The sequence below is a fragment of the Hypanus sabinus genome, chromosome 19, assembly GCF_030144855.1.
Source record: "Hypanus sabinus isolate sHypSab1 chromosome 19, sHypSab1.hap1, whole genome shotgun sequence".
In the NCBI taxonomy this organism is placed as follows: Eukaryota; Metazoa; Chordata; class Chondrichthyes; order Myliobatiformes; family Dasyatidae; genus Hypanus; species Hypanus sabinus.
Window position 1 is genome coordinate 24,899,994 of NC_082724.1, and position 118,300 is coordinate 25,018,293.

The following is a 118,300-nucleotide window of genomic DNA, read 5'->3' on the forward strand; positions in this document are numbered from 1 at the left end:
TCTAATGTGTTCAGGAAGCAGTTTTCATACTCTTTGGACATCCAAGACAGCTATATTAACAGTTAAGTACCTTAAATTGTAAATCACTGGGAGAGGAAAGTATTGTCACCAATTTAACCAATAAGGCTTATCAAAAATATTGAATACAAATATTTGATATGAGATTGGTTAGGGAGAAAGCCAGGACAATAGGTGAACCACTCAGCTCATTCTTGAATAGCACACTTGCCAGTTGAAACTTTGTTACTGTCTCACTTGAAAAGCTGGGCCTCCAACAGAAAATGAAAAGTGATGCTAGAATTATGAAACAAATGAATTTGCTTGCTGAGTTTCCAGCATTTTCTGTTTTTGTAATGCACTGATTTGTCAGCATAGGATATTTGGTCAAATTACTGTAGTGGTTCTTGAATCCACAATCTTTTTACTTGGAAAGGGTACACACTGCCCGGCCAAGAACTGCATGGTTAGATACAATAATACATCGGCTGGATTCTGTCCATTTCTTAATGCAGATTTTGTCCAAGTCTGACATCAAGGAGCCATGGTAAAATTTAATAGAATTCAATGGAAAAGCTGCAGTAGCTAGTCATGCCCAGCTCAAATGAAGATCTGTATTGTTCTGATAAACCAATAGTTCTCAGCAGACTGAATCAGACCTGCCCTCTGCTGAAAAGTTTGTTCTGAAGGGCACCTTCAATTTTAGCAAATTGGTCTGTAGTCTGCACAGGTTTTTGAAACCTTGCAGAAAAATAGATTCTGGATGTCTCCGCAAGCTGACTGTCAAAGTCACTTTGCAGAATGCTTCAACACTAGAACTTCCAATTGACTGCTTGAAAATGGTGCAAAGGGCCGTCCATGTCGGTACTTATGTGCACAGTCATACTCTATTCTCCAATGTACATTGTCCTAAAGGTAGCTATGCTGGGGATTTAGATCATTGAACTAGAATTTTCATTTGCCAAGAATGTTCTGGAAAGAGATGTGGTGGTGCTTGTCAGCTCCTGCTAAACAATTGTATTACATAAAACTTGGTAAATCATGCCCTGTGGTCTGCTTAAAACTTTTATCAATGCAGCAGAAGGCATTCTATCTGGATCCATAATGGCTTGGTAAGGCAACTGATTTCTCAACTATTTGATAACATAACAGAGAAAGAGACAGTGCAGTTTACAGCAAATCAAGAATGTGGTAGAGTATGCTTCCTCTACCTGAATAAAGTACAGGTAATGTTCAAAGAGCTTCATGTCACACAGTTCATATCCACCAACGAATATTTTCCCTCTATTGTGTCTATCATCCAAGAAATTTAATGCTATATCATGCTAAAGCTTCTTCGAGAAGAGCTCCCAAATACCAAACACATAACCTCAATTTTCCTTCCCAAGTTTACACCATTCAGACTTTAAAAATATAGCACAAGGCACTCCTTTATTGTCACTTATATTAAAAATCCTGCAACCCATATCTCTCATCACCGTAAAGAATATTGTACTTCAGGTGGACTACACAGAGCGCATGATAAAAGAAAATAAAATTGTATATTTTCTTTCCAGTCTCAAGAACTACAACAATTCAGGATTTTTTTTAAAATTTGGGCATTTGGATTGGGGTCTATATTGTCATTTTTCTAGTATTTTAACTTGATACTTATATGTTTGTATAATCAACTGTTCATATATGGATTTTCAGTAATTTGTTGTATAGCTTGCTCTGTATTTTTATATTTTCTTTATAAGCTGTTCTCATCAAAAGAATTTCTCTTCTGTCCAGTTTGAGATAGTTCTCTGTATAAACTCAACCACAAGACAAGGTTTGTTATTCTTTCTTTGTTTCTTGCATTGTTCTTTCCTGCAGTAGAGTGGATTGGCTGCTGTTAGAAGTTTAGAGTAGAATTAAACCCAGGTATTTTGTAAATGCTGTATCTAACCCATTATTTTGTTGGATCCTATCATTACTAATACAGCTTTACATTATTGAAGTGCTTAAAGTGAAAAACTGTTCTAAATGTATTAGTTCATCAAAGACTGCTATAACAGGCGCTCTTGTCCATTCCATATGCTTAATGAAATATTAGAAATTCCATTTCTAAAAACTTGGTGATTGTAATACACAAAGTGGGCACATGATGACACTAAAGATCACTAGTTACGGTTTACAAGTTACAAAGTGGACAAAATGTAGATTGGTGTTTTCAAATGTTTGAACACTGAAATTATAGAATATAATTCTTTGCCTATCTGGTTTTGAGGACATTTCTGAAATGGAGAGACCAGTTGAATTTCACTGCAGCATCCAAATCTAGTGTTTCAAAATGCGTAGTTTAATTATACAGAGTAGCAATGTTCTTTGCACTGAATTGCAGCTGAGGTTTGAGCATCCTGGGTCACAAAGCTGATTAGGCTCAATATCAAGGATTTGAATTTACCCTGTGATGATAGAGATGCATGGTGTGAGTGTATGTTTAAAAACTGATACTGTGTGGATGAAATTGTTTATGTGTGTGTATCTAAGTGGGGAGGGGGGTGGAGGAAGAGGAATGTTTGGGGATAGGAAATGATTTCATTGTTGTAGATATGAGTACGATTAGACAAAGAGTGAAGCCTTATATGTTTAGCTTACTTAGGATATAGGAGGGCAATTGAGAGAAACATAATTGGAGGAATCGACAAAACATTTGCAGGGAAAATGGGCATAGGTATATGAGGCGATGTGGCATCCAAAAGTTACAAGAGCAAAAGGATCTGAGATGGGATAGCTGTAAGAACAAGGGAGCAGAGGGTGGGAGTTTTTTGATGAGGGAGGTGCTACAAACATCTTTAAAAATGAAAGAAACAGGTGAAAAATGTGAGTGTGATAATGTAGGAATGATCTTTGGTCAGTGGTGTAAGTTGCACTGATTAGTTCATCAATTCTATAATAGATGATATTAGTGATTAAATAATACATTAGTTTTCACGTTTCGGAAGTACAATGAAGGGCTAGAGAGTGACTTAAGGACAACCCATAGGTCGCATTATAAGATGACAAAAGTGCAATTCCAAGTAGCAACAGTGTTAAAAAAAAAGGCAGTGCACAGTTGATGGAAAGTGTGTGCATTCTCAGCAGCAACAACTTATTTAACTGAGGCAATTAACAGCTGATTAGAAACTGGACAGATGCTATTGAAACTTGTAGAATTCTTACAGGCTTTTGTCAGTGTCCCCTGGGCTAAAATGTCTAGAACAAGGTCACAGTCTCCAAATAAGGCTTTGTTGGATCTCGAGTTGATGCTATCCAGAAGTCAAGAATGAGGCATTGATCTTATGGAAATAGCCATTTTTTTAGATGTTCAGTAGAGTACAGGTTGGATAGTGTCACTGTATATCAGCAAGTAAAATGGAAGAAACAAAGAAATTGTCGTCATGCTCTTGCTTTTTACTGCAAACCAATCTAAACCAGTGAGATAAGACAGACAGTGGGGGGAAAACTGATTGAGTTATACTGCCATAGCACTTCAGGTTTACGAAGAGAAATACAGCACCAGGTATGCTCCCAAGTTACTAGATATTCACAAACAGATGATTATATAAACAGCAAGTATAAAGAAAGTTGAAAGTTCAAGAAAAATAGCGATCTGGGCACTTTGATTCTAAATACATTTTGAATCATTGCATCTGAAAATAAAGAGATAGAAAAACTTTCGGCATCAATGCCTCGTGTAAGACATAATCTAGTTTAAAACAACATCAAAGGGTACTCGTACAGATAATGTCATAATTCAGCAGATGAAGTATGTGTAGTTTCTGACCTGGGTAGGGAGATTCACATGAGGTTGGATAGCTCTGTCAGTGATTGTCCTTATACAAGTAGATGTAAACTATACGAGGGGTGCTTGATATTTTCATGGCCTAAGGTAGAAGGAGTCAATTTATTTTTCAACATAGTCCCCTCCTACATTTACATACTTAGTCCAGCGGTCGTGGAGCATACGGATCTTGGACCTCCAGAAAGTGTCCACAGATGGGTAATTGATAAGTTCGTGGCCTAAGGTAGAAGGAGATGAGTTATTAACTTTAAACTTCCTGCATGTGCACGTAACAAGAGCTGTATAACTCATCATCTACCTTAGGCCACGAACTTATCAATCACCCATCTTTCACTTTCTGGAGGTCCAAGATCCGTATGCTCCACGACCGCTGGACGAAGTGTGTAAATGTAGGAGGGGACTATGTTGAAAAATAAATGTGCTTGGTTTTCTAAAATTGACTCCGACCTTAGGCCACAAACATATCAGTCACCCCTCGTCATGAGGCATCCAAAAGCAAACATTAGAACTTGTAACAATAGTGTCCCTATTTCCCTATGGCTAATTTCTTTCAGTCAAAGGAATCTCACCCATCCAATTGATATATCTTGGTTGCTTCTTTGTGATTGTGATCAGCCAAATCAGTTGCATCTTCAAACTCATTAGCTATGCAAGTACAACACTCTTTACATGTACTCTGTAACCCTTAAAACCTAAGAGAAGATCTAATGCCATAGGATTGTAGAACTGTTTGATGCACTGCAAACATTTCTTCTGCAACTTAATTTTTCTACACTGCATCAGCACTTAATTTCCTTTGTAGATCTTGCAACACCATACATTGCTACAAATCAACTTCCCTCTGTTAAGTTTGTGACTGGATTCATCATAGTAAAATAAACTTTGTAGGGGTCTCATAATAGGGAAGGCAAAACCCCAATAACAGGATCCTGACCAATTATGTGAGAGGGACAGACAAGCTCCATCTTTACACATAAACATGTGTTCCTCTGAGTTCAAACCATTTCTTAGAAATTGATAGGAACCTTGTGTTACATTATGATATTCTTAAAGTGCTGTGTTGTATGATGTAGGCGATCATGGTCTATCCATGACCATCACTGTTCTTGGCTAGTTTTTCCTACAGAAGTGTTTTGCCATTCTGGGCAGTGTTTTCAAATGGTGACCCCAGCCATTATCAGTACTGTTCAGAGATTGTCTGCCTGGTGTCAGTGGTCGCATAATCAGGACTTCAAATCAAGTCACTTTTATTGTCATTTCGACCATAACTGCTGGTACAGTACACAGTAAAAATGAGATGTTTTTCAGGACCATGGTGTTACATGACACAGTACAAAAACTAGACTGAACTACGTAAAAAAAAAACAGAAAAAACACACAACTACTACACTAGACTACAGACCTACCCAGGACTGCATAAAGTGCACAAAACAGTGCAGGTATTACAATAAATAATAAACAGGACAATAGGGCAAGGTGTCAGGCCAGGCGCTGGGTATTGAGGAGTCTGATAGCTTGGGGGAAGAAACTGTTACATAGTCTGGTTGTGAGAGCCCGAATGCTTTGGTGCCTTTTCCCAGACTGCAGGAGGGAGAAGAGATTGTATGAGAGATGCATGGGGTCCTTCATAATGCTGTTTACTTTGCGGATGCAGTGTGTAGTGTAAATGCCCGTGATGGCAGGAAGAGAGACCCCGATGATCTTCTCAGCTGATCGCACTATCCCCTGCAGGGTCTTATGATCCGAGATGGTGCAATTTCCGAACCAGGCAGTGATGCAGCTGCTCAGGATGCTCTCAATACAACCCCTGTAGAATGTGATGAGGATGGGGGTGCATGGGGACGCACCAGCTGCTCCCATGACTTTACATGACCCTGATCGGGGGACTAAGCAGGTGTTGCACCTTGCCAAGGGTGACTTGCAGGCTAGTGTCTTACACCTCCTTTGGAAGAAACGTATCTCCACCCTGCCACTCCACTTTTACAGTGGATATTCTCAATAAAAATTCCAGAATCATTATTCCATTTAGGACAGTGATACATAGTTACATGAACTATACCCTACTATGAGGTTATATTCAGAACTCATATAAAAGACATCCTTTACAATGAACACCTGAAAGGATTTGTCAGCCTTGTCACTGACCACCAGTTTAGGCATAGGCATAGACATACCCCAAATGAAAACATGGTTGGGATTGGAATCAAAATAACTCAATAGGTGAGACAGATATGACTGGCACAAATTCGCATGTATGGTGTAGGTATAGGAAACTCACATTATTTAGAGGATTTCATTTGTGAACAAGACAAGAAAACATTATGACAAAAGGTAGTAACTCACAGTAACTTTTCAACAACTGAGCTTTACTGTGCATCTGTTTCTCATCTGAAGAAAGAGTACTTGTTTTTGCATAACTTGTTTTCACACAAATAATTGAAACCATGAGAATCACTGTTCATTTGACAGTATATTATGACTCATTATAATTAACTTTTATCTGTTACTGCTCGGTTGATGGTAAAGCAATGCAAAAATAAACCTTAGGAAATTTTTAGATGGCATAATGTTTAGCAGAACTCATTTAAAATTTCTGTGCCAAAATAAAAAAGGACATAAAATTGTATAGAATATGTACAGGCATTTTGATCCAACGAGATTGTGTTGGCTCATACTTCACACGAGTTTCTTTCCACATTACCTGTTTCATGGCAGACTTAGATTACATCTTCCAGTTCCCTTTTCTCAGACTTTGAGTACATCTTTCAATTCCCTTTTCTCTCAAGTGCTCATCTAGTTTATTCTCAAAATCATGTACAGGATTTGTCTTCATCATTTCCTATAATGGTGTGCTCCAATTTCAAATCACTTCAATGAAAAGAACTTTCTTTTTTCTCCTGTATGATTGCTTGGTTACTTATCACATAATAAGTTCCCTTGTGCGATTACAAATTGTGCAGAAACAAAAACCAATTCTATCTGACTTTATGTTGCTTTAATTAAGGATAATTTGAACAAATAAGAAAAATACCTCTTAAAATGGTGGCTTATCTGTGGTTCCAAAAATTTTATATAATCCGCTGTATTTAAATACCCTGAATATATTATTATAATGGAATATCTTTTGAAGACGCATTGACTATTCTCCTTCCAGGCAAATTGGGTGGAAATGTTCCTGGCTTCAAAGAGCTAAGCATTTTTTCTCATTTTGTTTTCTTGTTTCATAATGAATTATACTGATGGGTGCAGATTGCAAATCACTAATCCAAATCAAGAATTTTTTGACTATTGGTTGTGATTTTTCACAAGATATTGCTACTTGCTGAGATGCTGTGTATGGTAATGTTCACTATTCCTAATATGCTGCAATTTTCAACATTGATTATTGGTGAGGATTGAAGGATGTATCTGGCAGAAAGCTTGTGGAGTCTAAATAATACGCACTTATATCAATGCCAGCAATTTTTTAGTGGTGGAAAGTGAACACAAGATTGACAATAACTAATATACTATAGTTTGTTTGCCTTCATGGTGCAAACAAAAGATAAAGACAAAAGTCTATGAATCTGAGGAGGGTTTTTCAATTTCTCTTGTTAGATACCTTTGCCTCATTATGAACATCCATTTTATAGACACACATACATACAATTGAGTTCCCACAATATTATCAAATTCAAAAGACCATTACACATACATACTATCATTCCTACGAGGCCAGATCTCACTCTCTACTTTTTGGTAATTGTTCTTGCTTATCGGTGGTATGTGCTTTTTTGATACCATTTATTGAAATATTGTGAAGGTTTGGTTACAATATTGAATGAGTTTTGAGTATTTTCTGACTTAGAGACAAAATTGACTTAAAGATGTCTGAAAAAATAGAAACTCTTCATTACCCAGGAATGGCCAGTACTGATAAAGGCTGCGGTAAGTTGAAGGCAGTCATGCGACAAAACTTGTTGTAATTTTCTTGGGATTGTTGTATGGAAGATCATGTGCACAGTACCTTTTGAAGGACAGAATCAAAGAGTGGCTTTTTAGATACTGGAAGAGGTGGCCGAGGAAGGACTGGCAATGACTTTAACTGTGGAGCACGGAAATGAGCCTCCTCTGTACACATGACAGTCAGGCCCAGCTTCTTGAAGATAGTCACAGTTACAGCATCTCTGATACTCTTGTGGTGTCTAAGTCCTTTGGGGTTGCTACTAGCTCAGGCAAATAACGGAGGTAGAACTATCACCAAAAATATCCTTTGTTGACAATTGTCAACCTACAGCTGTATCTGAACCTATCATGCCCCAGTTTCAGTTCTTAAAGATACACTGACACTCATATACATATATACAATCAATTTAGCATTTGGCATCAGAAATATTTAAACATCAAGTGACTTGCAGATTGATCTGGGAGTGAACTGATATGATTGAGAAGTAACAGAAATGGTGGTGTTAAATATATTTCTTCTCATGGCAGACCTTTGTGATTGAGATGACATACTTCCTCTCCAGTTCTGTGGAATCCAAGAGGCCAATGAGGGAACGTCAAGCGGGGATGCCCCATTGTAGGGGGATGTGTGGCTGATGGTATGGGTGTATCTGCTCTTCCTGTTTTTACACAGGGCCTCTGTGTTCTCCATATATATAGCTTTGAGACTCTCTATATCATGCTGTATGCTCCCTTATCATTTTGGGTAGTCATGGACCAGAGTTTCCAAGGAGTCAGTGTGAAAACTATTATATTTCATAGAGGAGTAATTGAAAACATTTTTGAATCTTTTCTTCTGTCCACCTGACATTCTTGTGGAGTGATATAGCTTAACACCCAATGAGTTCAATGCCTTTTATTCACACTTTGAAAAGGAGAATAAAACCATACCTGCATGTAGTGACTGTGTGATATCTGTCTCTGTGTTATGAGGCTGAGACCCTTCATTAGGACTGGAAAGCAAGGTGGAATAAGCCAGAATAATAATAATAGAGTTCCTAAGAATTGAGAAATGAGTGTGCTTGACTATGCCCATACCTCAGGTTTTACCAACTTGAGCTGAGAAAAAATAAAAACGAATAACAACAATAACCAAACAAATGATGCTTGACACACCTTCTATACATGGACAATTTAAAATTATACGTTCCTTCATCAGTAAAGCTAACGCAATGAATTCATATAGAACTATTTTCAAAAGATATAAACATGAACTTGGAACTAGATAACTGCAGAGCATTAAACAGAAAGAAAAGTGCAAAAGAGCTAGGAGAATATAAAATAGACCAAATGGATACTATACAACCGATGGATAAATATGAAACAAAAGTACTGTATATGGGATATCAACAAGCAAAGAAAATAGGTCATAGTGCGAGGGAAAATCTTGCTTTAAATTACAAACTAATAAAAGACACCAAACGTAGAACAAATCAGTAAAGGAACAGGCTGTTCAGCCCACAATATTGTGCTGAGCCAGTAAAAAGCAAATCAAAAACACCCAAACACTAATCCCTCCTACCAAGATGCTCTATCCCTCCATCTTCCTCACATCCATGTGCCTATCCAAACATCACTTAAAAGCCTCTAATATATTTACCTCTACTGCCATACCAGGCAGCGCACTCCAGGTACCCACCACTCTCCGCCCCTGGTATTAGATATTTGAACCCTGGGAAAGACATTCCATGTCTACTCTAACTGTGCCTTTCATAATGCCTTTATCAGATCTCCCCTCAGCCTCCACCACACCAAAGAAAGCAACCCAAGTTTATCCAGCCTCTCATGATAGTCTATGTCCTCCAAACCAGGCAACATCTTGTTAAACTTCTTGCTAACCCTCTCCAAAGCCTCAACATCCTTCCTATAGAGAGGCGACCAGAACTGTATACAATAATCCAGATGTGGCCTAACCAGAGTTTTATAAAGATGCAACATAACCTCTTGACTTTTGAACTCAGTGCCTCAACTTAACAAAGCAAGCATTCCATAAGCCTTTTTAACCACCTTATCAACCTTTGTAGCCACTTTTAAGGAACTATGAACTTGGATGGCAAGATCTCTCTGCTCAGTAACACGGTTAAGAATCTGGGTTTCTAGGTTAAACTCCATCTGCCATTTCTCTGCCCATATCTGCAACTGAGCTATATCACGTTGTATTATTTGCCAGTCTTCTACACTATCCACAACTCCACCCATTTTGGTATCATCTGCAAACTTACTAACCCACTCATCTACATTTTCATCTGGATCATTTACAAGCAATACATCACAAATAGCAGAGGTCCCAGCACAGATCCCTGCTCACTACCCTCTGTGTTTTATACACAGGCCCGTTCCGAATCCAAACAGCCAATTCTCCAAGGACTCTGTGCATCTTAACCTTCTGGATTAGCCTCACATGAGGGACTTTGTCAAACACCTTACTAAGATCCACGTAGATGAAATCCACTGCCCTAACCTCATCAATCTGTCTCGTCAACTTGTCAGAAAACTCAGGTTGGTAAGGCATGACCTGCCATGCACAAAGCCATGCTGGCTCTCCCTAATTAGGTCATTGGTTTCCAAATGCTCATACATTCTACCCTAACAATTTTCTCTGGCAATTCCTCGACAAATGGTGTGAGACTTGTTGATCTACAGTTCCCAGAACTTTGCCGCCTTCCCTTCTTAAAGAGAGGTACAACTTTAGCCACTTGCCTGTCCTCTGGGATCTCACCTGTGGCTAGAGAGGATGGGAAGATATTGGTCAAGGCCCCAGCAATCTTGTCTCCTGCTCCTTCAATCAGGCCCTGGGACGGACTTAACCACTTTAATACTCATTAGGAGGCCCAACATTTCTTCCTCCTTGACCTCTAAACACCCTACCATATTTATCCACTCAGTACTGATCTCCTAGTCCTCCATATCCTCTTCCTTGGTAAATATTGAAACAAAGTACTTATTAAGTACCCCACTCACATAAATAAATACAAGCCTGATCCAGCTTTAGAGTCAGAGTCCCACAAATTATATTATGACTGATCCATTATTACAGATAGGACAATCTATAATAACCATCTAGATATAATATTACACGATAAACAAGCAAGAACAACTTACTTAATAGACTTAGCCATTCGAAACACACATAACATATAGACATCAGTCAGAGAAAAACATCAGAAAAATATTTTTTTACAAGATAAAATTGAAAGACTGTGGAATATGAACAGGGTATACATTATCCTAATAGTAATATCTACAACTGGCATTGTCTCACAGTCACTACACATTAGCCTTAAACAAGTAGGCCAACACAGCAATATTTATGTAAATCTTCAGAAAGCCACAATACCACTAGAATGGTCTGAAAGTCCTTAGCAATTGAGAAATGAATGTGCTTGACTATGCCCATAGTTCAGGTTTCATCAGCTTGTGCTGACAATAAAAAAATAATAACTTTATTTATATAGCTCTTTTCATACATTTAGATGCAGGCTCAATGTGCTTCTCATAGATTGTAAATATAAATAAAAATAGTCATAAAATATTAGACAAAGTTAAAAATCATGAGACAAACATTATATAGAATAAATTGTAATTGAATACTGTATACCAAATTATATAAATGTAATCAACATCAATAGGCAATAAGTAATCCTATAAGTAGGCCAAATTAAAGAAGTAGGTTTTTAAGAAGTGTTTTGAAACATTCCACAGTACTAGCCTGGGTTATCTCAGTCAGTAGAGTACTGTATTCCAGACTTTTGGTGGATCAGAGTAAAACGCTGTATCACCAATTCTTATATGCTTGGTTCTAGGAACACTAAGCAAACCAGTATTTGCAGATCTAAGATTATGATTTGGGATATAAGAGGATAGGCACTCAAATATACAGAGGGACTAGATTATTCAGAGCCTAATATACAATTAAAAGTATTTTAAAATTGACCCTAAAAGGCACAGGCAGCCAGTGAAATGATGCCAAAACAGGTGAAATGTGCTCGGATTTTCATTGAGCAAACATGAGGGAATCTGTAGATGCTGGAAGTTCTAACAACACACACAAAATGCTGGTGGAACACAGCAGGCCAGTCAGCATCTATAAGGAGAAGCACTGTCGACGTTTCGGGCCGAGACCCTTCGTCAGGACAAACGAAGGGACAGTGCTTCTCCTTATAGATGCTGCCTGGCCCGCTGTGTTCCACCAGCATTTTTTGTGTGTGGTTCAGATTTTCATTTTTTGTTTAAGGTTCTTGCTGCTGTATTTTGAACAAGCTGCAGCCAATTTACATCTTGCTTAGCAGTCCTGAAAAGAGTGCATTACAGTAGTCTAATTGACTAAAAATAAAAGTGTGCATCAATTTTTCTGCATCTTGAGATGTTATAAGAAATCAAACTCTTGAAATATTCCTTAAAGAAAGAAAGCAGTCTTGATAATATGGTTAATATGTGATTTAGTATTTAGCTCAGAATCAATAATAATACCTAAATTCTTTACTTCTTTCTTGATTTTTAATGCCAGACAATCCAGTTTATTTCCAAGACTCTCATTTTTTTATTGCTAAATTTTTTTTATTGCTAAAATAACCAAAATTCCTTTATTTCCTTATTTAGTTTAAGGAAATTAGTTTTAGTTTAACTCATCCATTCTGTAATGCCAGTAAGTCAACAGACCCGAGGGTATAGAGCCTCAAGGCCATATGGTGTAATGGACAAATACAGCTGTGTGTTGTCTGCATAGATGTGGTAATTCACATTGTTTTGAAATAGTCTGACCTAATGGGTGCATGTCAAGTGAAGGCAATAACAGGCCATGAATTAATCCTTGTGCCACATCAAACACAGCATCATGAATTTTGGATGCACAATCACCTTAGTTAACAAAGAATTTTCTCCCTGTTAAAAGATTAAAACCAATGTAAGGCAGTGCCCGAAAACCTACCCAATGACTAGGGCAGTTTATGAGAATGCTGTGATCTATGATATCAAATGCTGCACTCAAATCTAAGAGAAACTGCATCGGTATTAAACCATAAATCATTAACTACTTTAACCACGGCAGTTTCTGTACTATGATTTGATCTAAAACCTGACTGATACTTGTCAAGTAATCACTTAATTGTGGAAAAAACTGCTTTTTCTAAAATTAAAGAGTGTGGGGGGAGGGGAAGGAGGACAAGCCAGAAGGTGATAGGTGAAACCAGGTGAGTGGAGGAAATGAAGGAATGAAGTAAGAAGATAGGAGGTGATAGGTGGAAAAGGTAAAGGACTGGAGAAGAAGGAATCTGATAGAGAGTGGACAATGGGAGGAAGGGAAGGAGGAGGGGCACCAGAAGGAGGGCATGGACAGGTAAGGAGAAGAGAAGATACAGAAGAGGGGTTAGAGTGGGAAATTGAAGAAGTGGGGTGGGGGAGAGGGAAAAATTACCAGAAGTTGGAGAGCAAACACGAGGAAATCTGCAGATGCTGGAAATTCAAACAAAACACACAAAATGCTGGTGGAACACAGCAGGCCAGGCAACATCTATAAGGACATTTCAGGCCGAGACCCTCCGTCAGGACTATCTGAAAGGAAAGATAGTAAGAGATTTGAAAGTAGTGGGGGGAGAGGGAAATGCGAAATGATAGGAGAAGACCGGAGTGGGAGGGATGAAGCTAAGAGCTGGTAAGGTGATTGGCAAAAGTGATACAGAGCTGGAGAAGGGAAAGGATCATGGGACGGGAGGCCTTGGGAGAAAGAAAGGGGGAGGGGGGAAAGCACCAGCAGGAGATGGAGAACTGGCAAACAACTAAATATTGTCAGGGATGGGGTAAGAAGGGGAGGAGGGGCATTAACGGAAGTTAGAGAAATCAATGTTCATGCCATCAGGTTGGAGGCTACCCAGCTGGTATATAAGGTGTTGTTCCTCCAACCTGAGTTTGGATTCATTTTGACAGTAGAGGAGGCCATGGATAGATATATCAGAATGGGAATGGGACATGGAATTAAAATGTGTGGCCACTGGGAGAAGTTGGAGAAGTTGATGTTCATGCCATCAAGATGGCGGCTACCCCGACAAAATATGAGCTGTTGCTCCTCCAAATGGAGAGTGGCCTCATCGTGGCAGAAGAGGAGGCCATGGACCACCATGTTGGAATGGGAATTGAAACTAAAATGGTTGTCCACCTTTGGATGGACTTTTGTTGTTCATCCTGCTTTTTGCAGATGGAGCAGAGATGCTTGACAAAGCAGTCCCCTAATCTATATTGGGAATCATCAGTACAGAGTAGGCCATATTGGGAGCACTGGACACCATAGACGACCCCAGCAGATTTACAGGTGAAGCGATGCCCCACCTGAAAGGACTGTTCGTGGTTGCGAATGGAGGCAAGGGAGGAGGTAAATGGGCAGGTGTAGCACTTCATCCACTTTCAGAGATAAGTGCCAAGAGGGAGATTAGTGGGGAGCAATGAATGGACAAGGGAATCAGGAAGGCAGCAATCCTTGTGGAAAGCAGAGAGTGGTTGGGGGAAGGGGGCATATATATGTGTTTGGTGGTAGGGTCCCTTTGAAAATGGCAGAAGTTGCTGACAATGATGTGTTGGATCATAGAGTGGCAGTTGAGGACAAGCGGAACTTTATCCCTGTTAAGGCGGCCAGAATATAAGCTGAGGGCAGATTCTGGGAAATGGAGGAGATGCGGATGAGGGAAGTATCAATGATGGAGGAAGGGGAACCCTGTTCTTTGAAGGAGGACATCTCTGATACACTGGAAAGAAAACTTCATCTTGGGAACAGAAAGAATTGGGAAAAGGGAATGGCATCTTTATAGGAGTCAAAATGGGAAGAGTTACAGTTAAGATAACCATGGGAGTCGGTAGGTTTATCAAAGATATTAGTAGACACTTTGACTCCAGAGATGGAGGCAAAGGAATTGAGGAAGGGGAGAGAGGTGTCAAAAATGGAGAGAGGTGTCAAAAATGGACCGAGTGAATTTAAGGGCAGGGTGGAAGTTGGAGATCGTGCTGATGAAATTGATGAGCTAGGCATGGGTGCATAAATCAGCACCAAAGCAGTCCTCAGTGTAGCGCAGAAAGATATGGGAAGCATTACTAAGGAAGGCTTAGAGCGTGGACTGTTCCACATAGCCAACCAAAAGTCAAGCATTGCAGAGGCCCATAGCTGCCCCTGGAGTTTGCAGGTACCGGGTGGAGCCGAGAGAGAAATTGTTGAGTGATAATAAATAAGATTTTGATTCTGAGAATCAGAATCAGGTTTAATGTCACTGGCATATGTGGTGAAATTTATTGTTTTGCGGCAGAAGTACACTGCATACATAATAAAAAAATAAATTACAATAAACAATATATATTAAAAATAAATTAAGCAAACTGTCAAAAAAGAGCATCAATTCTGATACAGCACAGAAAGAAGTCCTTCAAATACTTTGATCATGGCTGATTTTTATTAAAAATGCAAAAGGCAGCTTCAGAACTGTATGTTGTGATCATTTTCAATTTCACCAAAGCCTTTGACCCGATAAACTGGGAAAAAATATGGTATACCCTCCTCAAATTTGGCTGCTTTCATAGCTTGGTTATCATTGCGAAGTTACATATGGGGAAAACAAAAAAAAACAAATATTGGAGTGTTATCAAAAGATTAAATTTATTTAATAAATGTCGTTCGCAATGCTTCTTAGGTTCTATTTCTTTGAATGCATTTTTATTATATTAGTGTAAGGCACATTTAACTATTTCCCAAGCATAGAAAGAAATATTTATGAACTATCATGGAATACCTTAATATTGCGTTAACTGATATTATTAAAGGATTGCATGGCATGAATTCCCTACTTTGATTCCAATTGCGCTTCTGATTTCTGGTTGTGTATACGGAGTAAACGAGAATATCTTTAAGGTGAACTGGTAACTTCCCGGTTACTCCTGAGCAGAGAATTCCCTTGGCTCAGGTGATCAGGCAGGAGCTGCGGCGCCATTCTGGGCGGAGAGTTCGCCGACGGACTGTAGGACCCGGCGGTGCCGGGCTGCCTCGAGTTCCCGTCAGGCGGCGACCGCGTCTCCTCACATGCTCGGTGAGCGCCCGACTGGCCAGTGTAATGGCGCTGATGGAAAAGAAGAGCCCGGGTAAGGTGCTGCTGGACGACACGGTGCCGCTGGTGTGCGTGATCGAGGCCAGCCAGAGCCTTCAGTCCCACACGGTGAGTGCGGGGGAGGCCGGCTGTAGGCCGCCGCGGCCCCGGCCGGCCGGGGATTGGTAGGGGCTGGCGACCGGTCAGCCGTCAGCCCTGCGAGGCAGGGAGCGGGTAGCCGCTGGCCAAGTCGGAGTCGTTCAATCATTGATGAACGTCAGTGCACGAATGGCAAACAGAGTCTGCTGCACCGATCCTCGGGTTGGTGACTCTGTATCTCCTCAAAGGGCTCACGACAGACATTTCGCAATTTAGCCCACGGCGTTCGTTCCTTTACCTGCTGGGAGCTAATTCTGTTGGCACATATGTGTTTACTGTTATATATTTTTCTCATTACCTAAAAGCTGCTGGAGTGGTCAAAGTAATTCCGCTAGCAATCGTCCATGATTTTGGTTAAGCATGAGCAACGTAAACTTTTAATATGCATTTATATACGCAAGGAATCCTGCGGATGCTGGAAACCCAGAGCAGCACGCACAAAAAGCTGGAAGAACTTAGCAGGTCAGGCAGCGTCTATGACAATGAATAAGCAGACGACGTTTCGGGTCGCGACCCTTCCTCACGACTGGAAAGGAAAGGGGGAAAGCGGGATGAGAGAAAAAAAGGTTGGAGGAGTGGAAGGAGGGGAGCGAAAAGGTGAGAGGTGAACTCGGGTGGGTAGGATAAGAGAGGAGAATGGACCCTGGGAGAAAGGGAATGTGATAGGGGCATCGGGGGATGTGATAGGTGAGGAGAAGGTGAGAGGTGAACTCAGGTGGGTAGGATAAGAGAGGAGAATGGACCGTAGATGAAAGGGAATGTGATAGGGGCATCGGGGAATGTGATAGATAGGTGACGAGAGGAGGAAAGAGGCTGGAGTGGGGAATAGAAGAGGGAAAGGGGAGGGATTATTTTTTTAACTGGAAAGAGAAATCAATGTTCATGCCATCAGGTTGTAGGCTACCTAGACAGAATGAGGTGTTGCTCCTCCATCCTGTGAGTCGCCAACATGTCAGAAAGGAAATGCGAATGGGAATTAAAATGACTGGCTTTTCAACTTTTGGCGGATGGAGTGAAGGTTTTCAATAAAGCGGTCCCCCAGTTTACGACGGGTCTCACTGATGTAGAGGAGGCTGCATCGGGAGCTCTGCATACAATAGATGAGATTGGCAGGTGGAGTGTGCCTCATCTGGAAAGACTGTTTTGGGCCCTGAATGGAGGTGATGGAGGAGGTGTATGGGCTGGTGTATCACTTTGGCTGCTTGCAGGGATAAGTGCTAGGAGGGAGATTAGTGGAGAGGGATGAATGGATAAGGGAATCTCGGAGGAAGTGATCTCTGCGGAGTGTGGGATAGGGGAGGTAATGATATATTTGGTGTAGAATCCCTTTGGAGAATGTGGAAGTTGCTGAGATTGAGGTGCTGGAATATACATAATAATTATACTTATAACTTTTAAGTACACTAATAATTTGGAATTCCATTTTTGGCTTGGAATTTATGTTTTAAGTTTCTCTAATCAGTTTTCTGCCTCTGCAACAAAGCCAGAACTGTCCTAATCAAAGTTACAAATAACATCCTTTGAGTGAGTAGCACTGTTGATCTTAATTCAGTTGACCTCTTTACAGCCTTTGACATTGCTGACCATACTGAATTCCTTTGCTAATGGCTCATTGGCACCTCCCTTCCTCATTGCACTGAGTGCAGTTCACAGCCTTTCAGCCTGACTCATTCTTGTGAGAATTTGGCAAGAGTTCCTCTCATTCTTCAACTCTCATTCAGGTAAGCATGTACCACTTAGTGACATAATCAAAAGGTGGGAACAGCTTCCTCGAAGCCAAGAGTAGACCAGTCATTAATGGTACATACTGGATTTCCTTTCACTTTCAAGAGAACATGTAGAAACGAAAGTAAGATTCGTATCTCAGTAAAAACAAAACTAAAAACACCCATTTAGTTATTGATTACTCCAGCAGCATCATTTAATATTTTTCTTCTGTTTAAATCTGTGGGGAAAATATTCTGTGGTCAGCAAAATTCAAATTTATGTGATAAATTCCCTTCCAAATGTTTGTTTCTGCTTAACTGCAAACATTATAAGTGTGTACAAGTGTGACAAGTTTTTAAAAAAATCCTAAAATTTTTCCCTGCTGATTTTGTCATCTATGTCACAAGCAGGGTGGTCAGCAGGTTTTCTTTAAGATTGCTGTTGACGTTGCTCATGAGGTAACCATGCGGATATGTGGGTGAGTTGGCAGCTGAATTTCTCAGGCTGTGTAGACCACTCTGAGTCTGTCACCTTACCAAGTTGTAGGCAGGAACCTGTGCCTCATACATGAAACGTCCTCTACTGTGATTCTAGTATGAAATTATAAATTTTAATTGCTTGACCTTAGAATTACAGAAGCTTTCATGAAGATTAGATATCTGACTGTGAATTCCTTTGGAATTTAGTTTAATTCCAACAAGTATTTAGAAGTAGGTTTTTTTTTTACAGGTCCCAAAGCTGTTAGCTTTTTTCAACAGGTCTCTTGTCTATCAGCATCCTATTAATGAACACTATTTTTAATATGTTGTTGTCCTAAGTTTTTAATAAATTATTTGACAGTAATGTGGCTGGAGTCATAGGTGAGAAATTAGCTTTTGTTTTTAGAGTCATAGAGTAAAACAACATGGAATCAGGCTGTTCGGCCCAACTCATCCATGCTGATTGTGGTGTCCTATTTGTCAGTTTTTGGCCTATTTCCTTCTAAGCTAGGGCTCCACAGACCCCTCAGTTAATAGTAGGGGTCCATGGTATAAAAAAGGTTGGGAACCCCTGCTCTAAGCCAAGGACTAGAATATAGAAATAAGGATGTAATGCTAAGGCTTTATAAGACATTGGTGAGGCCTCACCAATGTGAAATGTGAATGGAGAATTGTGAACAGTTTTGGACCCCTTGTCTAAGAAAGGATGTACTGATGTTAGAGTTCAAAGGAAATTCATGAGAATGATTCTGGGATTGAAAGACTTATTATATGAGGAGTGTTTGATGGCTCTGGGCCTGTACTTGCTGAATTTAGAAGAATGAAGGGAAATCTCATTGAAACCTACCGAATGTTGAAAGACCTAGATAGAGCGGATTTGGAGAGGATGTTTCCTTTAGTCGGGGAGTGGAGGACCAGAGGGACAACTTCAGAACAGAACAAAGATGAGGAATTTCTTTAGCCAGAGTGTGGTGAATCTGGAATTTGTTGCCATGTGCAGCTCTGGAGGCCAGGTCATTGAGTGTATTTAAGGGGGAGATTGACAGATTGTTGATAAGTCATGGTGCGAAAGTTTATGTGGAGAGGGCGGGAGAATGGGGTTGAGAGGAAAATGGATGAGCCATAATCAAATGTAGGAGCAGATTTAATGGGCCAAATGCTCTAATTAGGTTCCAGTGTTTTATGGTCTAAGCCTCCCTTATCCATGTACTTATTCAAGTGTCTTTTCTTACTCCAATTCTGGTTACTTCTGGGTCCTAACTTGTTAAAACTTGTATTATTTATTTGGTGTATCACAGTCATTTAGAAAATCATTACTGTTTTCAAGTACAAGTGTTGGAAAGGAAGTGACTGGAAAAAATAGCTGACTTTTAACCAAGAGGTAAAGCATATTTCATTTCTATGTATTATTTGTACTCTTTCTATGAATTGATTATAAAACTCCTCATGGGCACAAAATTTTTGTCTTATTGAGTTAGTAAAGCTTTAAAAGGAAACTTCGTCTTTTCAGTTGTTGTTACTCTACGTTGGAATGTGCATGTTTCTCAGCTGCATCAGGCAGATTTGGTTTCTTTGTAGGATGACAGCAGATCTGGAGGTGTCTGGGAATACCTTGGTTCCCTAATGTAAATCTGCTTTAAGTGGAAGGTTTGGTGATTCTATATTGAATGAATTCCTGTTACATATTTTTGCTCTCCATTGTTCATTTAACGTATCTGCAGTACTTCATTTTCTCAACATCTGTGTCTTTTACCTATTGCATGGAATCACTGGCTGTGTGACTGCATGCCAACACTTGTCCATTTAGTCCAGTAACAAGAACCATATCATGACTGGACTATTGTTGGCCTTCCCATGCTTGAAACAATACTGACTGTACTTTATCAATTGTGATTTGTGTAAGTCACTTTATTAGTTTTTAATACATGGCATTTGAAGCAAATAATTCATAGAAGTGAAATTAATTGGGTTGGTAAGTTGCAGATGACATGAAGGTAGGTTGGTGGTGTTGTGTATAGTGTAGAAGGTTGTAAGTTGCATTGGACCATTGGAGGGTGCAGAGATGGACTGAAGGTGGCAGATGTAGTTCAATGCAAAGAAAGTATGAAGTGATACACTTTGGAAGTTCAAACTTAAAGGCTGAGTACGAAGTTACTGGCAGGATTCAGCTGTGTGGGGGAGCTGGTGGATCTTGAAGTCCATAGAACCCTCAACCCTCAAATTGATAGGATGGGTGGTTAAAAAGGCATATGGTCTGTTGGCCTTTGATAGATGAAGTGTAAGAGCCACAAGGTAATGTTGCAACTCTATAAAATTTTGATTAGACCACACTTGGAGTGTTGTGTTCAATTCTGATCACCTTATTTCAGGAAGGATGTGGAAGCTTTCGAGAGAGTGCAGAGGAGATTTGTCAAGCTGCTGACTGATTAGAGAATCGGTTTGATGAGGAAAAGTTGGATGAGCGAGGGTTTTTGTCTGTGCAGAAGGAGGGGAGATCTGATAGAAGTGTACAAAATTAAAAGAGGCTTGGGTAAAGTAGACAGCCAGTGTCTTTTTCCCAGGGTGGCAATGGCTAATACGAAAGGACATATTTTTAAGATGATTGGAGGAAGGTATAGCTGGTGGGGTGATATCAGAAGCAGGTACTTTTACACAGAGTCATAAATGCATGGATTACGTTGCTGGGAGATAGTGGTAGTGGCAGATACATTAGGGGCATTTAAGAGACTCTTAGGCTCATGGGTGAAAGAAAAAAATGGAGAGCTACAGTTGCAAGAAAAAGCTCGTGAACTTTTTGCGATAATCTACTTTTCTGTATTAACTACTCATGTGGTCTGATCTTCCATTTAAGTCACAACAATAAACAAATACAATCTGCCTAAACTAGTAACACACAGACAATTGTACTCTTCATGCCTTTATTGACCGTGTCATTTAATCATTCACAGTTGAGGCTGGAAAAAATATGTGAACCCTTATATTTTACAACTGGTATAACCTCATTTAGGAACAATAACCTCTACCAAACCTTTCCTGTACCTGCTGATCAGACTTGCACAATGGCGGGGAGGAACTTTAGACCATACTCTGTACGAAACTGTTTCAGTTCAAGACTTAAAAGCAGAGCTTTGTGCCAGTTTTCTCTGAGTTGGACAACCCATGTCAGGCAGGGCTGTGTAAGATAAACTACCTTTTAATCAGGAGGGATATCGAGATTTCAAAGGCAGAATTTCACCGCAGTTCTCTGAGTTGAGGAGTGACCAATCTGCAAGAGGGATTGATTAGAAAGGGCCAATAAATCAAGTGCAAGCGGTGCACCGTTCATTTGGAATGTGCAGGTGTTTAGAGGGCAAGACGGGCAAGATTAGGTTTGGTTGAGATACATTGTCTCATAAGTTAATTTCTCTCTCTGTCCTTATTTGTTTATTTCTCATCAGTTAAGGCATAGTAGATTAGTAAGCATGGCTCCAGGGACAGTGTTTTGTACTGTGTGCAGGATGTGGGAAGTCTGGGAGACTAGAGGTCTCCCAGATAAACACATCTACACCAGGTGCACCAAGTTGCAGCTCCTGAGAGAACGTATTAAGGAACTGGAGCTGCAGCTCGATGACCTTCAGCTCATACGGAAGAATGAGCAGGTGATGGACAGGAGCTAGTTACCCCTAGATTTCAGGGTACAGGTAACCGGGTGACTGTCAGGAGAAGGAGGGGAATTACATAACCAGTGTAGAATACACCTGTGGCCATTCCCCTCAATAATAAGTATACAACTTTAGATACTATTGAGGTGGACGATCTACCAGGGGAACCACAGTGACTGGGTCTCTGACAGTGAGTCTGGTGCTGAGGCTCAGAAAACCAGAGGGGAAGAGAACTGCAGTGTTGATGGAAGATTCCCGAGTCAGAGGATCAGAGACAAGGTTCTGTGGGGGCGATAGAATAGCCATGGAGGGATTTCAATTTGCAGGTAGAATGGGGAAAATCAGGTTGGTGCTTGATTCTAAGAGGGGGAAATTCTAGAATGCCTACGAGAGGACTTTTTAGAGCAGCTTGTGGTGGAGACCACTAGGGGATCAGCTATTCTGGATTGGATGTTGTGCAATGATCAGGAGATAATTAGAGAGCTGAAAGTAAAAGACCCCTTAGTTGAGTTGTGTCGGGAATTGTATAGTGATGCATTTTGGTAGGAAAAAATGAAAGTGTTGTCTAATTTTCTAGATGGAGAGAAAATACAAAGCACTGAGGCGCAGAGGGTCTTGGGAGTGCTTGTGCAGGATTCCCTAAAGGTTAATTTGCAGATTGAGTCTGTGGTGAGGAAGGAAAATGTGATGTTAGCATTCATTTCAAGAGGACTAGAATGTAAAAACAGGATGTAATTTATAAAGTACTGGTGAGGCGTCACTTGGAGTATCTTAAGCAGTTTGGGGAAAGGAGCGGAAAGGATGTGCTAAAATTAGCGAATGTTCAAAGGAAATTCATAAAAATGAGTCCAGGTTTGAACAGCTAGTCATGTGAAGAGTGTTTGATGCCTCTGGGCCTTTATTCACTGGAATTCTGAAGAATGAGGGGTGACCTCATTGAAACCTGTTGAATGGTGAAAGGGCTTGATAGAGTGGATGTGGAGAGAACGTTCTGTATAGTGGGAAGGTCTAAGACCAGAGGACACAGACTCAGAATAGAGGTGCTTCCTTTTAGAACAGAGATGGGGAGCCAGAGACAGCTGTAAAGGCCAAGTCTGTATGTACATTTAAGGCAGAGGCTGATCGATTCTTGATTGTCCAGGGCATGAAGGGATATGGGGAGAAGGCAGGAGATTAGGGCTGAGAGGAAAAATGTATCAGCCATGATGAAATGGTGGAGCAAACTTGATGGGCCAAATTGCCTAATTTTGCTCCCGTGTCTTATGTCCTTATATTTCTGGGATACCTTTCATGAACAGCCCTCATCAGGTCATGTCACAGCATCTCAATTGGGTTAAGGTCTGGACTCTTGACTTGGCCATTGCAAAACATGAATTTTCTTCTTTTTAAACCATTCTGTTGTCGACTTACTCGTGTTTCGGACCTTTGTCATCTTGCATCATCCAACTTTTATTAAGCTTCAGGTGATGGACCACTACCCTGACATTTTTCTATAAAATGTCTTGATACAATTTTGTATTCATTGTTCTCTCAAAAATCGCAAGCTGTCCAGGCCCTGAGGCAACAAAACAGCCCCAAACCATGATGACCTTCACTGTTGGGATGAGGTTTTTGTTGTTGGTGTGCAAGTGCCCATTTTCTCCTCCAAGCATAGCAATGTGCATTTCCACCAAAAAGTTCATCTTTAGGCCCATCTGTCCACAGAATATTGTCCCCGAAGCGTAATGGAACATCCAGGTGGTCTTTTGCAAACTTGAGACATGCAGTATGTTTTTTTGGCGAGTAGTGGTTTCCTCTGGTGTGGCCTTCCGTGAACACCATTCTTGTTTAGTGTTTTTCCTACAGTGGACACATGAACAGAGACTTTATCAAGTTCTTGAGATTTCTGCAGGTCTTTTGCTGTTACCCTTGAGTTCTTTATCACTTCCTTCAGCATTCCACATTGTGCTCTTGATGTGATCTTTGCAGGACACACTCCTAGGGAGAGTAGCAACAGTACTGAATTTCCTCCATTGCTAGACTATTTGTCTTATTGTGGACTGATGAATACTCGGGTCTTTAGAAATACTTTTGTAGCTTTTTCCAGCTTTTTGCATCTATAAAATTCTTCGAAGGTCCTCTAAAATTATTTTAATCAAGGTGTGATCCTTCTTGAGGTCTTGTGTTTTTTTTATATACAGCAGGGTATTTCTACAACCCACTCTTACAATCTCATCTCATTGATTGGAACACCTGTCTCCAAATAACTTTTGTAAGGCTTTACCCCAGAGGTTTCATAATTTTTTTGAATCTAGATAGTGATTGTTTAAATGGTATACTCAGTATGAGAAGTACAGTTGTTTGGGTGTTATTAGTTCTGGCAGATTCTGTTCATCTATTATTGTGATGACGATAAATATCAGACCACATTTTTTGAGTAATTAAAACAGAAAACCAGGTAACTGAAAAGGGTTCACGAGCTTTTTCTTGCAACAATATGTGGAAGTGAAGGGTTTGATTGATCGTGGAGAAAGCCCTCTACCGCACTGTTTTGTGTTCTAATCAAAAATATAAATTATGAGATACCTACAGATAGCAAAGCAATTTTAAAAAAATTACTTTTCTTTCATAAGCTGCAGATTTAGCATCCTTGTTAAAATCAAGAGGGTCTTGAATTCGCTGTCATTTCTGACTTAAAGCAGGAAAACTTCAGCAAGGCTGCTGGACTCTGTGGATTTTGACTTGCATTAATACTTGGCCAACAATGATTACTGAGTTTATTCGATATACAGTATTATGGTTTGACCATCCATAATGATCATATAAAATGCATCTTTAAAACCGGGCTACTTTAGAATCGGGAAGGTGTGTTCAAATTGCTGTCAACTGCCAGATTGACAAGCTGCATCGACCGTGCAGTTGAGGTTGCTGAACAACCTACCATGAAGTTTCCAGCAGCAGTAGGAATTGTGGAAGTACGATCAGCCAATGGTCCTCTAGCAGTTGGCATATGTATTGACTGAAGCATCATGCTTTTGTGCATTATATCTATTTAAGATATGTGCTTTATGACTCTTCATGATAACGTTGAGTCCATGGAGCTGAATAGTCTTGCTGGAGAAATGGCGTTTGTTGCCTCCTGATCAGATATAAGTTGTTAGTGAGCATACTCCTGCATAATTAACAGGTCAGTATTAACCTTTCTGCTCCCAGATTCCTGGAACAGGAGTGTGTCTGGCATTGTACAGCTCCCATCTTTTCTGTTTCCTTTTTTTTTGCCAATAATGCTTACCTGTGTTGCTTCAGCAGAAGATTGGTGGTGCTGAAATTGGACTGAAGTATCTGCAATGTAGTTGTTGTATCCTTTCCATGGTTGGGCAGTACCACACCTGCTGATGGCAATTGGAGAGGAAATTTCATTGATTTATAGTTTTCTCCATTCCCTTTTGAACCTGGCACCTTCCAGTCCAAATGACTAGGTATTACACCAGATAGTCCCTTTAACAATCAGAATCAGCTTTATTATCATGGACATATGTTGAGAAATTTGTTCCTTTGAGACAGCAGTACAGTTCAAGGCATAATAAGTTACTGTAAGTTACAATAAAAAAGTGAAAGAGAGGAACTGTAGGATATTCTTCATGTGTTCATGGACCATTCAGAAATCTGATGACAGGGGAGAAGCTGTTCCTAAGACCTTGAGTATGTATCTTCAGGTTCTTGTACCTCTTCTCTGATGGTAGTAATGAGAAGAGGGCATGTTCTTGATGGTGAGGGTCCTTGATGGATGCCGCCTTTTTGGGGTTTCGCCTTTTGAAGATAGTGGGAAGTTGTGTGTTTGTGATGGAGCTGGCTGAGTTTAAAACCCTCTGCAGCCACTTCCAATCTTGTGAATTGGAGCCTCCATACCAGGGGGTGATGCAGCTAGTCAGAATGCTCTCCACAGTACATCTGAAGAAATTTGTGAGAGCCTTTGGTGCTGTACCAAATCTCCAACCTCTCATGAAATGTAGCCGCTGATGTGCCTTCTTCAAAATTGTATGCTGGGCCCTGGATAGATTCTCAGAGATGTTGACACTTAAGAACTTCAAGCTGGTCACCCTTTCCACTGTTGACCCCTTGAGGGCTGGTGTGTGTTCTCCTGACTTTCCCTTCCTGAAGTCCACAATCAATTCCTTGGTCTTGCTAATGTTGAGTGGAAGGTGGTTGTTGTGACACCATGCTACCAGGTGACTTGAAAATAATTCAAAGCAGACAACCAAAATTTTGTTTACCGTACAATACACGAATCTCAAATGTCAGGTTACAGTATGGTGTTGATGTAAAATGAGCTGACCTAATTTTAAATGAAGTGCTGCAGATATTTAGCAGGTCTAACAGCATTCATGAATGGAGCAACAAAGTTTACTTTTTCTGGAGAGCGATCCTTCATGAGCATTTTGCTTTTATTTAAGATTTCCAACAGTTTTTGCTTTTGGATTACTTTACTTTTATCTTGTTCTAATTGGTATATCTGCATTTATTTCTATAGGAATACATCATTCGTGTGCAACGTGGAGTTTCAGCAGAGAATAGTTGGCAGGTATGTTATAAATCAATTACTTTGTGGTCTTGTTATTTTATCACAATCAGGTTTATTATCACTGACATGTATCGTGAAATTGGTTAATGTAGCAGCAGCAGTTCAGTGCAATACATGATATAGAAGAAGAAAATAAATAAATAATGTAATAAATAAGAAATAAATTACAATATACGTATATGTGTCGCTTAATGTCCACGATACGTTCTGTGAAATCGGGCGGTTTGTGATTTGGATGTTGTGCAAACACCATATTATATACTTAGCAAACCCACATGGAGTAGCACTAAACTCGATATCATAGTCTGGTCCTGCTTTTTCTTTAAGCATTTGGAACAAGCTCCGTGCCTTAGCAGTGATTGTCAACATGCTGAGGAGGATTCTGTTTTGTGTTTGGTCCTCAATCCATGTCGTTAGCAATTTCTCCATATTCGATATAGGTCCCTGTCGCATCTTCGAGCAATAGCATTCACTGGTTTTCCACCTTCATATTGCTTAATAGCCTTTTGTTTCACTTCCAAATCAATACTTTTCCTTTACCTCTTGCTGCTGCTATCACTAGGAGTGGTTTTGCTGTGTTTGGAAGCCATGATGCACTTTACGGTAATATTTTCAAAAGAAAATTAAACAGAGAGATAATGCTGCTACACTCAAGAGACGCGTGATACATGAGATTGGTTGCGTCCGCTACGTCACGTTCTCCGATCGGGACTACGGATGTATATGTGATCGGATGTTATCTGAATGGATGTTAAGTGGTGCATATTGAATTGTATTGAATAGATCAAAAATGGTGTAAAAAAACAGAAATAGTATATATGTATATAAAAAGTGAGGTAGTGTTCACGGGAGGTCCTTAATGGACACTGCCTTTCTGAGACACCACTCCCTGAAAGTGTCCTGGGTACTTTGTAGGCTAGTACCCAAGATGGAGCTGACTAGATTTACAATCCTCTGCAACTTCTTTCGGTCCTGTGCAGTAGCCCTTCTATGCCAGACAGTGATGCAGCCTGTCAGAATGCTCTCCACGGTGTATCTATAGAAGTTTTTGAGTGTATTTGTTGACATACCAAATCTCTTCAAACTCCTAATGAAGTATAGTCGCTGTCTTGTCTTCTTTATACCTACATCGATATGTTGGGACCAGGTTAAGTCCTCAGCGATCTTGACACCCAGGAACTTGAAACTGCTCACTCTCTCCACCTCTGATCCCTCTATGAGGATTGGTATGTGTTCCTTCGTCTTAACCTTACTAAAGTCCACAATCCGCTCTTTCGTCTTCCTGACGTTGAGTGCAAGGTTGTTGCTGTGACACCATTCCACTAGTTGGCATATCTCACTCCTGTACACCATCTTGTCTCCATCTGAGATTCTACCAACAATGGTTGTATCATTAGCAAATTTATAGATGGTGTTTGAGCTATGCCTAGTTGAATGTGTGCAGCATCTAAAAAGCAAAATTTAATTGAAAGAAGTTTCCCAAGGAAATATATTTCAGCTTTCATTATTTGAATTGCTGAATAATTAATAGCTGAATTGCTACCAAATGATCAAAACGAAGATTAATCTGGTTTCTTCCACCTACCTTTCCATTTAGCTTCATCCCCCTTCCCTTTCTATCCTGATGAAGGGTCTTGGCCCAAAACATTGACTGTTTATTCCTCTCCATAGAAGCTGAATAACTTGGTGAGTTCTTCCTGCATTTTGTGTGTGTCACTCTGGATTTCCAGCATCTGCAGAATCTCTTGTGTTTATGATCTAGCATATTTATAAGTGTTGCTGGTGTTGTTTATTATTGCCAAGGTGCCACACCTAAAAGTGCTAAGCAGGATAGGAGCTCATGATACTACAGAAATGGTCCTATCATGAATGGAATATTAAAACAAGAGAAAATCTGCAGATGCTGGAAATCAAAGTAATACACACAAAATGCTGGAGGAACTCAGCAGGCCAGGCAGCGTCTATGGAAAAGAGGAAACAGTCGATGTTTCAGGCTGAGACCCTTCAGCAGGACTGAATAGGGAATTGATAGACTGAATAGAAATGGATAGAATGTTGTCTGACAGGCAAAGAATGGGAATGAAAGTAGCCCTTCCTGATTGGTTGTGTTCCGGAAGAGTCGGTGTGTGTCCGCTGCTAATTTTCTCGTTATATGCTAATAACTGGATGATCGAGTTGATGGCTTTGTGGCTAAGTTTGTAGATCTGTGACTGTATGATACAAAGGCAGGTAGAGGGGCATGTAGTACTGAAGAAGCAGGAAGGTTCCAGAAGGATTTGGGTAGTTTTGGAGAATGGGCAAAGAAGTGGCAAATGGATTGGAGTAAAGGGAAATGTATAGTGGGGAGAGAATTAGAAAATGGCAGTGTGACTGGAATTGGGAGTAATAGAATAGGAGGAAGAAAGGGTGTTATTAGCATAAATTAGAGATTAAGTGTAAATGGGATTGCTCTGAGAGCTGGTACAGACTCACTGGGCTAAGTGGTTGTTTTCAATGTCATACTGAAACTAAGAGTAAAATTGTCTTTTTAGATTTAAGAAAAATTAATTTGTACCTCACTGATTATAACATCTCAAGGCTGTGAAAAGTTGTACAAAGGTACAAGCTTTCCTTGTGCCATTAATATATTTTCCAGCTCATTGAATAAGGATTAATTAATAACAAGTTTGATTGATCCTACCAGTGCTATACTGCAAAGTTTTTTTTAAGCTACTAATTTGATTACCTTCTTAAAATGCGTGACTAAGGAATTTCTTTTGTCTATTGCGATTAAAAGTGTTTAAATTACTAGAGCAGCTCGGCTTTGTGACAGAATGAATTTGTGCTGTCCATGTTGATTTGGTCCTTGTATTTAAGTCACTATTTGTGTTGTAATTATGAATTCTTTTTAGGAAGGATTTGTTTGGACTTGCTTCTATCTAGCCTCCTTGGTTTGTGCTGGCTGCCTCCTTGGTTTTATCAGTAGGAGGGATAATGTTGCTTCTTATCACCCTTTTTTGTGAGGATTTAGACTTGTATAGATTGGCTGCACCTCACAACAACCTTGAATTTTTAGCATGAGGTGCTTAGTACACAAAGGATGACAAAACTAGTCCAGTTCATTTGGGTTCCAATTTATTAATCATTTATGAGTGGATTTTTATTGATCTTTCTTTACTTTAGAAGACCTTTCAATGAACTAACTCTGTTTACATGAGTTCTAGTCAAATGAAGAATGTAACAATAGGAATATTCAATTTCAAGAGGGCGGCATGGTAGGTAGTGGTCAGCACAAAGCTTTACAGTGCAGGTGACGCAAGTTCAATTCCCACTGAAGCTGGAAGGAGTTTGTACATTTTCCCTGTGACCGCGTGGGTTTCCTCCGGGTGCTCTGGTTTCCTCCCTCAGTTTAAAGACCTACTGGCTGGTATGTTAATTGATCATTGTAAATTGACCCATGGTTAGGCTAGGATTGAATCGGCAGATTGCTGGGTGGTTGGCTGAAACAGCTGGAAGGGCCTATTCCATGCTGTATGTCAATAAATAAATAAATGTTTTATCCTCCTTTCTTAGAATGCTTTGGAAAATTGAATTAAAACAACTTTGAAGAAAGAACCTGCTTTTCTGTGTTTTATTAGTACAAACTGAAAACATGTAATAGAGTAGTATTTTATCTTACAGTAAACATTTGCAACTTTTACTTTTGTGTTGTTTTAAAAGTCATTAAACATGTGCCTTTTCCTGCATCTCCATAGCTTTGAGTTGGCAGCATGGGAAGTTTACTGTGAATAAATGTTGTTTGATTGTAGTGGCATGATAATTCTGCAATATTGTTTCTGCCTGATTAGGTACATTATCTGGCTAGACAAAGTATTCTATTCAGCAAACAAGATAATACTTCTAAGTAGTGACTGTTAAATTGGAGTGTTGGGCATGTTTAGCACTATTGTTTGGTGGAGGGAAAGCATCCAATTTATGCTACTGGTACATTGCATTTAGTAGTACACTTTGAGATAAACTAGTTGTGTGTTATATTGCTGCATGTCAGGATAATGTACCAATTAATTAGAACACATTTTGTAAGCAAACTATATCAAGCCATGGTTAATAATAATTTAATTAGGATGTGCTGTAATTGAAGATGTGTGACAATGAGATATTCAGGAAAGAGTTTGTAGAGCTATTTAATATTGCTGGATTTTATATGGCAAAACATGTCAGTTCAAGCTAATGAAGTTAAAGTTGTATTCTTTGCAGTAGTCTTAGTTATTTATATTCATTTTAACTTTCAGCATTTAAGAAATTTTACACAATAGTATTATTTCTCTTTCGATAGGTGCAGACTTTTTGGTAAAACACATCCACTGTTAGGTGGAATATGAAACAACATCTGAATGGCACAACATTTCTGCATATCTTTGAACAAAAAGTAGCAAATGCACAACTGTGATCAGTAGTTGAAGTCAAAGTTGAGCTAACAAGAAAATACTGTCTTTCAGCTTCTCTCTCTATAAGAAAGTTTCTCTATCAGAAATTTGAAGCACATGAATGTTCAATGCTTAATTTGTTCAAAATCCAGAAATGATTTGAACTATTTTGGTTAAATTTCATTCTAATTACATCAATGATTGTTTATTAATCAAAATGTTACTGTTAACTATTCATAGAAATTCTGGATGTTCTTACTAATTTTTATTTGATCAAGCTGAAACACGTTAGTGCTGCAGGATGGAATAGCTCTTTTCAAGGCCACTTAGATTTTAGTGTGAAGTACAAGTATTTTAGCACTGTCCCCACAGTGCTCCTATAAGCTGCTTGTCCTGTGCTCATTTAACAATTGAGATCTGTAGTTAGTGTCAAATTGAGGCATGTTTTCTGTAGGATGGAGAGAGAATATGACAAAATGTATATTGCTCAATTCTGTGAAGCTATATATGATAATTTATCTTCTATGGATGTCATAACTACACTGGAAATGTAAATTTTGCTGAAGTTTAAAAATCATCTGCATGTTGAACCTTACTTTCTAGTTGAAATGTGACTGGAAATATTGCTCTGCAATGTAGTTGAAGAATGTTGAAAACAACATTAGTTATTTTATATTTTGATTACTGGCAGATTATCAGAAGATACAGTGACTTTGATGTCCTCAATAGCAGTTTGCAGGTAACTTTTGAAATATTGTAAAAGATAGTGTTTTAATGAATTTTTCAAATTAAAGATCTTACCAGAAAATAAATTCTCTAAGTGAATGTTGTGAGATTATGGAAAGAACTTTCTTTGGATAGAAGTGTCCTATTAAATGTCAAGTATTGTACTATTTATTGTGAAAGTATGAAGAATAAATATTAATATAAGACCTGAAATTTAAGGTCTTGTCATAAGAAAAAATAAATTAAAGAGTTTTTCAACCACCAATTTTTCTAAAAGTGAAAACATTCCATTTCTTTTATGTCCAAACTTCTGATATTCCAAACTAATATGCCATGTTTTTCAAATAAATTTGATATTACTCATTTGCATAAAGAGATTAAAAGCTAAATTTAAATATCAGCTGCTGGCCTGATGCCTGATATTTTTGTTAATTTACAATTTTATGAAGAAAAGATTATTGTGCATCATTTTGGGTGTCACAAAACAGTTTAAATGTTGATTGCCAAAATAGAAATACAGACATGTAATTTGTTTTAGAGTTTTATTTTAGACAGAAATAGTTAAGACTTGAGAAAACAACTACTTGAGTTTTTAAATAGTAAATTGAAAATTGGGATGACTTTTGTTTAAATAGGCATTTAGAATGAGCAAATGAACACTCCTTATGGTTGGGCACAATTGTTGTTTATTACAGATCTCAGGCTTGATTCTACCTCTACCTCCCAAAAAGCTCATTGGAAATATGGATCGTGAATTCATAGCAGAAAGGCAACGGGGACTTCAGAATTACTTAAATTTCATTACTACGCAGTATATGTTGTCCAATTGTGAGCTGGTTAAAAAATTTCTGGATCCTATCAACTACTCTTCCAATTACACTGGTCAGTACTACTAAAATGGTGGCGGATCTAATGGGGTCATTTAAGAGACTCTTAGTAGGCACAGTGATGCAATGAGAAAATGGAGGGAAGAGCTTAAGTGTGCTTTAAGTTTATATAGGTCAGCACACATTGTAGTCCTGTCCTGTGCTAGTCAATTTTTGTTGAAGTGGTTGTTCATTAAATTTCACATTGAACATGAAGGGTTTTTACATTGTAAAATAATTACCACTCGTTCCTAAGGTAATCATCGCATGTTGGTATTCTCCATTTACAGATTTCCATTTAGGAGTTAAGAGCAGGAAATTTGGCTGATACACTAAGTTGTGGACCTGGGACTGCTTATAGTCCCTTGTCACTATGTCAACAGCAGCTGAGATGGGTTAATTCTATTGTTTCAGTGTATTTACTGTGAATGTCTGCAAGAAGATGAATCTCAGGGTAGTATATGATTAAGTACATCTCTACCATCTCCACCTCAGCACCACTGATACCCTGCTTCCTGAAGCAAATGACCATCTTGTTTTACTGACATTGAGAAAGAGGTTATTGTCTTGGCACTATATTACAAGTCTCTCTGTATCCTTTCTTGTATTTCATCTTCTCAATATTTAAAATCTAGCCCGCTACGGTCATATAACCATATAACAATTACAGCACAGAAACAGGCCATCTCGGCCCTTCGAGTACGTGCTGAACACTTACTCTCACATGCAATAACTGTTATTAATTACTATGTTTTGTTTTACAATATTCCTGCCTGGTCTGTCAGTATAACTAATGTACTTTCTTTTTAAAGGTGTTTGCCCTAATTTATAGGTTTGGTGATGATTTTTTTTTCAGTGACACTAATTGAGTTTCTATATAATCCTTATTTTCCTCCTTTAACTGTCAAATAGAAATCGCCTTGCAACAGGTATCAATGTTCTTCCGTTCTGAACCCAAATGGGAAGTGGTTGAACCATTAAAGGAGATGGGTAAGTGAGTCAATAGCAGTTCATGGTCATCTTTGCTAATAGTTATAGTTATCAAGACTAAGTTTGGACTATATTTTTTCCATTTCTTAGTTAACACGGGCAAACTTTGCCAGCATTAAATTTTAAAAACATTTAAAAAATAAAAACATGAAATGCTGGTTGTTTGAAGTGGAGCTCGTAGCTTTTCCCAGCAGATTCCAAACCATTATGTGTGAATTCTAATGTGAATGTATTATTATTAATGGACTGCTTTTCAAATTATACCTGTAAAATTTTTATTTCAACAAATACTTACAACTCTATACAGATAATATTGCCTCTATGTGCACTGGACTTGAGGAGTACGTATTTATATCCATCCATAGCTGTATGGTTCCTTTGAGATCAACTGTATGTCATTTTCAGATTCAACTCAGATTTATGACTTTAGGAAAAAAAATTAATCTGTAAAACCAGATGCCATTATCTAAATATTGCAAAACTGAAGTGCTTCATCTACTGATACTGTAAGCTTCACACATGCTTCCTCTCTACTCGTCTCAGTCCAAACTTGACCTCAGCTTATGAGACAAGCTAAGGATGCCGTTAATAATAATTAGAAGAAAAATCTTTTGAATTCTTGCTGCAGTTGAAATATACTTATGGAATGCAATTTGTTATTGAAAGGTTGATGGACTTTTCTATTTCATAATTTCATAAAAGTCTCTTTTGTTTGATTTCTGTAAGCATCATAGAACAATTTAAGTGAAGATATAAATATTACCCTGGTTCAATTAGATTGTACATCCTATGTGTATCACAGCAATATGATGGATATTAGGAAGGGGCAATAATCTTTAATTTGCATGTAATGAATTACTGCTGCCCATTGTTTTTCTTCTGGCCTAAGATTGTTTCATGTTAGTTGTGCCCTTGGTCATTTGTGTGTGATCTGATTGAGTAGAATATGGTTTTGGGGAAAGGTAATCAAAGAGGCTACATGTGATCCTTGTGTTATAGAATTTCACTATTATAGAATTTACAAACCAGTACCCAAAAATTTGAGATTCAGAATAAAATTCACTCTTGGAATTTGTGTGGTGAAGAGAATTAAATTAATCAATGCAACCCTTGTATAGGTGATGTGGCTTTACGTTACAGAAAATTGTGATGCAACTAGCCTTCTGGGAATGTAGCCCTTCCTGTAACACAGTGTCACCTGTACTGAAATTCTGGGTAAAAGTTTGGAGTATGGTACTTTGTGGTGCATGTTTTTTAAGTATTCTGTTTGGACAAGATGAAATCCAATTGCATTACTCCATTTTGGATGTTTGTAGATGCTACTTACTGTGGATAAGATCACTTTAGATTTGAAAAAATAATCAAAGCATTATTTCTTTTTTAAGGTTGGAGATTAAGAAAACGACACCTTTTAATAAAAAGTAAGGATCGTCCCAAAGAGCGACAAGTATTAAGCTGGGTAAGTTCTCATTTTAAAGAAATGGGGTAATTAAGTTATGGTAGTTTTATTAATTAACTACCATTATATTGTGGAAAGAGTCATCTATACAATGTGCATCCTATCATAAGTTGCATTAGCAAAGCTTCAGTGTACAAGAGTAAAGATTTTGCTTGTACTGGCTTTTTTCTGATATGTTAATTTCTATTAAGTATCTAGCCAATAATTCAAAAAATCCAGTGAAAGTTTGTCTGTGATTTGAGATAAAGTATTACTGGACTGAGGATGTGCAAGTTATTCTGGCAAAGCTTAACTGGGGTGTTAAGTCAGTTGCTATTTTGTAATGCATTTTATTTTAATAAAATTTTAATGCTATTTTTAATATTAGTCTGATATTGAACAATATTTTATCTTTATCCATACCTTCATACTTTAAAAAAAAACAATGGGATGTAACGAAGAATAAAGAAGCTTAACAGTCCGTCTCTGCTTGTTTAAAATAGCTATCAATTTTTGTGCACATCTTTAATGGAAGTTGACAGTCGAAGTATGCACAGGCATATAATTTAATGTTTCATTATGATAGAATGAAAGCTTATCTCATACTCAAGGAACTCACTGTCCGTAAGTACACTTGCTTTGTCAGTTCATATTCAACCTTTCAGTTTGTAGTTCAGATGACATTGGAATAATTTTGGAGACAGGTTGCAGCTGTTTTTAAGGGTCCTTACTGTGATTTTGGACAAGAGAGCTTTTGTTTAATTTCATTTGTATTTTGCCTATGATCTGTTTTGCAGGCTGATCTTGGTCCTGATATGTTTCTCTCTGATAAAGACCTTCAGTCAGTAATGAAGCTTTTACCTTCTTGGTCTGTAAGTAATCATTCAAAGTCCTATATCGTTTTTACCACTTCAGACATATAGCTAATGTCAGACCACTGCTTAACCAGAAGATATCAGAAACAAATCATAGAAAACTTACAACAGAGCAGGATGCCATTTGGTCTGTATTGATCAAAAAAGAGCTAGCCAACTTAATCCACCATTCCAGCGTTAGTTCCATGGGTTCTACAGGTTATTGCTCTCCAAGTACATGTTGAAGTTTTTTTTTAAAGTGTGATAAGGGCTTCTGCCTTTTTCCTCTTTAGGCAGTCATTTCCGGACCCCTTCTACTCTCGAGGTGATTTATTTTTCATTCTTCTAATTCTACCAGTTACTTTGTTACTTCAAATTTATGTCCAGTTGTTTTAGATGTTCTCATTAAGGGAAACGATTCATTCCTATTTTATCTTGATTTCCTCAGTTTTATATATCTCGGTTTATGTTGCGCCTCGTCCTCCCATCTTTCAAATAAAGCAATCCCAGTTTATTAAATCTTTCCTCCAATTTATTGTGTTGGTTCTAGTCGCCTCATTATAGGAGGGATGTAGAAGTTTTAAAGGGGGTGCAGGAGAGATTTATCAGGATGCTGCCTGGATTAGAGAACATGTCTAATGAGCAGAGGTTGAACGAACTAGGACTTTACTCCTCTTTGGAGTAAAAGAGGATGATGAGGACCATAGAGTGGACAGCCAGCACCCTTTTCTCATGTGGCAATGGATAATATGAGAGGATATCCATTTAAGGTGATTGGAGGAATGTATTGGAGGATGTCAGAAGTAGCTTTTTTCAAACAGGGCGTGATAAGAGCATGGAAGCACTGGTGGGGGTAGTATTAGAGATAGATACATTAGGGACATTTGCAAAACAGATGGGCACATGGATGAAAGGAAAAGTGGAATTTTCTTGGGAGGGAAGAGTTATGTTAATCTTGGAGTAGGTTAAGAATATCCTGGGCTAAAGGGCCGGAACTGTCCCATACTGTTTCAGGTTCGGATTTCAGTAACATAAATTAGTTACTTAACTTTGAGTTGGTGTTTTTTTTCATCTTCAGTTTTTGTCAGTTAGAAGTCCGGCTAGCAACCGTTGATAAATTGTGTAATCTTTAGTGCCAGATTGAAGTTTGATTCATGTCTGTTGTTCTTATCTGCAAACTTTGCAGTTTGTTGCTAGTCTGGAGCGGTGAAAAATCTGATTTAGTGTTGGCTGTCCCTTGATATCACTACCTTGACCTCATTAAACAAAGCAATAGTTAAGGTGCTATATTCATAGAAACTAAAGATGAGATTTGGGACTTCTATTCTGTATTGTAAAATATTTGATTTGCTCAAAGTGTTACCAACAGGTTGGTAGTTGGCATATTTCTTGCCATAGACCTTTAAATCAGCATTAATATGAATCCAAGTCTGAGTTTTTCTGTTTTAACCTCCAGCACCCGTACATATATCCTGTCACATTTGCCACAGCCAGTGAATCTTCAGGGCTTGTTATCCGAATGTACAATGAAAAAGGAACACTGAGAGATTATATCTGCAAGGTATGTATGACATCTGACAAAAGGACTTTTCATTTTCTGACCAAACAGAAAATTTAATTTGTAATAAATGTATGTATGATTAGTTTTTCAAAGCAAAAGATAGATTATGCACCTTGCTTGGTGATATTTCCATATCGCAGCTTACCTGATTTTCATTGTGTACAATGTTATAGACCATAGAATAATACAGCACAGTATAGTCCCTTTGGCCCACAATGTTGTGCCGACTCTTAAACCCTGCCTCCCATTTATGTCCCCCACCTTAAATTCATCCATATGCCTGTCAAGTAGTCTCTTAAATTTCACTAGTGTATCTGCCTCCACCACAGACTCAGGCAGTGCATTCCACGCACCAACCACTCTCTGAGTAAAAAATCTTCCTTTAATATCCCCTTTGAACTTCCCACCCCTTACCTTAAAGCCATGTCCTCTTGTATTGAGCAGTGGTGCCCTGGGAAAGAGGTGCTGGCTGTCCACTCTTTCTTTTCCTCTTAATATCTTGTATACCTCTATCATGTCTCCTCTCATCCTCCTTCTCTCCAAAAAGTAAAGCCCTAGCTCCCTTAATCTCTGATCATAATGCATACTCTCCAAACCAGGCAGCATCCTGGTAAATCTCCTCTGTACCCTTTCCAATGTTTCCATATCCTTTCTAGAGTGAGGCGACCAGAACTGGACGCAGTACTTCAAGTGTGGCCTAACCAGAGTTTTATAGAGCTGCATCATTACCTCACGACTCTTAAATTCTATCCCTCGACTTATGAAAGCTAACACCCTATAAGCTTTCTTAACTACCCTATCTACCTATGAGGCAACTTTCGGGGATCTGTGGACATGTACCCCAAGATTCCTCTGCTCCTCCACACTACCAAGTATCCTGTCATTTACTTTGTAATCTGCCTTGGAGTTTGTCCTTCCAAAGTGTACCACCTTACACTTCTCCGGGTTGAACTCCATCTGCCACTTCTCAGCCCACTCCTGCATCCTATCAATGTATCTCTGCAATCTTTGACAATCCTCTACACTGTCCACAACACCACCAACCTTTGTGTCATCTGCAAACTTGCCAACCCACCCATCTACTCCCACATCCAGTTCGTTAATAAAAATCACGAAAAGTAGGGGTCCCAGAATCGATCCTTGTGGGACACCACTAGTCACAACCCTCCAATCTGAATGTGCTCCCGCCACCATGACTCTTATGAACCTTTCAGTTCATCACCTTTGTTCCTTAAGTTTCTTGCATTGAAGTACACACACTTTAGCCCTTCTACTTTACTACCTTTACACCCTTTATTCTGCTTCTGTTTCCTCAAAGCCTCTTTATATGTTAGATCTGGCTTTACTCCATGCACTATACTTGCAGTTCTCGCATAACCTTTATCCGCCTCTACCTCACTATCTGCTCTAACACTCTGGTTCCCCTCCCCCTGCAAATCTAGTTTAAACCCCCTGGAGCAGCACTAGCGAACCTTCCTGCAAGGATATTAGTCCCCCTCCAGTTGAGGTACAACCCGTCCCGTCGGAACAGGACCCACCTTCCCTGGAACAAGGCCCAATTGTCCAATTGCCCAATTGTCCTGCACCAACTCCTTAGCCACGTATTTAGCTGCATTATCTTCCTATTTCCAGCCTCACGAGCACGTGGCACAGGTAGCAATCCTGAGATTGCAACCCTGGAGGTCCTATTCTTCAACTTTGCTCCTAACTCCCTAAACTCTCTTTGCAGGACCTCCTCCTCCTTCCTATCCACGTCATTGGTCCCTACATGGACCATGACATCTGGCTGCTCACCCTCCCTCCTGAGAATACCGAGAACTCGATCCGAGATATAGCAGACCCTGGCACCAGGAAGGCAACAGACTATCCGGGGTTCTCAATCTCTCCCACAGAACGTTTATTTGTACTCCTAACTATCGTACCCCCTATTACTACTGCTCTCCTCTTTTCCCTCCTTCCCTTCTGACCTGAGAGTCTTGTTTTGGTGCCAGAGACGTGACCACTGCAACTTGTCCCAAAACGGCATACTTATTATTGATGGGAGTGGCCACAGGGGTGCTCTGCTCTTCCTGTCTATTCCCCTTCCCTCTCCTGACAGTCACCCAACTACCTGTCTCCTGACTTTTAGGGGTGACTATCTCCCTGAAACTCCTGCCTATTTCTGCCTCTGTCTCATGAATGATCCGAAGTTCATCCAGCTCCAGCTCCAGTTCCCTAACTCAGTTTGTCAGGGGCTGCAGCTAGATGCACCTTTTACAAGTGTAGTTACCAGGGACAATTATGCTCGCCCTGACTTCCCACATACTGTAAGCAGAGCTCCCGACTGCTCTAACTGCTGCCTCCATTACCTACTTCTAAGCTAATTAGATTAATTAAAGGAGGTTACCTGGCCTTACCTCACTGGGAGCAAGCTCGACCTCAGCCTCTGCTCGCCGAAGCCTCTTGAGCTAAAGCCTTCCTACCCTTTCCCACTGCTCCGTCGCCCCTCCGTTAATCTGCTCACTTTTTAAACTCTCCCACTGTCTCACAGGCCAACCTTCAAGCACTTGCACAGTCATGCCCCGTTCAAACTGCCAAAGAAATGACCTCATTCTGCACAATTGAAATTGTAAAGTGACTTAGTAAGATTAAAAAACTAAAAGCCATGAACTAAGTGGTTTATTGATAGTTAATTGGTTGATTAGTTTTATAGAGGTTGGTTATCTCTAAGTTTGGTAATAAGGCAAGTAAATGTTCAAAGTTAAATACATTCTGTATTTGAAAACTTTACAATTAAGCATTTTAAGATAAAAATAATTTGACTTTAACTGTAGATTTTTCATTTTGAGTCTTTTGTTTCTTTTAAGTAGAGTAGTCTTTTCAGTTATTGAAACTGTACTTTGGTATTATAGTAATTTAATTGGCTTACATTTAGTTACAAATATCGCATGTATAAAATTATATATTATAATATAAATTACTGAATTGCACTCTGCTGGAAATGTCATCATTTGCAAACTAGTAACAGGTCTGTTTTCTGTATCAGTCCAAAAACTCATCAATAATAATTCTGTAAATGTAATTTACACAAAGGCTAAGCCAAAGGATTGTTTTATGAAGAAATACTGCAGTCCAAAGAAAAGTCAAGGATTTGACCTTCAGCAGATAAAAACATTTGGAAGACAAATTCTGGAGGTAAATTATGTTTATTCATTTCTCTATCAATCTACCCCATCTAGTCATCACTAGAATAATTCTACTTGAGCTCTGGTGTATTTTTTAAGCATATACCTTAGTGCCCGACTTGTTTTTTTATTTCAGGTTTTGAAGTTTCTTCATGAGAAAAGAATTCCATATGGACATCTTCATGCCTCAAATGTGATGCTTGATGGTGATACATGTAAATTATTGGATATAGAAAACTCATTGCTGGGATTGCCCAGTTATTATAGACCTTATTATACACAGTCCAGGAAAATAAATGTTAGTATTCATCGTCCCTACCAGTGTAATAAGCTATTTTCATTATTTCATGCTGTTATATTTATTTTGAGGTATACTTGTAATCAAAACTTCTATTTGAATTACTTTCTCTTGGATTTAGATGAGCTGGTTAACTATTTGCTGTTTTCAATGCAGTTTAGACTATGAAAACAAATCACTTTTATAAATCTAGTTAGCTGAGGCTTTACCTCTTTTAGTAAAGAAATGCTTTTACTTAGTAATCAAGCATTAGAACTTGTGGAGACACAAGAGACTGCAGATGCTGAGATCCGAAACAACAAACAATGCCGGAGGATCTCAGGAGGTTGCTGGCATCTGTGGGATGGAAGAATTTACAACCTCTCAGCTTGAAACTGCTGAGAGGTTGCTTGGGGGGGGGGGGGGGGGGTGGTTTAAACTAAATTTGCAGGGGGCGGGGATCCAGAATGTGAGAGAGGATAGCGAGATGAAGAATAAAGGACGGGTGGGGACTACATGGTTCCGGAATATTAAGTGTGTAGTAGAAAAAGGTGAGGCGGAACAAGTGATAAGGAGGACACATGTACAGAGGGATGGTCTGATGGAACATGGAGTTAAATGTGCAGAAAGAATAAGTAAATTTAGGAAGGACAACAAAACTTAAGGGGCGTATAGCCCGATTGGAGTTCGGGGAGCTGGGTTAAGCACAATAGGCAGCAATTTAAACAGAGAGAGGAGAAATGGGCTAAAAATTCTATATATGAATGCACAAAGTGTCAGAAATAAGGTGGATGAGCTTGTAGCTCAGGTGCGAATGGGTAACTATGGTGTTGTTGGGATAACGGAGGCATGGCTGCAGGGAGATCAGACCTGGGAAATGAATGTACAAGGGCATACGCGCTATCGTAGGGACAAAAATGAGGGCAGAGGGGGTGGGGTGGCCCTGTTGGTGAGGAATAAGATTCAGTCCTTTGCAAGGCTGGACATAGGATCAGGAGAAGTAGAGTCTGTGTGGATAGAACTGAGGAACAGTAAGGGCAAAAAGACCCTAATGGGTGTTGTCTACAGGCCCCCAAACAGTAGCATGGATATTGGGTGCAAGTTGAATAGGGAGTTAACATTGGCATGTGGCAAAGGTAATGTCACAGTAGTTATGGGGGATTTCAACATGCAGGTGAAGTTGGTGCTGGACCCCAGAATAGGGAGTTTGTAGAGTGCCTACGGGATGCATTCTTGGAACAGCTTGTACGAGAGCCGACCAGGGACAAGGCTATTCTGGATTTAGCATTGTGCAATGAACAGGATTTGATAAGCGATCTTGAAGTAAAGGAGCCATTAGGAGGTGGTGACCATAATATGATAAGTTTTTATCTGCAATTTGAGAAGGATAAGGGCAACTTCGGAGGTGTCAGTGTTGCAGTTGAACAGGGGAGACTATGGAGCCATGAGGGAGGAGCTGGCCAAAGTTAAATGGACAGATATCCTAGCAGAAAAGACAGTGGAACAGCAATGGCAGGTATTCTTGGGAATAATGCACAAGGTGCAAAATCAGTTCATCCCCTGGAGAAGGAAGGATTCAAAGGGGGGAAAGGGGCCACAGTGGTTGACAAAGGAAGTCAGAAATTGCATAGCATTAAAAAAAAAGAAGTATGACAGAGCTAAGGTGAGTGGGAAGACAGATAATTGGGAAATTTTTAAGGAACAACAGAACTTAACTAAAAAGGCAATACGGGGAGAAAAAATGAGGTACGAACGCAAGCTAGCCAGGAATATAAAGGAGGATAGCAAAAGCTTTTTTAGGTATGTGAAGAGAAAGAAGATAGTTAAGAACAATGTTGGGCCTTTGAAGAATGAATTGGGTGAAATTGTTATGGGAAACAGAGAAATGGCAGAAGAATTTAATAAGTACTTTAGATCTGTCTTCTCCAGGGAGACACAAGCAATCTCCCAGATGTATGGATGGGCCAAGGACATAGGGTAACAGAGGAAATGAAACAGATTGACATTAGGAAGGAAATGGTGATGAGTAGACTGATGGGACTGAAGGCTGACAAATCCCCAGGTCCAGATGGTCTGCATCCTAGGGTACTAAAGGAGGTGGCTCTGGAAATTGCGGATGCATTGGTAATCATTTTCCAATGTTCCTTAGATTCAGGATCAGTTCCTGAGGATTGGAGAATGGCTAATGTTATCTCACTTTTTAAGAAATGAGGGAGGGAGAAAGCAGAGAACTATCGTCCTGTCAGCCTAACATCAGTAGTGGGGAAGATGCTAGAGTCCATTATTAAAGATGAAATAGTGGCTTATCTAGATAGTAGTGATAGGATTGGGCAGAGCCAGCATGGATTTACCAAGGGCAAATCATGCTTGACTAATCTATTGGAGTTTTTCGAGGATGTAATCAGGGAGTTAGACAAGGGAGATCCAGTGGATGTAGTGTACCTCGATTTTCAGAAGGCATTTGATAAGGTCCCACATAGGAGATTTGTGGGTAAAATCAGAGATCATGGCATTGGGGGGAAGATATTGACATGGATAGAAAACTGGTTGGCAGATAGAAAGCAGAGGGTAGCTGTGAATTGGTGTTTCTCGGAATGGCAGGTGGTGACTAGTGGGGTGCCACAGGGCTCAGTATTGGGATCATAGCTGTTTACGATTTACATCAACGATTTCGATGAAGGCATTGAGAATAACATCAAGTTTGCTGATGATACTAAGTTGGGTGGTAGTGTGACATGTGATGAGGATGTTAGGAGAATTCAGGGTGACTTGGATAGGCTGGGTGAGTGGGCAGATACTTGGCAGTTGACGTTTAATGTGAATAAGTGTGAGGTTATCCACTTTGGGAGTAAGAACAGGAAGGCAGATTATTATCTGAACGGTGTAGAGTTAGGTAAGGGAGAAATACAAAGAGATCTCAGAGTCCTTGTTCATTAGTCACTGAGGGTGAATGAGCAAGTGCAGCAGGCAGTGAAGAAGGCTAATAGAATGTTGGCCTTTATTACAAAGGGAATTGAGTACAAGAGCAAGGAAATCCTTTTGCATTTGTACAGGGCCCTGGTGAGACCACACCTGGAGTATTGTGTACAGTTTTGGTCTCCAGGGTTAAGGAAGGACATCCTGGTTGTAGAGGAAGTGCAGCGTAGATTCACAAGGTTAATTCCTGGGATGTCCGGACTGTATTACGTAGAGAGGTTAGAGAGACTGGGCTTGTACACGCTGGAATTAAGGAGATTGAGAGGGGATCTGATTGCAACATATAAGATTATTAAGGGATTGGACAAGATAGAGGCAGGAAATATGTTCCAGAATCTGGGAGAGTCCAGTACCAGAGGGCATGGTTTGAGAATAAGGGGTAGGTCATTTAGGACAGAGTTAAGGAAAAACTTCTTCTCCGAGAGAGTTGTGGGGGTGTGGAATGCTTATGCCTCAGAAGGCGGTGGAGGCCAATTCTCTGTATGCTTTCAAGAAGGAGCTAGATAAGGTATCTTATGGATAGGGGAATCAAGGGATATGGGGACAAGGCAGGAACCGGGTATTGATAGTAGATGATCTCAGAATGGCGGTGCAGGCTCGAAGGGCCGAATGGTCTACCTCTGCACCTATTGTTAATTGAAACCTTCATCAGGACTGAATTAGAAATTATCCAATTCACTTGGGTCAGTTAATTGCTAGTTCATCCTCGGTATTGCTGGCTATTGTGTAGTTACAGTGGTTTAAAATAGAACTAGAATAATTAATATTATTCTATTAGTGATAATTATATTAATAATATTCATTAATAATTGAATTTAATTATTCCCCAAGTTAAAATTTTAAGTCTCTGCATTAGAAAGCTATATTCTCTTTTAACTTGCACAAATGTTTAAATCCAAGTTCCATTAGAAAAACTCTTAAATTTTTGAAGCTCTTATGTGAAGGGAATATGCAGGATGGGTTGGGAAAGGATGAGTACAAGGGTGAATAGAAAAGAGTAACTATCTTCCTTTGAGTTACCTGCAAGAAAATAAATTATACTTTAATATAAATTTACTTTGACTTTGAACCTTTTCCCATGGATAGTATCTTCCACTACATGAACAAATAATCAAACATTGAATATTTTAATTGTCACATTTTGTACGGTTAATTTTTTTTGTTTATATATATATATATGTGTGTGTGTTACTTTTTAGACAACGGAAGCTATTGATGTGTATTCCTTTGGCCATGTATTATATGAAATGACTTACGGAAAGCCACCAGATTCTGTACCAGTAGACAGCTTCCCATCTGCTCCTTCTTCAGATATAGGTTAGGAATTTGTAAATTGTATCTTGTTTATTAATTATTTCTAATGTGCTTTGCAAACCCGGTTTGTGCATATTAGCCTGATTTGTTTACCATCGTGTAATATTACCCATCATCATGACCATTTTGTCAGAATGCAGATCAAAATCTCTTTTTCAAGAAAAGTGTGTGTGTGTGTGTGTGTGCATATAAAATGTGTGTATATATGTGTGTATGTATGTGTGTGTGTGTGTGTATATATATATATAAATATAAAATATGTGTGTATATATCTGGAGCTTTATTTCCCACACTGAAATTTAAGTTTATTGGATTCACTGTAAGATTTGTTACGACGGTCTAACATTTTTATTAAATAAAGCTAATTGAATTGTATGGAACATTGACAAGGATAGCATTCAATAGACCAGAGAGTGTGGCCCTATCAAGTCCTTTAAAATTGCAGCAATTCCTTTTATATTCTGACAATGGCTAACCTACTCTTGCTTTCCTATAATTGATTGTTTTATGTGCACAATTAATACATTTCCTGAATTGCCATGCCAAATTCTTGCCTACATTTTAAAAAAAAGATGGTATTTGTGTTTTCTATTGAAGTGCATAGTTCACATTTGCTTAGAGTATACTCCTTTTGACTAACTCTCTGTGTCTCTTTGCATAGTTCAGTTTTCCACCAAACTTTCTGTCACTAACAATCCTGAAAAAGATACGCAATCTTCTCATCTAAATCAATGATCTAAAAATAAGTGCCTTACTTTCCCAGTGTTTCTGTCCTTTAACAATAATCTGTTCAATGTTAGCTCTTACCTTTGTGAACCCAAATTTAGTCTGATAACTTTACTCAACATTATTAAATGCATTTTTAAAAATCCAGCTATCCACTAGTTAACCCTTGTCCATTTTTTTTGGATCAAAATAAAGTTGTTGTGTTTAAATCCTGAAATTTACTACCCAGCAACATTTTGGGAGCATCTTCGCCATATATGCTGGAGCAATTCAATAAAATATCCTTTCATTTTTTTCTAACATCCCTGTAGGGCTTGATATTGGACAGATATGTTGTAAATTAGGCTATTTATAATGCACAATAATAAAACCCAGGACAGTGTAGCACAGTACAAGCCCTTTCAATATAGAAAGTAATACTTGAAGCTACAGTAATTCTCTTATGTTATTTTACTTATTTATTTAGAAATTTAAGCATGGAATAGGCCCAACACGCTGTGTTGCCCGGCAACCCATCTAATCACAGGAAAATTTGCAATGCCCAATTAATCTACTAACTGGTATGTCTTTGGACTGTGGGAGGAAACCGAAGCACCCAGAGGAGACCATATGGTTCATGAGGAGAACGTACAAATCTCCTTACAGACAGTGAACTCCAAAATCTGGAATACCCTTAGCTGTAGTAGTGTTGCGCTTACTGCTATGTTATCATGGCACACCAGTATTAGCGAACATAGTGCATGCAATGTCTTAAGTTTTGGAATATTATGAAAATTTTTAATATATTTGAACCACCATGCATAATTCCAGGGCCTAGAAATTTTGCAGAGCATTGCACACAGCTGTCGTGTAGCTTCATACTTTAGCTGGTGAATGTTAGAATTACGATTTTCAGTCACCTGATTTTTTGTTCCTATGCTCTTTTTGTTAGGAATTGCCAGCCATGCTTTCTCATGATAAATGTTAAATTAAAATTATAATAAGTTTACGAAATTAAATAAGCTTTGTCTTCTGCCACTATATCTTAATGAAGCAGTTTTATTATGCTTGAAATGGAATTTGTTGTGGTAGGTTCCCTGAACTTTGTATTGGTTTTTGAACTTGTCTAGGCAGGACAGCATTATGAATTTTGAGTTTATAGCTACAAATTTTACTGGCAAAATGAATTATTTCATCAGAATGTTAACTGTGTTTAGGAGCTTATAGGTATTTAAATGTATTATTCTCCTTTCCATGTGCTTTCCCATACTGCTTCTTTACTAGATGCTCTGATCTATTCTGTGGAGTAAGGTCCATTGGAGTATGAGCATCCTAATAGACCATTCTTCTCATTTCTCCTTGTGGATGTTTGCAAGCTATTTACGAAGTGTGACTGTCTTCTGATGCACATATATTGTTTAAACAGGTGAATCATGTAGAGCAGGAACACCACAAGTTGTTTGCAGTTTGGAGAAAACAGGTCGTCTGTATGAGTTTTGTATTACCCAAGTTGAGATCAATTAATTCATATAGTCCATAAATTATTGTATTTAATGACCATGTCTACATAATGTGGTGTTTTATCTACTTGAACAGTTTGTTTAATTTCAAATAGGTCAGTATATTCATAATGTGTTGAACTTATCAGGATTATATTATTGGAATGGTGCTGAATTGACAATTTGGCATTAATGTGGCAGTCATGTCAAGGGACACTCAAGCCACATAAAACCATACTAAAGCAGGTGACAAATAATATTTTAAATAATGGCTTAAAGTTGGAAAGAGATGTGAAGAAGTTTCAGGAAAGATTGCATAGTCTTGGCAGTTGAAGACAATAGCCTCCAGTAGTGTATCAGTGAAAACTGCTAATGTATTGGAGGAAGGTGATGAGCAGGTTTGAGAGATTGCAGAAAAAGAGGAGAACCTTCAAGAGAGATGTAAGCAGTGATGATTACAATCAAGGGATTCCTTTACCTGAACACTGTGCAGATTTATTGAATAAGTGATGATGCACAGAACGCAGGTAGTAGAGGTTTGGTTGAGTGTAAAAGTGGGTGCATGTAATAGATGAACAGTCAACAGTGGATATAAACGGAATGGAATTGAGCATTGTCATGGAATTGGAAATAAATGATCATGTATAAGTATATTATTAGATGCTCATCTTAAGATTTATATAACCAGGTTCACTCCTATTTGCTGGGAAGGTGGATGAATCAGTGTCAAGATGTGGCTATGTTTGTCAAATAAAAATTTGTATAGTCTGCTCATGCAAGTTTGAGCAACTATTCATGTCTTTCAAGTATTGATCTTAATTAGTTTAAAGTTTGCCTGGTAATACTTTAGCATGTATTTTATTAAAATTTATTAATATGCTGGTTTTAAATAAAAAAACAAAAATGTGCAAGTGTCAGGTTGATTAGAAGCGGTATGGTAATGTAGTGGTTAGTGCATTGCTCTACATCTCCAGAAACCTGGGTTCAATTCCTGTAAAGTGTTTGTACGTTCTCCTCGTGAGTGTGTGGATTTCCTTATGCTCCGATTTCCTCCCACGTTTCAAAGACGTAACAAGTTAATTGTTCATGTGCTTGTAACTGTTGGGCTTGAAGGGCCTCTTATGGTGCTATATCTCTAAAATTAAAAAAAAAAGTCCTAAGAAGGTACCTGAATTTTCTTCACAGTATCTGTGTTGCAGTCCATCCTTTCTGCAGAAGCTTGGAAAACAAATATGCCAACAGTTGCCCAGCTGATAGAGACACCGTAAGTGGAAACCCATTTGATATAGTCCTCATAGTTTAGGAAATTTACATGTAGATGTCACAATTATTCTCAATCTTCGATGTTACAGTAAAATGTGTGCTGTTTGGAGAATGATGTATTGTTGGTGCAGTGTTATTTAGAATGTTTATGGTTGATCTGTTCAGAATTTGTGGTTTCTCAGTTATGTAACTGTAATCTCTTTTCTGCCAGCCTCATGTCATAAATCACTAATGCAGTAAGAAATCATTCTCAAAGCCTTAAACACAAAGTTATTTTATTGTGAAGGTACTTGCAGGTGTTTCTGTCTTTGACGTTGTTGTAGTTTTCCTATTTGCTCAACCAAGAGATCACACTGCCCAGCTGTTGAATGAAACAATAGGGAATGGCTGACTGACTGACTGAGTTAGAGTTGATCATGGATATTGCGTCTTAGTTGTCTAGATACACAAGCCTTGGCAGTACTCTATGGAGGACAAGCTGTTGCCCATGTAGCAAGCTCCCTCCTGTCCACGTATCTGATGAACCCAAAGGATCGGCAGAGACCGATTTGTTACCAGTTTGATGCCAGCAGCACCGCAGGAGTTTCCTGTCAGCACTGAACTCAATGTAGGACTGCCTTAGTGACTCCAGCTCCGGACATTTCTCTTGGGGAAGCCTTCCCCATGAGTGGGTATAGCTGCAAGGCAGCGGAAGTTTGAGATCAGAGTTTTTTAAGTGGGGCCCAAATTGTTTAAGTATTCAAAATGCAGTTGACGGGAGAATCCCCAGTCCCTACCCCCATCCCTCACGGATTTGTAGAACTGGTTCCCAATTTCAATCCTGGAACTTGGGCCAATGTTCCCTCTGATTTGTAATGGCCAGTGTATGCAGAAATCTTGTGCTGTGCAACTATTCTGCCCAGTGACAACAGCATGTACACACGGGATAATTTCTTCAATAAAAACAGTATAAGTAAACCAGATTTAAAATCTGCAGATAAATCATCGCAAACTTCACATTGTCAACACCGCCCGCAAAAGAAACCGGAAAAGGAAATGTGCTTGTGTACAGTTGTGTACTAAACATACCAACGAGGTAGTGGGTGACGACCTTTTGTGTGCAGTTTAAATTCCTTTGGGTGCTAGTAGAAAAAGATGTGTGCGGACACACATGCACACCTTAGAGGGGACATTGACCTGGGCTGCAATTTTCAAACTCCAGTCCCCACCCAGTCGCAGGCTCCTACTTCTTCCATAGGGAAAACCAACCAAAATTCCCGGAAATTGTGGGGAATTCTCTGCATAACGGCTCGCCACAGTGTTCTGTATAAAGTTTGTGTGCATGCAGTATTTCTATTTGTATTCCGACCAAGTATTTAATTGTGTATAATTAGTTTTTTAGTGTGGGTGGTGCTGACCATGTGCCTGAACTGATGATCTTTCTGCTTTTTCTATACATGACTGTACAGTTGGTGACTAATCCTTATTACAAAAGCCCTGCGTAATGCTCAAATTAGCTTAAAATGCACACTGATGCAACATTTTGAATGTGGAAAGCAGTTTCAGAATGCCATCATTTACATGAAGAGGAGCGGTTGTTCTTATTACCAGTCTAGTGTAAAAAGAAAAAGGGCAGAGAGAAGCCATATTGAGAGAGTAGCACACAAAAAGAGCTGGTGGAACGCAGCAGGTCAGGCAGCATCTATAGGAAGAAGCACAGTCGACGTTTTGGGCCTAAGGGCGAAGGGTCTCGGCCCGAAACCTCAACTGTGCTTCTTCCTATAGATGCTGCCTGGCCTGCAGTGTTCCACCAGCATTTTGTGTGTGTTGCTTGAGTTTCCAGCATCTAGAGATTTCCTTGTGTTTGAGAGAGTAGCATCCTTTTTATAGATTTTCCTCATTCTCCAAGAGTGTGAAACTATAATGGAATTTCGGTAATCTGCAGAATATACAAGAAAAAAAATTGTTGATGAGTTTTTGAAGATTTGAGTGCAGTGCATACTTGGCACTTGGTACAAATGAGCTTGGATAAATGTTATTCAGACTGGCCACGTCTTTTGCTGCTGCCCACATTAATTACTCTGCTACTGATAATAACTTCTTAAAACCCTAGAATAACTTAAATCCTTACAACCTACTACTACTCCCTCCTGTAATAGCACTTGAAGTACTGTCAACAAACCAAAAAGTATACAGGTTAAAACCCCCTATTCATTGAAAATAAAAAAAACTGCTAATGTTGGAAATCTGAAACAAAATAGGAAGTGTTCAAAGCTCAACAGGGAAGGCAGCATCTCTGAGGAAAGAAAAACACGTTGACTGTTCCTTGTTCCGTTAGTACTGCCTCTCTCTGAGCTTTTCAGCTTCATCTGTTGTTATTGCTTTGTTAATTGTTCTCTTGGCCATGCATGTACAATGTTTCATGTCACACAAGTTATGCAGTGCGCTGGTATTATGATTCCCTGCCCTTCTGGGTCCCCTCATGATTTTTACACTCCACTTTTTGCTGTGTGAAGTAATTTTCTTTGGAAGGTGATCAGTCCATAAAAGACTTCTTAAACGATTCAAGTTTAAGCTTAACATACATTTTTGTGAGGAAATTTGAAATAAGAGCACACATTTGAAGGGAGGAATTTGAAGAGTTTGTAATAATCATGCACTTCTACAAATTAGAATACAAATGCTGTATGCAGAGACACTACCAGGCATAAAAAGTGGGCAATGTTTATTTTAAAATTGTTTGTGCCACTTTCTTTTTGTGGCTTCATCTCACTCACACACAGGTTGGAGGAACAACACCTTATATATCAGCTGGGTAGCCTCCAACCTGATGGCATGAACGTTGACTTCTCTAACTTCCGTTAATGCTCCTCCTCCCCTTCTTGCCCCTTCCCTGATATATTTAGTTTCCCCCCTCTTTTTATTTATTTCTCTCCCTCTCCCTCTCCCTGTTCTCCATCTACCTCTGGTGCTCCTCTTCTTTCTCCCTAGGCCTCCCGTCCCATGATCCTTACCCTTCTCCAGCTCTGTATCACTTTTGCCAATCACCTTTCCGGCTCTCAGCTTCACCCCACCCCCTCCGGTCTTCTCCTATCATTTCACATTTTCCCCTCCCCCTCTTACTTTCAAATCTCTTACTGTCTTTCCTTTCATTTAGTCCTTTTAGGGTCTCAGCCCGAAACGTCGACAGTGCATCTCCTTATAGATGCTGGCTGGCCTGCTGTGTTCCACCAGCATTTTGTGTGTGTTGCTTGAACATTTAGTTTGATGTCTTTTGAGTGACTGAACAATTATATTGACAGTGAATCATAATTGTGAGAACCTAATCAGAATATGTTTGAAAGAGCTGACTGACATGGTGTCCAATTAATGACATTTGGAAAATGTTCCTGAGTGTTCCTAATAAGATTCTATTGGTGAAATTTAAAGTTCATGGATTACTTAAAAGGAAATTGGGTTATGAAGCAGGCACAGTCACAAGCAACACATGAGATAATGGACAGATGTTCAATTTGGCACAATGTGACTGGGAAGTCTTTCATAAGGATCTGTATTGAAACTGCAGCTGTTTAATGTGTTTTTAACTAATTAGATAATGATTTTTTAAGTAAAACGCAATGGCATTGTGAACGTTAACTGGAATCATTAAACTGCAAATATAGATATTCTTTATTTCCAGTTCAATGATAAAACTGATCTATAGGATATAATGTAGGCAAGCATGAAGTTTTCCATTATAGTACCGAAAGGAAAGAACGGTGAAAGTAAATGGTGGAAAAACTGATATTGGGAAGATTCAAATTGATTGGTTATCTACATTGTTAAATATGATGGATGGGTACCAAAATATGGAAAAAGGCTAAGGAATCCTAGCCTACTTAAAAAAAAATAATGCCTTGAAGAATTGGTTTTCAGCAATTAATGAATGGTTAAATGGAATAAGTTGGAATAATGGTTAAATGGATGAACTGTGTGGGGTAATTGACAGGATAGAGGGGAACTATTTTCATTGAATGAGGAAGTCTAGGGCCTTGGGACATGGTCTATAAGTCGGAGCCAGGATTTTTTAGGGTAAAGTTTGGACGGATGCCTTTATCAAATAGGTTGTAATTATTAGGCACTTTATTCCATAGTCAGTAGGTGATGAGGGGTCAATTAATTTTAATTCTGAAGAAATAGATTTTTGTTAATCAAATCTGTTGGGAAATGAAGAGCTGCAGGCATATTGAGTTTTGTTATAGATCAGCTAGGAATTGGCTTGAGTGAGTTAATTGGCTTATTCATATGTTCTTAAAATTTTTAGGAAAGGTTATGAAATCAAGGGTTGTTGTAAAATTGGTATCAGTCATCTCTTGTTAATCTTATCCATAGCAGCTGACTGACTGAGCAAATGTTACTGCATAGGTATTGAAGAATTGAAATTGGTTTATTATCGTCACATGTACCAAGATACAATGAAAAGCTTGTCTTGCATACTGTTCATACAGAGCAATCATTACACAGTTCATTGCAGCAGAACAAGGGAGAACAATAAGAATGCAGAATAAAGTGCAACAGCTGCAGAGAAAGTGCTGCTCAGATAAACAATAAGATACAAGATCTTAATGGAGTTGACTGAGGTCAAGGGTTTTATCTTCTTGTACTAGGGAACAATTTAATAGTCTTATAATAGCTGGACAGAAGCTGTCCTTCAGCTTGGTGGTGCATACTTTCAGGCTTTTGTGTCTTCTGTCTGATGGAGGAGGGAAGAAGAGAGAATGTCTGGGGTGGGTGCTGGCTGCTTTAATGAGGCAGTGAAAAGTATAAACAGAGCCAGTAGAGAGGAGGCTAGCTTATGTGATGTGCCGACATGTGTCTACAACTCTCTGCAGTTTCTAGTAGTCACGTGCAGAGCAGTTGCCATACCAAGCTTATAGCGGTTACATGAACAAACTAAAACCCTTTAGACACTAAGTGTGGGGTTAATATTGTATGACACACTATCCATCCAATAATAAAGTTCCAAAGTCGAAGAATACATTTGATTCTTTATTAAGAAACCAGAAAAACAATTATGAAATGATAAAAAACTAATGAAACTATAACTATTGATATGATACAATAATAGTGATATGTCTGAGTGTACTAAATGTACTTAAACCCAATGTTCTTAAATTTATTCAAGAACATTAATATTAAAGTGAATTTAAGCAATTTTAAGTGATCAACAAAAAAGATATCACCCATGGCCCACTGTCTAGCTCTACTCAAACCATACTGGTCTGAGGACAAAGCACGAATACCAAACTAAACTCTTTGTTTCTACCATGCTCCAACCCATGTGACTAACTATTTATTATTAAACGCGCATCATAAAACACGATACAGATAAAAAATCAGATACATGGCTCTTACAAAGCTGTTACGCATCCAGCCGGGATGCTTTCAGTGGTGTATTGCTAAAAATTAGTAAGGATCAATAGTGACATGCAAATTTCATGAGCTTCCTAAGGAACTACAGAGATTAGTGAGCTTCATCTCATTTGAGTTTTTTTTCAAAATTTATGGTAAAATCTCAAGGGCTGATTTTTAATTTTTAGCAATGCTATCTTTTCATATTTTTAATCTTGTTGTATTATTGCTTTACTCTTTGATACTACATGTTGTATAATAGCAAATTAATGAACAAATGGTTTAAATCATCCTAATAAAAGTGATAAATTACTAGTTTAATAACCTTGATTTTGTTGACTCTGCTTTTTTTTAGATTGTTTATCGATGTTGTGCTTCTTAATTCTGAGAAGCCCCAGTTTAAGGTAAAGCTGCTCCTTAGAGATGAATGCTTCAGAGCATAGGGGAGAAAAATAATTGTGCAAAGTTCAAAAGAAGAAACTTTGTCATTGTTGAGTACAATAACTTAATGTAATATTGTTAGTGACAACATTTTTAGAATAATTTAAAACGTACCCAACTGCTGACCCTTAGAAACCAAGTTGTTTTCCATTTCCTTTAGACTAGTTACAGTAAGTCCAGTCCACTTTGTGGACTTGTTCTGTCTTGCCATTTTATATTCCTCTATCTCCTATTTATTCCATTTCACACTATCAACATATCCTTGTATCTATCTTGACACCTGGCTTGATCTATGATACATCTGTGCTGTTGATCTCAACTGCTCCTGGTGGTAGTTATATTTTGGGTAAAAAAAAATTCTCGTATGTTACCTGTTGGCTTTATTTCTATCCTAAATCTATTCACCTAAAGCATAAAGCCATGTTCCTTACTTCTATTCTCATCTACCACTGGAATTATTTCTCTTTTTCATAATTTTATGTTCCTACTGTATTAGAATTCCTCTCTTTGGAGTTCCATTGAGTATAGTTCCAGGTGCCTCAATCTCCTCATAAGCTCATCCCCTCTTGTCTGTAATCAACCCTGTCATCCTGCTCTGCACAGCCTCCAAAGCCAGTATATTGTTCTTGTGGTAAAGGAGAGCAGAATGGCACTCAGTACTCCAGATGCAGCCTCATTCAAACCCTGCACATTTGCAGGATAACCTCCTTACACTTCAATCCTTCTAGTAGTGAAGGCCAGATTCCCTTTGCTGCCTTGATAACCTGTTTCATCTTTAAACCAACTTCAGCAATTCATATTTTTCTCACATTGTACTCTATCTGCCAGGCTCTTGCCCACTCATTTAACCTATCTATAACTCTCTGCACCTTCTCCACATCCTCTGCACAGTTTGCTTTTCTACTCAATTTAGTGCCATCAGCAAACTTAGATACTTTGCCCCTTCTTCCAAACTGTTAATGTTTATTGTGACTGTCAGCTTACCACCAATTGGCAACAGGAAGCGGTTATTTATCCGAACTCTCTGCTTCTATTGGTTAACCTATCTTCACCAATGCTAATACAATTCCGTGCATCCTTATGAATAAGTCTTGTATCCAGCACCTTCCGGAAATCCAAGCATACAATATCCAGCTGTTCCCCTCTGTTTTCTATGCTGGCTTTTTTTAAATTACCTCAAAAAATAAAGTCATGATCAATTCATTGAAAACAAAATCTGAAGAAGCTGAATGAAAATCCAAACAAAAACATAACAAGCTGGAACTCTTAGCTGATCAGAAAAACCAGTGGTCCATTGTATTAATGCCAGGAAAATTACTGGACGTGAAGAAGTATAAATACATTGAAAATTATTTTTGCATTCTTCAGAGTACCTTAATTTACTGCATGTAGGTGCAAGAGCTAATTAGTGTGCCTGGAATACTACTCCAGTGTCTTATGTCTATGTACCGCAGTTTTTCATCTGAAATTGTGTATCTAAATGCATAAATATTCTGCAAAATAACAATATAAAACTATTAATGCTTCTTTCTGTAAAACTTAACTGGAACTAGCTGCAATTTAATAGGAAACAGCTAGAAATCAAATACTTAGTTATTCAGAAAGAAATATTAAGGTTCAAAGTAACTTTCACAATCCACTGAGAATAAAGCCAAGGATAAAAGGTCTAAATTTAAATTGCAAGGGGAAGTGGACTTGTTTTCTCTTCAATAAGTGATCTGATTGGGATATTTAAAATTATATTCAACTGGACAGATGTATCTAATTTTAAAACTGGATCTGGGCTATTTGGAAGTACTTCATCTTTCCAAAAAGTCTACCAGAGATTGTGGATGATAAATTAATTGGAATTTTGTGTTTGATTTTTTTTTGTTGGCTAAGAATGTAAAGAGACTTGGACTAAAAGTTGTTAAGTGGTTTTGAGATGCAGATAAAACATAAGTTTGAGAGTGTGCATGATTGAATTCTGTTCCCCTGCTTGTAGGCAAATGAAGTGTGTGTATTGCCTAGAAATTCCTCATATCTATTGTCTTTATTTGACAGATACCTAGTAAGTTGAAAGAAGCTTTAAAAGCAGCAAAAGAGTGCATGGAAAAAAGACTGACTGAAGAACAGAAAGCAGTGAGTTAAACAAATCCTTACTTTGAACAGCAAAATAATGCAGATGCATGAAATCTGAAACAAAAATGTGTGGAAATACTCAGAAGGTCAGGTGGCATACATGGAGAAAGAGAGAAGCAGAGTTAATATTTCGGGTCATTGGTCCTTCATGAAAACAGGAAAGGTGAGAAATAAAAGTTGAGTTGAAGGATTGCAGAGCACAAAAGGAATGTTTGTGTTATGGTGCACGTTATCTAAGGGAAGTGATAAAGAGTTACTAGGGGACTGTTCTGTCTCCCTTTCTCTTCACCATCTACACCTCGGACTTCAACTACTGCACAAAGTCTTGCCATCTCCAGAAGTTTTCTGATGACTCTGCCATAGTTGGATGCATCAGCAAAGGAGATGAAGCTGAGTACAGGGCCACTACTTTCATTCCAATGAGAAGGAAGGATTCAAAGAGGGGGAAGGGGCCACAGTGGTTGACAAAGGAAGTCAGAGATTGTATAGCATTAAAGAAAAAGAAGTATGACAGGGCTAAGATGAGTGGGAATACAGATGATTGGGAAAGTTTTGAGGAACAGTAGATCTTAACTAAAAAAGCAATACGGAGAGAAAAAATCAGGTATGAGCTCAGTCTAGCCAGGAATATAAAAGGGGATAGCAAAAGCTTTTTTAGCTATGTGAAGAGAAAGAAGATAGTTAAGAACAATGTTGGCCCCTTGAAGAATGAATTGGGAGAAATTGTTATGGGAAACAGGGAAATGGCAACAGAATTTAATGCATACTTTAGATCTGTCTTCACCAGGGAGGACACAAGCAATCTCCCAGATGTATGGATGGGCCAGGGTCATAAGATATCAGAAGAATTGAGACAGATTGACATTAGGAAAGAAACTGTGATGAGTAGACTGATAGGACTGAAGGCTAATAAATCCCCGGGTCCAGATGGTCTGCATCCGAGGGTTCTAAAAGAGGTGGCTCAGGAAATTGCGGATGCATTGGTAATCATTTTCCAATGTTCCTTAGATTCAGGATCAGTTCCTGAAGATTGGAGAGTGGCTAATGTTGTCCCACTTTTCAAGAAGGGAGGGAAGGAGAAAACGGAGAACTATCGCCCTGTTAGCCTAACGTCAGTCGTGGGGAAGATGCTTGAGTCCATTATTAAGGACAAAATAGTGGCACATCTAGATGGCAGAAATAGGATTAGGCCGAGCCAGCATGGATTTACCAAGGGCAAATCATGCTTGACTAATCTGTTGGAGTTTTTTGAGGGTGTAACAAGGATGTTAGACGAGGGTAAGCCAGTAGATGTTGTGTAGCTAGATTTTCAGAAGGCATTCGATAAGGTGCCACATAGGAGATTGGTGAGTAAAATCAGAGCTCATGGCATTGGGGGCAGGGTTTCAACATGGATAGAAAACTGGTTGGCAGATAGAAAGCAAAGGGTAGCAGTGAATGGGTGTTTCTCGGACTGGCTGGAGGTGACTAGTGGGGTACCACAGGACTCTGTATTGGGACCACAGCTCTTTACGATTTATGTCAATGATTTAGATGAGGGCATTGAAAACTATATCAGCAAGTTTCTGACGATACTAAACTGGGTGGCGGTGTGACATGCGAAGAGAACGTTAGGAGAATACAGGGAGACTTGGATAGGCTGGGTGAGTGGGCAGATACTTGGCAGATGTCATTCAATGTGAATAAATGTGAAGTTATCCACTTTGGAAGCAGGAACAAGAGGGCAGAGTATTGTCTGAATGGTGTAGAGTTAGGTAAGGGAGAAATGCAAAGAGACCTAGGAGTCCTAGTTCACCAGTCAATAAAGGTGAATGAGCAAGTGCAACAGGCAGTGAAGAGGGCAAATGGAATGTTGGCCCTTGTTACAAGGGGAATTGAGTACAAGAGCAAGAATGTCCTTTTGCATTTGTACAGGGCCCTGGTGAGACCACACCTGGAATATTGTGTACAGTTTTGGTCTCCAGGTTTAAGGAAGGACATTCTGGCAATTGAGGAAGTGCAGCGTAGATTCACTAGGTTGATTCCTGGGATGGCAGGGCTGTCTTACGCAGAGAGATTGGAGAGATTGGGCTTGTACACGCTGGAATTGAGGAGATTGAGAGGGGATCTGATTGAAACGTTTAAGATAATTAAAGGATTTGATAGGATTGAGGCAGGAAATATGTTCCAGATGTTGGGAGAGTCCAGTACCAGAGGGCATGGATTGAGAATAAGAGGTCAGTTATTTAAAACAGAGTTGAGGAAGAGCTTCTTCTCCCAGAGAGTTGTGGAGGTGTGGAATGCACTGCCTCGGAAGACGGTGGAGGCCAATTCTCTGGATGCTTTCAAGAAGGAGCTGGATAGATATCTGATGGATAGGGGAATCAAGGGATATGGGGACAAGGCAGGGACTGGGTATTGATAGTGAATGATCAGCCATGATCTCAGAATGGCGGTGCAGACTCGAGGGGCCGAATGGTCTACTTCTGCACCTATTGTCTATTTTCTACTACGGTGGGAAGCTGTCATAAGGTGTGAGCAGAATCATCTGCAGCTTAATGTGAAAAAGACTAAGGAGTTGGTGGTGGACCTGAGGAGGGCTAAGGCACTGGTGACCCTTGTTTCCATCCAAGGGGTCAGTGTGGACATAGTGGAGGATTACAGATACCTGGGGATAAGAATTGACAAAAAAAACTGAACTGGTGAAAGAACACTGAGGCTGTCTACAAGAAGGGTCAGAGCCGTCTCTACTTCCTGAGGAGAATGAGGTCCTTTAACATCTACCGGACGATGCTGAGGATGTTCTATGAGTCTGTGGTGGCCTGTGCTATCATGTTTGCTGTTGTGTGCTGGGGCAGCAGGCTGAGGGTAGCAGACACCAACAGAATCAACAAACTCATTTGTAAGGCCAGTGATGTTGTGGGGGTGGACCTGGACTCTCTGATGGTGGTGTCTGAAAAGAGGATGCTGTCCAAGTTGCATGCCATCTTGGATAATGTCTCCCATCCACTCCATAATGTACTGGTTAGGCACAGGAGTACATTCAGCCAGAGACTCATTCCACCGAGATGCAACACTGAGCGTCATAGGAAGTCATTCCTGCCTGTGGCCATCAAACTTTACAACTCCTCCCTCGGAGTTTCAGACACCCTGAGCCAATAGGCTGGTCCTGGACTTATTTCCACTGGGCATGATTAACTTACTATTATTTAATTATTTATGGTTTTATATTGCTATATTTCTACACTGTTCTTAGTGTGACTGTAACGAAACTCGATTTTCCTCGGGATCAATAAAGTATGTCAGTCTGTCTAGATGAATGGGGGAAGGAGAGGGAGGGAAACAAGACAAAATACTGGAAGCAAATACTTTACTTTCTGCTACAAATTACGGTGGATTGCATTGGCACATGAAACTTTAAACCTGAAATGAATCATTAGTGGAAGTGTGGTGATATTTTTACCACTTCTACATTGACATGTTCTTGCCATATCTTTGCCATGTTCCAAGTAGCTAAGTAAGAGCTTAGCTGAATTTTTGGACAGTGGTATTTGTTGTGTCAGACCTTTTGCCAGGAATATTTGGCAGATAATAAGTAATATATTAGTATGTACAAAAATAGTGTCAGTAAATGAAATAGTAGGTTATTTTATGCTAGCTTCATATCCTTCAACTTTCCATGTATGCATTTGTATTCATTACTAGAAATAGAATATTTGCAGACGGGGTGGTGGTATAGATACGTCTCTACCAAAGGAGATGTAAGGTGCTCCATCCCTCCGCTAGGCTGCAGGTCACCCCGGGCAAGGTGTAGCACCCACTTAGACCCCGATCAGGGTCATGTGAAGCATTGGGAGCAGGTGGTGGATGATCATATGAGCAGCTGGTGCATATCACAAACCCTGGTTATGTGACCACTCTCACCAGGCAGACAATCTCTGAGGTGTATTGATCATGGCTGCGGTCACTGTTTTGCAAAGACACTGCCCAGGAGAAAGCAATGGCAAACCACATCTGTAGAAAAATTTGACAAAAGCAATCATGGTCATGGAAAGACAATGATGGCCTGTATTGTATGACCCAGCACGTATCCAACAAGCAAATAACTAGAGAATCACAGGCGAGAAAATCTGCAGATGCTGGAACAAAATGCTGGAAGAACTCAGTAGGCCGGGCAGCATCCGTGGAAAAGAGTAAACGGTCGATGTTTTGAGCCAAGACCCTTTGGCAGGATTGGGAAAAAGAGATGAGAAGCCAGAGTAAGAAGGTGGGGGGAGAGGAAGAAGTGCAAGGTTGTAGGTGATAGTTGAAACTAGGAGAGCAGGAGGGGTGAAGTAAAGAGCTGGGAAGTCGATTGGTAAAAGAGATGGAGAAAGAGGAGAGGGTAGAAGACCATGGAAGAAAGGAAAGGGGGAGGAACACCAGAGGGAGGTGATGGGCAGGTAAGGAGATAAGGTGAGAGAGGAAAATGGGAATGGGGAATGGTGGGGGAGGGGGTGACAGTTACTGGACATTTGAGAAATCATGCCATCAGGTTGAAGATATATAAGGTGCTGCAACCTGAGTGTGGCTTCATTGTGGCATTAGAGGAAACCATGTACTGAAATGTCTGAGTGGGAGTGGGAAATAGAATTGAAGTGGGTAGCCAACGGGAGATCCCGCTCTCTCTTGCGGATGGAGAGTAAATGCTTGGCGAAGTTGTCTCCCAATCTATGTCGGACCTCACTGACATACAGGAGGCCACTTTGGGAACATCGGATATAGTAAGTGACCCCAAAAGACTCTCAGGTGAAGTGTCGCCTCACCTGGAAGGATTTTTTGGGGCCCTCAGTGGTAGTGAGGTAGGCGTGGCACTTGATCCTCTTGCAAAGATAGTTACCAGGAGGGAGATCAGTGGGGAGGGATGAATGGGCAAGGGAGTCATGAGTGATCAATGTGTAAAGCAGAAAATTGGGTGGGGTGGTGCAGAAGATATGCTTGGTGGTGGGATTCCATTGAAGGTGGCGGAAGTTACGGAGAATTATGTCCTGTTTGCGGAGCACCTGTGGTAGGTGAGGACAAGAGGAACTCTATTACGGATGGGGTGAGGGCAGACGTGTGTGAAATGGAAGAGATGAGGGTGAGGGCAGCATTGATGGTGGAGGAAAGGAAGCCCCTTTCTTTGAAGCAGGAGGACATATCATTAGTTCTGGAATGAAATACCTCATCCTTGGAGTAGATGCGGCAGAGATGGAGGATTTGAGAGAAGGGAATAGCATTTTTGTTTACAAGTGACAGGTTGGGAAGAGCCTTCAACATAATGACATGAACATTGAGTTCTCAAATTTCCAGTAATTAACCTCTTCCTCCCCCCTTCACCATTCTCATTTCCCTCTCTCATCTTATCTCCTTACTTGCCTATCACTTCCCTCTGTTGCTTTTCCCCTTCCCTTTCCTCCATGGCCTTATATCCTTTCCTGTAAGATTCCCCCTCTCCAACCCTTTATCTCTTTTACCAATCAACTTCCCAGCTCTTTACTTTGTCCCCCCCTCCAAGTTTCACCTATCACCTACTGCCTTGTATGATTTCCTCCCCTCCCCCAACCTTACTATGACTTCTCACTTTTTTTCAGTCCTGATGAAGGGTCTCGGCCCGAAAAGTCAGCTGTTCATTCTTTTCCATAGATGCTGCCTGGCCTGCAGAATCCCTCCAGCATCTTGTGTGTATGAAAAACAGAGATCTTTGTGGCTCAGCCAGGGACCAATGTGCTTGAAATTGTAGCCTTGGAGAAGGAAGGGGAACATTAGTCAGAGGCTTTTGGTCCTGCACATTAATGCTTAAAGTACACATTGTTGAGTTGAGGGCATGAATCAGTTTTGGTATTTGCCTTTCAACAACTCTACGTAAATTCAAGAGAAATGGCTTGTTAGCATCTTATCCTAACTTGTAATTGATTTTAGGGAAGTAGTAAAATAGTGTTTGAAGTGAAAAGGAAGATATCTTTTGTTTATTGTGTAAGTTTCTTTTTGAGCACAATAGCTTGCATGTTGAAAAACTCTTCAGTTTAAACTCTCCTTGGTAGATTTCATCAGCATATCTGAGTGTTGGGTCTTTTTGGAAATAGCTGATCAACTGCACAATTTGATATGTGCATTATGAAGAGTTGGCCTTTGTAGCTGTGTCTAAAGCTGTGCATCTTTAGACCCTAACTTGCTTAGTTTGGATTGGGTGTGATCCATTTTGAGTACATAAGCCATTCTTTGAAAAATTCAAGTTAAAGTGTAGAAGGTGAAATAAGGGGTTAAGACAAACCACGTTGATCACCTTGGCTCTCACTATTGAAGCAGATTAGAGGAGGCTAAAATCACCCTATCCTCCATTGAAAGTGTTAATTTCACGTTTGCTTTTTACTGTTAGAGCAACAGAAGCCCCATATAAAACTTACGAGAGAAATTCTTCCTGCTCAGAAAGATTTCAAATAAAAAAATTCACATTTGCTTTCATTCCTAAAGATTCATCGGCATAAAAGACTCGCAAAAGCACAGTCTCACCATGGATCGGAGGAAGAGAAGAAGAAGAGGAAGATCTTGGCTAGGAAGGTAGATTAATTTCAAGAAATATTGAATGCTGTGCCATTTATATGAACTTGTATTTTTTGACATTACCAGCTTTTAAACTAGATGCCTTGAGATAAGATTTAGAGTCTTTGCTTCACTGTCTTTTTTTAAAATGACAAAAATATGGCATCGATTTTAATGGAAAACTGTATTAATGTGCATGTTTCTTTTAGAAAAAAGTTGAATTATCTAAATTGTTGTAATAAAACTAAAGATTCTTTTCCCTAATAATGTTCTATTCTATCTTCTATTGTAGCAAGCCAAGGTAACAAAAAATTGCTTCAGCTGAGGTTTAGTTATCTTATTTTTCTTGTGATTTGGCTTTCTGAATTAATTTGCAGATATCTGTAGTTCATTTTCTTATTATTTATTGCATGGCCATTTTTAATGAGGATTGCACGGTACAGTGGAGTTTGTTGCATCAATAGTTGCATGGATGAAATATTGAGTAGCTGTACTGTATATTTCACATTCTTTTTAAATATACAAGTCATTTTTTGAAAGCAGAAGTCAAAGCTGTCTATAACTGAGAATGAAGTGGATAACTCAGCTAAAAGCAACAACTCAAACAATGCAAATTCTGGTAGGTATTTTTTGATGTTGAAATTATGTTCAATATTAAGCTTGTTTGAAAAAAATTGTGTTCAGGAATTAATTGCAGTAATAGCATAGCTGAAAATCTTTCAATTAGTACTTTTTGTCCCTATGAATAATCTCCAAGCAGGTCTACTGACTGTTGTCTTAAAGACACATATCACGTACAAAATAGTTTATTTTGAACCCACATTGACAGGATTTTGGCACTAAGGCTACTCAGTACAAAGAATTCTTAATGATCAAAAACTGAATCAGTATCCTGTGAGTGATGAGATTGTGCTTTCCTTCAGTTGATCTCTGGTATTGAATAGATCATGGAATTCTCTATCATATTGTGTAAATTATGTGAAATGCTGATGTGCATGAGCAATATTAAATCAGATGGTGTAATTTAACAGTTCAGCTAAATGGAACAGTATTAAAAAGTAGAGGATTATGAAATGAGATTTAGGTTATTGAACTTTTTTTTTATATGGAAACTTTTTTTCTGAAGTACCACTGGAAAGATAGCAGTGTATGTCAATTGAACACTTTCTAATTTTGGGCATTCCTGAATCAGTAATAACAGAGTTAGCAGCCTACCAGATTGTTCTTAATTCTATTCCATTAATATGTGTTCATTGTGCATTCACTCACAGTCTGTATGTACATTGTTGTAACACTTCCGTTGTCACAGTAGCATTGTGGTTAGCGCGACACTGTCACACCTTGTGGGGTGTTCGGAGTTCCGAGTTCAATTCCAGGGCCTTTCTGTAAGAAGTCCCTATGTGTATGACCCATGGTATCTGAAAGTTTTCTCCAGGTCCTCCGGTTTCCTCTCGTAGTCCAAAGATGTAACGGGTAGGTTAATTGGTCATTATAAATTGTCCTGTGGTTAGGTTAGGGTTTGTCAGGGGCAGCATGACTCAAAGGATTTGGCAGGGTCTGCTCTGCACTGTATCAATAAATTAAAAAATATATAAATAAACTTAAGGAATTCTTGTGCAATGGTGGAATTCACAAAGTTTAGACAATCCAAACTTATAGTGCAGTTTTAAGCCTTAATTCCTGGCAATGATTGTGACAGTGTGGTCCTAATGGCTTCTAGACCAATATAGAGCAATATAGAGCAATGGAAGTGATCAAGTCCAGCCAGAACAGCTAGGGAAGCTCATTTAGTACACCTTTGTCTTTCAGGTAAGGAACCTTGCTTATGTAGTTCAAAATGCTTACAGTGTCTCTGACTACTGATTGAAATGTCCATTCAACTTCAAAAAGCATTTGTCAATAAAGTTTGGATCTGATAAAGACAGAAAAATGAAATCCACTACCTTCACAGCCATTCATGGAAGCAGACATATCACTGTGGCCAATTGGTTCACTCCCCTTCCTGTCTGTAGGATGTTGCAACATTGGAGGAGAATTGAATCAGCCTCCCTACCAATTTCAGTGGTAACCGAAATTTGGTGTATCTTACGTTATTCTTGCCCAAGGTCTATTATTCTGTGGCTTATAAATATTTTTGTGGAAGGTGAGGAGTTGAACAGATAAGCAAAAAGCTCCTTGGGCTTGAAATCAGGAATCTTCAGTGTCATATTTTGTATATTGCATATACTGTAAATGTACTGTCTGCACATGATAGCATGTGGAATAAGAAAAATCTAAAGGAAGTAGTCTGAGTAGCATAACAGTGCTGTTCAAGAAAGTCTTTGTTCTATTTGTTACTGGTAATGAATAAAGTTTTGTCAGCCTATTTCATTATTAATGGATGTTACAATTAACAGTTTAAGGTATTTTATCTGTATGATCTATAGCAAATAAAGCCTTGTACAATCTTAGGAGTTGACAATGCAACCAAGTGCAATAAAGAATTAGTTCTTATCAGACAAAATTGACTTTTAAACAAGTCTGTGTGGATGTGTGTGGTGGGGGTGTTGGATGTGCATGGTGGAAGTATTCATCTGAAATGTAAAGAAAATTTAAATGGCAACTCCTTTTGGTAGATCCTTTTTAAGTTTTGTTAATTTGGTGTTGATCAAAATTTAGCAATGTTCTGTGTAAACTGCACAGAAAGCTGTGTACTGATTTAACTATAATCTTCCCTTCAGGCTCTGGTGCTAGTTCTCCTTTAACATCACCGTCTTCACCAACTCCTCCATCAACTGGTAGGTAAAGGTGTTTCTTAATATGATAAAAAGTAGTCATTTTGAATGGTGTTTAACAAGAAAACCTTATATTGAACATCAATCTGTCTTATTTTAGAATGTAATGAATTTTTAAGATTTAAAAACAGTAATTAAATTTCCATCCATGAAACTTGATAAATTTGCTGTGCTACTTGTGTTGCTTTTTGCTATGTTCATAATTCTATATTTATTATAATTGAACAGTTGAATTGAATCCTGTAGCTAAAGTAATATAATTGAAGCAATTCAGTTTTTTTTCTCTAAATGTTAAGTGTTGATATTGTTGAAGGACTAAAAAGAAATCAAGTTTTTGATCAGCCCTTGAGTGTACCCACTCTTGCTAGCAGATGATTGTGTTGCTGGGTGCTCTGCAAGCTCAGGTCAGGAACTGGACTCGACATGTGCATCTCCCTCCTCCTGTTCATTGTCTCTGCCACCCTTCCTGATCTTTCTCTTTCTGTGACTGTCTTGCTCTTCACTGCTTTAATTCAGAATGTGGCAAGTTTGATTCAGCCTAAATTCACCAGAATGATATCAGGATAGAAAGTATTAAATTATGAGGATAGGTTGCAAAAACAGTCGAAAAGATCTGAGGGTTGATCTAATCAAAGCATTTAGAATTATCTAATTATGAGTAATGAAGGAAACCATTTCCTCAAGTGGATTCAAGTCTTGAGGCGCTGTAGATCATTTATGAATGAAATCAACAAATGTACTTCCTAACTTGAAGGATAGTTATAATCTGGAACTCTGGTCCCTGAAATGTCTCTGATGTGACATTGTTAGAAAGATTTACATTGATCAGTTTATTGATTTTCAGAAATATGACACAAAACCAGGCAAAGTACAGTCTAGACATGGTTTAAATGTTTGACAGAACTGATATAGTCCAAACCTAATCCTAAACTTAACCCAATTGCTGTTCTTATATTAAGTCATAAGAAAAGTCTGAGAGATCAGATGTTCTGGCATCTGACTTCTATACTTCACTGTCTCGTTGAAGAAGCAGAGAACAGCAGAGTAATTGTGGAACTCTACAATGAAACACAACCTGGCCTATTATGGATGTATGAACTGGACGTGAATCCTTTCCTTGCAACCCTTCTGTTATCTGTCCATCCAGATTAGTATCCCATCAGCAATCTTAAACACTGATTCCCTCCATCATTGACGCATAGTGGCTACAATACGTACTGTCTACATAAAGCACTACAGTTACTTGCCCTGGTTAGTCCAATAATACCCTCAAACCCAAATGTGGGGGGTGCATAAAAGTATGTTACGAGTCCCTCGGCATTATGTGGTCTAAATTATGCCATTCCCTGCCCTCGAACACTGAAAGATTGCTGGATCAAGATGAAAGCTCACCACCACTCCCTGAAGCGCAGTTAGAGAGATGGGTAATAAATACTGACTTTTCTGTTCAAACCATGAAAATTAACAAAAGAAATTCAGCATACTGTAATTTCAGGGTTTGAATTTTAGCAATTTTTTTAATATTCTAAAGTGATAGCTTCTGTGTATTATTACTGTATTTGTATAGAATGTAGAACATTACAGCACAGTATAGGCTTTTCGACTCGCAATGTTTGCTGACCTTTTCACCTACTTCAAGAGCAATCTAAACCTTTCCTCCTACATAGTCCTCTATTTTTCTGTCATCCATATGCTACTCAATCTCTGCCTCTTATACATCTCTATCAAGTCGCCTCTTTTTCTCCACTCCAAAGAGTAAAGCCCTAGCTCCCACAACCTACTCTCATAAGACATGTTCCCTAGTCCAAGTAGCATCCTAGTAAATCTCCTCTGCATGCTCTCTAAAACTTGCATAACTTTCCTTTAATGACCTGAACACACGTGGAGTCTGACTGGGGTTTTATAAAGCTGCAATTACCTCATGGCTCTTGAACTCAGTCTCCTGACTAATGAGGGGCATATACTGTACAAACCTGTCATCTTAAGCTGCAACTTTGAGGGTTCTATGGATGTGAATCCCTAGATTCCTGTGTACCTCCACATGGTTAAGAGTCCTGCCATTACCCCTATATTCTGCCTTCAAATTCGACCTTCCAAAGTTAATCACTTCATACTTTTCTAGGTTGAAGAGTCCCTGTTAGTAACTAACAGTTGTAGATTCTCGACCTGTGTTGCAAAATTCATCCTTACAAAATCTTACAGTTTATCATTGAAGTAGGCATTTGTATTGAGATGAAGTAGGCATGTGTTAGGAATGTATTAACACAGTACTACTAGCAGGAAACCAGCAGCAAAGTCTGCATAGCTTCCTATATCTTTGGATCTTTTGCCATGCAGACAGAGTTAATTAATATAAAGTTGATTTATCATGAGGTAGATTCTTCCTTGATTTTTTGATTCTCTAAACCCTTGCATATTCTTCATAATCACTTCAGAGTCTATTATATTACAATCTGCACAGTGACACCTGCTTATTAGGTTATTTCATGCATGAATTTTTAAAAAGGCACTTATGACTTCAATTCTATTAAAATGCAAGCAATTAGAAAAGGCAAAGAGTTAACATCTGCTGACTTTCATACAGGTATTTTTGGGCAGTGCAACTGTAGTTCTTCTTAAGCATCTTTTCCTTTGAAGACTTCAGTGTGTTGCACTGACCACCTTTGCACTGTTGTCATTCTGTAGTCTTTGACAAGACCAAGCACTGCGTCGGGCAGTTAAGAAGAAACATTTGAGCGATGTCAGGGAAAAGGATATGGAATAAATGAGACTTAGTAGTATGGATGGAAAGCTGACTAAGGAAAAAATCTAGTGATAGTGAAAGGATTTTTGGATTCAAGAATAGTATGCTCTGAATTCTGCCAGGGATCGATTTTTTTTTAGGACCGCTTAATGTAAATGATTTGGACTTGGTTCAGTATGGCACAATTTCCAGATTTGCTGATGGAGGCATAATGAATCATCTGAAGCATAAAAATGGACAGAAATATAGATGTTTTGATGGATGGACTGGGCAAACAGCAATTTTAACAGAGGCTTTACCATAAAGTGGAAGGCAAAGTTTTAGAAAGATATAAGTGCATTAGTTGAAACAGCAGGGGAAGTTGGTGAAGTAGTTTGTTTCTGCAAGTAAAAGAATTCAGTGGCTTCTGGAAACAGAGTACCAAAGCAAGGAAATCAAAAGCCTTTAGTAAACAGGCTCCGACACAAGTACACTCTTGTGTGTATTTCTGGGCACGGTCATTTGGAAAGATGTTGGGAAAAAATGCTGAAGAGATTTACTGAAATACTTCCAGGAATTGGGAATATTTATGTGGATATAATGAAGAAACTCAGGTTGTACTCCTTAGACCAAAGGAGATCCTGGGGAGCTTGCAAAGGGACGTGTCAAATCATGTGGACAGGTAGAAAGAGTGAAATTGTCTCCATGAATGGAAAGGTTAAGAATTAGGGGGCATGGAACTAGCAAAGGATTGGTGAGTTAACCAAAAGTGATAGAATATGGAATGCATGCCTAGGACAGTAAAGGAGGGAAATTCAATTCTAACACTCCAAAAGATTGGATAAATAACTATTAAGAAAAAGTATTCCAGGCTCTGGAGGGAGAAGATGTTGATGCTAATTGGATTGCTCTTTCGTGAGGCTATTAAGTACTTGATGCGCCAAATGGCAGCATCCAGTGCCATGGCCATTCTGAAATTCTGATTCTGTGATATCTCAATGGGCTACTTTTGCTTAGTTATAATATTTTGCATTCACTCAGTTTCAAAAAATTTCTAGTCTGGATGTTCAAATCAGTTCTATCACTTAGTTTAAAAATTTTCCAAGGATCTAATTTTGAACCAATCTCTTACAGGCATTCTGCCCTTAAGATATCATTTGAAGACATTAGGTCACCTTCGTGTATTCTGATGATACGCTGCTTTAATGTTGAATGTCCTTCCTTACCCTCTCATTACTTCTGTGCTCGCATATTACTGTCCATTTCCAGTTGAACATGTTCTGTATCTATTAAGTTTAAGAGTGGAAAGATTGTGGATTGCTTCTCGTCACCATTGTTATTAATGCCACTTCTGTTACTCTTGTACCAGATTGTTCATACTTTTGTCCTATTCAATGGCACCATACTCCCATTTTTTTTGCTCCTCCTTAAAACCCATTCTTTTCACCAAGTATTAGTTATGTAATTATCACTCCTTTGCCCGATACCAGCATGGATAAATGATTAGACTGACTGGCAGATGGCATAGAATGGGAATAAAGGGGGTCTGTTCTGGTTGGCTGCTAGTGACTAGTAGTGTTCCGCAGGAGTTGGTGTTGGGACTGCTTCTTTTCATGTTATATGTCAGTGATTTGAATGACAAAATTGATGGCTTTGTGGCTAAGCTTGCAAATGATACAAAGGTAGGTAGAGGGGCAGGTAGTGTTGAGGAAGCAGGTAGTTTGTGGAAGGACTTGAACAGATTTGGAGAATGGAAAAATGCCAGATGGAATATAATTTAGGAGAGTGTATGGTCATGCACTTTGGTAGGAGGAATAAAGGCATAGAATGTTTTCTAAATGGGGAGGAAAATTAAAAATCAAAGTGCAGACGGATTTGGGAGTATCCTTGTGCGTGATTCCCTAAATGTTAACTTGCAGATTGAGTCTGTGGTAAGGAAGGCAAATGCAATGTTAGCGTTCATTTCAAGAGGATTAGAATATAGAAGCAATGGTCTAATGCTGAGGTTTTATAAATCATTGGTCAGACCACACTTGGGGGTATTAGGCCCCTTATCTAAGACGACGTTGGAGAGGGTCTAGAGGAGGTTCATGAGAATGATTCCATTAATGAAGGGCTAACAGGTGAGGAGCATTTGATGACCCTAGGCCTGTACTTACTGGAGTTTAGAAGAATGGGGTGGAATCATTGAATATTGAAAGACATAGAGTGGTTGTGGTGAGGATATTTTCTGTAGTGGAGGGAGTCTAGTATCAGAAGACAGCCTCAGGATAGACAGGCGTGCACTAAGAACAGAGATGAAGAGGAATTTCTTCAGCTAGAGGGGAGTAAATCAATGGAATTCATTGCCACAAATGGCTGTGGAGGTCAAGTCATTGGGTATATTTAAAGCGGACTTTGATAGGCATTAAAGGTTGCAGGAAAAAGCTGGAGAGCGAGGTTGAGAGGGTTAATAAATTAGCCATGATGGAAAGGTGGAGCAGATTCAATAGGCAAAATGCTTGATTCTGCTCCTATGACTAATGGTCTTATTTGATAGTTATCTTTAAAAAAAACCCCTAGATTATGCATTAAAGATTCAAAATAATTGTGTATAATAGCCAACAACAAATAAGTTGTTCTAGTATCTTTGTCCACTGAACAGCACAACTTCAGTTGCAGAATGTGCTGTACTAGCATATAGTGTTAACTTGTATATTGGCGTATTGTTATGTAGCACTAGTCAATCACATTATGTTGAAAATCTGGTTCTTCATTGCTAATAATTTATTATTGTTTTTCGGAAGATTTTCCAAGCATCTATAATTTATACTGCCTACCATTCAGGAATACTAGGTTACTTGCAGTTAAGTATCTCGGGTACTATCAGTGTAAAAGCAGCGGTATAGTCCCTGCTTTGTTGATGTCTTGTTGAACTTAATTGTTTTCTCGTCTTTCATTCTTAAATGGCAGAAGATCTGTCTTCGTGTAACCCTAAAAGGCATAATGTTTTCTGTAAACCAAGTTTCAAAACTCTGACCATAGCAAATTTTAAACAATGTAATGATTTCCTTTACATGTTCTTGTTTCTAATTGTTTTTTCCTTTCTAATGAATAATTTATCACTGGTGTGCCAGGAATTGGCAACTTCTAGCATTAAGAAATAAAAAACTAATTTGTTCTCTAATTAATACCGATGTATTTTTCTTAGGTCATCAGTTAGGTTGTCAGTGGAGCAAATTACCTTATTTCATTCCAATCATATTATCAATATTACTATTTTTTGAACTCTTATATACCAGCTGCTTGATGGAAATGGTCTATAAAACTTTTTCAACCCTCCTATCTGGTTTATGCCATGAGTGGGGGTTACAAATTCGATGATTACACAATCAGAAAACCTTGCTGACTGGGTTATCCTTTTTTATTTTGGTTTACAGCAAAAGTAGAAGCTTCATTTTAAAAAAAATTATAATTTAGGTAGTAATTGAGATGTTAGGATAAGTTTTATTTTAAGATGGGAAGTGAGGATATTTTTGGCTATTAATGGTATTCCAAAAGAGTGGGGTTACTGTTGTAGCACCATATTAATTAGTGGCTGTTCCTGCATTGTATGTGTGACTGTTTTGGCAGTCTCTTTCTTAAGAAAGTAATCATACATGCTTGTCTGTCAAACAGTGATCATTTTAGAGCTGAGGCAGTATCACCTGATCATACATTGTGGCCTGTGCCAAATAAAAAAACGGTGCCTATCAACAGCAGGACACTATCCATGGGCCAGACATAGAAGAGGAGGCTGACTTCAATGACCTATCTATTAGTGAAATGATAATGTTGAGGAAAGTGCTTTCATATGGAGCTGTCCAGGTTTGTTCTGTAGTATAACATATTGTGGATTTACCCACCAAGTCAGTGGGGTTAATAATCCATTTCTTGCCTCAGTTACTGCAGTAGCCTCCATTTCTGTAAATTACTACTTAAAGAAATGATTACAAGGATGGACAAATGGGAATGTGTGCACTTATCCACTGACAATTCTATTTAAAGGAGCAAAACTAGTATCTTTTACTAGACTGGAAGATGAAAATACCATGGAAACATACTTATTTTGTCCTGTTGCTCCATACTAAAGTCAAGTAGTTTGAAGTTATCAATGATAATTACTAGCAGAGTAAAATTTATTTTTATGATTAGTTCATAGTTATAAAGTGCTATTTATGGTCATTTGGGAAAGGTAGGTTTCTGAGGAAAACATTAAGCAGTCATACAGTATCTGTGGAAGGAGAATGTTTTATCATTGCCTGATTTCTTAATAAGGATGGTTCTGAGGAAATATTATTGAATGAAATGGTAATTTTCTCACCAGTGATTCTCTTTTAGAACATACAGTATGTGCCAAATTAATCTTGTGCCATACATTGGCTGCACATTCTGCTCAGAACAGAAAAGTCAGCAGTTATGTAAGTGGTGTTTAGTGTGACTGACTGGGGTTGCACTTCTAGATGTTGATGTTCTTAAGAGGTAAAATTAGTTGGGAAGGAACACAAGAAACTTGCACAGAACTGTATGACCCCTTTATGTAATACATATGTAACTTAGTTCTCTTTGGTAACCCATCAGTTGTCTGAATATCATTGTTTGCATGTTATAATGTCCAGGTTTAATTCATGGTAATGACTTACTGCTTCTTTCTTTCTATGCTGTCTTTGCTGTAGAGCACACACCATTTTGAGCCTGACTTTGGGGTAATGTAGACCACCCTAAAAACTTAAAGGTTGCTGAAAGAGGTCACAGTCATCAAGGTGAATCAGTTTGTTGTTGCATCACAATCACTTTGGATGGGGTAGAATCTATTTTAAACAGATTTATGTATTTGTCACTGAATCCTGCTTACTGGGTTCCTTTAATGTCTGTTATTTTTCCTGTTATTCCATTCTTGGGAATGCAGTGACTCATGCTGAGATTGTCTTCACCTTTCTGTGTAGCAGTTCTTTGAGCTTATACAGCAAATACCAAAAACAAGCAATTTATACAGTGGCTTCAACACAATGCATAAGGTTTCATGCGCTGTCTGTTATTTAAAAGAAATAAAAATCTTGCAAAAGGAATCTTGCCAAGGTAACCAGATCTTTGGTGTATGAAAGCGAAGCCTTAGCAGGAATTAGATGAAGGAATTGCAAATTGCGTGGCCAAGATGGGCAACAGACCAATGATAAGGTAAAGGCAATAATTTTAAAAGTATTTGAGGGGATTTTTAGTTTTGATAAGATTATATAGATAGAGTTTTTAAAAAAATGTAATAATGACAGTTGTGGAAGCTGTGGAGAAAAGAAGCTTGGGATTAATTTCTGTATGATCCTGGAGTGAAGTGGATTTGGTGGTGAACAAGGAGGTTGAAGATGCAATGTAGTCATTCTGGAGTGATGTGTGAATTGGCTCATTGAAGTAGGCCTATTATTAGATAGCTCTCTGTTAAGTATTTAGTTTTGGAAAACTGAGGCAAGGAAGTGGTTAAGCAAATCCAATAACTACAGTTGTTGTTCAGTGAATAAAGGCCCAAAGGTACTATGAGTTTCAAAGTAGTCTGTAAATTACTTGTAAGTATTTTTGCAGCTGTGAAGGGCACAGGACAGATTTCGGTGACATTGTGGCACTGAAGTGGAAGAGGAAAGGTAAGTATCTCGAAAGATGTGCCCTATATGAAAAGTTGACTTTTAGTAGAGTTGGATATCTGGAATTGGGACGATAGAAAACAGTTGTTTTGCAGGGGCGGAAAAAACAGACTGTGGGGATGTATGAGTTGACACAAGGATAGAGGAAGGCTGAGATGGTGATAGGGATTTATTGCCCGTCAGTAATTTGGATAGGTGATAGGTATGTGTTCTCATACATGTTAATATAGTCCTCATTGTACTTAAGGAGGAAATGCCATACATCTACTAAGTAAGTCATATTGGTCAGAAAAGGAAGTGTAAGAGGAAATTAGGTTTAAAGAGTTGGCTCTGGTGAATGCTTTGAAGAACTTGAAATGCATCTGTGGTCACTGCAAATTTGGAAGAGTTGTATAGTGGAATAAAGGATATTTAAAATAGATTAGGGTATGGATCAATAGAAAAATTTTCTTGCAGAGGAGGAAATATGATGTTAACTGGTTGATTGTCAGCTGGAGAGAAAGTTATAGGAGGTGTAAATTTGTTGTATTACTAAAGTGCATTGCCAATAAAACCTGATAGTTTCACACATTTGCTTGTAGATTTCAGGTAAATTTTGGGCAAGTGCCTTCCCAAGTTTTTTTGTTGCTCTAGATGGGTAGAAGTCTTTGCATCTTCCCCAATGACGAATTTGGTTGGAAGTTTGAAGATTTGGTTCAAACTTCTAAGATTTTGCTTACATGGTAGAATGTGGTGCTCATAGGATGAAGATGGTTCCATCGTAAAAAAAAAACACTATTTTGTTTTGTTTTAAGGAATGTTTTTATTTGTTTATTTTATATTAAGGCCTCAGATATTTTACTAATTTGTATGTCTTAATATTCTACACAGCTGTTGGATTAAGCTGATCAATTATGAGGATTTATGGCAAAGGAATGGAATGCTTGTGGAATGTTACTTTGTCACTTTTCACAAGAGATTCATCCAAGTTTTTAATCTCTTTCTTCTTATTCTGGATTGCATTCCAAAATACTCTTTACTGTTTTCATATTTAAAGGTTCAACTTTCCAAACCTTGTACTAACAACTCTTATGAATAAGTTGATAACCTATTTTAGATTAAAAGTTAAATGCAACCTCTGATGTCATTAATTACTGGAAGTATGGGTTTCTATTTAAATTCAAACTATATAGCACATTATTTCTGATGTTGATAACCTGTTCAATATTTCTAAAGGTTTGATTAATTCTACTGTAAGTAGAACTTAATACTGTAAATTTTCCTTTTTGATTTAACAAGAGATATTCCAATAACTTTAATAGTGGGAGAAGACTGAAAAAGAGCTGTATAAAATAATCTAATAGTTATAAGTTTAAAGTAATGGAAATAACTAAAATGAGACTAAGTAATCACTCAGATTTAGAAGTTGTTGCATTTGACAGATAAAGGAATAGGAAAATTCCATCCAGTCTTAATCTAAAAAGGACCTTTGTGAAGGTGGTGTAGTTTCTTATATACCTTGATCAGGCTGTGATTAAATCTGTTGCCATTTAGTGATTGTATGTTTATGTACATTAGTATTTTGCCTGTTTTGTTAATAACAGGATTATTTTGGGCTTTAAAGTACATATCATACTGCAGTTCCTTTTAACAGCTGGCAAAAATCGCATATACGCAGACTTTCTTCAACTATGTTTGTGTCCATTTGAAACTTCCGTGTAGACCAATTATAAGTAATATAAAACAAATTTTGAGAAGACAACAAAGAACAAAATGACCCAGGTTTCGCAAATTACCTCTCATTTTCTTGTGTTAACAGTTTTCAAAGTAATTATCAGAGGAGCAACCTGCTACACAATTTAATTATTCAAGTTCTCGTCCTACTGCAATTAATTTAAGCAACTAATTTCTGAATGAGGTCTATATATCAAAAGTAAAATTGGCTTTTAAAGAATTTTTTTTGAAGACAATGGTTATTAATATCCCTTAGGTGCTTTGTTTTCATCTGCATTATTGTAAATTACATTAAATTAACACAAACCAAAATCAAATAACAAATGAGAGGAAAATTATACTTAATACAATGATGAATGCCCATCAAATAGCCTTAAGTTGGTGGTAATGAAGTTTAATTACTAATGCGCACACTATTCATTGAGCAGAAGGAAAATCTATTGAAATATTATTTTGTGTGTAGAAACACTTCACCAACTCAGCTGATAGGTTGCTCTCTATTTTAACTACTTGTGCTTAAAGAAAAAGGGGTAAGTTTGTGGAGTTTTCATAATAAGCAAAGTATAATACTCGAGAAAGCATCTGCAAAAGAAAAACTGACTTTTCAGTGCTTTATTAATGGTGAAGAAATACAGTGCTAACTTAATTTCTTTACAGATGCTGGCTCATGATCAAATCTTCAACTTGAGAATTTACTTAAATGTTTTTTTCATACCTGCAGGAGTTTCTTCAGTCCCTCCACCACCACCTCTTCCCCCGTCTCAAAAGCCTGAAGTCGAACTTTCATCTGAATCCATTCCTGCTGCCAATGGTACAGGCAGAGGAGCCTTACTCAATTCAATTCAAAACTTTAAAAAGGGGCACTTGAAGCCTACAACTATATGTGATCGCAGCATCCCCATAATCAAATAATACATCATATTTGAATACTAAACCGAAGTTGGCAGGATAAAATATGCCAGCTGTGTATTTGGGACAAGAGTTTTGAACTAATGTACAGGACAATCATTCCTTTTTAAAAGCACCTGCTTATAATGAATCTACAGTATATTGCAGCCATTGTGTTTTCCTTATGGGCATACTTCACCCCCTTGTGGTCATAGTTATGTTTCTAAAGGTTACTCTCATTAAGCACATAGTGTGGACTTAACTGTGGAGCCAGTGATCTGCAATAATTTAACATTGAGATAATACAAAAATGACAGCAATCTAATTTGCAATAATGTATCTTAAGAAATTGCTGTAGTTTGACTGTACTCTAACCTTGGATTTTCTGAAGTGCACTTTAAAGATTTGATTTACTGTATAAACAAAGAAACAGCCATTTCTATGCAGAAAATTTTCATAGTATATGTACAAATTTCTTGTAAACAATGACTAGATATTCATTTAATATTTTATTAAAATAATTGTCTTGGCAATCACCATTCTCAGGTGTCTGTTTTGAAAATGTAATTTAGAGCATCTTTGTAAACAAACAGTTTGAGGCTCAGATAAAGCTGAATAGCAAGGTCACGTAATGGAAATACATCAGCTTTCATTTCTTAGCTGAGGCCCACTGACAGAAAAAACTGACCCTTCCTATATGGATCCATTATTTTAAAAATAAATTATTACCCAAAGGCAGTTTCAGATTCAGTTTGTCATTTAGAAACCACAAATGCAATGCAGTTAAAAAATGAGACAATGTTCCCCCAGAATGATATCACAACAGCACATTACAAAACAGACTACACCAGAAAATCCACGTAATGTTTGGCAATCCCTAATCCAGAGTCCGGAGAGGCTGCTGTGTATTAATATCGTGCTACCGTCTAGCGCGTTCCCCGGAAAGTAGCTCCAAATCCACCAAACAAATAAGGCCAAAAACTAAAGCTACAAGACTTGCACAAAACCACATAATTACAACATATAGTTACAATAGTGCAAACAATAGCATAACTGATTTAAAAAACGGACTATAGGCACAGTAAAAATAGTCCAAGATGTTAAAGGACTGTAAGTTCAAAAGAAATCACCACAGTTTCCACGAGTCCCCAGGGTCCCAACAGACTCGCCATCCCATGCCGGTGGCAGAAGGGAGTACCCCCGCTATGGACTTCCAAGGCGCCGCCCGACTCAGCCTCGCAGACGCAGCACACAATAGAAGCTCCGTCGAAACCGGCCTTGCAGATGCAGCACACACCAAAAGCAACCTGAGTCTGTCGAACCTCCGAGCCGATGACCATCCCCTCCGGCACAGCTTCTCCGAGCACCATCCTCTGCCGAGCGTATTAAGACAGCCCCGCCAACAGTCATCGGCAACACAACCCCGAGGACTGGGGGCCTGTTATTCCTAGCAGATTCCCAGACCTCACAGCAGCAGCAGCAACGAAGAAGGTCTTCCTGGAATTTCCCAATGTTTCTCTGTGCTTCCACGTCCATTTTCAATCGATTATGATTGCGCACAGCACCCCACTCCACAAATAACAATCAGTTCTGGAGTGGCCGCTGCAAGCTGTGTCACGTCGCCATCTTGGATCTTCTGTGGCTAAGATTTATATTTCCACATTAATTACAACCATCAAGAAACAAAACTACGTTCAGTCATATTTTGTTGGACTGTGGGTGATACTTGGATTTCAAGTTAGGCAACTTATCCATTAGTTTAATTGCATTATTCTAATAGCCACAGTAATTTCTGGTTATTTCTGTTCGGCATCCCAATCTGAGATGCAGAGTCAAAAAAAATGTTTACAAATACCCCAAATTTACCTGGGGTTATTCAGGGTCCTGGGGTACTAGAGAATCTTTATTTGATTTATTCCTACTGATCCTCGTGATAACAAATCCAGTTTTAATGTAACATCTTTCTTGAAATGTGTAACATGTCACATTATGGAGTAACTTTGAATTTAAAATAGTTAATGCCCACCGTTGTATTTAAGGAGCTCGTTGCCATTTGACCTTGACCTTAGCTCAGTAGTTGTTTTAACTGGCATAAGATCCTGGATTTAATCCTATTGTGTTGAAACCTAGGTATTTTGGTCCATGAAAAATGAAAACTGGAGCAAAAGGAGTTTCTTGCTGATGAAAGCAAAATAAATTATATTGGGGGAGGAAAAGATTAAGACCAAAATTAAATGTGTCTATCTTCATGAAAGATGCAAGAAAAACTTTCAGAAATAATGCAGAACAGATCCGCCATAAAAAAAATTGGCATTAGTAAACTGCAAACATCAGGGTCCAAAGACCACCCTCCCAACATCTTGAGGGAGCTGACTGTTGGGGCAAGTGCCTCAACTATGATCATCCAAATAGCACTTACAACATTCACTGCGATGAAGTGCTTTGCGAGGTTGGTGATGAAACGTTACAAACCACTGCCTGAGAAGTGACTTTAATCTGCTCCAATTTGCCTACTGTTACAACAGGGCAACAGCAAAAGCCATTTCATTGGCTCTTTTCTCAACCCTGGAACATCTGGCGAGTGAAGATGCATACATCAGGATGCTTCTTATTGACCGCAACTCGGCATTCAGTACCATCATCTCCTCAAACTCTTGCAAGACCTAGGCCTCAAAAATTCCTTGTGGAACTGGATCCTCAGTTCCCTCACTTGCAGACACCAGGCAGTTTGGATTGGCAAAATCTTCCCCACAATCTCCATCAGCACAAGAATATCACAAGACTGTGTGCTTAGCCCCCTACTCTACTTGCTTTATATTTATGACTGTGAGGCGAAGCACAACTCCAATGCCTTTAAGTTAGCTGACAACGCTACTGTTGTTGACTGAATTAAAGGTGTGGAATCAGCATATAGGATGAAGATTGAAAATGTAGCTCAGTGGTGCCTCAAAAACAATTTCTCATTCAATGTCAGCAAGATTGGGACAAGAAGGGCAGTGTGAGAGCTAAATTCTGAAGGAAGGCAGTTTTTTTTTGAAAAACTTTGAGTACAAGAAGGGCGAGACTGTGCAAATGCGTGACGTAGACAGGACAGCACGGAGAGTTTAAAAAGGAAGGGGTCTTCCAACGGCTTTTTGGATCGGGACAAGAAGGGCGGTGTGTGAGCTAAATTCTGAAGCAAGTCAGTTTTTTTTAACTTCGAGTACAAGAAGGGCGAGACTGCGCAGGTGCATGATGTAGACAGGACAGCGCAGAGAGTTTAAAAAGAAGACCACCCTATACAGCAGGCAGCAGAGTGTAGGGCTTTGGCTCAACGGGCTTGGGCAGTAACAGGAAGTGGCGAGAGCGAAGCACCAACTCTTTTTTTCCATTGCCGAATCAGCCCGGACAGACGGAGGAACAGCAGGGCTCACACAGCTAACGGTTTAAAAAGTACGTGTGTTTGGCAAGGTTATGTGGGTGAGTCAACTTAATTTTCCTTGTTTCATTCCTGTAGAATTAGGTAGCATGTCTGCAGGGTTAGGGTGTCAGATGTAGGAATCCTGGGAGACCTCCAGCCTCCCTGACGGCCACATCCGTGCTAGATGCACCGAGATGCAGCTCCTCAGAGACTGTGTTAGGGATCTGGAGCTGCAGCTTGATGACTTGCTTATTAGGGAAAGTGAAGAGGTGATAGACAGGAACTACAGGGAGGTAGTCATCCCTAGGCTACAGGGGTCAGAAAACTGGATGACTGTCAGGAGAGGGAAGGGAAATGCCCGGATAGTGGAGAGCACCCCTGTGGCTGCGCCCCTCAGCAACAAGTATATCATTTTGGATGCTGTTGAGGAGAATGAGCCGACGGGACGGCCATGGTGACCGGGTCTCTGGCACTGAGCTTGGCGCTGTTGTGCAGGAGGGAGAAGAGGAACGCGGTAGTCATAGAGGATTCCATAGTCAGGGGAACAGACAGGATTCTGTGAGCCTGATAGTGATATCCGTATGGTGTGTTGCCTCCCAGGTGCCAGGGTATGGGACGTCTCAGATCAGCTCCAGAATATTCTGAAAGGAGAGGGCGAGCAGCCAGCTGTCTTGGTATATGTTGGTACCAATGACATAGATAGGAGAAGGGAGGAGGTCCTGAAGAGAGATCTCTGGGAGCTAGGAAGGAAGCTGAGAAGCAGGACCTCCAGGGTAGTAATCTCAGGATTGCTACCTGTGCCACTTGCTGGCGAGGGCAAGAAAAGTAGGATCAGGCAGATGAATGTGTGGCTGAGAGACTGCTGCAGGGGACAGGGCTTCATATTCTTGGATCATTGGGATCTCTTCTGGGGGAAGTATAACCTGTTCAAAGAGGACAGGTTACACCTGAACCCGAAGGGGACCAATATCCTGGAAGGAAGGTTTAATAGAGCTGTTAAGGTTTAAACTAATTTGGCAGGGGCAAAGGAACCGGAATGATGGAGTGGAGGAGGGGGAAAGCAGAAATAAATCTAAGATAGTGAGCAGTAAAAATGTCAGGAAGGACAGGCAGGTGATGGGGCAGATTGCAGCCATTGGGATGAATTGCATTGCAATAAAGTTGCAATGCAATCAAAGCAAAAAGTACCAAATACTGGACTTAAGCTGTTAAACTTAAATGCACGCAGCATAAGGAATAAGGTGGATGATCTTGTCGTATAGCTACAGATTGGCAGGTATGATGTTGTGGCCATCACGTGGCTAAAGGATGCATGTCGCTGGGAGCTGAGCGTCCAAGGATACACGGTGTATCGTAAGGATAGGCAGGCAGGCAGAGGGGGTGGCATGGCTTTATTGGTAAGAAATGATATTAAGTCATTAGAAAGAGGTGACATAGGATCAGAAGATGCAGAATCTTTATGGGTTGAGTTAAGAAATCGCAGGGGTAAAAGGACCCTGATGGCAGTTATATACAGACTTCCTAACAGCTGCAGTGATGTGGACTACAAATTACAATAGAAAATTGAAAAGGCTTGCCAGAAGGGCAGTGTTATGATAATTGTGGGGGATCTTAACATGCGAGTGGATTGGGAAAATCAGGTCGGCACTGGATCTCGAGAGAGAATTTGCAGAATGTCTGCGAGATGGCTTTTTAGAACAGCTTGTTGTTGAGCCCACTAGGGGATTGGCTGTACTGGATTGGGTATTGTGCAATGAACCAGAGGTGATTAGAGAGATTGAGGTGAAGGGACACTTAGGAGGCAGTGATCATAACATGATTGAGTTCACTGTGAAATTTGAGAAAGAGAAGCCGAAATCCGATGTGTCAATATTTCAGTGGACTAAAGGAAATTACAGTGGCATGATAGAGGAACTGGCCAAAGTTGACTGGAAAGGGACACTAGCGGGAAGCACGGCAGAGCAGCAGTGCCTGGAGTTTATGCAAGTGGTGAGGAAGGCTTAAACTAAATTTGCAGGGGGCAGGGATCCAGAATGTGAGGGAGGATAGCGAGAGGAAGAATAAAGGACAGGTGGGGACTACACGGTTCCGGAATATTAACTGTGTAGTAGAGGAAGGTGGGGCGGAACAAGTGATAAGGAGGACACATGTACAGAGGGATGGTCTGACGGAACACGGAGTTAAATGTGTTGAAAGAATAAGTAAATTTAGGAAGGACAACAAAATTCTAGGGGCGTATAGCCCAATGGGAGTTCGGAGAGCTGGGTTAAGCACAATAGGCAGCGATTCAAATAGAGAGAGGAGAAATGGGTTAAAAATTCTATATCTGAATGCACGAAGTGTCAGAAATAAGGCGGATGAGCTTGAAGCCCAGGTGTGAATGGGTAACTATGATGTTGTTGGGATAACGGAGACATGGCTGCAGGGAGATCAGACCTGGGAAATGAATGTACAAGGGTATACGTGCTATCGTAGGGACAGAAATGTGGGCAGAGGGGGTGGGGTGGCCCTGTTGGTGAGGAATGAGATTCAGTCCTTTGCAAGGGGGGACATAGGGTCAGGAGAAGTAGAGTCTGTGTGGATATAACTGAGGAACAGTAAGGGCAAAAGGACCCAAATGTGTGTTGTCTACAAGCCACCAAACAGTAGCATGGATATTGGGTGCCAGTTGAATAGGGAGTTAACATTGGCATGTGGCAAAGGTAATGTCGCAGTAGTTGTGGGGGATTTCAACATGCAGGTGAACTGGGAGAATCAGGTTGGTGCTGGACCACAGGATAGGGAGTTTGTAGAGTGCCTACAGGATAAATTCTGGGAACAGCTTGTACGAGAGCCAACCAGGAACAAGACTATTCTGGATTTAGTGTTATGTAATGAACAGGATTTGATAAGCTATCTCGCAGTAAAGGAGCCATTAGGAGGTAGTGATAACAATATGATAAGCTTTTATCTGCGATTTGAGAAGGATAAGGGCAGCTCGGAGGTGTCAGTGTTGCAGATGAACAGGGGAAACTATGGAGCGATGAGGGAGGAGCTGGCCAAAGTTAAATGGACAGATAGCAGAAAAGACAGTGGAACAGCAATGGCAGGTATTCTTGGGAATAATGCACAAGGTGCAAAATCAATTCATCCCCCAGAGAAGGAAAGATTCAAAGAGTGGAAAGGGGCCACAGTGGTTGACAAAGGAAGTCAGAGATTGCATAGCATTAAAAAAAAAGGAAATATGACAGAGCTAAGGTGAGTGGGAAGACAGATGATTGGGAAGTTTTTAAGGAACAACAGAACTTATCTAAAAAGACAATACGGGGAGGAAAAAATGAGGTACGAATGCAAGCTAGCCAGGAAGATAGCAAAAGCTTTTTTAGGTATGTGAAGAGAAAGAAGATAGTTAAGAACAATGTTGGGCCCTTGAAGAATGAATTGGGTGAAATTATTATGGGAAACAGAGAAATGGCAGAAGAATTTAATGAGTACTTTAGATCTGTTTTCACTAAGGAAGACACAAGCAATCTCCCAGATGTATGGATGGGCCAAGGACACAGAGTAACAGAGGAAATGAAACAGACATTCGGAAGGAAACGGTGATGAGAAGACTGATGGGACTGAAAACTGACAAATCCCCAGGTCCAGATGGTCTGCACTCTAGAGTGCTAAAGGAGGTGGCCCTGGAAATTGCAGATGCATTGGTAATCATTTTCCAAAGTTCCTTAGATTCAGGATCAGTTCCTGAGGATTGGAGAATGGCTAATGTTATCCCACTTTTTAAGAAAGGAGGGAGGGAGAAAACAGAGAACTATCGACCTGTCAGCCTCACATCGGTGGTGGGAAAGATACTAGAGTCCATTATTAAAGATGAAATAGTGGCATATCTAGATCGCAGTGATAGGATTGGGCCGAGCCAGCATGGATTTACCAAGAGTAAATCATGCTTGACTAATCTGTTGGGAGTTTTTTGAGGATGTAACCAGGAAGTTAGACAGGGGAGATCCAGTGGATGTAGTGTACCTCGATTTTCAGAAGGCATTTGATAAGGTCCCACATAGAAAATTGGTGGGTAAAATCAAAGTTCAGGGCATTGGGGGGAAGGCATTGACATGGATAGAAAACCGGTTGGCAGATAGAAAGCAAAGGGTAGCGGTGAATGGGTGTTTCTCGGAATGGCAGGTGGTGACTAATGGGGTGCCACAGGGCTCAGTATTGGGACCACAGCTGTTTACAATTTACGTCAATGATTTGGATGAAGGCGTAAAAAATAATATCAGCAAATTTGCTGATGATACTAAGCTGGGTGGCAGTGTGACATGTGATGGGGATGTTAGGAGAATTCAGGGTGACTTGGATAGGCTGGGTGAGTGGGCAGATACTTGGCAGATGGCGTTTAATGTGAATAAGTGTGAGGTTATCCACTTTGGGAGTAAGAACAGGAAGGCAGATTATTATCTGAACGGTGTAGAGTTGGGTAAGGGAGAAATACAAAGAGATCTCGGAGTCCTTGTTCATCAGTCACCGAAGGTGAATGAGCAAGTGCAGCAGGCGGTGAAGAAGGCTAATGGAATGTTGGCCTTTATTACAAAGGGAATTGAATACAAGAGCAAGGAAATCGTCTTGCATTTGTACAGAGCCCTGGTGAGACCACACCTGGAGTATTGTGTACAGTTTTGGTCTCCAGGGTTAAGGAAGGACATCCTGGCTGTAGAGGAAGTGCAGCGTAGATTCACGAGGTTAATTCCTGGGATGTCTGGACTGTCTTATGCAGAGAAGTTAGAGAGACTGGGCTTGTACACGCTGGAATTAAGGAGATTGAGAGGGGATCTGATTGCAACATATAAAATTATTAAGGGATTGGACAAGATAGAGGCAGGAAATATGTTCCAGATGCTGGGAGAGTCCAGTACCAGAGGGCATGGTTTGAGAATAAGGGGTAAGTCATTTAGGACAGAGTTAAGGAAAAGCTTCTTCTCCCAGAGAGTTGTGGGGGTCTGGAATGCACTGCCTCGGAAGGTAGTGGAGGCCAATTCTCTGGATGCTTTCAAGAAGGAGCTAAATAGGTATCTTATGGATAGGGGAATCAAGGGAGATGGGGACAAGGCAGGAACCGGGTATTGATAGTAATTGATCAGCCATGATCTCAAAATGGCAGTGCAGGCTCGAAGGGCCGAATGGTCTACTTCTGCACCTATTGTCTATTGACAGATATATTCCAAAAAAAAGGAAATTTTTGAATGGAAAAAGGATGCAACCGTGGCTCACAAGAGAAGTCAAAGCCAAAGTAAAAGCAGAGGGCATACAAGGAAGCAAAAATTAGTGGGAAGACAGAGGATTGCGAAGTTATTAAAAGTTTATAAAAGGAAACTAAGAAGGTCATTAAGAGGGGAAAAGATGAACTATGAAAGGAAGCTAGCAAATAATATCAAAGAGGATACTATAAGTTTTTTTCAAGTATATAAAGAGTAAAAGACAGGTGAGAGTAGATATAGGAACAATAGAAAATGATGCTGGAGAAATTGTAATGGGAGATAAGGAGATGGTGGAGGAACTGAATGAGTATTTTGCATCAGTCTTCACCGAGGAAGACATCAGCAGTATACCGGAGGAAGAGAAGTGTGCGCAGTCACAATTATGACAGAGAAAGTACTCAAGAAGCCAAATATTCTAAGGGTAGAAAAATCTCCCAGACCAGATGGAATGCACCCTCGTGTTCTGAAGGAAGGAGCTGTGGAGATTGCAGAGGCATTAGCAATGATCTTCAAAAGTCAATAGATTCTGTCATGGTTCCGGAGGACTGGAAGATTGCAAATGTCACTCTGCTACTTAAGAAAATTATAGTCCTGTTAGCTTGACATTGGTGGTTGGAAAGTTGTTGGAGTCGATTTTCAAGGATGAGGTTACGGAGTACCTGGAGGCATATGACAAGATAGGCCAAACTCAGCATGGTTTCCTTAAAGGAAAATCCTGCCTGACAAACCTTTTGCAATTTTTTGAGGAAATTACAAGTAGGCTAGACAAGGGAGATGCAGTGGGTGTTGTGTATTTGGATTTTCAGAAGGCCTTTGACAAGGTGCTGCACATAAGGCTGCTAAACAAGATAAGAGCCCATGGAATTACGGGAAAGTTACATATGTGGATAGAGTGTTGGCTGATTGGCAGGAAACAGAGAGTAGGAATAAAGGGATCCCATTCTGTTTGGCTGTCAGTTACCCGTGGTGTTCCACAGGGGTCCATGTTGGGGCCACTTCTTTTTACGTTGTATATCAACGATTTGGATTATGGAATAGATGGCTTTGTGGCTAAGTTTGCTGATGATATAAAGATAGGTGGAGGGGCCAGTAATGCTGAGGAAACAGAGAGTCTGCAGAGAGACTTGGATAGATTAGGAGAATGGGTAAAGAACTGGCAAATGAAAAACAATGTTGGAAAGTGTATGGTCATGCACTTTGGTAGAAGAAATAAACAGACAGACTATTATTTAAATAGGGAGAGAATTCAAAGTTCTGAGAAGCAACAGGACTTGGGAGTCTTCGTGCAGGATACTCTTAAGGTTAACCTCCAGGTTGAGTCAGTGGTGAAGAAGGTGAATGCAATGTTGGCATTCATTTCAAGAGGAATAGAATATAAGAGCAGGGATATGATGTTGAGGCTCTATAAGGCACTGGTAAGACCTCACTTGGAGTACTGTATGCAGTTTTCAGCTCCTTATTTAAGAAAGGATGTGCTGACATTGGAGAGGGTTCAGAGAAGATTCACTAGAATGATTCCGGGAATGAGAGGGTTAACATATGAGGACCATTTGACCGCTCTTGGACTGTACTCCTTGGAGTTTAGAAGAATGGGGGGGGACCTCATAGAAACATCTTGAATATTAAAAGGCATGGACAGAGTGGATTGGGCAAAGTTGTTTCCCATGGGGTGGGAGTCTAGTACGAGAGGGCATGACTTAAGAATTGAAGGGCGCCCGTTCAGAACAGAGATGTGAAGAAATTTTTTTAGCCAGAGGGTGGTGAATCTGTGTAATTTGTTGCCACGGGCGGTAGTAGAGTCCAAGTCATTGGGTGTATTTAAGGCAGAGATTGACAGGTATCTGAGTAGCCAGGGCATCAAAGGTTATGGTGAGAAGGCAGGGGAGTGGGATTAAATGGGAGAATGGATGAGCTTATGATAAAATGGGGGAGCAGACTCAATGGGCCGAATGGCCAACTTCTGCTCCTTTGTCTTATGGTCTAAGACCAAGTAGCTGATTATTGGCTTCAAGTGCTGGGCTTTAGATGTTTCAGAAAGGACAGGGAGGGAGGCAAAAGCGGTGGGGGCATGGCACTGCTGATCAGAGATAGTGTAACGGCTGCAGAAAAGGAGGAACACGTGGAGTGATTGTCTACGGAGTCTCTGTGGGTGGAAGTTAGGAACAGGAAGGGGTCAATAACTCTACTGGGTGTTTTTTATAGACCGCCCAATAGTAACAAGGACATCGAGGAGCATATAGGGAGACAGATTCTGGAAAGGTGTAATAATAAACAGTTGTTGTGGTGGGAGATTTTAATTTCCCAAATATTGATTGGCATGTCCCTAGAGCAAGGGGCTTAGATGGGGTGGAATTTGTTAGGTGTGTTCAAGAAAGTTTCTTGTCACAATATGTAGATAAGCCTATAAGAGTAGAGGCTGTACTTGATCTGGTACTGGGAAATGAACCTGGTCAGGTGTCAGATCTCTCAGTGGGAGAACATTTTGAAGATAGTGATCACAATTCTACCTCCTTTGCCATAGCATTGGAGAAGGATAGGAACAGACAAGTTAGGAAAGTGTTTAATTGGAGTAAGGGGAATATGAGGCTATCAGGCAAGAACTTGGAAGCGTAAATTGGGAACGGATGTTCTCAGGGAAATGTATGGAAGAAATGTGGCAGATGTTCAGGGATATTGCATGGAATTCTGCAAAGGTACATTCCAATGAGACAGGAAAAGGATGGTAGGGTACAGGATCTGAGGTGTACAAAGGCTGTTGTAAATCTAGTCAAGAAGAAGAGTTTACGAAAGGTTCAAAAAACTAGGTAATGATGGTGATCCAGAAGATTATAAGGCTAGCAGGAAGGAGTTTAAGAAAGAAATTAGGAGAGCCAGAAGGGGTCATGAGAAGGCCTTGGCAGACAGGATGAAGTAAAACCCCAAAGGCATTCTACAAGTATGTGAAGAGCAAGGGGATAAGACATGAGAGAATAGGACCAAACAAGTGTGACAGTGGAAAAGTGTACGGAACCGGAGGAGATAGCAGAGGAACTTATTGAGTACTTCGCGTCAGTATTCACTACGGAAAAGGATGCTGGCAATTGTAGGGATGACTTGCAGCGGACTGAAAAGCTTGAGCATGTAGATGTTAAGAAAGAGGATGTGCTGGAGCTTTTGGAAAACATCAAATTCTATAAGTCACCAGGATCAGATGAGATGTACCCCAGGCTACTGTGGAAGGCGAGGGAGGAGATTGCTGATCATCTGGCGATGATCTTTGCATCATCAATGGGGACGGGAGAGGTTCCGGAGGATTGGAGGGTTGCAGGTGTTGTTCCATTATTTAAGAAAGGGAGTAGAGATAGCCCAGGAAATTATAGACCAGTGAGTCTTACTTCAGTGGTTGGTAAGTTGATGGAGAAGATCCTGAGAGGCAGGACTTATGAGCATTGGAGAGGCATATGATTAGGAATAGCATGGCTTTGTGAAAGGCCGGTCTTGCCTTACGAGCTTGAATTTTTTGAGGATGTGACTAAACGCATTGATGAAGGTAGAGCCGTAGATGTAGTGTATATGGATTTCAGCAAGGCATTTGATAAGGTACCTCATGCAAAGCTTATTGAGAAAGTAAGGAGGCATGGGATCCAAGGGGGCATTGCTTTGTGGATCCAGAATTAGCTTGCTCACACAGAGTGGTTGTAGACAGGTCATATTCTGCATGGAGGTCAGTCACCAGTGGTGTGCCTCAGGGATCTGTTCTGGGAGCCTTACTATTCATGATTTTTATAAATGACCTGGATGAGGAAGTGGAGAGATGGGTTAGTAAATTTGCTGATGACACAAAGGTTGGAGGTGTTGTGGATCGTGTGGAGGGCTTTCAGAGTTTACAGCAAGACATAGATAGGATGCAAAACTGGGTTGAGAAGTCGCAGATGGAGTTCAAATCAGATAAGTGTGAGGTGGTTCATTTTGGTTGGTCAAATATGATGACAGAATATAGCACTACTGGTAAGACTCTTGGCAGTGTGGATGATCAGAGGGATCTTGGGGTCAAAGTCCATAGGACTCTCAAAGCTGTTGCGCAGGTTGACTCTGTGGTTACAAAATCATGTGGTGCATTGGCCTTCATCAATCGTGGGATTGAGTTTAAGAGCCAAGAGTTAATATTGGAGCTCTATGGGACCCTGGTCAGACCCCACTTGGAGTGCTGTGCTCAATTCTGGTCGCTTCACTACAGGAAGGATGTGGAAACCATAGAAAGGGTGCAGAGGAGATTTACAAGGATGTTGCCTGGATTGGGGAGCATTCCTTATGAGAATAGGTTGAATAAACTCGGCCCTTTCTCCTTGGAGCAATAGAGGATGAGAGGTGACCTGATAGAAGTACAAGATGATGAGAGACATTGGTTGTGTGGATAGTAAGAGGCTTTTTCCCAGGGTTGAAATGGCTAGCACAAGAGGGCACAGTTTTAAGGTGGTTGGAAGTCAGTACAGAGGAGTTGTCAGGGGTAAGTTTTTTTATGCAGAGAGTGGTAAATGCGTAGAAGGGGGTGCTGGTGACAGTGGTGGAGGCGGATACGATAGGGTCTGCTAAGAAATTCCTGGACAGGTACATGGAGGTCAGAAAAATAGAGGACTGCGGGTAACCATAGGTAATTTCTAAGGTAAGGACATGTTTGACACAGCTTTATGGGCCGAAGGGTCTGTATTGTGCTGTAGGTTTTCTATGTTTCTAAACTAGAGGTCATCAAGCCAGTCCTCATTAGGGGATTAGTAGAGGCCAGAATCAGGAACTTCACAAATTCCTTGGTGTTATCATTTCTGAGGATCTGTCCTGGGTACAGTATGAACTGCCATTACAAAAAAGGCATGGCAGCACCTCTACTTTCTAGGAAACTAGGCAAGATTCAGCACATCGTCTAAAACTTTGAACAGCTTCTATAAATGTACTGTGGAGAGTACATTGACTGGTTGCACCACTGCCTAATATGGAAACACCAATGCTCTTGAACAGAAAAAACTTCAAAAATTTAGTGGATATAGTCCAGTCCATCACGGGTAGCCCTGTCTCTCTCCCCCCCCCCCGCCCCCCCCCCCCCAAAACCATAGAGCACATCTACATGGAGCACTGATGCAATCGGAAAGAGGTGAAACGCCATTGCTCACTGGAAAAGTGTTATGCTACGTCAGTCAACGATCAGAACAATTTTAAAGGATAAAGTGAGAAAGGCTGTGCCCCGATGAAAGCTACAATTATTATTAAGCAACGCAGTGGTTTAATGACTGGGTTTTGGGTTTTTGATCCTCCACGTCAACCCAGCATGGTGGAGAGTGCACTCGATAGCGATCTGTCACTAGATCGAACTCGGGAACTTCCCAAGCCCAGCGCTAAAACATATGTTAAGTGTTTTATATGCACAGAAAGATAAAATATTATTATATATGAATGCAAACATTTGACTGACACTAAATAATACTGGATGTACCTGTTCCGACTTAGTAAGAGAACTTATGATTTTTTTCAATCCCGATCCACGATAACCCACACACATCCTCCTGTATACATTAAATCATCTCTAGATTACTTATAATACCTAATACAATGTAAATGCTATATAAAATAGTTGTTATTCTGCATTGTTTAGGGAATAATGACAAGAAAAAAGTCTGTACATGCTCGAACAAGTGCTGGAAGAGCACTTCCAGATTTTTGTGATTCGTGGTTGGTTGAAGTCGTGGATAAGGAGGGCCGACTGTATGTGCAAAGGAAGGAGAGCACCAAAAAAAAAAAATAGGTCTGTTGTACAGGATTGAAATTTCTTCACACAGAAGAATGGTGAGTCTTTGGAATTCTCTTCAGAAGAGTTATTGAGGCCCAATTGTAGCATATGAAAGAAAGGTAATAATGTTTAGCCACCGAGAGAATTAATGGATGTGGGGTTAGTACAGAAAATAGCCCATGCTAAACTTAATCATGACTTTATGAAGAATAGGAGTTAACTGTCTTACTCTTGCTTCTATTTATGTTCTCTGATGTACCCATGGTAATATTAATTTCCATTTAGCAAAAGTGTTGCTTTTAACTATCAAATTTGATAATACAATAGTCTACAAAAAATCACACTACTATCAAGTAATTCCTCTCTGTTAACCCTGAACAAGCACAAATTCAAAGTAATTTGCGGTTTTATCTTATACTAAATTAGTAACTAGATAAAAGAAATAATCCAACTACTTCAAAAAATTACAGCAAATTTAATTTATATAAGTATAATAGAGACAGTTCATCCTGCCTCTAGGCAACAGTCAAAATTCCAGACTGAATTTTTAAATCTAGCTCCTTCAAGCATGAGGAACTGTGTTCAAAAAAGTCTTCACAGTAACATTTATACTTGTAGTTGCTAAACAGGTTTTGCGCGGGATATCTACTTATTCTTGTTAAAGAAACAGTATTTGTTTAGATCTTTTAATTTTAATGTAGTTATATACATTGCAAAAAAATTACAATGGTATAATTATAATTAATAGATGTGCAACTCAAACAACGGCTGATTTGGAAGAGGTTAATTTTTAAAACCAGGAGTGTTTTTTTAATACATATTCATAAATAGTCCAAAAGGAACATGCTGTAACAGTTTTATAAACTATATGTTGAATGGAAACTGCCAATATATCATGATGTATCAAGACAACGTTACAGTTAAACAAAGCTAGCGATTTGTTTTCATCAATATACTATTACATACGAACTTCAAGGCTTATGTGTCAATCTGGTTGCTAACAGACAGATGCAAAATATGGCTTAAAACAGATTTGTAACTTTATAGTGTTTGACAACCAGTAAACAGTGTTGGGGATACATAAAAATTTAAGAGGCAAAAATATATTACCATTATAATAGTCTTCTCTCTCCTTCATAATTTGATTATAATTCAACTTTTGAGGTCTCTTAACATCTGCAGAGTGGTATGCATTGCTTCAAAATAGACAGTTCTCTCCCCCCTCAATATTTCAAATATACATCAACTGAGAAAGAAATCACCACTCAATAAAAGTCCTCACAGTAATATTGTACCTTTTAACTTGTGGATGGACCTGAAAATTTTTCTAAAATTTCAACTGTTGTGTTGGCACCAAATATTTTGTACATTCTTTCCTAGCTGCAGGATGACATACACACTGTTAACGTCGTACACTGATGAAATAGAGATGGCAGACTCGGAAAAAGCAACACAGATGCAATTACACATTGAGTATCTTCTTGACTGTAAAAATTATATCCTTAACCTGAGGTACACTGTTCTCTTCCAAGGTCTTTGCATAAGGCATGGGGAGATCTGCACCCGTAACTCGTGCAACTGGGCTGTCCAGGTAATTAAATGCTGGGCCTAAAATGATATAATTGTTTAGTAATTCAAAAGGACTGCAAAAAGTGTCTATAAATTTAAGTAACTAGTTAAAGTGTCCTTATAATAAATTTATTATTCCATATTCAGTAACTACTATATCCTCTTTACCTTCCATAACTCTGGCACAGATTTCAGCACCCACTCCAAACTGTGGCCAACCAGACTCAACTGTTACCAAATGATTGGTTTTCATCACGCTGGCTTCAATAGTTTCAATATCCATGGGTCTGAGGGTACGCATATTAATTACCTGAAATGGTGCAAATTCCTTCATTAGTACACTTTAGGAAAAACTGTCAGTATGCAAATACCTTTCGACCACGTTACAATTTTATCCCATGAAAGGATTACGCTGACAAGCATTTTGTGCTTTACACAAGATCCCACAAGCTTAAGGAAACAACAGAATTTTCTAAGACAGCTGGCTAAAAATTACTGTCAATTATATAAATGATTTGAACATATAAGAGACAAATCTTAAAACTAAATTTGTGACTGTAACAGTGAGCAAGATCCAAAACAACAATTTCTAGTGTTTAATGAATTAGCTAAATAATTTCTTGTGAAATGCCTCAATTACATGGCTGAATTTCCGACAATGAGGCCTTCAAATAATTGACATCTCTTACCATCCACGTAAAATACAGCAACTTAAAGCTGACAGGTATTAATAGCAACAAGTTGAACAGTTTGAATGAGGTGATCATTAATGAGATGCTCCAGCACTGACCTATAAACTGCTGACAATACAGTGCACAATCACCTGTATTTGCCTGAACAATGTTGGCATTATATCACAAACTTCATAATCTGGGGGATTTTCCACACGCAAATGCATGAACGTGAAGTTGTAGTCAGTTGCTTGCAATGGAAGTGAACGGCAACAATCTAAAATTCTTGAATAGGTCAAGGGTTAGGTTTTAGTTTATTTTTAAAATGTTAGGACTTACAATGTCATCAGATATACAACTCCAGCTTAATTGCGGGTTGAGGGAGGGGGTTTCATGACTTTTCTGGTAAACATAAAAGTTCTGGTTTACCAGCTTTTTTACTTCTACGTAGGTCAGGAAGCAAAAAAGTTACAAGCGAACAGGAGGCTTGGTGCAGTTAGGATACAGTGAGCAGAGTTTTAGATAAGTGAGTTTACAGAGCAATGAAGGAACCCAGCAATTAGTTCACCAGAATAACCTTGTAGACATGGAGAAGGGCATCAGCACCAGAGCAGTGGAGGTAAGGGTGAAATGTTATAAAGGACTGAAGCATTGTGGCCAAAGGCTAAACTCAGGATCAAGCAGTGAACAGTCACCCTGGAGAGGAATGGAATTAGCAGCTATGGAAAGAAGTGGATAATAGGGATCAAAGACCAAGGACCTGGCCTTCCCATTATTAAACTGGAGAGGAGTTCTGTTGATCTGGTCATTTAGACACAATGGAGGAGCAAAGAGGAGCGATAAAAGCTGTATTCCATCAGTACTCATCTAGAAAATGACAGCATATTTTCAGATGGAGCTGAGGGGAAGGATACAGATAAAAAGAAGCATGCTTAAAATATTAGAAGAATTCAACAGGTCAGGCAACTTTTATGGAAATGAACAAGCAGTCCACGTTTCCGGTCGAGACCCTCCTTCAGGATTGGAAAGGTGGGTGGAAGACGCCAGAATAAAAAGACTGGACGAAGGGGAAGAAGGATTAACTAGAAGGTGATAGTTGAAGCCAGGTGGGTAGGAAAGATAAAGGGCTGGAGAGGAAGGACTCTGACAGGAGAGTGGACCATGGGAGAAAGGGAAGGAGGGGCACCAGAGGGAGGTGGTTGGCAGGTAAGAGGGTGTAAGAGGTCAGAGTGGAGAACAGACGAGAGGAGGAGGAGGAAAAAAATGTTTTGCTGTAAGAAGAAATCGACATTCATGCCATCAGTTTGCAGGCTACTTAGATGAAATATGAGGTGTTGGTCCTCCACCCTGAGAGTGGCCTAATCATGGCGAAAAAGGAGGCTATGAACCAACAGGTCGGAGCACGAATGGGGACAGGAATTAAACTGGTTGGTCACCAGCAAAATCCGCTTTTGGCAGATGGAGTGGAAATGCTTATCAGAGTGGTTTGCAGAATCTCGTGAGCTTATGTTTAAAATATTTATTTTTCCATTTCACCTTTCAGTCACCTACCTCACAATCAATACCTTCCTTTGCAAGAGCAACAGCTGCATCCATGCAATTGCCTACACTTTTGGAGTGTGCAACCAAGGTGATATGGGTTCCTGCAAGAAAAAGTATATTTTAATTACACACAGAACTGTACAAAATTAACACAGGTTTCAAAAAAAAACACACACAATAGATGTTTCTCAGAACACTGAAGATGCTGGAAATCCAGACCAACACACACAAAATGCTGGAGGCATTCAGCAGGTCAAGTGGCATCCACAGAAATGAATAAATAGTCAATGTTTTGGACTGACAGCCTGCATCGGGATGCCTTTCATGTAAGGGTAGAGTCTGTGAATTAAGGGTCAAGGGAAGATGAAACAAAGAGAAATGGTATTTGCCATAAAACAATCAATTTAGTCAATCATTTCAGAATTCTATTCAGATAATGAGCGAGTTTTATGTTCATGGTTGCTACTTGCAATTAATATTTTGAAAGCGCAACTTTATAATCCATTGCACTATTCTTCCTCCCAATGTGCCACATAGTGGTCAAAGGAATACCACAAATTCTCAAATTAAAGCACATATCTTCAAAGATTTATTTTCCCTCTCCCTGTGCGTCCATAAATAAGGAGAACAGGGCAATCTTATGCAGCTTAGAAAATTCCACAGACCTCAAAATATTTCCATGACAAGGCCTAGCTAATCTAGCCTAGATGTAGAGGGTTACCTCGATGGCCTGAAGCAACCCAAACTACAGTGTTCTGGACAAAAGCAGGATCTTTGGTTCCTCCCCAGACTTTGCCAACAGTAAAAGCCACAATTAATTTTTTTATCAACTAAAAACATATCTTCTCTTTTGCCTGCTATGCTCTCTATCAGGTCCAGCAGCAAGGTAAACAGAGTGTGGGAACAAAACAAATCTCTCAATACGAGACATCCATCTGCATTAGATAATATCATCTAACCCAATGAGTTGACCTGTAACCTTAATTTATCTCCTCTTCTATTTAGTATCTCATTGCAATGAAGACACAGCATTTTCCAGAGGGAAGTACAGTACATCACCTTAAATCAACTTCAATTTTTCACAAGTGTGCTTATGTTACGTTCAAGTTACATTCTCAACCAGCCTGAAGAAGGGTCTCAGTCTGAAATGTGGACTGTTTACTCTTTTCCCTAGATGCTGACTGGCCTGCTGAGATCCTTCAGCATTTTGTGTGTTGCTTCAGATTTCCAGCATCTGCAGATTTTCTCATGCTAGTTAATATTTGCCAGTTTAGTAACTACAAGTTGTGTTAATTTGTTACTAGTGCCTAATTCTGGATCATTTGTCTTGAACAGTATGCCTTTACAAAATTAAACCAATATTCATTACTAATAGGTCTCATGGATGATCTTTTATAAAGTGCATAGCCACTTTATAAAATGATGATTCAATTTTTAAAGCCATAATAATCCTGAATCTTTTGAAGTTGTTTTCATATCGAACATCAGTTGGTTGAACTGGCATGGTTAGATATTAAATAATAGTGAATATTGCGTACCAGGTACACAGTATAACAACACATGAGGATGCTAAAAGAAGATTAGGATCTACGTCAAAGGCCTCAGGTAGAGTAGGTGTCATAGAAACATAGAAAATAGGTGCAGGAGTAGGCCATTCAGCCCTTCAAGCCTGCACCATCATTCAGTATGATCATGGCCGATCATCCAACTCAGAACCCTGTACCTGCTTTCTCTCCATACCCCCGATCCCTTTAGCCACAAGGGCCATATCCAACTTTCTCTTAAATATAGCCAATGAACCAGCCTCAACTGTTCCACAGATTCACCACTCTCTGTGTGAAGAAGTTTTTCCTCATCTTGGTCCTAAAAGGCTTCCCCTTTATCCTTAAACTGTGACCCGTTCTGGACTTACCCAACATCGGAAACAATCTTCCTGCATCTAGCCTGTCCAATCCCTTTAGAATTTTATATGTTTCAATAAGATCCCCCCTCAATCTTCTAAATTCCAGTGAGTATAAGCCTAGTCGATCCAGTCTTTCTTCATATGAAAGTTCTGCCATCCCAGGAATCAATCTGGTGAACCTTCTCTGTACTCCCTCTATGGCAAGAATGTCTTTCCTCAGATTAGGGGACCAAAACTGCACACAATACTCTAGGTGCGGACTCACCAAGGCCTTGTACAACTGCAGTAGAACCTCCCTGCTCCTGTACTCAAATACTTTTGCTATGAATGCCAACATAACATTTGCCTTTTTCACTGCCTGCTGTACCTGCATGCCCACCTTCAATGACTGGTGTACAATGACACCCAGGTCTCGTCGCATCTCCCCTTTTTCTAATCAGCCACTGTTCAGATAATAATCTGTTTTCCTGTTCTTGCAACAAAAGTGGATAACCTCACATTTATCCATATTAAATTGCATCTGCCATGAATTTGCCCACTCACCTAACCTATCCAAGTCACTCTGCATCCTCCTCACAACTAACACCGCTGCCCAGCTTCGTGTCATCCGCAAACGTGGAGATGCTGCATTTAAATCCCTCGTCTAAATCATTAATATATATTGTAAACAACTGGGGTCCCAGCACTGAGCCTTGCTGTACCCCACTAGTCACTGCCTGCCATTCTGAAAAGGTCCCGTTCACTCCCACTCTTTGCTTCCTGTCTGCCAACCAATTCTCTATCCACATCAATACCATACCCCCATACCGTGTGCTTTAAGTTTGCATACTAATCTCCTGTGTGGGACCTTGTCAAAAGCCTTTTGAAAATCTAAATATACCACATTCACTGGCTCTCCCTATCCACTCTACTAGTTACATCTTCAAAAAATTCTATAAGATTCGTCAAACATGATTTTCCTTTCACAAATCCATGCTGACTTTGTCCGATGATTTCACCTCTTTCCAAATGTGCTGTTATCACATCTTTGATAACCGACTCTAGCATTTTCCCCACCACCGATGTCAGACTCACTGGTCTATAATTCCCCGGTTTTTCTCTCTCTCTCCTTTTTTAAAAAAGGAGATCCATTCAGATCTGATCTGATTTGAGCTGGTGTTCCCACCTGTTTTCTGTCATGACCAATACCATTAAGGAAGGGCGTCCAGAGTCCCCAGGTTGGGAACCCTGAGATTAGAGGCTTCTTTGGTTGTGAAGCAAATATCATTTAACCCCAGTTGTAAGTTATTTGATAGATCCTTAGGTTACTTGATAATTCACACAATCATATGTTGTTATCGCGTGCTTCCAATATGCAGCGTGTGTGAACCAGATAAGCTGATAAAAAATGTTGCGATTTACAAATTACAAATTTCTCCATAACCTTGCTCCTAGTGATACTACTGACCTTTTTAGGCATTTCTATACCGAATATAGTGTTGTTCACTATAAGCACATATGAAGAGGATTGATCACTAATCAAGCGGATTGAATTAAAACCTCCATAAAATGCATGTTTGAAGCCTATGTTTGCAATAGTTCTCACTGAGTACGTTTCACTGCATAAGGAACAAAATGCAGAATTGGATTCAAAGAGTTGATCATCAGTTCCATTTAATACAAGTGAACTACCTTGTACTTCACAGGAAAGCAACTTCAAATAATAATACAAGCTTGTAACAAGCAGGAACTGGGAAAAATAATATTTAAAATTACATAAGGCAAGAATTACACCAGAAACATTTAGAAATCAGACAAAAATCCAACCACAATTTCAAAACTCAACAATTGAAATGTTCTCCAAGGTAAAGAACTACATTTAATAAAACAAACACAAATTGTATCTTTGTTTTACCTGCTTTTTCAACTTTTGCCTTTCCTATTGGGATAAGGAAGTCTTTTGACTGAGCTTCCTCGGAAACTTCAAAGGGCACACCATACATCAATTCATTTTCCAGAAACACAACTGCAAGATTACAAATGGTCAATGTACTTCACAAGTAGAAAGTTTTACATATGCATCATTGGTAAAGAAACGGGCAAAGTCATAAAAGTTTGAAAAGATCCAGTTTATAAAGTTGATATCCTTGTAGCCGAAAGACAAAAGCTGACGTTCTTGGACTATAAGAACAAAGTAACTCCTTCTCCAGTAAACTGTTCTGTAATTCTGATTATCTCCATGAACAATCACAATTAAAGACCAATGAGTCACTATTTAATGCCCGAAGCTCTGAAGCTGCTTATCACAACTGGTATTTAGTGGGCAAAAGTTTATGCAATTTCCTTAAGATAATCCTATGAAAATGCTGCCCCCAAACCCTTCCCCTTTAATATTTGTAATATCTGTACCTAAAGTTTCCAAAAAAAACCCCAACAAAATCATTTGTGGCTTTAAAAGCACACTTTGTTCATAAAGGGTAGAATAACACTGGGTAGTTCATCCATGTGAACAGCTGTCAGGATTAATGCAATGAACTATCTACCACCTTCTCAAAAAACATTTTAAAGCACTAACCAGGATTATTATCTCGAACAGCAGACTTCAACAGGCCTTTTGCATCTTCAGCACTCCAAGGACTAATGACTTTCAGCCCAGGACAGTGGCTATACCATGCTGCAAAGCACTGTGAATGCTGAGCAGCCACTCCTGCAGAGGGACCATTTGGACCCCTGAAGACCACAGGAACAGGCACAGCACCTGCAGACATGTAGTATGTTTTGGCAGCAGAATTTATAATTTGGTCGATTGCTTGCATCGAGAAGTTGAAGGTCATGAATTCACAGATGGGCCTCAAGCCAGCCTGGGGAATTAGTAAGCATTAAATAACTTCGTTCTTCCAAGGTTATATATATAATAAAACACAGCCACATGTGCAATACTTATGCAAAACCTGCTATGAATTTTTCATCCTGCATTCTGATAATCATTATCATTTTATACACTGAGTTCTTTGCACTACCGTTTATGAAGTGCATCAATCTACTCTTTGGAATAAAGCTTTAACTTTATTGTTACAGGGGTTAAGAGTTGAGGCATGGCAATAGTAGTTCTTTCTCAACGAGGGTATTTGTAGTTTTAAACAAAGAGTCAGATTCTACTGGGAACTGCTAGCAGCTGCATGGACAGCAAGGTTCCTTCCAGTAAAAAGGCATCACTTCTGCTGAAGGGCCTCAGCCCAAAGCGTTGACTGTACTCTTTTCCATAGATGCTGCCTGGCCTGCTGAGTGTCTCCAGTATTTTGAGTGTGTTGAAACTCAAAACCTAAATAACCAGAAGGTCATTCACAGTAGTTTTCCAACTAGGTTCTGCCATTGGACATTTGCAGTTGAACAGCAAAGCCAGATGTTCTATGCTACCTCAGCTCAAACAGGTTGAACCTACCACAGAGAACTGTCCTCCACTGATATTAGGAGAAGCATTAAAGGATTTAGGCAGATAGTTGTATTCTCACTAATTTTTGAATTCAGTACCCAAGTTCTCTCAACTAAATTTTAATAGTATGAACATTTAAAACTCTTGGGTGGCAAGGTAGCATAGTCGTTAGCACAACGCTTTACAGTACAGGAAAACCCCAAGGCATTCTACAAGTACGTGAAGAGCAAGAGGATAAGATGTGAGACAATAGGACCAATCAGGTGTGACAGTGGAAAAGTGTGTATGCAACCAGACGAGATAGCAGAGGCACTTAATGAATACTTTGATTTAGCATTCACTACGGAAAAGGATCTTGTCAATCATAGGGATGACTTACAATGGACTGAAAAGCTTGAGCATGTAGATATTAAGAAAGAGGATGTGCTGAAGCTTCAGGAAAGCATCAAGTTGTATAAGTCACCAGGACTGGACGAGATGTACCCCAGGCTACTGTGGGATGCGAGGGAGGAGACTGCTGAGCCTCTGGCAATGATCTTTCCATCAACAATGGAGACGGGAGATGTTCTGGAGGATGTTGTTCCGTTATTCAAGAAAGGGAGTAGAGATAGCCCAGGAAATTATAGGTCACTGAGTCTTACTTCAGTGGTTAGTAGGTTGATGGAGAAGATTCTGAGACACAGGATTTACGAACATTTCGAGAGGCATAATATGATTAGGAATAGTCAGCACAGCTTTGTCAAAGGCAGGTTGTGCCTTACGAGCTTGATTGAATTTTCTGAGGACGTGACTAAACGCATTGATGAAGGTAGAGCAGTAGATGTAGTGTTTATGGATTTTAGCAAGGCATTTGATAAGGTACCCCGTGCAAGGCTTATTGAGAAAGTAAGGAGGCATGGGATCCAAGGGGACATTGCTTTGTGGATCCAGAAATGGCTTGCCCACAGAAGGCAAAGAGTGGTTGTAGACAGGTCATGTTCTGCATGGAGGTTGGTCACCAGTGGAGTACCTCACAGATCTGTTCTGAGACCCCTACTCTTTGCGATTTTTATAAACGACCTGGATGAAGAAGTGGAGGGAAGTGGAGTAAATTTGCTAATGACGCATAGGTTGGAGGTGTTGTGGATAGTAAGGAGGACTGTCAGAGGTTACAGTGGGACATTGATAGGATGCAGAACTGGATTGAAAAGTGGCAGATGGAATTCATGCCAGATAAGTGTGAGGTGACACACAGAAAATGCTGGTAGGACACAGTAGGTCAGGCAGCATCTATAGGAAGAAGTACAGTCAACGGTTCGGGCCGAGACCATTTGTCAGGACTAACTGAAAGAAGAGATAGTAAAAAAGTTGAAAGTGGGAGGGGGAGCAGGAGATCCAAAATGATAGAAGACAGGAGGGGGAGGGATGAAGCTAAGAGCTGGGAAGTTGATTGGTAGAAGGGATACAGAGGATCATGGGATGGGAAGCCTAAGGAGAGAGAAAGGGGGAGGGGAGCACCAGAGGAAGATGGGAGAGCAGCAAGGAGTGACTGTGAGAAGGACAGAGAGAGAAAAAGGGGGGGGGGGGGGAGAGGGGAGAGAATAAATAAATAAATAAGGGTAAGAAGGGGAGGAGGGTCATTAATGGAAGTTAGAGAAATCAATGTTCATGTCATCAGATTGGAGGCTACCCAGACGGAATATAAGGTGTTGTTCCTCCAACCTGAGTGTGGCTACATCTTGACAATAGAGGAGGTCATGGATAGACATATCAGAATGGGAATGGGATGTGGAATTAAAATGTGTGGCCACTGGGAGATCCTGCTTTCTCTGGTGGACAGCGTGTAGGTGTTCAGCGAAATGGTCTCCCAGTCTGCGTCGGGTCTCACCAATATATAAAAGGCCGCACCGGGAGCAGTATATCACACCAGGCTACTTACAGGTGAAGTGTTGCCTCACCTGGAAGGACTGTCTGGGGCCCTGAATGGTGGTGAGGGAGGAAGTGCACGGGCAGGTGTAGCACTTTTTCTGTTTACGAGGATAAGTGCCAGGAGGGAGATCGGTGGGAAGGGATGGGGGGGGGGGGGGGGGGGGGGGAGGGGAAATGTATGGACAAGGGAGTCGCGTAGGGAGTGATCCCTGCAGAAAGCAGGGAGAGGGAAAGATGTGCTTGGGAGTGGGATCCCATTGGAGTTGATGGGAGTTATGGAGAATTATATGTTGGACCTGGAGGCTGGTGGGATAGTAGGTGAGGACAAGGGGAACCCTACCCCGAGTTGGGTGGTGGGCAGATGGGGTGAGAGCAGATGTGCGTGAAATGGGAGAGATGCGTTTTGAGGACAGAGTTGATGATGGAGGAAGGGAAGCCCCTTTGTTTAAAAAAGGAAGACATCTCCTTTGTCCTGGAATACAAGGCAGGAAGAGGAATAGTCCAGGTAGCTGTGAGAATCAGTAGGCTTTTAGCAGATATCAGTAGATAAGTCGTCTCCCGAGATGGAGACAGAAAGATCAAGAAAGGGGAGGGAGGTGTCGGAAATTGACCAGGTAAATTTGAGGGCAAGGTGAAAGTTGGATGAGGGCAAAGTTAATGAAGTCAACGAACTCAGCATACATGCAGGAGGCAGCGCCAATGCAGTCGTCGATGTAGCAAAGGAAAAGAGGGGGATGGATACCCGTATAGGGTTGAAACATGGACTGTTCCACAAAGACACAAAAAGGCAGCTGGGACCCATACGGGTGTCCATGGCTACACCTTCGGTTTGGAGGAAGTGGGAGGAGCCAAAGGAGAAATTATTGAGAGCAAGGACTAATTCATCTAGACGGACAAGAGTGGTGGTAGAGGGGAACTGGTTAGGTCTGGAATCCAAAAAGAAGTGGAGAGCTTTGAGACCTTCCTGGTGGGGGATGGAGGTATATAGGGACTGAACGTCCATGGTGAAAATAAGGTGGTGGGGGCCAGAGAACTTAAAATCATTGAAAAAATTCAAAGTGTGAGAAGAGTCATGAACATAGGTAGGAAGGGATTGAACAAGGGGGGATAAAACAGTGTCAAGGTATGCAGAAATGAGTTTGATGAGTAAGTGTGAGGTGGTTCATTTTGGTAGGTCAAAAATGATGGCAGAATATATTAATGGAAAGACTCTTGGCAGTGTGGAAGATCAGAAGGAACTTGGAGTCCGAGTCCATAGGACATTCAAAGCTGCTGCGCAGGTTGACTCTGTGGGTAAGGCGGCTTATGGTGCATTAGCCTTCATCAATCATGGGATTGAGTTTGTGGGAAGAGCCGAGAGGTAATGTTGCAGCTATATAGGACCCTGGTCAGACCCCACTTGGGAGTACTATGCTCAATTCTAGTCGCCTCATTACAGGAAGGATGTGGAAACCATAGAAAGGGTGCAGAGGAGATTTACAAGGACGTTGCCTGGATTTGGGAGAATTCCTTATGAAAATAGGTTGAGTGAACTCAGCCTTTTCTCCTTGGAGCGACGGAGGAAGAGAGGTGATGATAGAGGTGTACAAGATAATAAGAGGTATTGATCATGTGGGTAGTAAGAGGCTTTATCCCTGGGCTGAAATGGCTAGCATGACAGGGCACAGATTTAAGGTGCTTGGAAGCAGGTACAGACAAGATGTCAGGGGTAAGCTTTTTACACAAGAGTGATGAGTGCGGGGAATGGGCCGCTGGCGACAGTGGTGGAGCCGGATACAATAGGGTCTTTTAAGAGACTCCTGGACCGGTACATGGAACTTAGAAAAATAGAGGGCTATGGATAACCCTAGGCAATTTCTAAAGTAAGGACATGTTCAGCACAGCTCTGTGAGTCGAAGGGCCTGTATTGTGCTGTAGGTTTTTCTATGTTTTAAACCCAGGTTCAATTCCTGCCACTGCCTGTAAGGAGTTTGTATGTTTTCCCTGTGACCACATGATTTGCTCTGTGCGCTCCAGCTTCCACACACAGTCTAAAGACGAGCTGGTCGGTAACTTAATAGGTCATTGTAAATTGTCTCCTGATTAGGCTAGGATTAAATCAGCAGGTTGCTGGGCAGTGTGGCTCAAAGGGCAGAAGGGCCTATTCGCATAGTATCCCAATAAACAAACAAATAAAGAATCCTGATGAAAACTCTTGACCTGAAAGGGTGACTATACTCTTCTCCATAGATGCCACCTGGCCTGTTGAGTTCCTTCAGCATTTTGTGTGTGTTTGTTGGTTGAATAAATAAAAAGATTCAAGTTTCTGACAACCATCCATGCTCAGATCTCATTTAAGCTGGCTGTCAAGGTATATTTCAGCTACTTTTAGAGTGGAGATCATTCTGCACTGCACCCCACCCCTCCAACCATCAGTACAGAATGCCTATGTAGAGGCCCATCACCAAGGATATGGCTATTTTCTGCAAGCATCTTTTGGATTGTGCAAATAAGTTGAATTCTAACTTAGCCTAGAGATGAGAGTTGAACATGGGTTCAACTCCAACTGCAAAAATCTGAGCCAGGACTATGACAACTTCAATGAACATATGAACACTGAGATTCTACATTGAGGAAAGGCCAATTTTGATGGTATCATAAAGGATCTGGCAAGTGTGGATTGGTACAGGCTGTTTTCTGGCAAAAGTGTACTTGGTAAGTAAGAAGCCTTCCAAAGTGAAATTTTTGAGAGTACAAAACTTGTATGTGCCTGTCAGAATAAAAGGTAAAGATAACAGGTTTAGGGAACCCTGGTTTTCAAGAGATACTGAGACCCTGGTTAAAGAAAAAAGGTGTATAGCAGGTAGGGACAAATGAGGTATTTATGGCGTATAAGAAATGCAAGAGAACATTTAAGAAAATCAGGAAGGTTAAAAGAAGCCATGAGGTTGCCCTAGCAGATGAGGTGAAGAAGAATCCTAAGGTATCCTAGATATGATAAGAGCCAAAGGATTGCAAGGAACAAAACTGGACCTCTGGAAGATCAGAATGGTAGTATATGTGTGGACAAAAGAGATGGGGGTGAGATATAAAATGGATTTTTTTGCATCTGTATTAACTTGGGAGACAGACAAAAGAGTCTACAGTAGTGAAGAAAAGCGGTATCAACCTCATGGATCCTAAACAGATTACAGAGGAGGAGGCGTTTGCTGTCTTGAAGCAAATTAGGGTGGATAAATCCCCAGGACCTGATAATGTGTTCCCTCAGACCCTGTGGGAGGCAAGTGCTTCGGGCCCTAGCAGAGATATTTAAATCATTCTTAGTGACAAGTGAGGTACAGGAGGCTTGGAGGATAGCTAATGTTGTTCCGCTGTTAACAAAGGCTCTAAAAATAAACTAGGAAATTATAGGCCAGTGAGACTGACATCAGTAGTAGGAAAGTTATTAGAAGGGACTAGGAATACAGGTATTTGGATAGACATGGACTGATTAGGGACAGTCATCATGCTTTGTGCATGGTAGGTCATTCCTAAACAACCCTGTTGAGTTATTCAAAAAAGTTACTAAAAAAGTTGATAAAGACAAGGTAGTGGATGTTATCTACCTGGACTTCAGCAAAGCATTTGACAAGGTCCCACATGGGAGGTTGGTTAAGAACCTTCAGTCATTCTGCATTCAAGTTGAGGTAGTAAACTGGATTAGACATTGGTTTTGTGGAGAAGCCAGAGAGTGGTAGTGGATGGATGTCTCTCTAACTGGAGACCTGTAACTAGTGCTGCAGGAATCAGTGCTGGATCCATTGTTGTTTGTCATCTAGATTGATGATCTGGATGATAATGTGGTTAACTGGATCAGCAAATTTGCAGATGACAACAAGACTGGGAGAGTAGTGGACAGCGAGGAAGGCTATCAGAGCTTGCAGCAGGATCTGGACCAGCTGGAAAAGTGAGCTGAAAAATGGCAGATGGAATTTAATGCAGACAAGTGTGACCAGGGTGGGTCTTAACAATGAAAGGTAAGGCACTGAGGAATGTGCTAGAACAAAGGGATCTGGGAATATAGGTATGTAATTCATTGAAAGTGGCGTTATGGGTAGACAGAGTTATAAATAAAACTTTTGGCACATTGGCATTCATAAATCAATGGATTAAGTACAGGAGATGGGATGTTATGTTACAGTTGTATAAGATGTTGGTGAAGCCTAATTTCGAGTACGTGCGCAGTTTTGGTTACTGCCTACAGGAAAGATGTAAACAAGGTTGAAAGTGTGCAGAGAAAATTGAAGAAAGTAGAAGATTGAGAGATTTGATAGAGATATACAAAAAATTAAGGGGTATAGATAGGGTAAATACAAGCAAGCTATTTCCATTTAGGTTGGGTGGGACTACAACTAGAGGCCATGAGTTAAAGGTGAAAGAAGAAAAGTTTAGAAGGGAAAACGAGGGGAAACTTCTTCGCTCAGAGAGTCGTGAGTGTGTGGAATGAGCCGCCAGCACAAGTTGTCCATGTGAGCTCGATTTCAAAGTTTAAGAGATGTCTTGTGTAGATACATGGACCATAGGGTTGTGGAAGGCTGTGATCCATGTGCAAGTTGATGAGAGTAGGCAGTCCATATAGTTTGTCATGGACTAGATGGGCCAAAGAGCCTGCTTCTGAGCTATATTTTTCTATGACTGCCATTTTCTATTAAGTGATTTGTGGTTATGGAATTATAAGAATCTGATGCAAGTTACATAAAAAAATTCTGAAGTTACGTACCATGGCAGCACCAACTGCAATTCCTGCAAAGCCCATCTGAAAGAAAGGTTTAACAATTTTAGCCATGACAAGTTATTAAATGAAAATTTGACATTGACTACAGCCTCATAGTGAAACATACCTCTGAGATTGGAGTGTCTATGATTCTCTTATCTCCCCATTTCTTCCAAAGTCCACGACTCACCTGTAGCAATGTAATCACCAAATATTTTCAGCTACTTTCAGGGATTACCATACACACGAACTTTAGACATTAACTGCAGCTCACCTTGTAAGCACCATCATACTGTGCTACCTCTTCTCCCAGGAGAAATACTAATTCATCTCTCTCAATTTCTTCATCCAAGGCCTGGGTCAGAGCATCTCGAATAGTCAACTGGAGACAATAAGTTTTTACAGCAATCAATATATACTGTTAGAGAAGAGGATTATTTCAAATTAGAAATATTTAAAATATTTGTCTTGAACAGGCAGAACAGCAACCTCAAGATGTAGCCTTATTATAGTCACATGCACTGAGATACAGAAAAAAACATTTGTTTGCATACCTTTCTGACAGATCATTCTCTAAATAAGTACACTGAGGAGGCACAAAAGGGAAAATACAGATGTAGAAGATAATGTTGCAGTTACAGAGAAAGTAGATAGATAAAGTGTAAGGGCCATCACAGAGTACAATGAGAGATTAAAACTTCATCTTTATCATAAAGTAGTCCATTCAAGAGTCTTGTAACAGCAGTATAGAAGCAGTCCCTAATCTTCCTGCTACATATTCCCAAGTTTTTATATCTACTGCCCGATGGAAGGAGGGAGACGAGAAAATGGCTGTGATGGGTGGAAGCCTTTTTTTTAAAACCATGATTGTCACTTTAAGGAGTCAGCCAGATGATCATAGTTTCTGTGATATACTAGGCTGCATTCTCAACTCTTTGCAGCTTCTAGTGGTCTTGAGCATAGCAGTTATTACACCAAACTGTTATGAGTCTTGGAGTGCGTTTTCTATGATTCATATGTTCATATAGGTGAGGGTCATCAGGGACAAGCTGAATTTCCATAGTCATCTGAAGTAGAGGCACTAGTGTCCTTCCTCTTCAGTCATTGCATTTTTTATGGCTGGTATAGAATAATTTGTAGGTAATACCAGTAACTCATTTACGCGCACACAATGTAGCCCTTGAGGAACTCCTACACTGTTTCAGGTGCGATCTTTCAGCCAGTATGATAAACAGAGGTCCTCTCAGGTGGGGACACAAGTTCCCATGGGAGAGCAGGAAAGTTACACAGCTTAATCAAAAATACTAGGTCATTACCATAATGTCATTTGTGGAGGTTGTGTTGAACTGCTTAAAATGGTACAACAGAACTTCATGAATTATAATGTGCTTTGGAAATATCACAAGCTAATACATTGTGCTTTTATACTGCAAACATATAGGACAGGAAAAGCAGCACAAGTTTGTCAGACTGGCTGTCAGTAATAAGGAAATATACACAGTGCCACTGAATATGTTTGTGGTGTTCTGCTGGTGTAGTGCATACACTTTAAGATTTGATGTGTGGTGGTTTCAGAGATGCTCTACTGTACACCACTATTGCAACACGCAGTTAAAAATTTGAGTTAATGTCACTTACTGTGAGCTTGAACCATTGTAGTCTGACCTCTCTCATTGAAAAGGTGTTTTCACACACAGAACTGCCAGTAACAGATGTTTTTTAAAAAATTTCTCACACAATTCTCTGTATACTCTACGGTAGTGGTCGCCAACCTTTTTAAGCCCAAGATCCGCTACCTCAGCCTTAATGAAAGGCAAGATCGATCTGCTGAATCGTTCAGACACACGTATGCGCACCGGACCGGAAGTGCAGCCCCACAGCCCCAGAAGCAGTCTCTTTTTGCAGGTGGCTTTCCGTAGCAGGAGTGTTGCTATGTTACCATTATCTTAATTGGTATTACTTATTTTTATAATGCTCACGTTACAACACCTTTAATTCTATGTTTCATTATTTAATTTTATTTCAACATGAAAAATGAATAAAAATTGACTGTTGCACTCAGTGCGATGACCGGGGCTGAATACTTTCTGCTAGTTCGCTGAAATTTGGCTCATAACTACAGACAGCCAGTCTGAGACAGTCTGTGAGGTGTCTGTCAGTAAGTCAGCTCCTATACTTACGTTTAATAATTTTTATCTGTTGTCGCACAGCACCCTCGCAAACCTCCTGACAAGACTGAATATTTGAATGGAGTTTCCTTTGTTAGACTGAATGTCGAACCTGCCACGTCTTTCAGGTGTTTTGTATTGGTAAACTGTTACTGAGACACTAGTATAGGTTTCAGGGGTATGCAAGCTAATGACACCACTGTTTTTTGTTTCCCAGTTCTTTTACATTTGGGGAATGTTGGAATTTAAAGGGGGAGAAGTGTTGTAATGTGAGCATTATCAGACATCCCACCCTGCAAAAACTAATTTCAGGGAGGTAGCACCATCAATTTGCGGGAGACTCCTGGGAGAGGTGTGATGTCTGCAATCGAGTAGCTCCTTAGCAGCCAGCCAGCTCTCTTGCTTTCTTTCTCGCGCTCAAAAAAATTGATTTCTGGTATATTGTATATAATTTGCGGGCGTCAGGGAGCCACTATCAATTTGCGGGAGACTCCTGGAACTTCTGGGAGAGGTGGGATGTCTGCATTATAAAGATAGTTGATGCGATTAGGATAATGGTGATGTAGCGGTGCTCCCGCTACGGAGAGCTGTTTGTGGGGAGAGGCTGTTTCCGGGTTTCAGGGTTTTACTTCCAGTCTTTTCTGCCCGGTGTGCATTTTTCATTTTTTTCTGGGATCTACCGGGAAAGTCTCAAAGATTGATCTTGATCCACTGGTTGGCGACCACTACTCTAGAGACTCTTGTGTGTGAAGATCCCAGATGATCTGCATTTTCTGAGATACTCAAACCACCCCATCTGGCACCAACAATCAGTCAGATCACGTTTCTTCCCTATTCTGATGTTTGGTCTGAACAACAATTGAACCTCATGACTATGCCTGGATGCTTTTATGCATTGAGTTGCTGCCATATGATTAGCTGATTAGATATCTGCATTAATGAGCAGATGTACAGATGCACCTAATAAAGTGGCCACCGTGTGTACATTTGTTGCCCCAAAGCTGCTGAAAAATTTCAATTAGAAATTCAATTGAAAATATTTACATTATTTTCCATTCATTCACTCTCCATCCCTTATAGTCTAGGCAGTGTGTCCAAACAAGATATTTACAAACTCCTAGAAGAATTTTGTTCATGGAGCATATAGAAAATCAGGGTGTCCCAAAGGAGATGTAAACATAGGCAAAAGAAAACTCCAGACAGACAATCCATTTTTCCCCAGACTTTAGAGCAGTGCATGCCAGAAAGTAGAGAAAATAATGATTTATTATACAACTTCTTCAGACATATCACTTATACAGAAAGAAACAAAACAAGAATTAAGATGAGAAATTCTGCTGGAAATCCAAAATAACACACACAAAATGCTGGAAGAACTCAGCAGGTCAAGCATTATCTTTGGAAATTAATAAATGGTTAACATTCTGGGCCTTGACCCTTCTTTAAAACTGAAAAGGAAGGGGGAAGACACCAAAATAGAAAGGTGGGGGGGGGGGGGGAAGAGGAAGGAGGATAACTAGAAGCTAGGTGGGAAAGGTAAAAGGCTGGAGAGGGGAGAGTGGACCACAGGAGGAGGTCCAAGGGGAGAAGAGGTAAAAGGCCAGAAAGGGAATAGAAGAGAGAGGGAATTTTTTTTTAAACCAGGAGGAGAAATCAACATTCATGCCATCAGGTTAGAGGCTACCCAGACAGAATACAAGGTGTTGCTCCTCAGCCCTGAGGATGATATCATCTGGATGGATACGTCGGGACAGGAATAGGTATTAAAATGTTTGACCACTGAAAAGTTCTGCTTTTGGCAGATGGAGCGGAAGTGCTTGATGAAGTGGTCCCCCAATTTACAACTGGTCTCACCAATATAGAGAGGCCACACTGGGAGCACTGGATACAATAGGTGACCCCAGCAGGTCGCAAATGATGAAGTGTTGCCCTATCTGTAATGACTCTCTGGGGCCTTAATGGAAGTGAGAGGAGGTGAAATGGGCAGGTGTAGCACTTTGACTACTTGCAGTGATAACACCATAAGATATAGGAGCAGAATTACGCCATTTGGCCCATCCAGTCTACGCCGTCATTTCATCATGGCTGATCCAATTTTGCTCTCACTCCCAGTCTTCCTTGTATCTTTCGTGTCCTGACCAACCAAAAATCTATCAACTTCTCCTTTATATATAGATAAAGACTCGGCCTCTGCAGCTGCCTGTGGCAAAGAATTCTACAGATTCACCACTCTCTGGCTAAGGAAATTCCTCATCTCCATTCTAAAAGGACAACCCTCTATTCTGAGGCTGTGTCCTCTAGTCATAAGACACTCCCATCTCAGGAAACATCCTCTTCATATCCACTCTATTGAGGCCTTTCACCATTCAATAGGTTTTAATGAGGGCACCCTTGATTCTCCCGAATTCTAGTGAATACAGGCCCAGAGCCAGCAAACACTCTTCATATGGCAAGCCTTTCAATCCTGGAATAATTTTTGTGAACCTCTTTTGTCCCCTCTCTAGTTTCAGCACATCCATTCTAAGATAAGGGACAAACCTGCTCACAATACTCCAAGGGAGGCCTCACCAGTGCTTTATAAAAACTCAACATTACATCCTTGCTTTTATATTCTAGTCCTCTTGAAATGAATGCTAACATTGTATATGCCTTCCTCAACACAGACTCAACCTGCAAATTAACTTCTAGGGAATCCTGCACAAAGACTCCCAAGTCCCTCTGCACCTGAATGTTTTTTTTAAAACTTTCTCTCCATTTAGAAAATAGTCAACTCTTTCACTTCTTCTACCAAAGTGCATGACCATGCACATCCCAACACTGTATTCCATCTGCCATTTCTTTGCCCATTCTCTTAATCTGTCAAGTCCTTCTCTAGCCTCTCTACTTCCTCAAAACTATCTGCCACCCACCTTCATTACGTCTGCAAACTTTTCAACAAAGCCATCAATTCCATCATCCAAATCATTCACATATGACGTAAAAAAGTGGTCCCAAAACAGACCTCTGTAGAACAGCACTAGTCACTGGCAGCCGACCAGAAAAGGCTCCCTTAATTTCCACTTTTGCCTCTTGTCAATCAGCCACTGCTTTATCCATGCAAGGATCTTTCCAGTAATACCATGGGGAGTTTTCTGGAACCAGTCCAGAATCTAGTGATTCTTGAACGACTCTTAGTAATGGCTCTACAATCTCTTCAGCCCCTTTCTTCAGACCCTGGGTGTACACATCTGGTCCAGGTGACTTATCTACCTTCAGACCTTTCAGTTTACCAAGAACATTCTCCCTAGTAGAGGAGCTCGTGGTTGAGCCCACTAGGGGATCATCTATTCTAGTTGGGTGCTGTGTGATGATCCGGAATTGATTAGAGAGCTTAAGAACCCGTTGGGGCAAGTGATCATAATATGATCGAATTCACGCTGAAATTTGAGAAGGAGAAGCTAAAGTCAGATGTATCGGTATTACAGTGCAATAAAGGGAATTACGGAGGCTCCCGACATCTGGAACTGCTACCTCACTGATCGCGTCTTCCACAGTGAAGACTGATGCAAAATACTCATTCAGTCCGTCTTCCATTTCCCTGTCCCCCATTATTACCTCTCCAGCATCATTCTCCGGCACTCCCATATCCACCCTCGCTTCTCTTTTACACTTTATGTATCTGAAGAAACTTTTGGTATCCTCTTTAATATTATTGGCTAGCTTACTTTTGTATTTCATCTTTACCTTCTTAATTACTTTTTTTAGTTGTCTTTTGTTGGGTTTTCCCAAACCTCTAACTTCCCACTAATTTCTGCTCTATTTATATGCTTTCTCTTCGGCTTTTACTTCTCTTGCCTTGAAAATATTTCTTTCTCTTTGGGATGTATATATCCTGTGCCTTCCAAATGGCTTCAAGAAATTCCAGCCATTGCTGCTCTGCCGTCATCCACGCCAGTGTTCTTTCCCAATCAATTCTAGTCAACTCCTCTCTCATGCCTCTGTAATTCTCTTTACTCCACTGCAATACTGATACATCTGACTTTAGCTTCTCCTTCTCAAATGTCCGGGTGAATTCGATCATATTATGATCACTGGTCCCCAAGGGTTCTTTTGCCTTACACTCTCTAATCAATTCTGGATCACTGCACAACACCCGATCCAGAATAGCTGATCCTCTAGTGGGCCTAACCACAAGCTGCTCTAAAAAGTCATCTCAGAGGCACTCTAGAAACTCCCCCTCCTGGACTTCTATAACATTGCCCCTTTGACATGCATTTTCTATCTCCTGCTGTAATCAGTAGGACACATCTCACTATTGTTTCAGCATCTGTATACAACTCCCACCACAGTCTTTTTACCCTTGCAGTTCCTAGCTCTATCCACAATGATTCAAGACACTGCTGGGACAGAAGTTAGTGGAGAGGGACAAATGGACAATGGAATCACAGAGGCATCAATCCCTGTGAAAAGCATGTGAGATAAACATGTGTTTGGTGGCAGGATCTCTTTGGATACAAGTTGCAAAGGACAATGTGTTGAATACGGAGGCTTGTAATGTGGTAGGCAAGGACAAGAGAAGCTATCAATGTTAATGTGGAAGAAAGATGGGGTGAGTGCAGATGTCCAAGAAATGGAGGAGATGCAGGTGAGAGCAGCAACAATGGCAGAGGACGGGAAATCCTGTACTTCAGAGATCTCCGAGATCTGGAAAGGAAAGCTACATGCTGGGAACAGATATGGTGGAGACGAAGGAACTGAGAAAAGAGAATAGCATTTTTACCGGAGGCAGGTCTTCAGAAAGGCGCCAAGGAAAGGCCAGCAATATTGTGAAGGATTCCAACCACCCTGCTGCTGCCCTAGTGTGTTTTCATATGCCCTGCTGATGCACAGAAGTGTTCCTCTTGCAAAGCCACCTTATATACAGTCACCTGCAGCTAGTGTCACTTAATGTACAGCCAATGTATATAAATTAATCTATAATTATACAAACACACTCAAACAGCTACTTGTACATAGTGTTTTATAGGATTGCTTTTATATTTATACAGATTGCATTTTTTCAGTTTAATTTTGTGTTTTTTTTTATATGCTACATTGGATCCGGGGTAAAAATCATTTCATTTTCGTTTACACACCCCTACTTAAGAATGACAATAAACAATCTTGAACTCGGAGGGCGAGATCACATTTAACATCCTGTGTAAAGCTAACAGATATCACTGCGCCCTGAGGTACTGATCTTATCTTGTTTCTAAAATATAACCAGTCCACCAAGCAGACACTTCCCTATCAATAAACAGTAGGTGCAGGGGTAGGCCGTTCGGCCCTTCTAGCCAGCACCGCCATTCACTGTGATCATGGATGATCATCCACAATCAGTACCCCGTTCCTGCCCTCTCCCCATATCCCATATCCCCGCTAAAAAAAAGAGCTCTATCTAACTCTCTCTTGAATGTATCCAGAGACTTGGCCTCCACTGCCTTCTGGGGCAGAGCATTCCATAGATCCACCACTCTCTGGGTGAAAAAGTTTTTCCGCATCTCTGTTCTAAATGGCCTACCCCTTATTCTTAAACTGTGAAACTATCGCAAGCTCTATTAATACTTCTGGTTTACAATCGGCCACAACCTTTGGCAGACTGATCACGTTGACTCGCTAGTTTGCACGGCGGGAATGCAGCGGATTGACGGCCGCCCCTGGGAGCCTGAGCTTTCGCGGCAGAACAGAACCCAGCCGAAGGTGACCCCACTGTACCTGAGCGGCCGCGGGCGCCGTCCGGTGAAACTCCCTCCGCGTCCGCAGGCCAAGGGTGCTCTGTGTGAACAATGATAACTCTGCGTTACTGTACAGCCACGACCCCACAAGCCACAACCGCTTTACGCGAATTTCGATCGCACCTTCCCAGCGCGAAACAGAATCCTCAGCGCCGCCATTTCCCCGAAGCGCCCGCAGAAAGCAGTCCGACGCCGAGGACCAACCGGATCAGCTCGCATGACATCACGCTTCCGTTTCGACCAATGAGAGCTGCGCGTACTCTGGAGCTACACGCCCCGCTTTCATTGGTGGCTGAGGCAACATTTCTCCGCCCATCGCCCGCGACGTCATCCCTCCAACTCTGCCCAACGCAGGGCGTGCAAAGCGGAGGTCCCTTAGTTTGTTGGTTCATAGGTTGATCAATAAGGAAAACTATTATGATCTGTTAACTATTGTTACAGATAGATCAGAAGATAATTTAACTGGGAGTGTTGGTATGGCACTTTTTGAGGCTGAATTACGGGCATCAATGAAGAAACGTCTTCCTAATAATTTATCAATATATTCTGCAGAATTAGTTCTCATCATTTTGGGCTTACAGTGCGTGGAGGAAATTTGTCCTTGCAAAGTTGTTCTAATTCATTTTAGGTTTTGATGAGCCTTAAAACAGGTCCTTCCAGCAGCAGGTCAGATTTACTGTGGGAGCCCTTCAAACTTTATATCATATTCAAAGTATTGGGTCACATGTGGTCTTTTTATGGATCCCTGCACAGAGAGGTGTTGAGGGGAACTGGGGGGGGGGGGGGGGGGGTTGGTCGTTTTGCCGAAAGAGACGTTAAAATCCAACTGTCGATAGAGTCCTTCCCATTTAGCAAATCAGAAGCTAAGGGGTTGGTAGGATGAGGAATTAAGGGATTATGGCAGGATTTGTGGAATAACGGGCATGAGGGGGGACAGTTTAAAGAATACATAAAACTGTTGAGTTTATGGGAGAAGAGAGTCAAACAGGAAGGGAAGGATTATATTGATTCGACTTAGAATTGGGCATACTATTCTTAGATTTTCCTTATATCTTGTTAGAAAACCGTCATTCTGGGTTGTGTAGGTTTTGTCATCATTATGAAACAGTTGAACATATGCTATTACAGTGTGAAAGAAATCAAATTCATGCTTCGTTACAATCTTCGGGGTTGATAGTTTTCACTTAAAAACTTTAAGTTGCGGGAGTGACTAATTCACAATATTGTCTTTCACTATATAACCATATAACAATTACAGCACGGAAACAGGCCATTTCGGCCCTTCTAGTCCGTGCCGAACACCTAGTCCCGCCTACCTGCACTCAGCCCATAATCCTCTATTCCTTTCCTGTCCATATACCTATCCAATTTTTTTTTAAATGACAAAATCGAACCTGCCTGTACCACTTCTATTGGAAGCTCGTTCCAGACAGACAGACATACTTTATTGATCCCGAGGGAAATTGGGTTTCCTTACAGTCGCACCAACCAAGAATAGTGTAGAAATATAGCAGAAGAAGAAGAAGAAGAAGAAGAAGAAGAAGAAGAAGAAGAAGAAGAAGAAGAAGAAGAAGAAGAAGAAGAAGAAGAAGAAGAAGAAGAAGAAGAAGAAGAAGAAGAAGAAGAAGAAGAAGAAGAAGAAGAAGAAGAAGAAGAAGAAGAAGAAGAAGAAGAAGAAGAAGAAGAAGAAGAAGAAGAAGAAGAAGAAGAAGAAGAAGAAGAAGAAGACAAATGGAAATAAGTCACAGGTAGGAATGACTTCCTATGACGCTCAGTGTTGCATCTCGCTGGAATGAGATTCTGGCTGAATGTACTCCTGTGCCTAACCAGTACATGATGGAGTGGATGTGAGACATTGTCCAAGATGGCCACAACGTCACTGGCCTTACAAATGAGTTTGTTAATTCTGTTGGTGTCTGCTACCCTCAGCCTGCTGCCCCAGCACACATCAGCAAACATGATAGCACTGGCCACCACAGCCTCGTAGAACATCCTCAGCATCATCCAGCAGATGTTAAAGGACCTCAGTCTCTTCAGGAAGTAGAGATGGCTCTGATCCTTCTTGTAGACAGCCTCAGTGTTCTTTGACCAGTCCAGTTTATTGACAATCCATATCCCCAGGTGTAATCCTCCACCATGTCCACACTGACCCCTTGGATAGAAACAGGGGTCACCGGTGCCTTAGCCCTCCTCAGGTCCACCACCAGCTCCTTAGTCTTTTTCACATTGAGCTGCAGATGATTCTGCTCGCACCATGTGACCAAGTTTCCCACTGTAGCCCTGTACTCAGCCTCATCTCCCTTGCTGACGCATCCAACTATGGCAGAGTCATCAGAAAACTACTGAAGATGGCAAGACTCTGTGCAGTAGTTGAAGTCCGAGGTTAGTTTCCACTCAGCTACCACTCTCTGAGTAAAGTTCCCCCTCGTGTTACCACTAAACTTTTGCCCCTTAACTCTCAACTCATGTCTTCTTGTTTGAATCTCCCCTACTCTCAATGAAAAAAGCCTATCCACATCAACCCTATCTATCCCTCTCATAATTTTAAATACCTCTATCAAGTCCCCCCTCAACCTTCTACACTCTAAAGAATAAAGACCTAACTTGTTCAACCTTTCTCTGTAACTTAGGTGCTGAAACCCAGGTAACATTCTGTACTCTCTCTAATTTGATGACATCTTTCCAATAATTTGGTGACCAGAACTGTGCACTACTTAAAATCTGTAGGGATTTTTGGGGTAATTTAGTTTTCATTTGATAAAGAACTAGTAAGGGTATTTTGATTTCCCAACTCTAGTCTACACCAGACTCCAGTCCAGTTGGAGGCGGTAATGCACCTTTAAGTTGGACTGCCAACGGCCATTAAAAATCAGAAAAAGAAGGTGGTCCGACAGCTTAACGTGTGTCAGAGGGACAATGTTAGAAGTTATTCTGTCAGATCTAATGGGAATGGTAGCGTGCGCATACACGCACATGCACCACTGCCATCTGCTGTAACTCAGCAGGTCACACAGCCTCGATGGAATGGAACAAACTGTTGATATTTCAGGTCGACGACCTTCTTCAGGACTGGAAAGGAAGGGGCCACGTGAAGAATCTCTTGTGGTTATGTAAAAGTAGTTCATTGCCACATTTGGAAAAAAAACTTCTTCAAACAACAGACACATTGGCTGCTTGGTGCCAGTATAAAGCCGTATTTCAGATACTCCATACTACACCATTTACACTTCTTTTTTGTTTGGTCTGCTTCTGCTAATTTTGTTATAGATTAGTGACCATGGTCAATCACCTATGGTTTAAATCCAAACTCAAGCCCTGCAATTAATAAAAAGGGCATCATCATAGCTCAGGCAAAACCTCCATCTGAAGGTACATAAAGTGGGGCAGCGTTACCTTGGTTGGGCCTTAGGCTAGAGAAGTGTGGCCAAGACCATTTGAAAGGGCAGATTCTGAACTTCACTCCATTGAAGACCATAACCTAATTCACAGGACAGGTATCACTGCATAATCAGAACATGGAAATCATATGAGCTAACATTGTACCTCCGTATTAAATGGCAATAATGCACTGACATAACACTGTTTCTTCAGCCCA

General features: G+C 40.1%; 2 protein-coding genes across 4 annotated transcripts; one reads left to right on the plus strand and one right to left on the minus strand.

Annotated features, from left to right (window-relative positions):
• Positions 1-15,379: 15,379 nt before the first annotated feature.
• On the plus strand, positions 15,380-77,185 carry pxk (PX domain containing serine/threonine kinase). Of its 3 annotated transcripts, XR_009506782.1 has the most exons (19): positions 15,711-15,975; positions 26,343-26,393; positions 31,491-31,538; positions 32,221-32,407; positions 33,304-33,381; positions 34,767-34,840; positions 35,617-35,691; positions 37,130-37,234; positions 40,307-40,408; positions 40,535-40,696; positions 44,851-44,968; positions 48,355-48,433; positions 54,158-54,206; positions 56,287-56,364; positions 62,836-62,922; positions 63,445-63,523; positions 65,625-65,681; positions 73,095-73,181; positions 76,486-76,623. XR_009506782.1 is itself a non-coding variant. In XM_059944222.1 (18 exons), the coding sequence occupies exons 1-18, from the start codon at positions 15,874-15,876 to the stop codon at positions 76,674-76,676; spliced, it is 1,722 nt and encodes a 573-aa protein (XP_059800205.1). In that variant the 5' UTR covers positions 15,380-15,873; the 3' UTR covers positions 76,677-77,185. The 3 variants fall into 3 exon arrangements, 2 of the variants coding, with proteins under 2 accessions (XP_059800205.1, XP_059800204.1); XM_059944222.1 differs by lacking the exon at positions 73,095-73,181 and having other exon boundaries at positions 15,380-15,975; positions 76,486-77,185; XM_059944221.1 differs by lacking the exon at positions 73,095-73,181 and having other exon boundaries at positions 15,719-15,975; positions 63,448-63,523; positions 76,486-77,185.
• Positions 77,186-91,506: 14,321 nt separating this feature from the next.
• Positions 91,507-114,936, minus strand: pdhb (pyruvate dehydrogenase E1 subunit beta). Its single transcript, XM_059944223.1, has 10 exons — positions 114,829-114,936; positions 114,686-114,745; positions 107,059-107,166; positions 106,912-106,974; positions 106,791-106,826; positions 99,287-99,572; positions 98,627-98,737; positions 94,839-94,930; positions 92,785-92,926; positions 91,507-92,655 (listed from the first exon to the last, which is right to left on the minus strand). Exons 1-10 carry the CDS (start codon positions 114,922-114,924, stop codon positions 92,510-92,512), a joined length of 1,140 nt encoding a protein of 379 aa, XP_059800206.1. The 5' UTR covers positions 114,925-114,936; the 3' UTR covers positions 91,507-92,509.
• Positions 114,937-118,300: the final 3,364 nt, after the last annotated feature.

What these genes read in the sequence shown, in the direction of transcription:
- pdhb (XM_059944223.1), bottom strand. Translation starts at nt 114,924, where the DNA reads ATGCGAGCTGATCCGGTTGGTCCTCGGCGTCGGACTGCTTTCTGCGGG. An exon ending in TTCTGTTTCGCGCTGGGAAG is followed by an intron (nt 114,746 to 114,828) that starts GTGCGATCGAAA and finishes TTGTTCACACAG; the next exon opens with AGCACCCTTGGCCTGCGGAC. An exon ending in CGGCGCCCGCGGCCGCTCAG is followed by an intron (nt 107,167 to 114,685) that starts GTACAGTGGGGT and finishes TATTGTCTCCAG; the next exon opens with TTGACTATTCGAGATGCTCT.
- pxk (XM_059944222.1), top strand. Translation starts at nt 15,874, where the DNA reads ATGGCGCTGATGGAAAAGAAGAGCCCGGGTAAGGTGCTGCTGGACGAC. An exon ending in CTACTCTTCCAATTACACTG is followed by an intron (nt 32,408 to 33,303) that starts GTCAGTACTACT and finishes ACTGTCAAATAG; the next exon opens with AAATCGCCTTGCAACAGGTA. An exon ending in ACCAACTCCTCCATCAACTG is followed by an intron (nt 65,682 to 76,485) that starts GTAGGTAAAGGT and finishes TCATACCTGCAG; the next exon opens with GAGTTTCTTCAGTCCCTCCA.